This window comes from Manacus vitellinus, unplaced genomic scaffold (genome assembly GCF_001715985.3).
Source record: "Manacus vitellinus isolate BGI_N305 unplaced genomic scaffold, ASM171598v3 scaffold_27_pilon, whole genome shotgun sequence".
Lineage (NCBI taxonomy): Eukaryota > Metazoa > Chordata > Aves > Passeriformes > Pipridae > Manacus > Manacus vitellinus.
Genome location: NW_021940039.1, coordinates 374,930 through 484,929, shown reverse-complemented (window position 1 = coordinate 484,929; position 110,000 = coordinate 374,930). Strand labels below are relative to the sequence as shown.

At 49.3% G+C, this 110,000-nt stretch overlaps 1 protein-coding gene across 3 annotated transcripts; it reads left to right on the top strand.

The window, feature by feature from the left end:
- Window positions 1-8,052: 8,052 nt before the first annotated feature.
- Window positions 8,053-66,614, top strand: MVB12B (multivesicular body subunit 12B). Of its 3 annotated transcripts, XM_029960461.1 has the most exons (11): window positions 8,096-8,122; window positions 12,640-12,757; window positions 13,793-13,915; window positions 19,740-19,847; window positions 22,833-22,929; window positions 25,886-26,015; window positions 26,310-26,432; window positions 38,234-38,331; window positions 56,147-56,202; window positions 57,475-57,534; window positions 61,940-66,614. In XM_029960461.1, exons 3-11 carry the CDS (start codon window positions 13,805-13,807, stop codon window positions 62,024-62,026), a joined length of 870 nt encoding a protein of 289 aa, XP_029816321.1. In that variant the 5' UTR covers window positions 8,096-8,122; window positions 12,640-12,757; window positions 13,793-13,804; the 3' UTR covers window positions 62,027-66,614. The 3 variants fall into 3 exon arrangements, with proteins under 3 accessions (XP_029816320.1, XP_029816321.1, XP_017929775.1); XM_029960460.1 differs by lacking the exon at window positions 12,640-12,757 and having other exon boundaries at window positions 8,053-8,122; XM_018074286.1 differs by lacking the exons at window positions 8,096-8,122; window positions 12,640-12,757 and adding an exon at window positions 12,793-13,096.
- Window positions 66,615-110,000: the final 43,386 nt, after the last annotated feature.

The following is a 110,000-nucleotide window of genomic DNA, read 5'->3' as shown; positions in this document are numbered from 1 at the left end:
ACCGTGCTGCTCAACTCAGGTGAGATTTTATTTTTCCTCTCTCACAAATCGCTGTTCTTGAAACATTTACATTTAAACAATGCGCCACTTTCCATATGAAAGCTGCGCTTGGCACAAGCATCCTCGGGGTAGAAAGGAGCTAGAGGAGCCCTTTTCTGGCTAATGTCAGCTCATTATCCGTTGCTGAGGCACACATACCCCCCTGAAGGCAAAGCTTTGCCCAACTCCCTGTGGTCAGCCAGGAGCGAAGGATTCTGCAGCAGGACAGCAGGATCTGGACTCTCGGGATCATCCGCAGGCCTGTCATTGTGGAACAAACCCCTTAAAATCTAGGTAGGATAAATTCAAAGCTGGAAAGAAAATAAAACACCACGTCAAATTATGTATTCACAGACTGGCTGCTCATTAGTGGTGCTGGGGATTTGTAGTTCTCCCGGCAGACCGTACCCATCCGCCTGCACTTCCCAGCAACACTGAGAGCTTTCTGAGGGAACTATCTGATGTACTTCGTGTCTCTTTTATCTCTCTCCTTGTAAAGATTGTTCACTGTGTTTTCCTAAAGGGATCCTACAGACAGGATGTTTCAAGTGTGGGTAAAGCTGGGAGGACACCAGGCAGGTGCTGAGTGTGCAGCCCCATCCCTGCCTGCACAGGAGGCTCAACCTGCACCTCACCAACCTGAGACTCAGACCTGCTGTCAGCTGGGGCTTCTGCATTGACAGTCTGCCATGGTGGGTTTAGGTTTTCCCATGGAGACCCCATTTCTGAGCTCGTACCCCCATTTCTGGCCATGAGCCCCAGCTGTGGGATTTGTCTGGCTGGATCCTGCTCTCTCCTGAGGGTGTCATGATGCCATTGGGGCAGTGGCCTTGCATTTGGGGACAGACAGGTGAGACTGGGGAGCCTCTTGTTGTTCCTACTGGTCCTTCATTAAGGATATTTGGATTGAAATTTTTCTGGTCTCCCAGTGATACTGTAATTGTCCAGTTACGACCGACTTTGGCATCGTTATCTACACTGGGTCCTGTCAGACGGATGGGAAACTCACTGGGGTGCTAATATGCACAAGCTGCAGTAGCCAAGGAGCCAAGCAGCAACATCTAATGCTGCCAGCTGGCCTGGGAACTGCCACGGAGGAAGCTGATGTGCTCTTGCAGGAGCGGATGGGGCCCCCTGTGTCCCCCAGTGCTGCTGACCACGGGGACAGCTTGGGGGCATGAGATCCCTGGCTGCAGCCATTTAACCAGTGTGTGAACTACTTCTTCCAGTTTAAGAAGAAGGGATGCTGGCTATAGCCCTGCTTTCAGGACCTGGAAGACCAGAGCTGTGTTTTTGGAGTCCTGCATGGCCAAATGGAGAAAGGGCTGCTGAACTGTGACCAGCTTCCCAGCGCCACGGACAAATGGTCACCTATGAACTGACTCCCTGGCATTCCTTCGTGCAAACACCAAGTATCAGAACGATATCAGCTTCCAGCATGTTCATGGAACAGCAGCTTCACAACCCTGATAGCCACATCCATGGGTTTTCCCTGTGTGTATCCATGGACAAGCAGTAAGTAGTGTGCTCTGTTCAGCTCCCTCTGCTCTGCCAGCGGCAGTGGGTGGCTGGAGCTGGGGGAACAGCAGTGCCCTGAGGGAGAAAGCAAAGCAAACCATAGCATTTCATCAAAGGAGGTCTGCAAAGAAAACATTATTTCCTCAAATGTGTTCATCATTCAAAATTATTCAAGCAAAGGTTTCCATCGCACTGTGGCCATTACTCATAATCTGAGGGTCTGGCTGTGTGGCTCTCCTTGGTAATTACCCGCATGGCGTTCTCTCTGCCCTCCATTTGGTGCAATAGCAGTTGTGCCTCAGTCCTGGAGTGTCTCTGCAAAACAAACAGGGTTGGTCCTGGCTGTGGGGCCTTGAAACAGGGCTCACAAGGCCAGATTTCATCCCTGTGCCACTAAACAGTGCCAGTGCCCTGTGTACCCTGGGCCACCAGCTCCCTGTGACCCTGGCAGGTCATGGCCCTGCTTCCCTTGTCATGGAGGTGGCTGGTGACAGTCCCTCCTTCTGGACCATCCCTCCAGGTGAGAGATGCCCTGAACCTTTTTGGGAGGGGAAGGCCAGATGCCTGCCCTGGCCAAATCCACCACTGGGTGCTACATAAATCAGTTATCTCTGGCAGTGTCAATGTATATTGGTATTCTGTAAGTCATGACTGAAATGGGACTGAAATACAAATGTTTTAAGTTATCTAGTGTTTAGTAACAACTATGGGATAGGAAAGTAAAGGGGAAATAGACCAAGAAACTGCCTTTTCCAAATCACTTCATATGTTCCAGAGTGGGTCCCTGAAACAATGTTCGGAGCAATTTCTGAAAAGGCTGTTTTGAAACTTTCCAGGCATTGCTCACTGGTGCCCTGTGAGGATGACTCTCTGGGTAGTGGATACACTAGCAAACAATATTTTCCTAAATGTGTGTATCAGGGATGGAGGAAGTCGGCTGCCAGGCAGAGCTGGTTCCCATGTGAGGCCTGGGAAAGGCAGTTGAAGGCATCAGTGGGACACTGACTTGTGTGTGCAGGTAAGTGCCTCCCCTGCCCCCACAGCAGGGGACTTTTGGAGTGTCTGATGGGTGTCACCCCCTCCTTAGAGAGAGGAGTTAGAGCTGGCAGCCCAGGACTCGGCTCACCTCTGCCCACCAAGCTCTGAACCACCCTGTCCCAGGCTCTCCCAGCACCCACCCACTCCTCCTGGTCCCCCGGGGTGCAGCCAGTGCCAGGGGTGCCCTCGGTGCCCAGAGAGGGATGTTGGCACCTGCCTGTGTGAGGGCTTGGAGGCGGTTTGGGAGCCTTGACATGGGGTTTGCCACTGTCAGGAAATTCATGAACAATTTATAAAATGTTTTTTACAGACAGCAGTTGGTGTGTGCTGAGCAGCACCGGTTCTGTCAAGGAGAGTTGGTTATAGGGTTATAGCCAAATATTATGGTCCATAGTATTAGAAATATTGAGCAGAGTGTGTGGCTACTTTGTGCTGTCCTGCACCAGCTGAAGGTGTCAGTACTCACAGAGGCACTGGCACTTCTAAAAATCCCTCTCCACTCCATCTTGGGGTCACACGGCCTCACTAAACTGCCAGGGCTGCAGTTGCAGGGAGGCTGAGATGGCAGTGGGGGGACAGTGCTGAAAGGTGGGCAGCAGATGTGTAAGCTGTGCTGCCAGCTGCAGGCTCCAGCCTCTGGGCTACCACTTGAGCGTGTGCTGCACCAAAGCCAAGGTGCAGAGGTGCCGTGTGCTGTTTCACTCCAGCTAAATTCAAAAATTTAACCTTTTAACCTTGGCCAAAGTCACACACTTCCTCTGTATCATGGCCAAACCAAAACGGACAAGAGGAACTGTCAGTGCTGCTGTGGCAGGACCTCAAAGTGCAGCACAGTCTGCCTGTGGCATGCCCAGGCTGGGCTGCAGCCTGGCCCACCAGCTATGACACCCACTGTGGAGCATCCAACAGTCAGCCAAAACTAAGCAGGACTGCAGTAGGAAAGTAGTGAGCTAATTTCCCTGCAGGAAATGTTACACAGCCTTGTTGAATAAGAACAAAAGATTCAACTCAAAGTAAAATGAAATGAAAAAATGCAGTGAAACCTGGCGGGCGGTCTAGGGGTTCTGACTACAGTGAGCTCCCAAAATATCCCCGTGTCTCTTCTTGGGATCATGTTGCTCTCTGAAATGCTTTGGGATCTCTTTATTAAAAAACAATCCCCATGCATCCAGTTTACAGGCAGGATGAGGATGAGGATCCTTTACAGCTTTTTCCCCCTGTGTTTTTGATGGCAAAGTCTGACCAGGGCTCGCTGGGAGTTCCTGCTGCCCTTGGGTGCAGCATGTGCAGCAGCACTGGTCCAGTGCCCCTGTGGTAGCCCCAGGACTCTGTATTTTGTCTGTTCCCAGCTGGAAGTGTAGAAACCTGTGCACTGCCGCTTTTCTGAGGTGGTGTCTGGGAAGGGACAGATTTTGTTGTTACAAAATGCTTGAAATGTAAAGAGGGTGGGGTTCAACCACCATCTCCTATTTTAGTCCAGCTTCTGACTGAGGAGCAGGTTTGGCTGCTCCCTTGAGGTGCTTTGGGGCTGGAGATGCCAGGGCAAGGGCTCTGCTCTCCTGCATGGGCAGCCACAGCCCCTTCCCTGCCAGCTCTCCCCATGAGGAGTATGAGCTGCAGTGCAGGGGGAAAGGACCTCACCACGGCCAGCACTGAGGGGATGAGCTCTGGCCGCAGCAGAGATCTGGGCTTCCTCCAGAATGGCTGTGGGATTGCCTCCTTGGGCACCTTCATCACCCCAACTGCTGCCAGCAGCCCACTGTGAGATGTGAAGCAGTGCTGTCCCCAGCATCAAGCCCTGAGGAGCAGCACTGGCAATCACCTGCCTTCCAGCCAGGCCACGCTGCGGCGGTGGCACAGAGCGGGGTGGCACGAACAGAGCACGTCCCAGATGGCTGACAAACCCGGCTGCACACACAGTTACTGGGAACAGTGCTGTGGAGGATGTGAGTTCTGGCACCCATCCACCAGTGATGAGTGAACCGTGTTTGTTCAGCCACAGCTCCGGCATCAGAGCCAAGACTGACCAAAATTCCTCTCATTCAGTGTCCTGAAAAGACAACACTGGTACAAACTGGATAGCATGTACAGGACAGCAGAACTCGTGAGAAAAGACATGCTCTGAGTAAAGAGGAGTAAATATATGCATCTTGAAAAAGAGGGATGTAAAATATTGAGAGGAAAACATTATACTTGCAAATATTTATGCTTTTGAGTAACTTTACACAGGTAGATTAACCAACTCTAGTGTAGTTATTCATGTGCCCAATACCCAGCACTTGCTGATTCGGAGTCCATGCTCATGCCCGATGGAAGAGCAGAACAGGGCCTCTCCCAGCCTCCAAACCTGCCGAGGTTTGAAGGTCCCCACAGGCAGAGGTGCTGGTGCTCACCCTGAGCTGTGCTGGTGCTCACCCTGAGCTGTGCTGGTGCTCACCCTGAGCTGTGCTGGTGCTCACCCCGAGCTGTGCTGGTGCTCACCCCAAGCTGTGCTGGTGCTCACCCCGAGCTGTGCTGGTGCTCACCCCACGCTGTGCTGGTGCTCACCCCGAGCTGTGCTGGTGCTCACCCCGAGCTGTGCTGGTGCTCACCCCACGCTGTGCTGCTGCAGGGCTGCGGCACCAGCGGTCACTCCGAGGGCAGCAGCTGGGAAGGGACTGTCTCTTTGGAAAAGATGTTATTGCAGATCACGCCACAGACACATTGGGATATATGTTTGCAGTGAATCTTGGAATATTTTGCGGATGCTAAGCAGCAGTTAGAGTCTTCCTTTGGAATCAATTCATTTCCTACAGCTGTGGTAGCATGGAGGATCTTATTGAAACTCTTGGATTTTTAATATTATTACACTAAAGACTCTCTCAGTATCAGCACCTCCATGGGGGAGCATTAGCACACTGTAATGTGTAACAACTTCTCCAGTTCAGGAAATCTTCTTGTATTTGTAATAGGACATTTGGGGCATATATTATGTATGGAACACATATTTCTCATTTCCACCAGGCATCATCTTTCCTTCACTCTAAATTACTCTCCAAATCAAAAAAATGCATTGTATTCCTTATTGCTCAAAAAAAAAAACATATATTTTTAATCTTTGGATGCAGAAGCCACTACCAGCTATCAAGACTGTATGCAGTAGGAGCTGTAAAGCCCTGGTCCAACAGGGAGGGAATGGAGTCACTGTTCAGAACACCCAGTTATTACTGTGGTTCAACAAGCACCAGTCTAAAATGCTTTACTGGAGACAAACACCAGTCATGACAGGAGGAAGGTTTGGTCCCAGCCCAGGGTTGTACACAGGAGGAAGTGGGACACCAGGTTCTGTTGTTTGCTTTATGGACAAGAACACAAAACCACTAATGTGTATGTTTGCTTTCCAGACAAACCTCTCAAACACTGGCTAACCAAAGCTCAGAGTGTTTTGTTTGGTAGTAAGTCTGACCACACCAGGATGAAGAGCAAGGAGCTGGAACAGCCCTGAGGATCAGAGCCAAGAGCTCCCCTGGTCCTCAGCTCAGCATCTACAGCCCAGTGACACTGGGCTGGTGGGAAATGCCTGGTCAGCTGAGCTCCTGCCTGTCTCAGTGAGAGCCAGAGAGATGCAAAACCAGCCTGGAGACACTGATAAAAGGAAGGAGAAGGGCTTTGGCTCCACCAGTCCTGCTCGGTTCAGCCTGGCTAAAGCAGTGTACAGAAACAGTCCAAACAGGATGGAAGATGCAAACTATTATCCAGGTGAGAAAAAACCAGGCTGAACAGAGCTCCTCAAAGGATGGCCAAATCCAAGCAAAAAGACAATGGGAGAAGGGAAAAAAAAACCCAGGGAATTGGTGGTGTAGTTCAAGGCAGAATATCAGACAAGGAAACACCCTGTGACCATAGAGATGGACCCTCTGATAAATGCACTATGCATCTGACAGATGGTACCTGGTTTTGTCAGTGAGAGGAAATCTGGGTGTCTGAGTGAGATCTTTCTCCTCTTCTAGGTCACAAAGGCCAGGTTCCCAGCACAAAGAAAACCATGGCATCATGGAAAATAGAGGAAACTAGCTCTACAAAAGATGGGGGAGACCATCTGCTCTGAGGGAGTGACTGAGTAATGTCTGGTAAGAGTTTTTGGGAGGGCTTTTGACTTGACCAGTAATAAAAACTCCCCAAGCTGTGGGGAGTTTTTCACCGTATCTTTGCAGAATCTCTTGCTGCATTTCATACCCATCACTTCTCAGCCTCCCACAAAGAACAGGTTTTTGCCCTTATCTTTAATTCACATACAAATTAACACGTTTCCTTCCCTCCTTTATTTCATTCTTCACCCCAGGATTTTCTCTTTTGCTTTAGATTAGCAGCTCCAACTCCTCCCTGTCTTGCATCTGCACCAAAGACTGCTGATATCAGCCTCTACACTGATCTCACTGCTCTCCAGGTGGATGTTGTTGACCTCGCTTCAGGTAAGGTGCTCAAAACCCAACGCAGGACAGCTGCAGGATTTGCTCATGTGATGATGGCTACAGGCCATGCTCCTGTCCCAGGTTATGCTGTGATTCACATAATCTGCTAATTCAATGAGTGCGTTGTCAGTTTGAGCACTGGCATGTGACCATGTTGAGCAGAACCAGATTCTAGCTGCCCCTCTGCTTGGGATGTCTTCTGTGCTGGGAGTGGACCTGAAGGCTGGCTGGATAACCAGCCAGGGTTAACCATGCAGCCTGGCATACCCTGAACTCTCTGGACCGTATCTGCTTGGTTGGTTTGTCAGGCCATGGTGAGACAGAGCATCAAATATCTTCATGAATTCAAGGTAGCTCCTGAAACCGTTTACCCCTGCCAGGGACTGCCTTCTCAAGAAGACAACCAGCTTGTTTGACACCATTTGCTCCTCCTCAGCACACAGCAGCTGCTGCCCATCTCCTGGATGCCGCCCGTTTCAGACAGAAGACAGAGGTTACATTGACCACATCACAACTATTCAGCCATTTCCACCTGGCACCTCCCGTCAGCCCCCGGCTCGGGGCCAGGGGGGCTGTTGGGAGCGTGCCGGGGATCGCCCCGTTCCCGGGGAGGGAAGTTTTCGGGAGGTTTCGCCGCAGGGCCGTGCGGGGCCGAGCCCCGCGCTGCCCGGGGTGCGGGCGGGGCCGGGCCGGCGAAGCGGCGGCGGCAGCGCGGAGTGAGTGTGTTCCCTTGGGCGGGCGGAGCGCGGGGCTCCGGGCGGGGGGCGGGCGGGGGCCGGGCGGGCGGGCTCTGGGCCCTGCGCGCCCGGTCGCGGCCGCGGTGGCGCGGAGCGGCGCGGTGGAGGGGGGGAAGTCCCGAGGCGCGCCGAGAGCCGGGGCCGCCCGCGGCTGGCCGCCGGCCCGCTCGGCTCCGCTCCCCGCCCCGCCGCATCCGCCCAGGGCGCCGCAGGCCGCTCCCCCGCCGCCGCCGCTCTCCCGCCGTGGCCGCGCCCGCGCCGGCCCGCCGGGCGATGAGGAAGCTGCTTCTGCCTGCCGCCGGGGGAAGCCGCGACCCGCCGCCCGCCGCACGGGCAACATTAAGTGTTCCCCGCGCCCGCCGCGGCCCCCGCGGCGCGGCCGTCGCTCCCGGGGCCGGGCCGCGGGCGGTCGCGGTTCCTGCGGGTCGCCGTGGGGGGACGAAGCGGCCGGGCGCTTCACTCGGCCCGGGGGGCGGGGCCGAGCCCCTGCCGGAGCGGTGCAGGGCCGCGTGGGAGCGCCCGGGCCGAGGGCTGCGGGCCGGGGCCTTCGCGGGGAACCCCCGCGCCCGGCCGGAGCACCCCGGTGGCCTCCGTGAGACCCGCGGCTCCGCCGGAGCTGGGTCGGCTGCAGGAACGGCGTCGGCGACCAGCCGTGGGGCAGAGCCGGTGACCTTGACCTGCTCTAGAATTTAATGTAAATTCTTACTGGTGACAGTTAGAGAAGATAACAAAGTCCCCTGTGTTTTGCGTGGTCTTCTGCTACAAGTGTTTGCAGCGTGGGTCCGCCCGACTGCCCTTTTCTCACCTGTGCTCGGTGCGTGGCTGGAGGTGCGATACAGGCTCACGCTGTACAGCGCTGGCTGGAGCAGCGACACAGAGCTGCCTTTGTCTTACGTTCTCACTGCCTGCATCATCAAGGATTGCGAGCTCAGTCAGAAGTTTCTGGAGAGGTTTTCAAAAGTCCACCAAGCTTTGGTGTTTTCTGTGCGTTCCCAGAGGAACGGGGCATTCTTGGCTTGGTCACAGTAACGCTGAAACCCGACAGGCCGGGCGTCAGGAGGTGTGCAGCTGCTCGGGCTAAAGCTTGGGTTTCTCCATCTTGTGTTTTATTTTAACTGTGTGAGAACATGCTCACCTGTACTTTAGGGAGTCTGTGTGTTGTGTGGTAGGTTGACTGTGTCATCCCTGTCATTGTTAGCTGAGATGGCCTTACCTACTAGCTGAAGGCTAAGCCTGAGCTTCTGGAGGTGTGAAATAAAGCACACGTCTCACTCTCGTACTGTGTGCTGCCCTGACAAAGCGAATCCCAGGCTCAAGGGTGCCTGTAGTCCCCAGGTTCATATCTGTGCCAAGATAGAAATAACTGAACTGAATGTCACTTATGTTTTGCTGCCCTGATGCAAGGTCATCTGTGTATGGAAACACTCTTCACAGATGTGCGTCCATAGTTAGAAGTGCTGTGAAGCAATACAGGGTCTCAGTTTTGCTCATACTGTGACTTCAGTTCCTGTTTCCATCCTATTCAGTCTCAATGTGTAGGTTTTGTGGCTGATGCTGGGCAGGTGTCTCTTATGGGAGCCTGGGCATGGGGGTGATTCCAGACATGCCTTCGATGGGGCAAAACGTGACACTGAAGTTCTGCCCGTTTGTGATGGTGGCCTTCAGGGCCCTGACCCCTCAGTTGCACTGTGTGCTCCTGTTTTTCTGAAACTGTGTCCTATTCCATGAACAGAAATAGAAAGTTGGCTGGGGCTTTGTCCTGTTCCCGGACGTGGTGGAGGCCCAGGGGAGCGGGGCGGTGTGACTCCGGAGCAGAGCCTTGTGCCAGCAGTATCCCCGCTTTGCAGAGGGATGGAGTGACAGGCCGAGCAGACGGGCAAGGGTTTAAGCAGAGTGTCTGCTTTGGTTTGATGGGACCACTTCCCACAGACTGCAGGGCCTCAGCAAGCTAGTTGATAATTTTTTTCCCAGTTTTGCCTTAGCTCATACTTTTCGGCCTGTGGGAAGAGTAAGTCAGTGTCAAAGTGCAGGGCTTGTAGTTGGAGGAAGAAACAATAAGACCATTCTCCCTCCAAGTCCTGACTATTTAACTTCAGAGCTTGACCTGCTGTGCTGGCAGTGTGATGTTTCTGTAGCAAATACATCCAAAGGCCTGATATGATCATGTACCCACCAGCTCTTTAACTTGTCGAAAAGGAATAATGAGAGCAAAATATGCTCTAGAAACTCACAATAATGCATTCATTTCTGAAGGCATGTTCTTGTGTATGTGTCCCAGCCAAAGCCCAGCAGTGTGTGTGGTCAGTCACCTCAGTGGAGCCAGCAGAAAAGTATGCCTGGGATAAACTAATAAAGGCAGATGAACTAGCAAGAAAATGGGAGAGAGCAAGTGAAGAGGATGTAAACAGACAAACTTGGGGGTGGTGGGAGAAGGGGAGGTGTGTGTGACTGTGGATGTGGGCTGTGGGAAGAAGGCTGTAGCACAGCCTGGCAGAGTCCTTGAAGGCCTCTCCTACACCCTGGGACCCCATGCCTCCTGCCCCGTGGTACGGCCGGTTCAAGGGGGCGGGAAGCATTTGGGATGGAGCCAGCAGGCGAGGCTGCTTGCCAAGAGTGCATCTCATCCTGCAGCCATCCTAAGCAGCTCTGCTGCATGCTGCTTGGGGCTGGTGCTGGTAGTGTGCATGGACACTTTCTCTGGTGGAGGCACATCCTTTCCCTGCTAGCTTTGTCCAAGCGGCCCCACAGTGTTTTGAAACTTCTTCCTGCCCCAGAGCTTGCATCCGGCTGCCAGGGCATGCTGAAGACTGGATGTGGCCCCACAGCTCAGAATGACCTCCAGGGAGCATGCTCCCAAATAATGGGAAAAATGTTCTTACTGTTTTGGGCTGTTCCCAGAATAACCTTGCAGCGAGCAGTGCGCGCAGGCCCTCGAGCAGAGCCCAGCACACACAGCTTAGTGCGGGTGGGGATGGGCTGTCTGGTGGGCTGGGTGGTCAGCCATGGTGATGGTAGGTGGGCGTACAGGTCAAACTCACCTTGTTTAAAGAGAACTTCATTAAAATAACAATTTCTAGAATCCTGCTCCTTAATTTAATCTCATCTTTCACTGTTTGTTTCTTTTTGTTGATTTTTTAAGTTCAAAGGCATGATAGAAAAGAAACCAAACTTTGGCGCCCTGGGGGAGAAGTGCACTGCAACTAATCATCTGTGTGATTGCTGAGCCAGAGACTCCCCTCTGACCTGCACAGAGTTCACAAAAACATTTATCCCAGTGTGCAAACTGATTGGTGCTGCTCCATATCTGTTCCAGATGCATCCTCAGTGCCACCCATGTGGTGGGAGGCTGGCCTGGTGTGGCAGAGCCTGCCCGTGCTGTGGTGGCCCCAGCAGGTTTGCTGGGCAGGTGCTCTGTCTGCTGTCCCTGCCGGCTGTGGGCAGGGGCTGTGGTCTGAGCACCAGGCAGAGGAAGGTGCTGGGCTCGCTGGGTGCGGGCAGCTCGGCCGGCCCTCGCTGCAGCGGGTGCTGCTGGGGGCCTTTTGCCGGTGCCACAGCACGTCACCCTGAGGCTTCCGCCCTGGCGAGGCGAAAGTGCCCAGCGCTGCCACCACAGAGGGCTTTGTGTGAGCTGTCACAAAGTGAGGATTGATGCCGTTTCCCCTCCCCCTTCTGTGCTGAGTGGAGCCGAAAATGGCTCCCACAAAGGTGCCCTTCTTCACCGAGGATGAGGTGCTGGCAGGCAGAGGGGGCTGCTCTGCAGCACCGTGCTGTTGGTAGGGCCCCCCACCAGCCTTTCCGCACTGGTGCCATGGATGCCCAGGGCCTTGTCCTCAGCCTTGTGCGGGCTGACCCGACTGCTGCTTGTGTTCCTGCCAGGGCAGCTGGGACTCCCTGCAGCAGGCCCCACGATGGTGAAATGGGACCTGGGCAGCATTCAGCAGCAGGTCCCCGGCACACATTAGCCTCATTCATGCCATCACTGCTGGGAACGAGGAGGCAATGCCGGGGCTCTGCCTGCATGAGCTCTCCCAGGGCCTGAGAGGGTGGTACACAGACCCTCTGCTTCCCTCCCCAAGGTGACATGTCTGTGCCATCTGGCTACGCCTGCTCCCCTGCCTTTGTGGAGCAAGCCAGCACTTCATCAGGGTGGGTTTGGTGGAGGCTGGGGGAGCAGATCTGCTTCCCTGCAATGTAGCTGCAGTCATGTTGGAACCTGCTGTGCGGTGTTCTTAGCATGCTGGGGAATATCGTCACTTACCTGAATTTTGCTTCAAAATGGCCTAAGAGAAGCTTGCATCAGCATTCATTATCTCCCAGCTCCTCCCGATGTGTAGTAACAAGTCATCCTGCTATTGAGAGTGGCTTGGAAAAGTTTCAGAAAACGTGCATGAAGAACAGATTGTAATCTCTGTTAAATTCATATGTGTTTTTTCCGTGCTGCACGTTTTAGGCAATGGCCTCTGGATTATTTGCAAGGCATCCGGATGAGCCGGTGGGGCAGCGCAGGCAGCAGTGTGGGGTCTGTTGGGGCTGTGCCAGTGCCTCCAGCGTTCCTGCAGTGGGGTCCTGTGCTCCTTGCCCGCCCTGAGGACAGGGAGCCTGCTGGGAGAGGAGGGTGAACCCCTGCAGCTCAGGCTGCGCTTCCTGTCATGCTTTGGAGCCTTGGGCTGTGTCGGGGACAAAGAAGGTTTGCTTTGCTCTGTGTATGCTGGATGGGTGTCCAGGTACCAAAGCAGAGCTCTCCTCTCTGTTTGGTTCAGCAATAGCGTTTGCATCATTACTGGTCACTAGTGTCTGTTGTTTTGGACTTCTCAAGTAGACTGGCTGTTCATGTGACATTGTTATTATTTACATAGGGCCCAGACTTGCTCTTTCTTATTGCCTGCAGCACGATGTTTGCTCAGACTGGGCACTGTGAAGTGTAAACCCAGGTCCCACTGGCACCAGCACTCACCTCTGCCTTTTCTAGAAGCAGTAAGTAACCAGCCTTCTACATGGCCCAGAAACGCTGGGGTTTGATTGCTCTGATGAGGGAATTGAATTAGGCAGTGCTGGTTCACGGCTTGTCTGGCTGCGCAGCGGTGATGCTTGTTTACTCAAAGCACTGCCCTTTTATCTCAGGGTGCGTGGGGGGCGGTTTCCTGGGGCATTCCTGTCTGAAAGCCAGAGAAGACTTGTCCTAACTGGCTGCCTCTGCAGGAGACCACATGCTGAGGCAGTGGCACCTTTTCCCATCCTCCTCCTCAGCGACTTGTTTCAGCACCTCTCTTGTCCTCTCCTCCTGCTTCCTGCAACAGCATCTCTCCGAAATTGGTTGGTCTTATCTGCTTTTGTCCCCTTTGCGTATCTCCCTCCCCTGACGTTCTTGGTGATGTGTCCCTTTTGGAAGATGCTCAGGCCTCCTCAAGGCCTCTGTCTGCTTTGCACCAGCCCACCCTGTGCTTCCTCTGTGTTTCCTGGTGTTGAAGCTCCCTGCGGCCACTGCGGTTCTGCATCCAGCGCCAGAGACATCTGTGCTGCTCTGTGAAAATGGTCTGGCTCTGGGGGGTGTGATGGGACTGAAGACTTGTGGGGGAACCCACAGCATGTCTTAACACCCGTAGTGGATGAAAAGCCTCCCTCTGAAGCCATTAGGAGCAGAATTCTTTCTGCTTAAAATGACAGAACTGCTTCAACCAGCCCGCCTTGGGGTTGAAATTTGTTCTCTGCTTGGAAGGGAAGGTATTGGGTTTTCCCATCATTGCTAGATGGAGACCAGCCCATGGAAGCAACAAAATGAGTCTCAGAGGCTGCCAGCCCAAATTCCCAAACTATTTGGCATTGCACAAATGTACCCTCTTATCAAAAGCAAATGAAAGTGCAGAAGGTGTGTCTGGCCTAATCCTGTGTTCACCTTGGCCGTCTGGTGTGTCAGCACAGGCACTGTGGCATGCATGTGGGCTGTTGGTGCTCTGGCTTCTGCCAGGGTGTGCTGCCCAGCAGCCCTTTAATTCTGCTCCTTTCTTCCAGAATCAGTCCATAATGCCTGAGGTGCGAGACCTCTCTGATGCCTTGCCCGAGCTGCCGATGGATCCCATCACAGGTGTTGGTGTGGTCGCATCCCGGAGCCGAGCACCGACTGGATATGATGTAGTAAGTAGAGCTGTTTGAGCTGCTAATGCTTGTTTCTGCACTGACAAGGCTTTGCTTTGCTGGGAAACAGCATCTCTTCCAGAGAGAGCTTGACTTCAGATGGTGCTGTGAGAAGTCATTTGGTAGCCAGCTGCCCACCTTTCAGCCCACAGCACTTAGTGCTTTCCCTCAGTGGAGGGTTGTGGGTGCAATTGTGCACTCCTCTACCACTCCAGAGGAGCTTAATTACCTGGAGGAGGGATTTTCAGAAACAGCTGGCCACTGTGGCATGCAAATTTAATAATCCCGGTAATATTCATCCTGAAGGAGTCCTAAGTATTGCACAAATTATATCTCTGCATAAATGGATCCCTCATCAGCTGTTTAATCCCAAATATCAACACTGCACAATGATGATGAGAAGCTCCAGAATGGGAAGCAAAGAGTTTTGCATCCAGATGAAATTGCAAGGATGATTTTGATGGGCAGAATGCAAACCTCTAAACTAAGGCTTGGCAGGAGACTGGCAGCAGGAAAAGGCGGCTGGATACAGAAGAGATGAATGTGTGTGGATAAAGGGAGGTCACTGTTTAACAGCTGCCTGTTCTTTGGATTAGTTGCTGTGTAACCAACAGCAGGGTATTTCTCCCCATAGATTAGTGTCCCAAACTGTGAAATACCAGAAAATGCTGACCTTGCACAGGTCTATAGAGAAAGATTTAGCCTGTTTGCCTTTCTATGTGTTCTGCTCCAACTGTGCTACATCACACCTTGGGTATCTAGAGCTGCACAGCTTGCATGGTGGGAGTGGAAACCAGCTGTCTTGAGGCTTTGCTCACAGCTCTTCAGTGCTGGATCATTGCATACCTTGTTCAGTGTGAAGGAAGAAAATGGATCAGGCTGGTGTGACTGGACATGGGCTGTGGGAAGAAGGGGGGGAATTGTGAAAAGGTGCCTTAAAGACCTGGGAGGTTTTTTGCATTTTCTGTATTTTTCTGACTGCTCATTACCTGTGTGAGCCAGACTGTGTAATTAGCTGCTTGCCCTGATAAAGGAGCATGGGACAGTGTGAGAGTTGTGATAACAGAATTGCATTTTGCCTAAGTGGCTGGGCAGAGAGAGCGCTCACCCCAGATAGCCTGTCTGTGGCTTAATGGGGAGCTGCAGTGCTAAACTAAACAAGATAAAAGAATGTTCCTGTGGCTTAATCCAATTATGGTGGTGGTGTAATAATGCTGGTGAATGTGGGTCGCTCTCTCCTCGGGGCACAGCGAGGAGCTGCCTTTGCTCCGGTCCTGCTGCCTCCCTCTCTGTTCCCAAGGAGCACTCTGTGCCCCTGGAGCAGGCCTGGGGGCAGTGCCTGCTGCCTGCAGTCTTTCCATGAGCACAGCTGCCTGGGTGCTGCCAGCCACCCTCGGTGTCCTGTCCCTGTGCAACACCTGCTGTCACAGGGCCACGCTCGGTGCCACCCTGGTGTGACAGGACAGTGACATGCAGGGCTGTGCTTTTCTTGCCTGGGTGTCTGTGAAGGTGGCTCGTTTGTGAGCCAGGGCACTGGAGCAGTGTGTGGTATGCGGGGTTGCCACTTCCCCATGACCTCTCTGGAACCCGGTCTGGCCCAGCTGAAGGTGTGAAGCTGAGTGTGCACAAGTACTGTGCTCAGTGTAGCAGAGAAATTGTGTTCTGAGATGTGAGCAACGTGCAGACCTTGGCGAACTTGGGCTTTGTGTTTCTCCAGATACGCAATTTCCCTGATGAGACACCGACAGCTGATTGCTGCTCTAGGGTGGAAAGCCTTGAGGAAGGCAGCTGTGGCAGCTCCACCCCGGGAGTGTGCTCCCTAAAGCCCTCATAGTTAGAGGTGCACACTGCACCCTGGAAAGGAGAATCGCTCTCATCTCTTGGGAAACATCAATAACAGTGTGTCTTGGGATGTTGTTGTAGTTTCCTTAGGAATCCACTGGCTTTGCCTGTCACTACAGCATCCTGCAGCATTCAGTTCCACAGGTGGATTCAGAATGGCGTGGGAAAGTATTTCCTCTTAGGAGTGATTAATTTGACATCGTGTAGTTTCACTGATGGTTCCAAGTTTTGGGACAGTGAAGTACCCAGCTCTCTCTGGGTACAGAGAGATATCTGTTTTATTTATAGGCTTTACCCAGTTCCTCTTTCATTTGTATCCTTTCTCCAATAAACAACCATGGCCAAATTATTTTCCTTCCTCTTCCCTTTGCTCCTCTTTAGAAGAAACCTGCAGAGGTTAAACCTCCAGTAAGTTAAATGCCTGGGGATGTCTGGGTCTGTTTTCCAGGTTGCATGGAGCCCCAGGGCTGGAGCCAGCAGTGCCCAGAGTACCGGACCTGGGAGTGTCTTGGCAAATGGGCCAGAGGTCTTTTTCCCCCAGTAGTTTTTTAATTACTCTGTAGTCTCCATTGCCTTTGTGTCTGTTTAAAAATCAAATGTGTTACTGGCTCTTTGAATGACTGGCCAGGCCTTTTTACAGCTGAAGGACCAAAGACTTGATTTTGCCAAAATGTACAGAGTGTGCCTGAACTTAGATTCCTGAAAACCTGACCAGACTGGCAAGACTGTCTGGGTGGGGAGGAGAGGTGGGAGGCAGGAGCCTGGGGTAGGAGAGAGGTGTGGTTCCTGTGTTCTTTGCTTCAGGCTGAACACCAGCTCCATGGTGGGGTTTGCTGTGGGGCAGCTCCCGAGTGAGCTGCTCACCCGGGGCTGTGTGGGAGCAGGAACAGCCCTGACTCCACTGGAGCAGCATATCACCCTGTGGGGTAGGAGGTTTAGAGGGCCTGCTTTCCAAAGGCCTGACTGGGGTAGCAGTAACCTATTCTGACTCTGTGCAGCAGGTAGATCACCCTGCACTTGGAGGGGGTGGGCTGGGAGCAGCTTCCTTACTGTGTGTCACTCTGTCAGGTCCATCTGTTTGTAGCACGTGGGTAAGGAGTGACTTCCCTCAGCTCCCTGAGGAGAAGGACTGTTTCGTGTGCCTGGTGCGCCGTGTGCCCGGTGCTGGGTGCCGTGTGCCCGGTGCTGGGTGCCGTGTGCCCGGTGCTGGGTGCCGTGTGGTCCGTCTCACACGTTCCTTGCCTCTGAGCCAAGGCAGGACTGGGCGAGCTGGGGCTGCCGAGTGCCTGTCCTGCTGCCCAGTCTCTGCCCTCGGCTCCTGTCCCAAGGGCACACTGCTCAGGCATGGCTCCTGTCCCAAGGGCTCACTGCTCAGGCATGGCTCCTGTCCCAAGGGCACACTGCTCAGGCATGGCTCCTGTCCCAAGGGCACACTGCTCAGGCATGGCTCCTGTCCCAAGGGCACACTGCTCAGGCATGGCTCCTGAACCAAGGGCACACTGCTCAGGCATGGCTCCTGAACCAAGGGCGCACACTGCTCAGGGCATGGGCCTCCTGTCCCCAGGGCACACTGCTCAGGATGGCTCCTGTCCCAAGGGCACACTGCTCAGGCATGGCTCCTGAACCAAGGGCACACTGCTCAGGCATGGCTCCTGAACCAAGGGCACACTGCTCAGGCATGGCTCCTGAACCAAGGGCACACTGCTCAGGCATGGATCCTGTCCCAAGGGCACACTGCTCAGGCATGGATCCTGTCCCAAGGGCACGCTGCCCAGCCATGGCACTGCTTCCAGGGGTGCAGGGCATCCTCCTCGCTTGTGGGAGCCCAGCAGCTGATGCAAGAAGTTTCCTGTTTATATTGCTCTGTTTTCTCTCCCCATGAGTTTTCTGACAAGTTCGTGCATGTTTGCATTCTCCAGGCTTGGAAAAAGTCTTCAGCAGGATGAGGCAGAGCAGAGCACTCAGGGTTCATTGCTGGGGATGTCGCCTGTGACTGTTGCATTTCAACAACTAGAATTAGATATTTGATGGGTTAGAATGTCAGGGCTGTTCCTAAAAACAGGTGTGGTGTGGGTTGGAGGTTTTTAGGTTTATTTATCGTTAATTTGGACTGTGACAGTGCCAGGCCTCTCCAGAGGGTTAACAGTGCCAGTGCAGGGGCCCTTCAGATGCCTTGGACAGCTGTGATCTAGCTGTGCCCTGAGCAGTGAATGGTAGAGAAGATGTTATCAATTGAAGTGATATATGTCCACCTCAAAAATGTGGTATTGTTGTAAGTCATGTGAAGTTCCTCAAGCTTACGGAAGTTAGATAAAAAGTTCATTTGACAGCAAGTTGTGTAGCACCAGTTTTGCAGTTGCACATGAATCTGTTGCTGCTTGTTGATTTTTGAGCATCTTAACAAAACTGGCTAGCACAAAGAACTTGAACCATACCAATGAACAAAGTGATGAAATCTAGATCTAGTCCCTCAAACTGTTTCTCATAAGGGCTGGAGTTCAAGCTGACCATCCCTATATGCCAGCAGTTTTCCCAAGCAGATTATTTTCTGAATATATTTTCACCAGGACTGACTCTACCTGTAGGGGAGGGAGATGCATGTGGATTTTACATATTCCTAAACTAGCACTTCAGGAAAGAGCTGAATTCAAGGAATTCAAGTAAGGAAAAAAATCCCAGCAAAATCCTATTCTAAAATGTGACTGTTTAAAAATCAGGCATGTTTCTTTGCAGAGGCCTGAATACAAAAGCTGTGTGTTGTACAAGGGCTTGAGCTGAGCTGGGGCTTGCAAACAAGCAGCTGCCAAAATGTGGGGAGCAGCCAGTGCACTTCCCTGCTTGGATCAGACCGTGAACACACGTCTCTGTCCCGCACTCGCGATAATCAGAGACCTTGTCAGCACACAGCTCTTGCTTCCTATGCCCTGTGCAGTCTCCACTCAACTAAACAGGGGTGCAAACAGTGGCAACCAGTGTCAGCTCTTTGTTATCGGGCTGCTCTGGCACCAAGGGCTCACTCGGTAAGATTAGACTTGGAAGAGCTGCAGTGGAGCAGTCTGCCCCATCTGAGAGACATTAGGAAGAAGTTAAGCTGTGCTTCTGCAGAGCTTCAGACCGTGCTGGAGTCTCCTCTTGGGAGACATTGGTCAGGGGTTAGTCTGGTGGGGTAATCTTGTTTCTGCTGCCCTTCTTGTGTTTGCTGCCTTGTCTCCTCTCTTACTTGACAAAAAACCTTTTGGGACTGGAGCTCTAACCAGGTTGTGCTGTGTGGGGAGAGTGCCCTGCTACTGAGAGCAGATCCCTTTCCCAGCACACAGTGCTGCCTCCTGCCCACTCCTTGAATCAGCTCAGAGGTCTCCTCCTGCTCGTGCCGCTGTCTGGTCTGTGGAGGGTGCGGTGCCTGTTTCCTTTCCTTCCATGGGGTGTGTGCTCTCCATTTGACTGCACGTGAGGTTGCATTTGAGATGGGTGTTTGCAGGGTGCATCCTCACTGCTGCTAAAATCCACCAGTGACTGGGGCTTTCCTCATCTGCTGGAAGCAGCTTTTTGGCCTGAAGCCAGAATTCCTTGATGGCTTTCTGTGAAAATTGTCTTGAGATGGGGCAGTTTCTGTGCCCTGTCTCCACAGACCCTCGCAGCGTGCCTGGTGTGCCCTTGTGTGTAGGGTGGTAATGAGAGTCTCAATGTGCTGACTTTTCCAAACTATTGTTTGGAGACTGTAACCCAAGTTGCTGTTTCCTCATTAGAGTAGCCTTTGTCAGAGCATCTTTAATCAAGGGGCTCCCGAGAGACAGCATTTTTAGAACTTCCTTTTATACCTCCTCTTGGAAGTTCTTTGTGCTGCACCTTGTGAAGAAACTAATGAGATGCTGTGAGAGTTCGAGCTGCTGTTAATTAGGAGAGGTCTGAGGAAGAAGTACTGTACATATATTAACTTTATCTTAGCTCACGTCTCCTCTCTCCCTCTGTCTCTTCTTTGCAGGTTGCACAAACAGCAGATGGCTTGGATGCTGACCTCTGGAAAGATGGCTTATTTAAATCCAAGGTCACACGGTACCTGTGCTTCACCAGATCATTTTCAAAAGAAAATGTAAGTCTGTTTGCTGAGTATCTGCATGATTTGCATCTGTGCCTGGTATGCTCTTACCCATAAGATGATTCATTTTATGGAACCAATTATAATTCAAGCAGGCGTTTCGCTGAGTTTGGGTGAGTCAGGAGGCAAACTGCAATGGCAGGATATTTGCATTTTGTCTGTGTTCCTCATGGAAAGAAATTGCTGACAAAATCCGCAATAAAAGCAGCAGAAAAGGGAACGTTTGCATTTCAGCAGCCCCTCACACTCATGTTTCCTGCTGCAGCAGTGGGCACCACATTCATGGTCATGATGGATTTCTAACCCAAATTACCTTGAGAAACAAAACCTGGAGATAGTGTTGGTGAAGGAAATGTTAGTTTCTGACTCCTGGGCCATCCTGGATATTTTCTTGCAGGATTAACTTGCTTTCTTTGTTATTTTTGCTGCCGATTCTTGAAAATGTGCATATGCCCACATTGTGCATATGCTGCTATGTTGTTTTAATCTGATGTGACTATTAAGCGTAAGTTATTTTGTGATTAGTGGCAGTTGTCTGCCCACACTTCTGTGGAGGAGAGGAGGCTGTGCAGGGAGGGCCTGATGCATTCTGCTGTGGTTTTGGTTGAGGCTTGTGTGAAAACTTTCTCTTTTCTGGGGGAACTATTGACTTCTGCAATGAATGCACTCCATCTAGTGGGTAATCTTGCCTTTGGTCGTGGTTTGGATATTCACAGAGACTCAGTTGTCAGGAGCTGGAGGTACCATTTTGTACTTGTGCTTTCACCACAGTGGGAAAAGTGACGGCAGCTTCAGAGGCTGCTCATGGGTCCTGACAGGAGAGCCTGGGGCTACCCGTTCCCAGCATTTGACCTTTATTCCATCTGCTTCCCTGCCTGCCTCTAGGTATCGCTTCCTGGAGTAGATGGACAATAATTGTGCTTTTCATTCTGGAGTACATGCAGTCACAGGAATAACAGCCCCAGAATAGGCAGGGAGGTTATTAAACAGAAAGGTTTCTGCTGATATGAATATTAGGTGTATCTGTGGCTACCTGAAATGTGATGTTGTCAGAAATAATTACAGGACAGTAGCAGCTGCTGACTGCAGAGACAGTGTAAATATCCTCAGCTGGTGCCTTTTGGGCTTTTGGCAGGAGCCCTGGGCTTGGTGTGATTTGAGAGTACCTTCCTCATATTGATAAGGCATGAATTAAAGCAAGAGCTTCCCTGCCACTCAGCCCTCTCTGGCCACAGGGAATATGATATAGTCCCTGTTGAAAACCTCCGAGGGTTAAAGGGCCTCGATTCCCTCATCCAGAAGGAGGGGAGGGGAGAGGCTCCTTCTCCTGTGGGCATTGATGGGTTGAAAGTTTTACATTCAGGTTTTTTTTGTGTTTACCAAAACACTGGGGACTCTGAAGAACTGGGAACTGAAGAACATGTTGTAGTTAGCAGACTTAATGCACCTCAGTTACCTGGGTTATGGCAGAGCCAGTCTGCAGTGTCTCTTTAGAAGAGTCATCATTCTCAACAGTTAACAATATCTGAGGATTATAAGGCTGTTGCTGTATCTGAGAGTCGTGGTGATGAGGTCCTGGATGGTGGGTCTCACGAGCAGGGGGCTTTGTCCCCTTTTCTCCTGTGCACGTGGCAGAGCATCAGTGCTTACTCCCACATTTCCAGTAGCTAATGAACTCCTCGCAGGCACCTCTCCTACCTGTCTGCTGCCAGTGGAAGAGTGATTGGTGGTTCAGCTGAAAGTTGCCACTGATGTAACACAGCCAGACAGCTTGGATAAATAAAACATGAAAGATGAATCAGCAGCAACCACTTCATCTGCCATTTGCTGTGCCAGGACCACGTTAACTGACACATTCAGGCTTGGCAGCATCCAGCATTGCTTGCTCTGAGCTGCCCTGGCCGGGGAGGGTCAGAGGCGTGTGGGGCTGCCCTGCCTCGGCCTCTTTACATGAGCAAAGGACGTGTGCCACATGTCCTGGTGGGACAGGGCTGCAGATGTGCTGGCCCTCCTGCTGAGGAGTTGACCATAAAATGCAGGACGTCCAAAAAATAAACACAGACCCGATCTCCCCTTATTTCAGAGCCTGCAAATTTAAATATGTTTTTAAATAGTTCAGTGGAATAATCAGAGAGTAGAGGTTTGCCTGAAAAACTCTGCCAGATAAAAACTAAAGGAGGTACTTAGCAGCCAGTAACAGTAAAACTCACTGATATGGTTTGATGGCTTGGGATGAAATTTTAGTTGTTCTGTATTGCATTTCTGTTTGTAAGGGCTGTGCAGTAACTAAAGTGTGTTCTTCTTCCATACGTGAATCCAGATTGTTGGCAGCAGTGCTGGCTTTAATGAGAACTGCAAAAAAAATCTGGTCTCTAAACCATTGTCGAGGCTGTCACTTTGAATTGTGCTCTGAGCTCTTCAAGCCTTGATTAATAGGATGAGGCATGAGTTCAGAATTCACATGGACTCCAAATGAAGTTCTTCATTCCAAATGGCCCGTGCTTCTGGAGTGTGCTGTTTGGAGCTAGAACCATGTCTGTTCAGTACTAATTAGCTAATGCATGTAATAACTTTGGCTGTGTCTGCATGAGCCATCATCCTGTGATGCTTTCTGCTGTTGCTGTTGTAGGTGTAGAGTGTCTAAGAACTGAGGTGACCTGCTCAGTGGATGAGTTGGTGGAGGTGGTACTTTGAACTGCAGTTTTCCAAGGCAGAGAATTTGGTTGTGCTTCCAAATATCTGGAAGTATGGCAGTGGATGAAGTGTTAAAATCTTGAATGCTGAAAGTTGACTGGTATCTCCTAGTCAATCGTTGTCTGGTTCCTTCAGAAGGGACCATTGCAAGGGTTGGCTTGGTACCTTCTTACCATTTTTAAAGCTGTGCTTGGACAAGGCATCTTGTGGTTCAGCAGGGGGGAAAAGCTGGGTTTGATTCTGGTGACCTTGTAATAATCACGTGTTTCTTTTCTCTCTCCAAAGAGTCATTTAGGCAATGTCTTGGTTGATATGAAGCTCATTGATATCAAGGACACTTTACCTGTGGGCTTCATTCCCATCCAGGAGACCATCGATACACGTGAGTTGATATCTGTTCTTGCCTCCTGTTCTGCCAGTGCCTGTGTGGTCAGGCAGAGGAGGACTGTGTCCCAGGCCGTGGAGGGCTGTGTCCCAAGCAGAGGGTTGCTTTTGGCACTGCTGCTCTCTGGATTGACATATGCATGTGTAGGGGCAGCTCTGGGCTGCAGTGAAGCAGTTTGGTTTTCTTGGGCTCCTCAAACTGTTTAATGGGACTGCCTGGCTGTCTCCACTCACCTGCTGGAACCCCACAGCTTTGAGGCAGGAAAAGAAAGTTTATTTTTTCATTTTGAAGGGTGGACTGGGCCTTGCAGGAGCAGAGGGGTGTTCACAAATGCACTGAAAGGAAGGGGGTGTGCTTGTGGTGCTGTGTTCATGCACACCCACTCTGCATCTCCCACCATGAACGAACGAGGGCCCACGTCCTGCCAGGTGGTGCTGAGGGGGGTGAGATATGTTTGTGCTTGCTGAGAGAAGGCACAAGTGCAGTGTCCAGGGGGAATACCATTCTCATTTCTGCTAGGCAGAATTGCTTCACTGCAACAGTTAAGTGAGCAGTTCCCAAACAGTGCGTTCAGCTCCCCTGGGACTCGAGGCAGCGGCTGCTGGAGCCGTGTCTGGTGGCAGCCCCTGTGCTCTGCAGCGGGCACCGAGGGCGTGGGGCTGGCAGGGGACGAGCCCTGTGGGAGCAGAGTGTGAGGGGATGGCAGGACACCAGCGCTGGTGCTCAGTGTGCAGCTGCTGATCACAGCAGGGCTGTCCTAGTGTGTGTCAGTGATGAAATCCAGCCTAGGAATGAGCAGAAAGGGGTTACATGAGCCTGCTTTGCAGGGAATCTGGAGCTGCAGCATGTGAAGATGGTTTTTTAGTTGCTGCAGTCTGATTCTGATTGGAACCTGTCACCTGGAAGCAAAAGGCTCTGCAGCCCATTCCCCATTCCCCTGGATCACTCCCTGCCCCTTGAGGATTCCTGGGCACATGTGGTGTGAGGTGGAGTTATTGGCTTATCCTGCTTGCCATTGGGGGTGCTGGGCCTTACTGCCTGCTGCTGCAGTTTCTGTGAAAGTCCTGGTGGAAGGGTGCAAGGGGGCTTTGTTACTAATTTGAAATGCATTGGGTTGTCACCCCACAGTCTGTAAAGCAGAGGCACTGCCTGTACTAAGGAAGCAGTGCATATCTCTGCCTCTGTTGGCATGAATGAACACACTTCGATTGACTGCTTATAATAGGTTTACTTAAAATTAACTCTGGCTAAGCATGTGTAACTACTGAATCCAGCTCCTAAACCACACTTGCTGGAGACTGCAGACTCCAGCCAAGTGTGAAAGAGACCACAGACAAAAGCAAATACTCAGCTTTGTACTTGCAGAGAAAGTCAAATAAGAGGCACTGATTTTGTTCAGAGTTAGATTTGAAGTTACAGGTGTCTCTGTGTTCCTCTCAAAGTGGCAACTGACTTGCAGTAAATATATTTAATACAGAACTCCTTACTAGGTCCTGAGAAAATTTTCAGGTGCGGGAGCCTTAAGCCCTAGGCTCCTAAAATCAGTTTTAGGCACTTCAAACAGATGCCCTAGTTTTTCAAATCAGGGTAAGAACTAAACTTCAGGGATGCAGGTATTTACCATCTCTAAAAGCAGCGCTGTAACTGCAAGCTGCATGCACAGATGCTGTATTGGCACACCTCACACTGTCTGTACGGTTGGTGATGCTGGTGCAGCAGCACATTCCAGAGGCTGGGATGGATTGCTGTTCTCCCAAGGTGTGGATTACGAAACAGGAGGAGCCTACAGAGATGGGGCTGCTTGCCATCTGTTGAAGTGAGAGTATTATTTTAAGTTGGAAGATATTCATTCATATTAAGCTGAAGGGTTTTTATTTTGCAGGCACTTGTTTGTAGTTGCTGGTTGTTTTCAGATTTTCATTCAGCATCTGCTCTTTAGATTTTCAGTTTATCAGTAGACTTGTGTCCTGCCTTCCAAGTGCCTGCATCCAAACAGGAACCTCATTTTGGTCACCCTGAGCCTCCTTAGGGTGAGATGGAGCAGTGGTTTCCAAGCACTGTGAATCTGTCTCTGTGTGCCAGTGCCACCTGTGGTCACAGACTGCCCCAGAGCTGGCTGTGCATTGTGTCTGCATGCAGACAGACAACCTGCAGATATGTGAATTCATTATACAGATAAGCCTTAACTTTGATGGGCTTGAGTTTTACGTGCTGGATAACATGGAAGCAAGTGGAATTGCTCTGTGACACGTAACAGAAAGGGCTGTGCAGCAGGTTCACCCCCAGAGCACAGGTCAGAGCAGCACAGCTGCCTCGTTGGAGGTCTTGGCAGTTTTGCTTTGTGAATCTGGTTTGTCCCTATGAAGAACCAGGGCAAACACTGTGGGAGTATCATTTCCATGCCTGCTGACTGCATCAGGAGATGTCACTAACACTTGGGATGTGTGAGGTTTGGGCAGACAGCTCTCACCCTCGACCTCTCTGCACGGTGGGCTCTGCCTGCCCCTCCTCTTGGTGGAGGTGACTGGTTGGAAGCAATTGGCAGAATGAACTGACCAGCTGTGCTTCCAGGTACATTCCTAGAGTCGATGCTTGTGAGAGAAATGTATAGATACATCTGTCCAGGCCAGTGAGGCACACATTACCTGGGAAGGAGCAGGGGAGTGCGGGAGGTATGTGGCACTGGCAGAGTCACCTCCATTCGGCACTGTGTGGCAGCACTGGGCACACATGGGGGCTGATCTCTGCGGAGGGCAGGAGGAGATCTGGTTATTGTGGTGCTTGATGAAACATTCCTCACTGAATGGCACTGCACTGACTGGTTTGCTGACATGTCTGTTCATTGGCACCAGTTCTTGCCATGATTATCTGCCTAATATGTGGAGAGACAATAAATAACATTATACCCTAATCTTGCATAAAACACACCCTGTGTTCTGCATTGTTTTTCCAGAAGAAATAGCTTTCAGAAAGAAGAGACTGTGCATTAAATTCATCCCTCGAGATTCTACAGAGGCAGCCATCTGTGATATCCGAATCCTGGGAAGATCTAAACAGGCCCCTCCTCAGTACACATTCATAGGGTAAGTAACCCTCACTCCAAAGCTGTTGTTGTAAATTCAGTTGTACCAAGGCAACACACCCTGTGTTCCTGTAGTTACTGAGTAGTAGTTTGTAAGAGCTGAAACTTGTCATTAGAAAAGTCCAAGTAAGTACAAGTGTTGCTGGGTTTAATGTAGGAATTAATTCATTCTCTTTTTTTCAGTTAGACTGGCTCTCACTGACTAAGGTGTTTGTGAAACATGTCAGTGCTTGATGCTCATGCATATGTGCAGCATTTGTTTGTAGCACTGATGCCTTCTGTGCTGATTCCCCAGGGAGCTGAACAGCATGGGCATTTGGTACCGGATGGGCAGAGTGCCACGCAACCACGACCCCGCTCAGCCTGCGGCTCCTCCTGCCCCAGCACCGGCTTCGACCCCTGCTCCCAACCTGCCCAGGTAGGTTTTCTGCATTCCAGCCATTTCTGCTTGATGCTGCGTGGTGTGTGGTTACTAACCTTGCCTGAGAAACCAAGACCAGGGTACTGCATTCTTATGGAATGATTGTGGCACGATGAGGGAATGTGCTGTTGCTGAAGTATTTGCCTGCTGGAAGTTCCTTTGTCTCTCATTGTGTAAAGACACATGAAGCTAGAATAAAAAAAAAGTGTGCAGAGGAAGGGAAACAGCAAACTGCACCTTTCCTTTGCTTCAAACTATGCAGGATGTTGTGGTTTCCAACATGTACCTGTGGGCTGGCCTGTGAGAGTGGGCCAGAGCTCCAGCCAGGCCGATTGCTCTCCTTGAGCAGAGGGAGGGAGAAGCATTCACACAGACTTTATTAGGGAAACAAGTTTTGCACATCTCCAGATCAGTCCACTCGTGGTTTGAAGTACTGACTCTTGGATTTTTGTTTTCTTGGACCCGACTGCTGATCTCCAGTCGTGCAGCTGGCACGAGCCCCGCTCATCTCGTGGTGACTGCTGGGAGCAGCACTGCTGGGCAGGGGCTGGCACGGTTCTGTCCGGGCTGTTCTCCCTGTGTTATGGACAGTGTTTGTGTGTGTGCATGAACGAATGTGCTGGTGTGTATATTTGTCAATAGTCTTGTATTGACAGCTTACTTGCTGGATTTCTCCAGGCAAAACCGAGTGGTGTTGAGCCACAAACCATCCCAGACAGAGGTTAAACTGAGCACTTTGCACTCCTGGCATTCATTCGCTGTGAAAGCACAGCACCCAGTGAATCAGGGTCCTGCTGCAGAGGCTCATGGACTGAGTGGGGCCAGGCCATTGCTGGGGACAGTGTGTTCTCCACGGTCCCTTTGGGCTTTTACCTCGTTAGACGAATATGTATTTTTGCACTGGGCATTTGGTGCACTACAGGTACCTTTAGAGTATTACAGGAACCGTTGAGAGCTAGAATTTCGGAAGAGACAGGGGAGAGAAATTCCAGGGGAATCAAAGGTTATTGTGTACAAAGGTCACTGTATCACATGGGTGGAAATTGCTCATGTCCTTTGGAGTCTTGATTTACAGATCATTTCAGAGTTATGCTTTTAAACTGCTGTAAAATGCTCCCCAAAAAGGTATCAGATGTCTTTTTAAGGCAGGTGTGTACACTTGAGACATTTTTCTGAAGTTCTGCTGGACACAAGCTAGAGGCCAGCCCAGGCCATGTGAGATCAGAAAGATGTCTTGATTTTAAAGCATAGATCTTCTTTTTCTGTCCGCAAGAAATTCCTGTCTGGGCAGATTTCCACAATAAAAAAAAAATTAACATAGTGAGAGAATGTCAATGGCAGTGCTTAATCACTGAGTGCAGAAGGGTCACTATGGCTGAGCAGGGAAGGCTACAGAACAGTGTCAGAGCTGTTGGAAACAGGGCCAAAATTAGAGCTCAGAGCATCAGTGACAGTCTGAAGTGTTTACAAGGCTTATATATTTTATAACCTCTTGTTGTACAGTTTATGGTTTACAATGGCTCCAAGGAAATTGGATCAGTTTTGTTTTACTTGCCAAATAAAGCAAATGTCAAAATAGTCAATATAAAATGTATTCTAATTTGGCTGAGTTAAACCAGCCAGTGTGCAGTGGAATAATTGAATGTTACATTAATGCTTCCTAGTAAAACCCACCTGTCTGTAGCCAGCTCCACTCTCACACCCTGTGTGTGATTTACAGGTAACTTTTACACCACCAGCCTGATCATTCAAAGCATCTTTCATGTCTGGTTTTTTTACTCTGATTATTTATTATCCAATATATTTTTTAAGAAATATAAATGTATATAAAGGTGCATCCTGCAAATATTTCATTATTACAGGGAACACAGACTACTGAAAGCCTCTTTTAATACTTTATCAGCAATGTGGTGAGTTGCTCAACACAGTGTTTGAGAAAGATTGTAGTCAGAAGTAACCTCTTATTTTTACCTCACCGTAGAGAGAGGAGCTGACACTGGCAGCCAGTTTGCTGTTTTATTCCATGTGGATATATCCTGACAGGAACAGCAGTGAGTTGTTCTGAAGCTGCCTCAGTGCTGAGGGAGAACTGGTGAGCAGTGCCACATGGAGTGCTGTGGAGAGTCTGATGTTGGGATGGTAACATCTCAGCTGCTTTCCTCAGTTGCTGTCTGGCATTATAGAATTATTCTAAATTAAGATGGTATGCCTGGGTGCTTCAGAACAATTGGTAATGCTGCATATAAGCTAAACCAGTAAAACACACCAGTGTTCTGCACAACATAACCTTCCAACATGGAAGAACTTTTTACTGTGGGAGGTGTTTATTTCTGCACCAGCCCCTCTGATCTGTGGTGTAAGGTGCTGATGGCGGTGGATGGTGGCACATCAGAGTATGGTCATGTGTCACAGGTGTGACCTGCACAGCTTGCTGCACGTCAGCAGTGCTGCTTCTGCTGCTCCTGTCACGGGGTTATGGCTCACAGTCAGGGCTGCACAAGGAGAGGCTTTGTTTGAGAGTCGTGCAGGACTGCATGTGGTATTTTTCAGCCACTTCTTCTCCTTGGTGTTTTCTACTGCGGGCACCTGGCTCAATGGCCTCTGAGGGCAGCCCTGGCACATCCTGGTGAGGGTGGCATGCTGTGCTGTGGAGCACAGCCATGCCATTGTGCAGGCATCAAGCTGCTTTCCTTCTTTTCTCTCCAAATCCTGCAACAGCTTCTTGGCACTAATGGCAGCCTGGAGAAATGCACTTGCAGTTTCCTGTCCTGCTGCTGAAGGGTGGCTTTTGTAGGCTCGAGTCACACAAGGGAGTTGGAGTAACTTCCCTTGGTACCTCTGCTCTGTGCACGAGGCTTGTGCTGTGTGGGAGCATCGCTTTGGGGAGCAGGAGGGTAATCCTCCCCCAGAAGAGGTGCTGGTAACAGCTGACTCACCTGGCCCTTGGCACACTGTTGCTTCACCCAGCCTGTGCGTTGAAGGTTGTCAGTGCATGGGGGGGGACTTGAAGAACAGCACGTGTCACAAGTGTTTGAGCAGTGTCTCTGGCCTCAGCCCTGCCATACCTCAGGCTCTGTTGGAGTAGGCTGGAGCAGGATTCGTGGGTGATGTTCTCCTCTTCAAGTCCAGGTCCAACATTTTGGGAGCAACCTCAAGCAGTTTTGCCTTGCAGCTGCCTGTGCAGTGGCTTCATCCCAGCTGTGGTGCTCTGAGCACTGGGTGGCTTCTGTGGCTTGGGAGCACATTCCTTCAGGAGCCTCTGCCACTGTCACTCAAACAGCCCGCTCACAGTTTGTCAGCTGCAAGCAAGATGTCAGCCAGTGCTACCAGAGTGTGTTTTACAGTGACAGACATAATTGCACTTAACTTTTTGCATGGATGTTACCAATCTGTGATGGATACTTTGGGAAATGGAGCACTCTGATTGCAGATGATGCATCACAGGTGTTTAATCTCCCCCTTGGAGAGACTTGGGATTCAGTCACAACTTTTATTTGTAGATGTCAGGTTTTGAAAATGTAGATTTGCACTGACCCTGAGAGTCATTCAGTCATTTGGTTTGTGAGGCTGTCATCCGAAAGGTTAATGGCTTACCAGGGAGAGGAGAGGGAAGATCTGGCTGCAGTCTCCTTGCATTCCTCTGGTGTGCTAGCACAGCCGTTGGTGTGCCGGTTCGGAAGGGCAGAGCTCCTTCCTGGGATGCCTGTGCAGCAGGTGTTCCGGACTGCCCGGGCTGGAGAGAGCTGCAGGCGGGTGCTGGTCCCACAGCAACTCCTGTGTGGCCACAGGGACCCGTGCTGGCCTGTCCAGGGGAGATGGTGGTTCCTCTGGGCTCTACCCCAGTCCAGGCAGCCTCTCCCTGCTCCTGCCTCCTCCTGTGCCCGGGCCCAGCGTGCAGCCACTGTGCTTTGGCTTGTGCCTGACCCTTGGGGCTGAAAACCCACAGAAACAGCTCGTTTGTGCTGCAGCTCAGCCCTGGCAGCTCTGGGTCCCTCCTTCCCTCCCTGCGTGGAGCAGATCTGTCTGTGCCACCCACTGCTCAGGTCTTCAAACACTGCTCTGGCAGAGCACTGCACCAGGGAAGTGCCACTTTGGCTTTGATTAGTAGATAGCCATTGCCCTGCTTAAATCCCTGGAATAAGAGCAAGATGTGTGAATTTTCCTCCTGAGCTCCCAGCTACCTTTTCATTAGTTAAACTGCCCCTCCTTAGAAAAAGGAAAAGATTTGCTACTGTTCTCTGCTCCCAGTAGAGCTTCATGTTGAGGAATGTAAAAATTTCCTTACTAGGCAGAGAAGTCTGATTTTTCAAATTGATTTATTAAGGGTGTTTGAAGTTGGTGGTGTAAGCTTGGGAAGGGATCAGTGTGTGGCTTTCTGCTGCAGGCTGATGATGTGCAGTTGTGGCAGGTCATAAAAGCAGCACCAAGGAGCCAGTGAGGAGACTGGAGCTGGGGCTGGGATGTGCCAACCTGACTGTACAATGGAGTAATGGAAGGGAAGTGGGAAGTCTTCTGCCTTCCCTATTTTTTAAGTAGCTACCCTATTATTTAGAAATAACTATATTAATTTTTTTCTTTAAGGCATTTAAAATAGATTTTTATGAAGAGTCCATAAGGGAAAAGGTTCCAGGGTTTCAGTGCTTTTCTGCTCTGGTGTAGAAAGAAGCCAAGACTTGAGAAAGCTGCCATGGCCTGGGGGCAGCCACTGTCAGTGGCCTGGGGGCAGCCACTGTCAGTGGCCTGAGGGCCAGGATGTTTCCACAGAGCCATGGGGATCTGCCTTAAATCCCTCATCTGAACCAAATGCTGCCAGATAAAGAGTTCTTTGGGATGGATGTTTCTGGTGTGACTGGAAACTGCTCTGAGAAACACCGTGAGTGGGATCCTTTCTGCAAAGCACTGCATTGATGGAGTTGTGATTTCTAATCTGTTTCATCAGGAGAGCTCTAAAGTACAACCACCTTCTGACTTTTGCAGCTAGTCATAGAATCTTTTGCGTTGGAAAGGACCTATAAGATCAAGTAAAAAATATAATATAGTAATTATATTATTACATGTTGAATATATTATCTGACTTGAATGCTCAAATCACTTGCATCACGAAACACAGCACAACATTCCTAGTTTTTAAATTACATACTTACCAGAAGCCAAGGATGGCATAAGGACTGAGGTCACATCTTAGCAGCAATGGATTAAAAACCCTGTGAGACTGAAACAGTAAGTGGAATCCTGGTGGAAGTGTTTCTATGGATGCTCTCTGTGGGGATGGTAAGAGGGAAATGTAAGGATGAAATGTCCCTGATGCGTACAGGCTGTGCAGATCTGAATATGATGCTTTGGGTGGCTAAGCAGGGTTGGCACACGTTTCTCCAGAGTCTGGTTCCCATGAAGGAGTGGTTATGAAACGGCACTGACCGTGTGGCTTGCGTCCAGCTCAGCTGGATGAAGACGTGCAAAACTTGGTCACAGTCCAGTATGTTTTAGTGGTAGAAAATGATGATTAGGAAAAAATGTTTAAACAATATAGTTGGTTTCCAGGCACAAGAGTCCCTTGCAGCAACTGAGAAGGAAAGCCATGAACTGTAGTTAGAAGGATCCTGATTTATTTAGCTGATTTTGAGAATGCGTTGAAAAATTTGGGGAGTGCTCTAAGTGAAGAGTCATTTTTCTTTATAGAACCCTATTCTTGCTATACTGCATTATTCCTGGAGGCATGTTTTTTGAGGGCATAGCATAGGGTTGTTAAGTCCAAACCGAAGGTATCCGCTTGGAGAAGCTGTACTCTGGGTTTTTAAATAAGCCCTGTGAGGGTATTGAGCATTTTTTCCTAGAAGTTGTGTGTTGTCTGCTATTTACTGTGATCTCTGCCACTGCTGATTTGTAATCTGCACTTTCACCCTGAAGTGCATGTGGTTGTGTTCAGATATTTCCTTCTTTAAATCAGTCACTTTCACCATTTTCCAAAACACTTCTTGAGTTTATTGCTTTTAGTAAAGTGTTTGGACTGTCATTATTTATTACTGGCAAAGTGCTGACAATGTGCTCTTCCCAAATGAGTCTTTATGTGGAATATTTGTTTAACGGGTTTTGCAGGGGAAGCGTCAATGTTCCCATGGGCCAGGCTCTGCCTGTAGCACCCAGGAGCTGAGAGGTGTGGGCAGCAGCCCCCGTCACCCCCTGCCCCTGGGAGGGGCTGTTCTCTGCGAGGGGCTTTGCGTTGTGCACGTGAGCCTGGGCTTTGTTGTGCTGATTAATTTGACAGAATTTAAAATCCTAACTGAGGAAGCTTGCACCGTGTGTAATTTATCTTGTTGGAGTATTTCTGCTGTTTGGCAATTTTTCCCTACTGCTTCATTATCTGAAAACTCCTGACTCTGGAGAGCAGCTCGTGAAGGATGTGGAAGCCGCGCGCTTCCCGCTGCAGCCTCCCGAGACACGGCGCTGCTCAGCTGAGACAACCACTTCATAAGCACTTCGTGCTTGCAGTGCAAGGTCTCAGTTCTTTGATGCAGCCTCTGCCTATAAGGATTTAATGGGCTGCAGCTCAGACTTCCAAGCGGTGTATATTAAACTCGTTGGGTTTTTTCTGTTGTTTGGCAGCTGCTCTGTCCTAGTTACTCGAGTCCTCTGATCTGAATTAATCCCCGTGTAGAGGAAGCTGCAGGAGCTTCATTCTGCATTAGGCCCAACCGTTTTGGGTTGCCGGTCTGCAGGAGATCATGTGCACTCCTGAACATCACTGGGGTTTGTGTGTTCAACCAGGGCTGCTCTTGTTTGATGGGGAGTGCAACATCACCCCTGTCGTCGTGGCGTGGGTGTCTGGGGAGGGGAACACGGGGCACAGTGCACAGAACACGTGCTGCCTTCCTCCCTTCCTACAGCTGGGAAAGTTAAACAGGGAGATCTGAACATGGAAAGAATTGCTTACTCCCTTTTTCATTCTTTCCTGCATTTGGGCTTTTATAAAATCTGAATCTGGCACCCCCAGTTCTCATTGACTTTTAGGAAACAGGATATTTTAGTAGCTTGGAATGAGATGAAATGCTTGCAAAGCCCATATGTTGCTTGTTTTAGGGAAAGGGTCAGGAAGGTTTTAGAAAGTATTTAAGTATTTGGTTTACACGATTAGAATAGATCGTCTGGAATGAAGTCCATTACCCGAGGTGATTTTTGCCTCGCAGTTTTGGTTTTCATTGCAGTTCTTTGGGGTATGAGGTAGGTGTTCTGGCAGCACAGCACCCCAGCACAAAGTTAAGGGCTGTGAATAAATACTGTAGCTGGGATCTGGCCACTGCCGGAATTACAGATACCTGCTGGGCTGTGAGCTGCAGTCTGGGAAATGCCTCCCGGTACAGCAGGTGGTTGCCAAGTCTTCTGATGCCAGTCTGTGGAATCCCAGCAGCTCCTTTCTTAGAAATGGGCCTTTTCCAGTCTCCATAGGCAAAGCTTTTGAGTTGGATTACGTTTCTTGAGAGCTGCAGCCTAACTCATTTTAGGTGTGTTTTTAGCCATCTACAGCTTGGAATTTAATTGTTCTGTCCTCAGTTTTTCATGAGGCGTGATCCTTCCATGATCATTGATTATGGAAAACAGGGTCCTTTTTTTTTTTTTTGGAAGGTATTCCCATGAGACTGAAGGTTTTTCTATTCTGAAGGTCATTGTGAAAGAAACAAACTTTGCTGCCTGATGGTTCAGTTGCTACTCTGGGTGCCACACTTGTACCACCCAACTGTCACTGCTGGGTCCGAAGCCCATCTTACCATTCAGCTTTTGCTGTGCATTGTTGATATTTTTATATGAATTATGAAGCATCCTTTGATATCTGGCATTTCCCCTTGTGATCCTCTGTTCCTTTTTATGAGTACTTGCCCCCTCACTTCAAAAGCAGTTCATCACCTTCCTGCAGACAGTTCTTAACCAGTTTGGAACTGTCAGGCATTCCTGGGCCTGTTTTATGTGAGTTACTCTCCAAAAACATTCAAAAAGCGGCCATAATGTGCACAGACCTCCAATCCCCTTCACCTGCACGTGAAAGATCTCCTCATCACATGCTGACTAAAAGAGCAACTGAAATGAAGAGAATGATTAAACCTGCCCTGTCCTGAGCTGTTGCAGTGGGATCATCCTAAGTTGTCTGGAAGTTATTGTATGCTGGAGAAAAATATCTTTGGCATTGAAGCAGTACTGAAGCAGTGGGTTTGACTTCAGCTGTGGAGGGACAGCCTGGAGCCCTGTGCTTGGCCTCACCAGGACCGTCCAGTCCTTCTGCAGCACCAAATCACCTCATCGCTTCCTTTTGGGGAGGAGGAAAGCTGCTTCTGGTGACAGTTCAAAAGCAAGATAATTGGCATGGGGATAGTTAATGCAAGTTGCCATTCCTTAACATCAGAGATTCGCTAAAGTACTAATAATTACTGTTAATATCTTCCAGTGGAAACTTTCTGAGTAAACGAGCACTGGTTGAGGCAGCATTTAACGGCCGCCGCTGGCATGATCAGAATGCAAATAAGTGTTATTAGCCTAATGATTTTGCTGTCACCACGGTGTGCAGCAGTAGTGTTGTGAATATGTCATGCAGTACCCGTGAATTTGGAAAGTGTGTCAAAACACAACTTCAATTAGTTTGCTCTAATTATGACTCTAGAGAGTTCATAACTATATATCACTCCTCATTAAAAGAGATTTTCTCGTATGGATTAATACAGCACATGAAGGGGTGTTTGAGCGATTGGAGGCAGGGCTGTGCAGAGGGAGGATGCCCATGGGGTGCTGGGAGGTGCAGCAGGTCTGGAGCAGCACCAGGGTCCAGCCCCATCCCATGAGCTCCCGGTGCAGGACCAGAGCTGGGACACCTCCCAGGCAGGAACGGGCGGCTGTGCCAGGTCAGCTGTGGGTGGCAGCTTCGGTGTCCCTCAGCACAGGAGCCTGTTGGATGGTTTTGGACAGGCTCTTCACTTGAAAATAACCAAACCAATAACAAACTTGAACAACAAGAAACCCCAAACCACAAAAGCCCTGGGAGGAACCACACTTGCTGCTAAAATAGAGATGTGGCCCAAAAGCTTTGCTCTGGTAAAGGCCAAGGAACACAGGCACTCAGAAGCCTGTGCCAGCCTGGCCTTGGCAGAGAAGCCCTTTGGGATGCTGGGTGTCCATGCCCCTTTCCCAGGATATTTGTAGTGCCTTTTACATGCTGTCTTGTCACATTGCCTGAGCGTGTTCCAGCTTTGCAAAACAGCAAAAAGATTGTTGTGCTCACAGGTGAGAAGTTGTGGAAGGGTTAAAGTAGTAATTGTTTAAATCTTTTAGGCTTTCCTCCCAGTTCTGTGGTAATTTGATGAAGAACTTCACCCTAATTAAATATTCAAATTAGGAATAAGTGTCAGTATGGCTTCCCATTGCCTGGAATGATGATTAATTGTATTCAAAACTCTAGTGGCCGCTGTAATCTAAACCAAACCGTTGTTCTTGATTATTTGTGCAACACATTTACCATGTTTTTGTTTTAAAATTTGAACTAGTAATTGATTTGCCATATGCCGCAGAGCTGCACATACTTCCACGATATGTGTTTAGGAACTTGGGGACTTTGTAATTGGGATTTTCTTGCTTTTCAATGGCAGCCTCTTTTTTTTGTCTTCTACAGTGCAAAATTATTTGGCTCTTACAACACATAAGGAAAATGTATTATGCAATCAACTTTGTAGGTATAAGTTATATTGATCCTGGCCAAAGTTTGCATTAATTTAAAATAAATTAGGCTTTGTTTCCCATTTCTCCCTACAAAGTCATGCTTTTGTAAAAGGACAGGGGGAAGGGGAGACCTGATTTCCATCCAGCAGTCACTGCCCTGTCTTGTAGGCTTGCAGCTAATGTTCTTCTTGGAGATCTCTCTCTGGCTGTCCACGTGCAGCTCAGTGGGAGCAATGGAATGCCCAGTTGTCCTACCTCAGGAATGGCAAGTGGCCCCCAGGGCAGGGATGCAGGCCATTGTTTCCCAAGGAGCCCTGTTACAGCCACAGTCAAGCCCCTGGTGTCCAGGCTGGGCTGGCACTGGCCCCAGCCCCAGGAGCAGTGGTGGGAGTGCTGCCCGCTGAGGGCAGGTCTGCATGTGTGCTCCCCGTCACCTTGGTGTGCCCCTGCCACCACGGGATTCCTCAGTGTGTCTTAACATCAGTCCCTGTGAAATGGAGAGAAAGGGGGTTCCCTGTGGAGCTGGGCAGCGAGGGCTGGGCACTCCTGCTGCTGCCACAGGCGTGTGTGTGGTCAGGTCCTGGCGGGGAGCGACTCGTTTGCATTGCATGTGTGGCACGTGCACCCCCTCCATCTGCTCTGTGTGTGTGTGTGTGAGCTGCCTGGCACGGTGGGACCCACTGGGGCTGTGCTGCAGAGATTTTTCTGCAAGCAGAGAGCTCAGAGCTGTGCTGGAAGGCTGCTGCCTGCGTTCTGGAGCCAAGGGCTGTGTGGTGCTCAGGCAGTGCTGCCTTGAGCCGGCTGTGGGACAGTCCCTGCAATGCCCTGGCTGAGGGGATGTGTGTCACCTCCCTAGCCTGGCAGTGGGCTGTGCAGGAGGGCTGTCTGGAGGGCAGGGGGTCGGCCTCTCCTGCAGCACAAGCTGGTACAAACTTCTAAAAAATACTCTCCTTAGAAATGACTCTTTTAAGTAGATCTGCTTTGTTTGCTTCCAGAACAATTCCTGCTGTTCTGTTTGTGGTGAAGAAAGCAGTTCCCCTACAGACCAGAGAAATTCAAAGTCTTTCTATTGGCTGTTTTGGTGCCTTGGAAAGTATTTTTGGATACTGCTATTAAAAACCAAATGAAAAGTGTGTCATGCCTACAGGCAGTGGTCTCCTATTTTAAAGTGTGTTCATGACAAACCTGCTTCTCCAGAGACTCTCATGTGGATTGTGTTTTAAACAGCAAACTGATAGCCAAATTCAAATATACTTTCACACCATCTTTTTTTGGTTAGAAATAGCTTTGGGAAGCACAAGCAGACTCAGACTGTTTGCTTTTTCTTATTTTATCTGTACTGTTCACCATCAGCTGCATCGAGGGCTAAAAATACATAGTTCTTCCCAAAATGTGTCCTGTTTTTAAAGACAGATAACTTCCAGATGATTCATGTGGTAGATAAAACCTGCTGGCTGAGGACATGGGTTTGATGCTCTGCTGGAGAATACACTGGGCCCTGTCTCACACACAGGGACTCCAGGAGGACACAAAGGTCACCTGGTTTTCCCTCTGGCAGGAGGGTGATGCTGAGGGTCTGCCTGTGTCCGGGTGAGGTGGGAGCTGCTACCACTGCCTCGTGCTGCACTGAACCCCTCTATGAAGAGGGAGCCTCTTCATTATGTGTGGCAACACAATCCTGAAGATTAATGATAACATTTTATTAAAATTCACACAGACCTGGGATCTGCATTAGAAAAATACAGATTTTAATTAAAAGTGAAAAGCCACATGGGCTGTTCCTGGGTGCTGGCTTGAGTGGAGCTGCTGTGCCTGGCCAGGGGCAAGTGCCCTGCTCAGGGTGGATGCCCTGCCAGGGCTGGATGCTCCACCATGGGTAGGTGGTCACTGTTGCATCCCTCAGTTTTTGGCTGAGCCCAATGCTCAATGGGGTGGAGGAGGCTGACGTTGCATGTAGAATTTGTAGACAGTTTTGGAAGCAATGTTAATATCAATATTTGCTGCTTAACCTGACTGGAGTCATCAGGCTGGAGCGAGCTGACAGCAGCAGCATTTTCTGCTCTGTAGTAACATCATCCCCAATTCCCCTCTCTCTCCCTCAGGCATATCTCGCTGACACTCCCGGCCAGCTTTCGGGGCAAGAGTCACAGCACCCGCCTGGACCTGGAGCACCAGCACTCCAACCTGTATGCAATCTCAGGTGAGCTGCCACGGCTTCTTTGCTCTTGTGGAATCAGAAGTGTAACCAATACAGCAGACCTGCACGTGCAAGCAACCAGGTGTGTGGTACCCATGGAACAGCATCAGCTTTTGATCAGTGCCATTTAATAGTTGAGAGCAGCTGGGGTGCAGAGAGGTATGCATGGTAGAGTCACACTTAGCCACGATTTTCTCTTTGTTATGTTGTTTTTGAAAGGGGAAAAAAATATTGCCTTTAAACCTGACTCCATCAAAACGTACTGAAAGTCCAGTCCCTTCTTCTGGCTGAAGGAGATTTTAGGACAGTTTGGAAACCCAGAAAAAACAGCAGTGGATTCAGTGGGCTGTGCAGTAGGTACTGCTTGTGCATAATCAGGGAAGAGAAGATGACAAAAATGTGCCATTCACAGGTTTTTGCTATTAATAGTGAGTGACACTTGTAACATGGGAACACGGCATTAATTCATGTACCATAATCAAAGGGTTATTTAAAAGGTAATCTCTGCCTGAAACTGCAGCTTCGGGTTCCTAAAGAGATAGAATATAAAAATTGCATAATTCTTGTCAGTCCTTGTTTTTCTTGTTACTCTCCTGCCCTAATAGATTTGGAAATGTAAGGGAAGTTGTGTTCCTGTGTTCACACGAGACAATCCTGCATGGAGATGGGAAGCTGTGTTTTCTGTCCTGGGAAAGCACCAAATGCCCAACAGCAACTCTGTGTGGGTGTAACTGCGAGAGACCCTGCTCCAGGGTGTGCAGGGCTGCCTCTACTCACTGCACAGCCTGAGGAGCCCTTTGCAAAGAGCCTGAACACTTTTCCAGATCATTACAGCCAAAGCACAAAACAGGCCTATGGAACTGGGCAGGGCATTAGTTCTCCATGTTTGCATGAGCACATTTCAAAGTATATAACTCTTATTTTTCCTTATTGCGCATTCTCGTCCTGAAATGCTGTTATATGAGTTGTGCATATGCTGTAATGGCTATTGCAGCTGTGAGCCCTTTCCAAAGAAAGAGTCTTGTCATATGAAACATCCCGTGCATTGGCAGGATCTTCGTGCACAGCTCCTGGCCATGGCTGCCTTGTCAGCAGCTGCAATGAGGTGCTGTGACAATTCCCTTTGTGTGCTTAAACCTTGCTGAGGTGGATTAGCCCCCAGACGGTGCTGTGGAAACCATTCCCAACTTTCCTGTTCCGTTGGTGTTGTGTGCAGCCAGTCCGGTCTATCTGCAGTGCTCGCTGCAGTGCCATGGCAACGGGAGATTTAGGAGCGCCCGCCGGAGCTGTGCTGCAGGCCAGGCTTTGCCAGGCCAGCTTTGCCAGGCCAGCTTTGCCAGGCTGGCTTTGCCACGGTGGGATCCCCGCCGGGGTGGGTGGGTGCGGCAGTGGCGAGTGACCGGTGTGGTGGGTGAGGGACACGGGGTCTCCAGCGGGCACAGGATTCCTCTGTGCCTGTGTGGCAGACAGGCCTGTGGGCTCCCTCTCTTGGCTCCCAGCATAGTGGAGCAGCTTCTGGGGCTGGTGAGGGAAACAAAAGGCATTGAGAACAGTCTCTTCTCTTCCAGTTTTGGTATTGCCTTCGTCCGTGGTGGGCACAGGAGGGGCTGCTCGGGAAGGGAGGGCTGGAATGAAGAGCTGCAGTATGGTCTCGCTGCACTCTCTGTAGACACCTAAGATTTTCTCAGTAGTCAATGAAAACATTTTAAGCTGGGGTTCAGCATGTTTGTGGAAGGTGACATGAATTTTGGCTGTCAGTCCTACTCTCTATCTCAAACACATTTTGGCAGAATGACCATTTCCTTCCTGGAACAGCCCATTACCCCTTGGACTGTGTAATGCAGTTGTTGTTTACACAAAACTGGAGTCAAGGAAAAAATGGTCCTGAAAGCAACAATTACAGTTTTTAACTAACCTTTTGTCATTACCAGTCTTGGCAACAAGACATTGGGTGACCAGAAAGTTAAGGAGGCTTCTCTTGATGCAGTAAACTAGTAAGTCAGTCCCTGACAGGGTGCAGATAGGGAAGCACTGCCCAGACCCCACAGCAGGAGCCTACCAAGTGCCATGGCAGTGCAGCACTGGCACTGCTGGTGTCATCCTTGTGCCCAGCACCTTTGCTGGTCCCACCTCGTGCCACACGTCCCAGACCAAAAGGCAGAATTAGTTCTAAGTTAATGTGCAGAAGGTCTGTGGGTGCTGCTGTGAGCGGGGTGCTGAGGAGCTGACAGGTTTAATGTGCAGCTGCTGGAAGAAGAATGCCTCACTCCAGACAGACCTGTCAGCAGACACGGCTCAGTATTTCACAGCACAGTCTTTTCTCATGGCCTTCAGCTTAATTAAGATGTTGTTGTGACTACATACTGCCTTCATTTCAGACTTGAGCATCTTCTGCCTGCATATTGCTTTGGCTTATCAGAGGCACAAGGACAGTGAGGGAGAGGCAGCTCTCGCAGGCAGGCACAGATAATAACATACAGGGAAAATTCCTGAATGAAGTGAAAAATTATTTATAATAATGGTACTCAAATAGAAGGGAAATAAGTCACTCTAAGGGTATATAAATTTTTATGATAGTGTATAAACAGCCATAGCTTGCCTTGTCTCCCATCTATCCCTGCAGAGAATGAGGGCAACATCTAGCATAAAGAAAAATATAATAAGAAAACGAAGAAATGAATGGGAAGAGCTGGAGGATTGATCACTCAGTGTATTTGTATATCCTCATGTAAAAGGTGCTGCTGACAGGTGGCCAGGTTTCTTCTGTATAAAACCATGTGTGTGCTGTCAGGGCGGTGTGAGCAGCCTTGTTTCGATTGATGAATTGCCTGCTTTCTTGATTAAACCTTCCGTCACTTACGAAACAAAAAACCTGTGTTTCGATGGCAGAGTGGGACATGTCAAAAAAATCTGTCTGCTTTACCTTTGTGCAGATGTTGGGCACAGACTGCCACATGTATTATTAAAATGAATGTGGCATTTACTGTGCATTATTTCTTTCCTGGGAGAAGGGACCTGTAAATTATATGCTAATAATAAGCTTTAACCCTTTCAGGAACTTGGAGATTTAGGAATGCTAATATTCCTGCAGGCCCCACTAATTGAATGGGCTCTAACACTGCAATGCTCTGAAGTAACTAAGCATTGGGTTCCAGCACAGTGTGCTGGTGCCTCTCGGGATCTTGCCTCCATAAGTTTTCTGCTCTGTAAGTGCCACTGAAACGGAAACCTTCTGGATTACAAAATCTGATTACAGGCAGAGTTGTCCTCTGGGTTGGAGCTTAGCTGTCACATCCCAAAGCATCACACACTTTATCCACTGATAAAGCAATGTCCATGCTGGGATCAAGGCTGCAGCACCAGCCGTTCATTTGCTGAGGAACATTGGGTTTTGGAGCAGTCATTTGATGCAGCGATGTCTTTGCATATATTTCTTACCTTAAAGGTATTATTATGTGATTGTCTTTAACCACATTACTAGCACAATTACTTGTGTGAGTATTTTTTTCTGTGAGAAGCTGGGCTGAGCACCAGGGAGGGGAAGCACAGCCGGCTGCCAGCATAGCCTGGTGTTGGCTGGAGGTGTGTGCCAGCACACCATGGAGGAGGAGGTTTCCATGGGCAGCTCTTACAGGTGCCACTTCCTCCACAGCTCTCCCTTGTTTATTTTGGAATCGCACCCCAGTATTTGTTACCTTAAGGAGGTAAATATTTACTTAAATGGGTGTTTATTATATTTTATATATAAATATTTATTTATGATATTTATTATTTGTTTCCCTCTTTAAGACACTTTCTATAAAGGCCAGAGCAAACTGTGGTCTGAGGGGTTGGAGGGGGAAACACTTGCAAGGGGATGCTCCGGTCCAGGTTCCACCTGCTGGGTCGCACAGGTGAACATTCCCAACAGGAGGCCCTGGGGCAGGGCCCTGTTGGGGAGGGGGCAGAGGGGCTCAGCCTGGTGCAGCCTGGCCAGGGCACGGGGGTGAGGTGAGCCAGGGTCTGGCCATGGCACGGGGGCGAGCGAGCTGGGGTCCATGTGCGGGAGGATGGGCTGCTCCTGCAGGCACTGCAGGGAGCTTGGGCGTTCACTCTACTCTGATTTCTAATCCAGCTCTCTGGAGGCAGCAGAGAGTAGAAAACTGATGTTAATGATCAGAAAAACATCAAAGCCAGTGGATTCCCAAAAAGGAAAGCAAGTTGCTTTTCCATGCTGGAGGTGGTGGCTCTCAGTGAGGGGCAGGTGTCACCTGTCCGGGCAGCGGCGTGGGAGGGGTTTGCTTTGCTCCTAAAGCAGCAGTTTGCTTCCTGATCCCTTCTCCTGTTTGCAGGGGCTGACTTGGGAATGTCTGATGGGATCTATCCTTTTTTTTTCCTTTTTTTTTTGTAATGACAAAAGTTTCTTTCAAAGGGCTTTCTAGATTTCATTACATTTCAGTGCCCATATGTCAACTTCCTTCTTGTTGCAAAATGCCAGGTTATCGGCCACACCTGCCACTTCCTTGGATGTCTGTTTTCTTTTAAAAGACACTCTATCTTTTTTCTGTGTGTAGGACAGACATTTTAATCAGATGTTAGTCATTTATTTTTGCAAACTATTGTTTTCCTTCATCATTTTTGCAGATAATTAAATGGCTCACTTGGCACAGTGTGTCTGCTTTATTAAAACAGGTAATTTTGAAAAAAAGAAAAATTCTATTTTTTGGATCAGTGCACAAGGATTGCTTTTATCTTTGTTGTCTGGCACAGTTCCTGGTGGTTCTGTGATCCCCTCCAATGTTTGAGGTTTTTGGGACCCCCACTCTCAGAAGGGGAAGTCTTGTGCTACATCTTACTGTTGGTCCCCATCCCTTCATTACATTCTTGGCACTTCTTAAGAGTAGAAGCGGAACTAAATTTATATTTTGTGACACTGAATTTTAATCAGGATGGTCCAAAAACCAGACAAGTTATGACACAGGCTTTATTCTGCATTGAAACCTCTTTACTGAGGCTGAGATTAAAGTCAGCCTGTTCTTTACCTTATTGCAATTTTCAGTCTTTGGACTAAGAGACCTGGATAATCTTCCAAATATGAAAGGTCCTATTAATATCCAGCAGTTCAGGGATTCTCGTGTAAAATGCTGCAGCTGCGTATTTCAGAAAGGGAAGTGTGTTACTTAATACTATATTTAATGAGATTCAGAAAATACATTTGTTATTAAATTAGCCCATCCATGGTGTACAGACCCTTGGTGTCCCGTGGCAGCACACCCCCCACGTTATCTGGGCTGTGGTGGGCCAGCAGCCCCAAATGGGGATGATGGAGCCGTGAATTCTCCACTGGAGTCTTTTTTGAGACGTGTTTTTTTGATGAACGTGCTGTTGCCCAAAGTGCTATTCACTGTCTTCCTCACCTTGGTGTCGTGTGCCTGCATGGGAGGTGAAGGCCCTGGCTGGGCACTGCCCTGCTGGCATGGGGAGTGGCATGCAGGCATCACCCCTGTTCCTCAGCGCACACATCACCTTCCAAGGAGGCTGCTCAGTCTCTGCTGACAGGATCATCCAGCTGTAACCCGCCCAGTGGCGGGGCTGTGGCGGATGCAGGACACATCCCAAAGCGTGTAGCAGCTGGAGTGGGGTGTGATGGAGAGAGGGTGATGGCAAGGTGACTCCACCACTGCCACGGAGCCCCCCAGACGGGTGCCCTCGCTCCACGTACCCCGAGCAGTGGGCCAAGGCTGGTGGCTGCTGGAGGAGGATCACAGAATCACAGAATATTCTTAGTTGGAATGGACCACAAGGATCAACAAGTCCAACTCCTAAGGCCATGTGGGGATCAACCCCACAACTTGGTGTTATTAGCACCATGCTCTATCCAGCTGAGCTGATCCCAGGATGAGGGGCAGGACTCCGTTCTGGTGGAGCACAACCTTGGGCGGGCTGGGCTGTGTTTGTTTTGCTTTGCCGAGTGCCAGAGTTTAATTTTTTTTAAATAGGAAGACGCTCAGAGGTTTGGATATTTAAACAGTTATTAACCGAATGACAATTAACAGATTGCAGAGACAGATTTTCTTTTCAAAACCTCCGAAATTGAGTACAGTTTGCAAAACTATCACGGCATAGTAATGACAATGAATTTTGATTTCCCGGAACTGATATTAGACTCCTTATTAAACTATGTGCATCTGCTTTTAATTTACTCCAAATAATTGGAAAATGCAATGAAGCTTTCCAATTAAAGCACGGCTTTATGCTGTTTAATAATACCCTCATAATATTATAGCTTATGAAGTGACAGGTGAGTTGGTGTATGAATAAAACATAAAGGCAGCAATAAGGGACAGAAAACCAGAGACAGTTGTTGGGGATTTTAAATGCTGGATGTAATTTGCATATATTAATCTCTTCTTTTCAGCCTTATCAGGCGTTCTTCAGTATTTGAAGTTAAAATAGCATTGACAGGCGGGAGTACGCTTAGTTTTTTCAAGGATTTATTACTTGTATAATTTCTGATCTTTAATAAGCAGATATGACTGATCCTCATAGTTCTATAGAAATCGGTTAATTGTTCCAGATGGCGTATACTGATTATGCAAAATTACTTTTCACACCATTTTTTTTTCTGATGGAGTTTGGAGTAAAATTAAATTTTTTATAGCCTTCTTATCATGCTGTTTTACAGTGGGTTTTGCACAGAAGTTGAATTTAATCTACTATATTACATTGACCAGCACAGTTATTCTAATGTAGCATTCTGTGATTTGACAAAGAATAATAGAACACGTTGCTCATTGTGCATTTCTGTGCTGCTAATAAAAAGGAGTTGCAGTGCAGCAAACCAGGCTGTTATTTATGAAGAATGCTTAATTTGCACAGTTAAAAATGCAAGATTGTTACAATGAGTTGTTCACTCTTTTGGATAGAAGACTTGGGCAGAACAAATGAAAATAGTCTTGTTGCTACAGATTCCATCTACTAAAGCAGGAGTTTTTAAATGCCTGGTGTGGCTGGGCGAGATGGTGCTGGGAGGAGCAGCCATCCAGGCAGCACACCCGGCTCTGAGCAGGAGATGTCACTGGTGTTTTCCCTGATTATCATCATCCAGATATCTCAATGGCATCATTTCATAATTGAAAACATTTATAAAGGTTGTTGGGCTTCATTTATCTAATGAAAAGCTGTTTCTATAAAATAAACCCCACATAAAGCCCTCTTGCTAATAAGTTTATTGCGGTTGGTTTTGGCAGTGACTCAGTTGTTGGAGGAGGTGTCCCATGGCCTTGCTGTCCTGGCCATGGGCACTCCGTGGGCAGGGGCTGCAGGTTTATCCAGGAGTCGGGCCCTGGTTAACTCTGGCATGTCCTGCCCCTCGTGGGCCATGGGCAGAGGTTCTGCCTGGGCTGGGCTCCATCCTGGGGGCTGCACTGCCACCACCCCTCAACCTCCAGGGAGGGGCCAGAGGACCAGTCGGGGCTGAACCCAAGGCATCCTACTGATCTCTGAAAAGCAGAACAGCAAATGTTTAAAAAATGACCTTGTGGTTAATGGAATTAAAATCCCCAATTAAATTAGAAAAGTGGGGACACAGCAAATGGACTTTTAGGAAGAGTGCGTATTTTTAACTCAATAGAAAAAAAGACAAGTAATTAACTCAGCTATTAGAAAGCTCAGAATTTCTCCCATCTCCTGTGGAACTGGAAAATTGTTTAGTGTATACTCAAATATTCATATAGATACGAATAATATATGTGGAGACAACTAATGGCATAAATCAGAAATGATTAGAAAATATTTGTTCTAATGAAGTAATAATTTGGTGGTAATGCTTTTCATCAGTGCAGCTTAAGGCTACATTAAGTGGACAGACTTTATATGGATTCTCTAATTTTAATCTTCAAAATGATATCTAATGTCTCATTAAGACTTGCATATAATGTATCTTAAGTACAGTCATTAAATATAGTTTAGGGAGATGTATGTTCAGATATTGCTTAAAGATGTTTTAATAGGCCCATTTACTCTGATGATATTAATGAGCTCTTAACACATATTAAGCTTCTAAAACTAGTGGTGTCCTCTCACAGTGAGCAAGTCAACATAGGAATTGGATGCTCCAGCAAAGCTGGTTTTCCACGGGCTCCTCAGGCCCCCTGTCCATCCCTTTAGCTCTGTCAGCCTGGGGCTGTGTCCCTGCTCCTGGCGTGTCCCTGGGCGTGCAGGGGCTCTGTGGGGGTGGCTGCTGTGCATGGTCAGAGCTGTGGGCTGGGAACAGGCTGGGCCTGCCAGTGTCCGTGCTGTATTGCACACATTGGGCTGCATATCCATTAAAATAAACAAATCAGATGGTGTAAGGAAAGAGCCAAATAGAGTCACGCATTTAGATAAATTCTGCTATTTGATCATCTTAAGTGAAGATGCAAGAGTCATAATTAAGATAATAAAAACTGCTTGTTCTCTATTGTCTCTTCAGTTTCAACTCAAAAAGTTATTGCAAAGAAAATTCTCTGGTTTCATCACTCAGCTCTTCTTAACAAATCCTTCTGAGTTCAGAGACTTTTATAATTACTAAATTGGTTTGTTAGGAGGAGATAATAGCAAATTTCTTTTTTTCATAATTGGACATTTCTTCCCTGTAGGCTAATGCAGGCGCAGCACTCACATACACAATAAGCTGTGCTTTTGAAAAGCTGTAACTAGCTAATAAGTGCCGTGGTGTCAATGGAGAGTAATGGCATGCTGATTAGCATAATTAATGACAAATGGTGGTGCGGAGCGGGTGGATTGGTTTAGCAGATGATGAATGCGCTGCGCCAAGGCCGGGCCCTGCCGTGCAGGCTGGCAGCACTGCCCCTTGTGCCCATCGCCGTTCCCGGGGCTCAGTGCCCCCAGCACTGCCATCCCAGGGCTCGGTGCCCCCAGTGCCCCCCAGCACTGCCATCCCAGGGCTCGGTGCCCCGGGCTCGGTGCCCCCAGTGCCCCCCAGCACTGCCATCCCAGGGCTCGGTGCCCCCAGTGCCCCCCCCAGCACTGCATCCGGGGACTCGGTGTCCCCAGTGCCCCCAAGCACTGCCATCCGGGGGCTCGGTTTTTCCACCCAGCCACTGCCATCCCGGGCTCAGTGCCCCCTGCAGTGCCCCCCACAGCACTGCACAGTCCAGGGCTCGTGCCCCCCCAGCACTTGCCATCCCGGGGCCGGTGCCCCCCAGCAACTGCCATCCTGGGGCCCTTCAGTGCCCCCAGTGCACCCCAGCACTGCCATTCCCAGGGTCTTGGATGCCCAGTGCCCCCCAGCACTGCCATCCCAGGGCTCGGTGCCCCCAGTGCCCCCAGCACTGCCGGGGCAGCTCTGCGGGGCAGCTCCAGTGCCTGTGCTGTGGCCGGGCAGCGTGACATGTGCCCACTGTGCTGGCACAGGGAGCTCTGGGGGGCCAGCACCGGTGGGAGAGGAGCCAGGGACGAGCCATCCTCATCCTCTGAGGGCTGGAGGGCCACGCCAGGCGCTGGCCATGCTAGATGGGCACATTTATCTGTGACTTGATTAATCGGGGCTCATTTGCATTCACAAATGAGACTGATAAAAATGAAGTTACCTTTTCACCTTTAAGGGGGAGGAGGGATTATTTCTAGGTTGTCCCTTTTTTAAGTGATAAGCAACTCTTTTAGCAATAAGGATGAAAATATTTAATTTGCATTAGCAAAAGAAGCTAATTATAATATAGTTAATTAGCATCTGGAAACGAGGATTATCTTAATTACAAAGCACAGTTTCCTTAATAGCTACAAAACTGTAAGTTTGATCTATGTGGAGATTGGTGACTATTATTATGTAATTACTGATCATATTAATGGTGCAATGTATTTAGATATCATTTGCATATGCAAATGAAATTTACCTGATAGAAATATGTGGCTCCGGTAATGACTTTGAACGCTTAAAAATTAAATCCCGTTAGGAGATCTGGATCCCGAGTTGCTGTGCAGTGGCACAGTGGATCTCCTCCTGCAGAAGAGCTTTTGCCTCTGCAGAGCTGTGGATCTGTGTCTGGTGGTTGGGAGAAGGGCACGTCCCTCGGTGTCAGGTCCAGGTCCCGCAGCAGGTGGTGCCCATGCCCTGTGCTCTCCTCTCCAGCACCAAAGGCCTCAGCTTTGTGTCCGTGTAAAGGCTCTCCTCACTGGATGAGTGTTCCATGGGATAGTGGGAGCATACTCTCTGCATCAGTGAGCTCCAGGGTAGGAGATGGGTGTCCCATGTCCTTTTTAGCCACACTCCTTATGAATCCTTTGCACTAACCTTCACATGCCTGGGAAATGGAGAGCACGGTGCTCTAGGGCAGCTGATTGGGCTTTGTTCCCCTGCTTTTACTGGAAACACAAAGCTGCCTGTGTGTTAAAAATAACTCAAGCCCTTTAAACCAAAACCATGTAAAGAGAGGATGCCATGCACCCTTGTCTCCCCTGGGAGCCCTGTGGGACAGATGTTGGTCTCTCGGTGCACAGCTGGAGGACGTGGGGTGCTGCTGGGCAGGATCACAGCATCATTGCACGTGGGAACATCTTCCCCTGGCTGGTGACCTGGCCACTGTCCAGAGAGCCTGGGGAGCCCAGAACCCTCATGGTGGCAACAAATCCCACCTCACACTGTAGGTGGCTTAGCAAAGGAAAATCGAAGCTTCCAGGGCCAGCCATTGTAACAAAGTGCAGTGTGTGGCTTTAATACCCCCTGCTCCTACCCTGCAGCACTGAAATGACCGAAGAGCAAAACATCGCCGTGCTGGGGGGAAGCCACGTTACCCAATGGGATGTTTCTCTCATCAAGCAGCAGAAATTTCCAGCTGCTGGCCAGGGAACACTGCAGCCATTGTGGGGCTGCCCGAGATGCTTTTTGCAAGTGCTGCTCCAGCCTGCGCCGCCGCGGCAGACAGACATTACATGTTTAATGACTTCCAAGGAGTCTGTCATTACAGCCAGAGCTGAAAGGAGTGGAAAAGCGTCTGCATTTCTCTTCAGCGCACGGCCGTGCGCTGAGGCTGGAGGAGAGCCTGCCTTCTCCTCCCTTTGCCTCCCTTCACCTCCCCATGCCTGAGCTGGCCCGGCTCTGCTGCAGCCCCACGCGAGTGCCCTGGTTTGTATCTGCTCTGCTCTAATTAATTAAGGGTTGTTGCTTGGAAGTAGCACATGCTAAGGTGTGATCTTTGAAGTTTAGTGTGGTGCAGAGACTTCAAAGGGGACATTTTATTAAAAAATAATAAAATCAAGAGCTCCTAAACACTTGCAATTTGAAGAGCTTGTTTGAAGTCTCTCCATGTTCTGTGGTGCTGATGGAGCCACAGTGCTGAGGTGCTCCTTAGCTGTCACCATGCAGTACTTAACCCTCACTTTATTTAAAAAAAGAAAATAATCAAAACCAGGAGTATTTTCTCAAGTGTTTTCATGGCTTGATCTTAGCGGTAAAGAACTAATTGTGCCGTGTCATGAGCTATGCAGGAAGCGGAGAAAATCAAGGCTGACAATCAAATTAGCAAAAATGAAAATTTAGTCCAGGTCTGTTTTTTTAATCAAAGTCATTTCAAGATGAACAGGAAAGCTGTAAACCTTTCCCAAGGTGGAGGTTTCCTTCTCCAGCCCAGGAGGGCCCTGCTCTCCTGCTCACTGCACCACACGTCGGGTGCTTTGGTGCTGCTGCCTGGCCAGACCCGGGCACCAGGCACAGGACTGGGGCCTTCCCAGCTGGCTGTGCCCCCGCTGCCTTGCTGCCCCATGACAGCCCTGCTGTGAGCTCCTGCTGCCACAGGAGCTGCATGAGGTGCTCGTGGGGTCTCATGAGCTTGGGCATGTGCCCTTGGCCGGCAGAGCTGAGCCCTGCGCCCCTGCCTGCACCCCTGTACTTTTCTTTGTTGACAGGAAGAAGTGTGTGCATGCTGGGGATGGTGTCTGCAGCTGGGGATGCAGCTGGGGTGGCTGCAGCGTTCCCCATTGCAGCCAGCTTAGCCAGAGCTGGTGGGAGAGGCTGCTTTTGTTCTGCCTGCAAGGTTTTACCATCATCAGTGATTTGGTGTGGTTTCATCTGGGCCTCGGTGCGTGGTAGCACAGAGCACACACACATTTACTGTTCAGACTGCTGTTTAAATGGCCATATACAGAAATATGTGAGGAGAAGGCTTAGCTGTGCATCATGGAGAGCTGGTTTGGTCTGAAAAGCTCACGCCCTTCTCTGGATGCATTGCAGACTGATGTAAAACGTTTTCTGCATGGCTTCCCCTGTGCTGAGGTGGCTGGTCAGGTGTCCTGTGCCACCCTCTGTGCGTGGCTGCAGAGCCTCAGGAGTGCGGAGCTCACGCCGGGGCCGTGGTGGGAAGCAGAGGGGCACAGATGGAAGCCAGAGCTGTGTGCTTGGCAGGGGCTGGAAGGGGGTACCAGGGGAGGTGTCCTGGCTGCAGCCTGCCCTGGTCAGTGCCACACTGTGCCACCAGCTCCCCATGGCTGCTCAGCTTACCCAGGTGGCAGTGGGTCCATCTGCTGTGGGTGACTCCACAGCTGAGCCCCAGCCTCACCCCATGCAGGGGTCTGCTGCTAGTGGAGAGAGCAGTCCCTTGTCCTCTCCAGGCTGGGGACAGTGGGCACATGACTGTGCTTTCTTGGAGCTGGGGTGCCCTCCTGGTGCCCACCCGCCGCTGGGCTGCGTGCTGGGGGCAGCAGCCTCTTCTGGGCAGGCTCCCTCACTGCCCACCCCAGACAGGGACCCGTGTCCCTCCAGCCTGACCGTGCCTCCCTCCAAGCACTGCCATGCCCATGCTCTCTGCCAGCTGCTGGTTCTCAACCTGCTTCCATGTTCCTCTGGTGCCATTTAGCTGAAAATCAAGTCTTCTCTAAGCAGGGAAACTCGGTTTTCTAGTGTTGGTGTATGCTGGTTTATGAGATATTCATCTTGGTAAAACATGAACACTCTGCTAGCTCTCAGGTCTGGGGAAAATCTGAATTCTGCAGCATTAGAGAAAGGTCTTTCTAAAATCTGAGATAATTTAAATTATAAAGGTGGCAGTAGCACATTCAGTGCTGGGTTTTTTGTTGGTTTGGATTAACAGTGCTTTGTTTTCAAAGTCATGCAGAAAAATATTTTGCAAGGGATTTATTTATTTAAATATTTTTAATATCAGCAGTCAAAAATTCAAGTGTAAAAGGCTATGCAAAAACAGCAATAAAGTAATACAAAGCTATAAAAGCTTATGGTGAGATTTTAATGCAGAAACAGCTGTTATTTCCTTGGGAGTTGAGGTATATAAACTCTTTCGTGGCTGCATATCCCCACAATCGTGGTGTGAGGAATTAGCACTCACTGCAGTGTGCAAACGGAGCCCGCCAGGCTCTGAGGCAGCGATTCATCTGTACCCAGGAGCTAAATATGACAATGTTAGCATTTTTCATTTCCCTGACGTTACCATTAATAAAGCAATGATCCAAAAGAAGCTTTGCTGAGTCTGTTCTTTATGCTTCCATCACTCACGACTAGATAATTTCACACAGGATCGTTTTTAAATTAAATGACGATAAAAGCGCTCTGCTGTCCTGTGCTCACTAGTTCATAGAAGTCTATCAAGTCATTAATGTGTCATGACAAACTGCGAGTTGCATACTAGAGTAATTAATTATTTGCATAAATAACAGGTTGAACTTGGTGCTTTGAACCGTAATGACACGTGCATCACGTCATGGACATCCTGGAACCTCTGGCAGAGGTCACGGGAGGGTGAGGGCTGACCTGGCACGCAGGCAATTCCATCTTCACGTGCTTCCAGTGGGCAGGAGCTTGGAAGCTTTTGTGCTCCCAAGTTCTTCATTGATGGCTCCTTCAAGAGAGCATCTGATCTTTAGAGTTTCAGTGAACAATTATACAGATTTTCATAATCACCATTAATCACCACATATTTTTCAAGATAATTACAGCAACTATTATTTAGATTTCTCTTTTATGTGCACATTGTAGAAAAGAACAAGTGCTTATTACGCTGGGTAGAGAACTACAGTCTGAAGTTCTTTGTCATCCAGAAACTCATTATGTTAGCTGATGCTGCCTGTGAAAGTTCGTCAGCATGTTCAAATTAGGGTAGCATTGGCAGGTCTGATTATTTAAATCTGGTAGCTTTGCTAAAAATATAGTTATTCAAGAAAGATGAATTACTAATTTGACAACTGAGATTTAGTTGGAGTCTGCAGCACAGAAGGCAGAATCTCTTGAGTGCTTAGAGGAGGATGACAGTACTTTTTCAGATTAAAGGGAGAATTTCTAAGTGAGCTAACAAGTTGGATTTATAGACCGTGCTTTGGTGTCCTCCCTGATAGAGCCTTAGAGCAAGTCTTGGTAAATTACTTAAAGTAGCCACTAGGTAGAAGTTGGTCCTGCACCGCCGAAGGGGCCCTCACTGAGGCATCCATCCACCTCCTGGCTGCTGTGGGGGATTCACGGGAACGCTGTCCTTCAGGGCTGGGCTTTAGGAGTGCGGTTATGGCTGCTGGCACCTTTCAACTCTTAGTCTAATTTCAGTGCCTGAGCTTATCAGCTGTGACTCTCAGCGAGAAGCTGATCCTGGGAGGCAGCAAACAGCCATTGGAAAGAGTTTTCCTTCTGAAATCCCATTTTATGCTGTTCCATTTTGAGGGAGAAGAGCTCAGGCACCTCCCTCACCTGTTGCAGGTGCTGTGGGTATAGTGGCACGGGGAGAACTGCTGGGTTCAGCCCCTGGGTGGGGGACCCCAGTGGGCAGGCATCCTTCTGGCAGTGAGGCTTTGTGGGCAAGAGCAGCTTTGCCTGCCTGTGTAAGGAGGCTTTAACCTGCAAGGTGCAAACAGTTATAATTTTTCTTCAGAAATGTTTTAAAGTCACAACCTTTAAAGATGTTGAAACCTGTGCAGGTCATTGCGGGAGCTGCTCCTGTACTGGTGTGAGTAATGCTGTACAACTGGGACCTCACCCACTGTTTTTGTTTGACTCAGCACAGGTACCTTTGGAAAGAGCTGTGCTTTATCATTCACCAGAACCAGTTCCTTTATCCCCTGGTGTTGCCATCTGCTGGCCTCAGACGTGGTGCAGATTGACTTGGAGGAGCCTGGAATAGCTTTTGGCCAGACTAAAATAGGAACTGCAGCTCAGGGCCAGGGCCTGGTCTGTTAGTGTGGCACTCCCCATGGAGGTGGTGACACAGGGCAGGATCTCAACACAGTGCTTGCTCATCAGAGCCTGCCAGGAATGCTTTAAAGGCAAGAGGAGGGGAAAAAAAAGGAAAAAGGGAGGAATCAGAAGCTGACGATGATGTTTATTTACAGCACAACATCAGGACAAGGGACATGAAATTGAAATGCCCTCCTACAGTTCTGGTTTTATTAAATTTTGTTATGAAATTAACTGCTGTAAACAGCAGCTGTGTGCTGCCTCATGGTGTGTGGCAGGAGCAGTGGCCCCAGACCCCAGTGCTGGACACCCCAGTGCTGGACACCCCAGTGCTGGATACCCAGTGGGGCTCCAGTGTGGCGATGGGAGCTCTTTCCTGCTGTTGCTGGAGCTGCCTGGCCCTGGAGATCATCATGACCATCCCTCTCCTGCAAGTCTCCATGAGCTGCTGTGGGAATTGGGCCTCAATTGAAATCCTCATGAATGCGAAAAAAACGTCTTGGACAGCAGCAGCGATGGGTGTCTCGTGCTGTGTGTGGGGCAGCAGGCAGTCCTTCCCCCAGAGCGGTCACTTTGTGCGGGGCCTTTGCTCAGCCTGGGATCAGAGGTGAGGAGGAACACTGCTCCCCAAGCATCTCGGGGGCTCCCCACTGCCTGCCTGCAGCCCCTTGGGTGCCCAAAGGGCTCCAGGAGCCCAGCAGAGCTGTGGGGCGAAGTGGGGCTGTTGCCCTCCCGGCACTGGGGCAGGTAGAGGCAGCAGCCTCTGGGGCCTTGTTTCTGTAAAGTTTCCAGAATTGGTGGTATTTAGACCCTCGTGACTCTGGTGCCTGGCTGTGAAAGGAGCCTGCTGAATGCACGCCTTGTTTTCTGCTTTCTGCCTTTAATGCATTTTAGCAGCAGGCTGGTGACGGGCCTGACACGCCGGCTCCGCGCACACTCCTGCGCTCGGGGAGTGCAGCATTAATAACACACTTCCATGCATCATGCCATTTTTAAGCATGATCGTTATGATAAAGGGCATATACTTAATTACAGGCCTGCTTAATTACAGCTCTGTTGAAGCTCGTTTGTTTAGGAGAGTGCTAATTGCGCTGCTGAGCCTTTGGCTCACCCTGCTTTCATCTGCTGCTTCGCTCCCTAGTCCTGAGCTCGGGGCTGAGCGCGGGGCTGAGGGCTGGGGGAGGCTCTGGGGGCTGCAGGGATGCTCTCACTCGGCGTGGCTCAGCCTTTAGATTACTTTACAAAAGCTGGCGTGTGGCTGATCAAAGCGGGTTTCTGTCGGATAACAAATGCAGATGGTCTTCTAGGTTTAAAACTTCCTGGATTTGGTGATGCTGCTTTTCATCTGTTTCCTTTTGTTTCTCTTCATGCTGTGGCTGCCACACAGCACTTTGATAACAAAATACTCCATTGGAGAGGGTTTTTAAATCAAAAATAGACAAAGCAAATGTAAAAAGCCACACAGCACCTTTGATAACAAAATACTCCATTGGAGAGGGGTTTTAAATCAAAAATAGACAAAGCAAATGTAAAAAGCTAAGTATTCTTAAATGGTCCTTGTTAAATCGCTAATCTGGTAACTAAGTGGTGCTGGTAGGAGTTACAAACGGCAAGCAGAGAAATGCTGGGTTCGTGGGCACAGATCCTTTCTGAAAGGAAACCCTATTTGAGGATCACAGTGGGGCATTTCACAGCTTAAATTTGTGTTAATTTGAACTTTTTATTTGTTTCAGAGCTGAAATTTAAAGACTTCAATGTTAGAGGTGTAAGTGTAATAAAGGGGGTGTATCAGCCTTAGAAATATGCCCTTTTCAGTCTTGTGTGCAAATTGCTGAGTTACATGTTTTAAAAATAAGTGTCTCCCTTGTGCTGCCACATCTCTTGGCAGGCTCCCTATGATGTCTCCAAGGTGGTGATAGCAAGACACACTGAACATCATTGCACTAAGATAAATATACAAGAAATAAAAAGGCAAACAGTGCTCTGAGTACCATTAAGGTTGTGCTGCAGAGAGAGCTGAAGGCAGTGACACGAGACTGTGCCATGTGCCGTCATGTCCTCATGTCTGTCCTTGTATTCCATTGGTTTCTGTCCTCCAGACGTGGTTTGCAAGTGTCTGAGCTCCTTTGCTCACTGTTGAGTTTGCACTGGCAGCAGCCAGGCCGGGGAGGGCACTTGGCCCCAGGTGTTTGTCGTCATCCTGTCCAGGTGGTAGCACTTACTGCCTAGTACACAGGTGGTGGTTCTGACTGCTTTGGGGTACAAGTCCCCTGAACCAGCTGTTCCTCGTTCTCTTGCTCAGACACCACCCAGTGTGCTCAGCTGGTTTGGTGAGGAGGTGGTAAATAGATGTGTGTTCTCCTTCCAGTTTCAAATACTGTCCTGCTTTGGCAGCTGAACAAAATTGGAAAATGCAAAATTGACACCATGAAATTGTATATGGACAGAGCAGGGAGGATTCATTGGATTCCTGGTTTGGTAGGGACTGACCCAGCTATGTCTTAAATGGAAAGAAACCACTGGCAGGTTAGAGGGAAGGAAAGGCTGGCAGTAACATGTAGGAGCAATCAGTCATGTGTCAGTGCTGTGAATACTTGATCTGTCACTGGGAATGTGAGAAGTTACATGTCAGAAATCAGCTGGAAATGTGACGTGATGTCTTGTCCCTTTCAGCAATGGATGGAGTGCCTTTTATGATTTCAGAGAAGTTTGCCTGTGCTCCTGAAGGGGTGAGTTGCCTTCATTGTTCTCCCAGTGTCTGAAATTCATTGTTTCGTGGAAAGCGATCACAAAACATCAACAATATTACCTGCTTCTGGAAGCTTTTCTGTTGTGGGGCCAAATATATAACCAGTGCTTGAGGTGGGCCGAGGTTGCCCATCACAATAGTTGCCCATTGGGTGGGAAGGGCTTTTGCCAGATCACTTCTAAAACTGAATTGTCCTGGGATTGGAAAATTTATTGCCATCAGAAATAGGAATGGCAATGGGACTCCCTGGTGCTGGAAGCATTTCTAATTTCTTAGCATAGATTGTAAAGAAAGCTGCAGATGTGGAGTTCTGGATTTGACCTGCCATGGGGATGGCATAGTGCCATCAGCTTTACTACTTTCCGCTGGCACCCCAGAAGTTCAGGGCAGTGGTAGTGGCAGGGTGCACCCCAGTGCTGGCAGCTGTTGGAGGCTCCTGCCTGGCTGCGGGGCGAGCTGGAGAGGGCACCGAGTGCTGCCTGCTTGGCACCAGGCACTGCAGGGCATGGCAGAGCGGGAACCCTGGGAGGGGTTCAGAATGACATCTGAGTGTCACTGGACCAGTACTTGTTAAAGTTTATGATCCAGAGCTCAAAGATCAGCATCCCACTACCAGTTCCTGAATCCATCCGATGCTAAACCAGTATCTTTCTAAAAATCAGTTTGCAAGAAGCTGTTAAACCATCAACTGTGTCTGATTTTTCAGTAGCACTCTGGCTTTGTGCTTTCTTCTTCCTGCTGACAGGGGGTTTTGCACAACCCTTGCTTTCTGAAAGGGTTGTTTATGGGCAGTTATTCCCAGAAAGATGGAGTCCCTGCTGCGAGGACAAATGCAGAGAGATTAGGTCGTGCTAATCCTCCCAGCGGATCCTTTAGACACCATTGCCACCATATGGTCAGTTTGGTCGAGGCTTCCCACAGCCAGTGCCTCTCACACCTCGCTGCTGCTGCCACAGAAGTCCATGGGGTGTTACAGACTGTGTCCTGCAGCGGGAGATGGTGGCAGATCTATCTCTGAGGCGGGGATGAGTGTCGGCTGTCCCGCTGAGGGAGAAAGGCATTGGAGCTGTTGGCCCCAACCCACCGTCTGCTGCTTCGCTCTCCTGGTGCAGTGAGGAACAGGGCCATCCCTGTTTACAGATGGTGTCTCTAAGTCTCTGGTGATAGAGTGTTTGCTGACTTTAAACAAAACAAACCCAAAACAACAACCACCACCACCCACCTAAATTTGACATTGTTTCTTTGTTGCCAGATGCAGCCAGTTGATCTCTTGGGCATCACAATCAAAACCCTTGCAGAAATTGAAAAGGAGGTAAGTAGTGCCATCCAGCACTGAGCAAGTCACAAGAGCTTTGTTTACTTAGTTGTAAGATACCTTCCCTTGTAGAAAAGGCTTCTCTTGTCTTTCCCAAATCACTGAGGGGGGATAAAGTCAAGCAGTAAGCTCAGGATCAGGGATGTCCTCTGTGATCCATGCTGAGTGAAGGCGCTTTAGGTGGTGCATCTAATGGCAAAGTTTGGGGCCCTCTGTTTAATTCCAGATGTCTGTCTTGGTTAACCTTTCTCATGAATTAACAACACATACTGCAGGCAGGAAGGTGCCTCTTGCATGTCAGGAAGGCAAATGGACTTGACTCAGCATTATCAGTGAACACCTTCATCAGTTTTCAGTTTGCTGATGCTGTTAAGTTGTTGTCAGGGGAACTGGGCTGCGTTTCAGTGGGTGTGAGTGTTTGAGGAGCTCCGGGAGGAGGCAGCCACCAAACCGAGGGTGGTCCCAAGGGACCATTCTGTCACATGGTGCTGAGGAGCTGCCTGCTCTGCAGAGGTGGCCTCGCAGACCAGGAAGAAATTTGTCTCAGCAGCACGTACTTCTTCAGGCACCATTGGTCACAAAGACCTTCTCCTGTGCCAGCCAGCTGGGTTCAAGGCAGAGAGTAACAAGATGACATCACAAAACTGCCAGACCGCTCAAAGTTTCTCCACTTTTTGATTCCAGTTGTGACTCCAGTTGCCTAAATCGATCCTCTTCTGCCTGGAAGTTTTGTCTTGAGTACAAGAAGAAGGTGATCAGCTGCCAGGGCTTTTGCAGGCATGCAGTGGGCCTGCAGTGGTGGCTCTGGAGATGCTGCCTGACAGGGGCAGTGGCTGACAGAAGCACCCGTTGCCTCAGGTGCTGCGGTCCTGCCACATGGCACATGTGCTGTGCCTCTGCTCAGGACTGCCTGCGTCTGTCAGGAGGAGCCCTGGGAGCCCGGCGTGCTCAGGGCTGGCAGCCCCTCTCTGTGCCTGCCTCCTTCCTCGCTCTTGCTGGGAGCTGGCCAGGGAGCAGATGGTCTTTTGGCCAAGTGGTGCTGGATTTGCTTCTGCAGCATCTCTGTGTGTTACCTGGTGTGGAAGAGGTCTGGCAGCTTGGAGGCTGCCTGGAGGGCTGGGCTGGGCTGTGCAGCCCTGCCTGTACCCTCACAGGCCTGTGGAGTGCAGGGACACCAGCATTGGAATCATTTGTGTGGGCCAGGGAAGAGAGGCTGATACCTGCTGGCTCTGCCACAGCTCCTGCTCCATCATAGGCTGTGTGCATTCCAGAGTAATGAAAAGTATGTTTATGCAGCCCATATTCCTTGATGAAGCATCTTGTCTGCACATAGAGAGCTACACATATAAATATTGTGAATTTCAGCATGGCTTTATTTCCCTTGCAAGCAATAGCACCATTACAGCAAATCTTCTGGATTTCCAAAGCAGCCAGAACATTCTCCCTGGAGCAAGATGCCTTGCAAAAAATATTCCCAAAGAATTCCAAGAGTTATTGTTCTCTGTTGCCACATTTGCAGATGTATGCACCCATCCTCCAAGCTGCAGGCAGCTGAGTGACAGGACTCCACCCTGTCAGGAAAATGATGGAAATGGGCGCAAATCCTGGACTGCACCCAGGCTGCTCTCATTGCTCCAGGATGGCACAGCCATGCCCAGGGCATTGCGTGGAGATCTGGAGTGTGAAGAGGTGGTGAAGCACAGGTGTGAGCGGTGTGTGCTGTTGCTCGTGGCTGCTTTGGTGGGTGTAGGATGGACAGCAGAGGAGCAGAGCCCTGGCAGCGCTGCCGCCGGCTCTCCCTGGCGGGGCTGTGGGGCTTTGTCCTCACTGTTCCTGCCTGTCCTGGCTAGGAGAGCATTGCCAAGCAGGCACTTGGGCAGGTGCAGGCGACAGCAAAGGTGTTGGCACTGTCACTGCGGCTCTGCGGTGCCCGTGGCTGTGGCAGAGAGGGCAGTGGTCCGGCCACTCCTGGGGCACATCTCATCTTCCTTTGAGCTTGGTGTGGAGTAAAAAGTCTAGAGAGAGTCTAATTAGTAAAGCAAGCATCCAATACTCATCATTCCTTTTAAACTGACAGGGAAAGCAGCTCGTTTAACCACTGAATTGCTACAAGTTATCATGGGCTGCTCTTCACAAATATATTTAATGAAGAAGTTGTAAATCTAGAAGAGCTTAAAATTTTAATTTTCCACAGCAATATTTTTTCTTGTTCGCATGTTTGTAGTCAATTCTCCAGAGTGCAGTCACATGAAATGTTCTTTAAATGAACATATTTGCTAACTGGCATGATTTCAGTTTTTAAAACATTGGTTCCAGCAATTAGGAGTTTCCTCAGTTCCCCAGTGACTGGAGAGATTCGTCTTGATTATAATTGCTCTTAGCCACGCATATCTAATTTGTGTCTTTTTAAGTGTTAATTAGTAAACAGTTTGAGCTGACATCTTTATGCGTTTGGGTGTTGAAAAATGACGCCTATTGCGAGCGGCGCGGGGCGGCGTCGCGACAGGGAGGTGCTGCCGGAGGGTGACGGGCACAGCCCCGGCACAACCCCCGAGCCCCGGCACAGCCCCTCAGGCGACCGGCACAGCCCCCCGAGCCCCCGCACAGCCCCCTCACAGCCCCGGCACAGCCCCGGCACAGCCACGACGGCAAACAGCCCCTCACAGCCGCACAGCCCGGCACAGCCCCGGCAAGCCCCCTCACAGCCCATCACAAGCCCCGGCACAGCCCTCACCAGCCATGCACAGCCCCCATAGCAGCCCGCACAGCCCCCTACACAGCCCCCTCACAGACCCGCTCACAAGCCGGCCCTCACAGCCCAGGCACAGCCCACCTACAGCCCGGCAACAGCCCCTACACAGCCCCCTCACAGCACCCCTTCAACAGCCGCCCTCACAGCCCCGCCGGGAGCCGCCCCGTTCCCAGTATGCCGGACTGGCGCCGCCGCCCATGCCCGGCACAGAACCGCAGGCGCCCCTGCTGCCCCGCTCCGCTCCGACCGCGGGATGGGCCCGCGGCGGGACCCCGGGGATGGGACTCGGCGGGGCCGGGATGAGGCTCGGCGGGGAACCGGGATGGGCTGCGGGTGATGGGAGGATGGGCTCGTGCGGGACAGGATAGGCTTCGGCGGGGCCAGTCCCGTGTGCTCGAGAGGAGCAGGACCCCCGCAGCTCGGCGCTGCACTGGTGGTCTCCCAAGCTGGGACGGAGGGGAGATGTCGGCATTGGAGCAGAGGCAGCACAGCCCCAGCACAGCCCTGGCACAGCCCTGGCATAGCCCGAACACAACTGACATGGACCTGGCACAGCCCCAGCACAACTGGCACAGTCCCAACACAGGCCTGACACAACCCCACCTTCTACTCAGATGGTATAGACCTGGCACAGCCTTGCACAGTGAGAACAATCCCAGCACGGCCCTGACACAACTGGCACAGCCCCAGCACAGCCACAGCCCAACCCCGGCACAACTGGCACAGCCTCAGCATAGCCCTGGCACAACTGGCACAGCTCCAGCACAGGTGGCACAGCCCCAGGCCAGGTGCCAGCACAGTTGCTGGTTCCCAGGGTCACCTCGCTGGCAATGTGTCTTGTGCCCTTGGCCAGCTGGCAAGGAGTGGTCCAAGGCCACAGGGAGATGTGTTTGTGACGTTCCAGGGGTCACAAATGGGACACTGGGAGATGTGTGGGGGGCAGTCCCCATGCGAGGCCATTGCAGTGGGTGTGCTGTGGTCATGGGCAGCTCCTGCCCTGACAGCCCCCTCGCATGGCACTGCTTCGACTGCCCACCCACCGTGGGTGGGCCACTGCCACCTCAGCCTCTCCTGGGGTGCCCTGGCAGGGGCCAGGGTGGCCCAGGGCCTGCAGGGTGCAGCCACAGCGTGCCACGAGATGGCACTGCTACAGTGCACGGCAGGCGCTGCAGCTCCTGGGCTCCATGGCTGTGCGGGGCTGTCCCTCAGTTGCAGGGGTGTCCCTCAGCTGCAGTGACATTGTGGGGGTGCAGAGATGTGTATATAGAAATTTTCATCCACCTCGTCAAACCAAAAATGTTAATTCTGATAGTACCGGCTTGTGTATAAAACCTGCCAGGGGGAATCTTTCTGAGTAGCTGCTTTATGTGCAGGATGAGTATGGTCATGTTTGTGTTAATGCTGGGTTTTGAGGGAGGGGGTAAATCCTACCTGGGGCGGTCACTGCTGTGGGGTCAGGTGATGCCAGCAGGCTCACCGAGTATGGCCCTACCTGGGCCAGCTGCTGCCAGGCCCAGTTTTTACCACATTCTTCTGCTCCTTGTATCGTCCCACCCCAGGCATGAGCAGTGTGGCTGCATGGTCACATGCCCTGGCCTGGGCTGCATGGGTCGGTGCCCCAAGGTTCCCTCTCTCTGCTTTGCCCTGCAGTACGACTACAGCTTCCGGACGGAGCAGAGCGCGGCGGCCCGGCTGCCACCCAGCCCCACCCGCTGCCCGCCGGTCCCGCCATCCTGAGGGGCCATCGGCCGGAGCAGGCGTGTGCGTGCATACTACTGAGCGGGACACAGGACACAGGACACAGTGCTGGGACTGCCCTGGCACACCTCCGTGCACCCGGCCACCACCGCCGCCCTGCGCTGCACCATCCCCTGCACACGCCGCTCCACGCGTTGGGACCCCCCTCGGCAGCTGCACCCCACACACTGCTGCAGACCCCTCTCCATGTGAGTACAGGACTGGGAGCCTTGGTCATCCCCACTTTGTAACCCTGCTGCAGGACAGTCACAGAATCCAGAGCTGTAGCAAACCCCTGCAAACACAGCTGGGAGCTCGCAGACCATCGAGAACTCTCAGCCCTAAAAGGAACAGTGAAAGGCACGGCTGGGTAACGCTGCCCAAGCTGCTGTGGAGCTGGTCAGCTCTCTATGCCTTGCAGCAGGAGGTCCCTGCGGTGCTCGGTCCAGTGGCAGCACTGAGCTGCAGCAGATGCCCCATCCTTCTGCCAAGGTCTGGGCACAGCAGTTCTGCCACAGCCAGGATCAGCCCCCCCCATACACCCACTATAGTCACTGGATTTGCTGTAGCTGGGGGAGCTGGGGCCGCTGGCTCATGCCTGTCTTGGACTCTCCCTGGGCACTGGCAGGGCAGGGCAGGGCGGGCAGAGCGCCAAGGTGAAGCACCTCCGCTTTGCACAGGGTGTCCATGTGTCCATCCGGATCTAGACCAACAAACTCCTGTGTTTATTTCCGTCTGGATGCTGGCAGCACCACGCTGGCAGAGCCTGGCAGCACCCTGCTGACCCGGCCAAGCTGCCTGTGGAGCCAGGACCCTGCTGACAACTGGGATGCCATCACCTGCCCGTCACTCGAGACAGTTCTCTAATGTGCCCCGCTAGCTGCTAAAATAAGAGATGTGCCTGTTCCCTGGGCACTCCCAGGGAAGCACTGAACTCTGACATGGCGCAGGATGAGAGTGGGATGCATTAAACCCTGACCTGAGCCCCCTGTGATCGCTGACCTGGGCTCACTCCTGAGCCAAATGCATGTCTTGGAGAAGTCTGTTGCTGTAATAAGTTATTTACAAGTGCCCATGTGACTCCATGCTGCTCTTTCAAGTCTCTGCTGTAAAACAAAGCTACATCATGGCAGCAAAATGGCAATTTTTGAGTAAGTGTTAAAACATACAATTTTTTATATTGTAAAATAGTGATTTCCTGACCCCACTGAAATGCAATTGCCATGGTAACAGTAACAGTGTTGTCTCTCAGCCTGGGTCATATGTGTGCCCTGACCCGCTTTGCACTGCCTTGGATTGATCTGGCATTTGCTAGTTGCACAGAATGGTGACTGTCTGTGCAGGTTTTGTACTGTCAGCTTCTATTTTTTATTTGTACATATGTAAAATATTTCTTGTCCAAAGATTCATTTCTGGTTTTAAGGCACCGCACCATACTGCTGGGATAATGAGCACAAAATACTGTAACATTCAAGACAAACTGAGTCCAGATCTTTGCTTCAGCTGCTTCCAATCAGGTAAATAATTTTCTGGAGCTGCCTCTGTAGAGCAGCCATGTGGTTGGAGAGCAGAGGCCAGTTTGGTTGCAGGTGTGTTAGTTTTGGGCTAAAGAGTTAAGGCTGTGCCATTTGCACCAGCTCTGGAGCCTCGTGTGACCCCCTGGAAGTGCTCGTTTACTTGGAGGTTGCAGCAACATTTTTAGTTGTTATTTATCCTGCCGGAAAGAAAAGCCAGACCTCACTGCCAGGCTTCACAAAGGCCAGATTGATGATGCCGACATCGACAAATGAACATACCATGGCAGCCTGGTCATTCGGCTCAGGTTCACTTGAAGTTCAAATCCACTCCACGCTGTAGTGCTGTACCCATCTCATCCATCTCTTGTCTGTCTGTTTTTCTGCTTGTAATTTGTTCTGTAGTTTTCTGTGACATCCATTTATAGCTTCTCCTGTGGCTCAGTGGTCACGGCAGGTAGGCAGGACCTGTCTGCAGCCGTGCATTCCTCATAGCTTTGGGATGAGAGCTGACCTTCCCTGTTCCCAGTGGAGGAGTGAGGGCTGCGGGCGGCACAGAGCAGCCAGCACAGTCTGCAGAGCCCCTGGGAGATGGAGAGACCACTGCCAGGAGCCCTTCCTCAAGCTGCCTCTTCCCGTGTGAGGGCAGAGCTGCCTGCACAGTGGCCAGGGGGCTCAGGGAGGAGTGGGTTCTGAGAGCACCAAGCCCTGCACTTGGTGCCACACTCCCTGGGTGTGCCTGGGAAAATGGGTGCAGAGCTTTGAGTCCCTTCTGTGAGATTTAGCTTAGAGATAAAATTGGTGCTTTAATGTTTTAACCAACTGTTAGGTTTGCTCAGCTGCCTTGGAGATAGTGAGCTCAGCCTGCTTTGCAGTGACCTACAGGAGACACTGGGTGCTTGAAACACTGGCAGGACATGTGGCTGGGACAGGCATCTACATCTTCAGGATATATTTGTAGTTATTTCTTCTCTGACACTGGACCAGCAAAGCTGCTTAGGGGTGCACCTGTGAAGAACCTTGAGAGGTGAGTTTGCTCTCCACAGTGCGATCCTGCACCATGGCACTGCAGGGACACCCTGTTCCAAATGCATGACAGGGCAGGTGCATTTCCTCTGGGCAAATGCAATCAAGGTGTTTGGAGCAAGAAGCTGCAGCTGCTGAGAGCCAGCTGAGCTCTCAGCCCTGCTAACCACAGGCTGGAAGACTGGGCGATTCCAGAAGGGAGAGGGCTCAGAGCCAGTGCTTGAAAGCACAGCGAGACACACAGTGCAGGGTGGTTGACTGTGTCAGCTTCTCAATCCACTGCTCAGAGGAAGCTTTTTTTCATTGCACCGCTGAGTTCCCAAGATCCAGAGTGTCAGGTCAGCATTTCCATGGGCAGGTTTTATTGGCTATTCCATAACTTTAGTACTCCCAGCAGCTAGCTCATTGCAAGGCTGGTCCTTGCATCCTCGCAGTGAGTCCTCCATGCTGGCAGGTACCATGGCCACTATGAGCATCTCTCTGCATCTTCCTTCCTGTCCAAAATGCGACTGTGGAAGTATTGGCCCAGGCAATAAATGTTCAAGGAGCCTGATGTGGATGTTGTCTGGCTGTGGAGAAGTCTTTTGGAGCACAAGGGGAGGGGATGAGTCAGTGGAAAGCAACAGAAGTGGATTTGCAGAGCTTTACCAGATGTGCTTGGCTACCTTGCCTGAATTTGTAGAACAAAACTGCTCTCTAGGTAGTTCAGTCTTGCGGCTGATGGAGAAGTTAGTTTGCCAAATTATCATATATCTGCAACAGAGACAGAAAAGCAGCAATAAGGGGTTTGCTTACTGTAAAATACACCTTCTGATGTGAATTCGTAGTGACATGCTGCCTCCTGGATTCCCCACAGCAAGAAGCTGGTCACGTGCCAAGGTGACTTGTGCCCACCCAGGCTGGGCTGTGCTGTCTGCTGTGTTAACCATAGAAAGGCAAGAAATTAGAACAGAAAGTGACGTAGAGTGTGAACTTTGTGATAAAATTCAAGTGTGAACAGTTGTAGTGGGTGTGTCCCCTGTGGGAGCACCTCGTAGCCGTAGTTCCGTAGGAGTGAACTTTGTCAGACTTTTCCTGTGGCTGTCCCTGCGTGTGCCTGCAGTGTTTGTCAGAGGATCCCTGCGAGCCTCCTGTGCAGTGAGAAGTTGCTGGTAGTCTGTAGCCTTGGGCTTGTTTGGTTTCACACCCACCACTGCCCCCTCAGTGTTCTGAGCTCTCCAGACTGAAGGTGCACACTGCTGAGCCTGGAGAATTCCCTGCATGGGCAGGCACGTGCCAGGCAGATGCTAGTGGCAAGGGCATGCATCTGCTGACCTTGGAATCTCCTCTTCTGTGGGGCCCTGAGATCTCCTGGGGGGAGGGAAATCAGGATGTGGTGCCTGCAGAGCTGGCTGGTCCCATGTTGGCCCTCACCTCCCTGCTGCCCCCAGGGTGACATAGGGTCTGTCTCCCCAGATGTGCCCGTGGCCTCTCCCACGACAGCCCCAGGAGCCCAGAGAGGTGTTCCCACTCCTCCTGAAGGGCAGGCACGTCTTGCTACATGCAGATAATTACCTCAGCCTTGGAGCCTTGACTAACAGCCGGGAATCCCTCCCAGCAGTGGGAATCCCGGCAGGGGCAGCCCAGCGGTGCTGGTGTCAGTCATCCCGAGCCAGATCCCCCTGGCTGTGGTGCAGGGAGCAGGGGAGGCTGCTCCCCTGCTCACAAACAAGCTCAGTGAGGTGCTGCTCAGTTCATTCACCACAGGGAAACCAAACACTTTGGATATTCTGGTCATTTGTTACAAAATTGTTTCCTAACAGCAACAGATTTAAATGTCATCATGCAAATGGCAGAGAAGAACCTTTTATGCAGTTGCAAAGTGGTTTTCTAAGATGGTTGGGTTATTGAAAGTGATTTTACTGTGCATTAATCTTATGAATGTTACTATGTTTTATATTTATTTTAGATGACCCTCCTGTATTTTACAAAGGGAAGTTTCATTCTGTGATAACTCAGTCTGTATTCTTAATATAATTTGTTAAATGAAACTTGTTTTAATCAGTTTATTCTCTGTGCTTTGTGTTTTAATTTTCTGACTGAAATAGCTACCTGAATTGGAATGGTGAATTGCAGGGGTGGCAGCACGATCCCCTGTAGGGAACATGCTCTTGTTTTGGGTTTTTTGTTCTTGGAAATTGGATATAAAAACCCTTCGAAAATCTGTCTAAAATGTCTTACTCCAAAGGTATGCTGTGAAGTCAAAAATAGAAGTCAACCCAGCTCAATTTAAGTGTTTTATGGGGCAGGACAGGGCAAAACCTGGCAAAACCGGTCCTTGGCACAGGGATGGTGCCTGTGGCAGTGAGGGCAGTGCTCGGCTTGGGGCAGTGCCCGTCCCATCAGCTCTGCCCACGGCCACCTGGTCTGGGCTGCGGTGGCCACGCTGGCCTCACTGTGGGCAGGTGGGCACCCCCACGGGGGAATTGGCTGCTCAGCCAGGGAGAGGCCAATACCACACCACTACACTGAAAATTCTTATTCTTTATGCTAAATTATTCTTCTGAACTTGACCCCGGCTGGTGGTGCACAGTCTGACCTCTGGCATCTTCTCACCCCAGCCAATATTTCTGTCTCACTTATTTTGAGTGGTCTTTGAATTAAGGGAGATTAATACCCGAGTTCCCGACATTCTCTTCAGGCACATGTTTTTATAACCTTTTGAAAGCAGTACCACTTGTTCCACCAAAAGCTGCAGCAGCGTCCCGGAGCTGCCGTGGGAGCCGTCACTGGCACCTGATTGAATGTTCTGCCTGGGGAGGAGGTGGTGTGGGGAGGACATAAACCAGAGTGGGCCCATCCCACGCCAGCCTGTGGCTTCCTGGGGTGGCAGGTGGGCACAGAGCTGCCCGGAGCCATCCCTGTGCTGGTGGGGCCTGCGAGCATCTCCGTCCATCTGCCTGCTCAGCTGCTGCCCCTGGGCACGGGCTCAGTCCTGGGCACGGGACACTGGTGGGGCTGCAGACCCAGTGCCTGGGAATGCTGCTGAGCTTCCAGGCCCACTGGCCAGGAGGACCCCCATCCTCCAACATGGGATGGGACAGGAGCTGGCTCACATCATCCATCATTCACAGAATTTGGTTTCTAAGGAAAATTTCTAATTTCTTCTGCTCTGCTTAGTGTTTTCAGCCATGGGAGTGGCCATTCCTTTCCAGTGAGGTGTCTCCTGGTCATTCCTGCCCCCAAGGAAATCCTCCCAGTGCCCAAGGGGAGCAACCCGTGTGGGACTGGAGCTGGCTGGTGTGGTCCCTGCAGCATCAGAGGGTTGTGTCAGGCTTTGTGTGCCGGTGGCTTTGGTGGTCTTTGTTTTCTTTTCTCCTCTCCCTCCTACAGCTTTAAAAATTAACTTGCCTGGGGAGTTCCTTAAAATCCTTTCCTTTCTCTGGAATGATGGATAAGCCATGTAACTGATTGTCATGGCCCTAGAGAGGATAAACATCTTCTGCAGTTTAAAATAAAACCTCCTCACTCCTTGGTTAATAAGTGTTGAAAGAAGCACAAACAGAGCTAACATGGGATTTCCATGACTAACAAGATGACCACATCAGTGAATGTTGTTTGGGGTTAAAAATGACTCAGCTTTTGCTTCCCCTGGGTAAGATGTTTCATCCCAGCGCAGGAAAAGCTGCCAACAGCACTTTGAAGCTCTGGCAAACCCGACGGAGCCGGGATTGGGGACTGGGAAGTGTTTGAATGCCTGGTTAAAAAAACCCTCCTAAACTCAGCTCCATGTGTGTGGATTTCTGGAAGATAAAGGAGCCCACAGCTTCATCCAGCCTGTGCTGACTCTTTTCTTTTCAAAAGCCTTGTCAGATGTTTTCACTTTTCTTCTTGCTTTGTTGAAAGATGTAAAAATTTAAGACAACCACAAAGTAAACATTTCAAAACTTTCTATTCTGAAAATTAATGACATTTTCAAAATCCCTCGAATTCCATTTCAGCACTATCAGAAATGAAGATGTTTGGGGTTTTTTGATTGGCAAATTTTCCAGGCAGGTTTTTGTTTGTTGATAACTTTTATTTTTCAAGGAAAATAGATTTATTATTCAGTAGAAACACTAGATAAGTAGATGTCTTGTCAAAATCAAGCAGGTTTTCTTTATTAGAGTGAAATAGTAATGAACTCATCTGCTTCCAATATTTATAAAGAGTAGAGAAGGCCATTAATTCTGCTGCTTGTGAATAAAACCATCTGTGATTTCTTTCCATTTGATGTGTTTTGGTTTTAATATACATTTTTCACAAATAAGTGCAGGGAATTTTTGTGAAAATGTCACATTCAGAATCTCATAAAGAAGGAACGCAAGGAGGGGGAAACGAAATGTTTTGTTAGCTAAGTAATTTCTCACCTTGCACAGAGAGTAAAATTCCTGCCAACTTTAACACATTAGGCGACAGAATTACATGTTCAGCTCTAATGCGATCCATGACATGGAACAAGGCAAACAGAGGATGTTTGGAAGTTTGTTTTCCTTTGGGAATCACACAGCACATTTAACCTAATGTGTCCTGACACTTGAATTATAACATTATGAGCTTCTTCAGGGAAGCAAAATGGTAGATGCCTCTCTTTAAAGCAAAGCAGAAGTTAATAAAACAGGCGACATGTCAAGGAGAAAAAGCCCGAATGAACCATCGTGTGATTCTCGGAGGAAACAGGCTCTGGGCTGGGGTTTTTCCACCAGAAGTTCTGGAAGTCTTGTGACACACTTCTGCTGAGGGTGAAATTCGACCTCCAGGATTTTACTCGATTAAACCGAAAGCTGTGAGAATGCCCCAAGTGGGACCACTTTGTAGTTGGACTTGTGAGTGTGGGATCTTAAATTAAACTGAGTATTCATCCAGCTGCTCTGCCAGGAATTGTTTCACAGTCTTCTCACCACCTCGTGCCATGGAGGCTGTGCTGTGCTGCACCTTTCCCAAACGGTACCTGCGCAGGTGAAGGAGCTGCTCCCAGCCAACACAGCCCAGCCCACCCTCCAGGGCAGCCTCTTTGAGGGGCTGGAATGGGAACGGGACTGTAAATGTGATCTGCTCACTGTCACTGACAAAGTCTGGCTCCAGTTACAGGTTTTAAGGCTCGAATTTAGTGTCCATTGTCCAGCAGGATGGAAGCAGATCCTCGGAGGTTCCTGCAAGTGAAGAAACCTGAATTCAAATAGCAGATGTCCTCACCCAAAGTCCAGAGCTCTGGGTGCTACAGAGCAGGGCAGGCACTCTCCTGGGGAGGGAAAACCGATGCCAGTTATCTCTGAAGAAATGAGTAAACTGATTCTCAGCTACCTGTTGGCAGAGGTAGGAGGGGGCTGCGCTCTTCTCTTGGGAGTTTTCATATCTCTGCCAAGCAGGTGAGCCTGCTCACTGGTTTGCTTATAGTTTATAGTTTTATAATTTAATCTGGTGTGGAACTAGAAAGATAGTAATTGTCCCAAACATTTTTTCATCAAATTGAACAGCACTGTCATCTGGGCAAAGAAACAAAGTTTGATTTTCAACTTCAAAACGTTTACAGGCAGTTGCCAAGCACAGGGCTGTGCCTTGGGCTGGGTTTGGGTGGGTTTGTGCAGGCTCCAGATTGCTGGCCTGGGCCATGGCTGAGCACTGGGGAGGGATGCACTTCCCTGGCAATGGACCCACAGCCCTCCATGGGCCCCTCCCCTCAGACAGAAGCACCAAAATGCTGGGTTTAAATGGTAATGAAGAAAATTCACACTGGATATTAAGGAAACTACCTAAAGGGGAAGCATGTGAGGCCCAGGAGGGCGGTGTCCATCAGTCTTTGCCAAATACGTGTTGGGAGCAGGGGAGGTGAGGCTGAACCTCAGCAGTGCCCAACAGCACGTCCCTCCTCCTGCAGCTCTGCCTTTCCTCAGGGAGCACACCAGTGGCTGTTCCTACACTCATGGCAAAGGGTTGGGATTTGGGTTGTCTGGGTTTGCTGGGAGTTGGGGGAAGGCACCTCCCAAGTCACTGAAGTGTCAAGAGAACGGAGCCCGAGAAGCTGATGTGCCAAAAGGTCATCTCAGGTTAATTCCCTGCCAGGGGAACGCTCCAACCAGGAGTGTCTGAACACGGTCCTTATCCAAAACCAGGCAAGAAGCCCATGGTGGCTGTTCCTGGGGTGTCCTGCAGGAGCACAGTGGGAGTTCATTGTGATGCCTCAGGTGAAAAGCAGAGGGTGTGAGGTGAGCAGAGGCAAGTGGAGGGGAAGGGTAAGAGTGACTGGGCTGGCCCCTGCCAGGGATGGTCGTGGTGGTCGCTGTTCTATAGTGACAAATATATTCCCACTGGTTGGGAAAAAGCTGTTGTGTCCATGGGCTGGGCCAAGGGCCAGCAAAACCCAAGGAGTACGAACTTGGGGATATATGAGGATCCGTTTCACGAGTTTGGGGGCCACAGAGATGGCTTCCTGCAACTTACTGTGCCCTGAATTACACAAAGACTTTCTGTCCATTCCACCTACACGTAGGCCTGTTCCCACAGTCCCCAGCAGTGACCTGTCACGGGTGGCAGAAGCCAGTTGATGTACTCAAAGCCCTTAATGCAAACTTTTCCCCTGTTCTTTTTCTAATTCCTTTTTCTGCCCAAATGCCTACATATATGAGGCTTTTAGGAACTTAATTATCCTTGAGACTTCTACCTCTTTGTGAAATCTGGTTTAAATCAGTAAAGAAAAGAGTTCAAAGTTATTGGGCAGGACAGGCAGACAGACAAGCACACAGGGATCACAGGAACCTTGTTTTCATAGGAAACTAGATTAAAAAAATCCCACAGCGGTTACCAGCCCCTTCAGTGGCACCCCCCCCTCAGTCCTGCACAGGGTGATGCTTGGGGGGGGGGCTGGGGCACAGGCAGCCTGGGTTTGTGCTCTTTGCAAAGGGGAGGGGGCTGGGAGCAGATCCTGCCTCCTTTAGCCGGGGTTTGGTGGGCGGTGGCGGGGGCAGCAGCGATTCCGCAGCCTGTCTGCTTTTCCCAGCTGGATGCAGATTCATGACATCCCTGCTCACTTTGGCATGCAAACCTGTACCTAATTTCTTCTGAAATGGGCCCTGAGGAAGTCAGCAGATGTTATTATTAAAGCATTGAGCATCAGCAGCTCCCAAGATATTGTCAGTCCGTTAATGAGCTGATCAAACTGGGGAAGGCAAGGGCTTTCCCAACTTCTTAATAAGGAAAGTAAGACCTCCAAGGTTAAAAGACTTCTTTTAAACTGCACCAAGTTTATAGGTTGCAAAATGTTCTTTAATCAGTTTATTCTTAGAAGGCCCTAACTGCCCCTGCATGGGAGTGGGCATTATCTTAAACAGTCCCACAAGAATACAGCAGCTCTGTCTTGGTGGGGTTTGCTGGCATTTTGCTCCCTAAATCTCCTTAACCAACCTTTTCTGTGCAGCTTCTGTAATTCTTTTGTGAACATTTCGTGCATCACTTCCTGCAGTTCTGCCCCAAGACTCCTGATGATTTCTGAATTATTAGTTTTGCTGTTTGAAATTTAAACTGATTTCCCTATCAATATATTTGTGTTTGCAGTTTTGCAAACCTTAAATCTCAGCTGTTTCCCAAGGCTCCAGGAGACATCACATGCACAAGTGAGTCAGAAATACCCTGAATTAGACAACTCCCTGCACCTTTCCTTGTCCTCCCTTGCTCTGAGCCTGTCCCTGTGTCTGATACTGTTCTCCTAAAAGCAGTGGCTAATGGGGAACCCACTTTGTTGGTTTTTCTCTTAATCCCATACAATCTTGAAGTCTCTTTGGGGTTTTCCACCTGCAGAGAGGTTTAAAATTCAGACAATAGTGATAATGGTATTAAATTGGTAACAGCTAAAAGTTTAGGAAAAAAAATTTACTACTTCTATAGTTCAGCAGAGGAGCATGAGATGACTTAATGGTGCCTTACCATCACTATCACCAGAGGCAGGTCCAAGGACAAGCTGATACAAACCCTTGTCTTGGGGAGCTTCATTGTACCCAGAATGCAAACAGGTAAACAGCTATCAAGCAATGATCACAGAAGGAGAATACAGAGAAGGCCCCTTTAATCCTTTCCATCTGCTCCTTGGTGTAAGTATGAAGGGGCCCGTGATGGTGAGTCCCACACGGTGCCTGTGTCCTCCAGCAGGAGCTGCCCCTGGGCAGTGCTGGGCAGTGCCCGAGGGGGACCCCCAGGTGTTCAGCAACGCTTCCTCCTCACTGGGGGTCACTGCACTCACACCCACACTGTGATTTATTCCAGCATGGACATATTTATACCATCTGATAAGCAGTGCCTGCTATAAATATGTCCGTGCTCTCGCTTTTGCCATGCACCAGTGAGGAAGGGGCATGTTGTGATAAATTGACCCTGAAATATGGTGCATGTACACGGTTTTAAAGATGGGAAGGGTTGGGTCACTTTGGTGTCTCTCTGTTGTTCATTTTTAAAGGCATCTGCTGAACTGTGGCTTGCAGGGAACATTTCCAACATTACCAACATTTTTAATCCTAACGTGTGTCCATTGGCAAAATGTTATGGACACTAATAAACAAGCAGGCTCTGAACTACATCTCAGCTCAAAGCAGGACTATTCCTCCCCTGCTCTTGCAGCCCTCTGCACCTGCCCTGGTATGACCAGTGAGGGCAGGGCTCTGCCCTGCCCTGGAAGGGGAGACACCAGGTCAGGGCTTGTCTGCCCAGCTGCTACTTCCCCCACAGGAGAGCAGCACCCTGGGGGCAGCCAAGCCCAAAGTCCACCAGTGCTTTTCCATCCCCTGGTTGAGACCTCCAGGTAACCCACAGTGTTTCTGACCAGGACTTTTCACACATATTTGTGGTCAATAAGTGCCCTTTTACTATCCCAGGTCATTTCTGATGGCTTCCTATGATAATATGGAACAGAGAAATAATAAACCTCAAAAAAGTCAGTAGGAAAGAGCTCCAACGCTCTAGAACTGGGTCTGTTATGGAGGAGGATGAAGGGCACTGACACCCAACGTGCTGGGCAGTCGTGCTGAAGCCACTGTGACCACAGGTAAAGCTGACCATGTGCAAGGCTGCACAGGCAGCTCCCAGCTGAGGATAAGAGGAGGGACCTGCTGGGTGGCCCTTTCTCATCATTGCCTTCAGGTGTGGGGCCCATCAGCCGTCGTTGGCAAATGGCTGCCTTTGAGCTGCTGCCGCCTCTGTCTTCTCCCAAACTGTGAGTATCAGCTATATTTTTTCATCTTTCAGAGGAAGTTTATAATTAGGTTGGAATTCTTCAGGCAAAGGCAAAGGCCATGCTGGTTTGGGTTAGATTGTTTTGTTAAATCTAGAGAAAAAACTGTTCTTCATTAAAGAATGTGTGTTGGCTTCCGGAGGAATGGCTGAGGCCTTCCCCTTTTTGGTATCCAGAGCCTTGTGCAGTTCTGAACTTGAATTTCTTTTCTATTTAAAGCTTGTCTTTGCTTTTGTTTTCACAAAACTTGAACTGAGCTGGAGAGGTGCCACAGGCTGGGGGAGCAGGAGCCAGGTCAGCCCTGGTTGAAGTGGCTGTGTGAGCACTAACTGTGCATGGCAGGGGCTGAGCAGCACAGGAGACTGTCAAACAAGGGTCAGAAGAAGGTTCATTTCCCAAGGAGTTATGGATGGCTGTTTTCTCTGCACAGGGCAGAGCAAGAATCTTGGTGGCTGAATTGGGTACGGTGAGGTGGGCTCTGCTGCCTCATGTGTGAGGAGTTGGCTGCCCTTTCTCTGGTATGCCATTGTCTGTTTGGCTTGTGCCTGAGTTGGGTTTGAGCAGTAATGTTCTGGTGTCCATGGCCAAAGTTACCTCTTTGGATGTGTATTTTAATTTTATTTTTAAAATGTCTTGCAACTTCAGCAGTGTTCCTCCTAAGTTTCATCTGGGTGAAAGAGCCACACCTGGCTCTCCAATAACGAGAGGCCAGTGAGCCACGTGTGCAGCACAGTCAGCTTTTTGTGGTGTGTGGAATGAGCTGAGGACGCTGGGTCCTCACCCAGCCTGTTACTATTCCATGAAAAGCACTGCCAGAGGCTGTGATGAGAGCTGGGCCCCCGGAAAATCCTTGGCTCGGGAGTGTCAGAGGCTCATCCAGAGGATGCATTGCTCTGCTCCTGGCCTCTGTCAGGGTCTCAGTTGAGCAGCCCTTGGTTTCACTTCTGGTCGTTCCTTTCATGGCTTCCTTTAGCAGGTCACAGATTTTAGGTGGAAAGATTTCCTGCAAACTGCATCATTAAAGAGGCAGAGCAGGAGAGAGAAGTAGGAATGTTATTGCTGTAAATAGAGAAGTGTCCTTCCTGCCTTTGGCTGGATGACAGACCTGGGACTGTGGCGAGGCACTGCCTGGGTTATGTGCCCGTTGTGAGGGCCGTGTGCCCGTTGTGAGGGCCGTGTGCCCGTTGTCTGTGAGGGCCGTGTGCCCGTTGTCTGTGAGGGCCGTGTGCCCGTTGTCTGTCAGGGCCGTGTGCCCTCTGTCAGGGCTGTCCCTGTGTCACCACAGCTCCAGAGGCATGAGGAGGGAGCGGGTGCTGCTGCCAGGGTTGGATGCTGCTGCTGGAGAACTGGGGCGGGTCCTGCCCTGCCAGCCCCTGTTTACATACCCCAAAACGGTGCAGTGGTGAAGGTCCAGGCATGAATTCACTACCATTTTTTTCACCCAAAATACATGTGAAAGGGTTAAAGTGGCAATTGTGCACTCTCCTGGTAAAACCCTGGTGGGTTGCGGGTTTGTTCGTTGGGCACCAAAACCTTAGAAAACATGAAAGCACTTTGTGTTATCAAAAAGGACACCAGATATCGGCTTCTTACTGCGTTCACAGAACTTTTGGAAGAAAGAATTTTATGATTAAAAAAAAAAAAAGAAGATACACAGTATTTTTTTCTTATCATAACACCAAAAGGAAACTAGTGCAGCTTTGGACAAATTAGAAACAGGCTTGAGTATTAGACTTTACATGGATGGTACTCAGGTATTAATCCATTAAAGTAATCAAAAGAGCTTAAATAAGAATCTGAAGGCTGCAATATATATGTCAATGAACAAGCTGTAAAACTTCCTGAAAAGGTGATTTCAAAGCCATATTGCCCAAGCTTGGCAAATTGCATATTTAATTATTTTGTCAGTCCCTCTTTCTACTCTAATCTTTTGGTGAAATACCTTTAGACATATGAAATCAGTTAAGATAATTAGGGTATGATGGAATTAGGTGTTACTTGATTTTTAAAAAAGATACCATCCTCTGCCTTGGTATAAAATGTGTGCAGACCCCAAAAGCTGGACTGTATTGTGATGTTTTCTTTTCTATAAAGATCAAAGGTCTCCAGCCCCTTTCAAGATGTTTGCAGAATTTGTTTCCTAATTATCCCACATTTACTTATTTGTGTGTTGGGACATCAGAGTTAACTCTTTGATTGTAAAGATGAGATGGGACCTTCCTCCAGATGATTGCAGCCAGCAGAGCCTTGCATCTCTAAATTGTTTTTTTAGATTACCTGGCTGGTCTAATTCCGAGGTTCTGGTGCAGTTTAGGGCAGATGAGGTGTTGTGTTTGCTCGATTTTAATACTCCAATCCTCTACAGCAAAGATTTGTTTTTCCTCAGTAAGAGTTTACACCTTCATTAATATCCTTTAGAGGTTTACAAAACCCTTGGTAAGCAACAGTAAACTATTTAGGCTTTGATTTGTCTGGGAGTTGGAACTGTTTTCACCAAACCTTTATGATCTTTCCATGAGGTGGTGCATGAGTTTCTTCAGCAGAATTTTCTATAAAAGTTTTGAAATTAGAATTTCTTGGCTCACTTCATTGACTTTATTTTTCCCCCATCTAGAGAGATATAAAAGACTGACAAGGACACCCCAGAAATGTGAAAACAGGCTGTAGGGTTTGCAGTTTCAGTTGTGAAGTTACAAAAATAAAATTGATTAGAATAGCATGAAATCTATAAAATAAAAAGTAAAACGTTTATAGCGGAAGTCTAATATGAAACATTTTTAAACAATGTGTTTTATTTACTTTTTATACATTTCCTTTCTCATATTCTTTTGAACTCTTTTGAATCTTCTCATATGTTTCCTAATTACATTTGCCTCTCTGACTCCCGTCTCTCTTTCCCTCAGCACGGAGGGGCTGAGTGTTTGTCTTGGTTTGTGTTCGGGTTTTTGACTATTTTTTTTCCTTTGAAAAGGACACTGCATCAAGGTTTTCTGTGGGAATATTTTCAGTGGCAGCACTGGGGGTGAGAGCTGGCGGGGAGATAACGAGGGGTTGTGATAATGAGCGAAGGAAGCGCCTGCCTGCCCAGAGCTCCGCCTGGGACCCGGCAGCACCTATAAATCCTCTCTTTGAAGATGATCATTCCTACTATTTGAGCCTTTTAAAGTGCAGCTCAGTCAGAGCTGCAGGAGCAGTGTGGTCTGTTCTGCATGACTCCCTTTGCCCTTCTCCCCCACGGAGCCGGGCTGGGGCTGCAGCATCGCTTTGCTCCGGGACTGCCATGACCGGCTCTGGTGCCAAGTGGCTTCATAGGAAACCTTGGGCGTGAAAAGGAGGTGGGTTTGACCAGCAGGAATGGGTATCTTTCCCAGCAGAAATCACAGAAATTGCTGTTGGTGGCAGGTCCTCATTTCCACCCACATAAACTTGCACCTTGGCCAGCATTTTCCAGGATTTTCCCGTGGTGTGCTGCTCCCAGAGCCGCTCCCACGTTCCCAGAGAGCCGCTCTCGGTATCCGCCGCCCTCCTCTCGCTGGGGCTCCATGCAGGAGGGGATTGTTCCCTGTGGGACAGCTCCACCACCCATGCCATGGCATGCATGGTATGCCCCCTCACCCCATGCCTTAGGGCAGTGAAGCCCCCAGCATGACACAGCCTGGGGAAGCCTCCAGGAGCTGCTCGAGTGGAAGGAAATACTCCTATGGCCATTTTGGGGGGAAAATTGCTCCAATGCTCCCTGCTGCCAAGTGCAAGCATTTTTCCTTTTATGAAATCCCACTGGCCTGTTTGTGGCCCGGCACTGCACCGGGTCTGGCACAGGACACAGCTCAGGCTGAGCAGGGCCCCCCCAAAGCCTGTTAGGAAGAGGAGGGCAGTGAGCTCTGCTGCTCGTCATGGTGTCCTCCAGCTCCTGCCCGAGGGGGACAGGGTTCCTGCCCATGTCTTGTTGTGCTCAGAATGAACACCTGCTGATCGTGACTGTGGCCCTGGGAGTCGATCTCACCTCTCTCCCACCCGGGTTGGGGCCAGCAGGGTCCCCACAGCAGCCCCTGTCCCACCACGCAGCCCCCCACCCATCCTGCCCAGGGTGGGCTGGGACTGCCAGGGATGGATGTCCCATCTGCCCTTCCCAGCACCAGTGGGCTTCCCCGGCTAAAAGCTCCCAAAGCCACCTCTTGTTGGCTCTCCCTCCCTCAGCCTGGCTGAGCTGGAGAGATGGGACAGCCCTGCCCGGGCAGGATGGCAGCTGTGCCCCCCACATGTTGGGGTGCAGAGGGAACAGCCCTTGTGCTCCTTCCCACGGCCTGTCCCCACATCCCTGGGCAGATGGTGCTGGGGGGGGGTCAGAGCTCAGCAGAGCCTGGGTGTGTGCAGCCCCTCCGAGCCTGCTGGGTGACTGATGTCCTTAAATGCTTTCCTGACTTTTGCAGGACTATTTATTTCTTTGTCATCTTATCTTAGGTGTGAGGTTACTTATTGTGTGTTTTTTCCTCCGCCTTTTAAATTCAGGGAGATTTTCTTTAGAATTCACTATTTTAGTCTTTGGTCTTAAATTATTTTTTGTACATTTTTTCCCCCCTAGTATTTGTTATTTATCCACACAGGAGTCTAAATTCGTCTCTTACATGCACTTTGATAGGAATGGCTTTCTTCTGCCTCAGTAATCAGCACATTACCCACTCTTCCTCCCCACCAAGAAGTCAGAATTCATTTCAGTATTGATTTGTTTTAATTATAGACCTCAATAACATCACAGCTGAATTTTTTACATTAGAAAAAATGCTCAGAAAGGTGTTGGTGAAAAGTAAGTATTTTTTTAAATTAAGCATGCACTAAAAATATGTGTCAGATTCTAACAGCCATTAATAAATATTTCAGGTGATGCTCTGGACTATGCGTGCATGTCCTGTCTGGGCTAGGCAAAACATTTAAGTTCTTAATTTTGCATACGGTTACAATTTTTAAAATGCCCAAATTTGAAATGAAAAAGCATCTTTGGTATTTTAGTGATAGGCTTGTTAAAGATCAAGAGTTCTCCCGTGCACTTTGGTAAAAATTTTAACTGAACGTTGATTTTTAAGTGTCCCAGCAGCTTTTGAAACAATTTGTCCTGTGTTTCACCCAGGAGCTCATCGAGGGGCTGCAGTCCTGCCCTTGGCAGCTGCCCCTGGTCCTGCAGCAGAGATGCTGAAGGGTTTTGGACCGATTTGATCTAATCTCATCTCAGAGATTCCTGATCTGAGCTGCTCGAGGTCTCCAGAACCATTTATTTGGCTTCTGGCTGCAATTTTGCCTTGATACCCCTTTGCTGGGGAACCACGTTTAGAAAGGCAAAAAAAAAAAAATAACAGGGGAGGGGGGAGAGTGGAAGGAAACATGGAGAGGTTTTACTGAAGAACTTGTGTTAGTTTTGGACTTTGAAACTAAACTCAGAAATTCCTCAAGGACACAAACTCTGTGTCACCATTCAAGGCAATAGGACAACACAAACTCCCAGCTCCCGAGCAAACACAAAGAAATGGCAAAGCAACTGAACAACAAAGAGCTGCAGCACACCTATGGGACCCTGCTGCTGGACAGGGAGGTTTCCCTCATGGTAATTACAGTGATGAGCAGAATAGCCCTCTGCAATCAGCATCCTTGGGAAACCGTAGACACAGCTCTGTTCAGATGCTTTCAAATATTAATTCTCAAAGCTAAACAGTTAAGGCACAGCTATGCTAATTGAAAAGTCTAAGGTATGTTATTACTGGTAAGAATTAAGTTAAACTTTGTTTTCACTTAATTCTAAAAAAATGAGTAACATATATCAATTCCATGAATGATCTTACCCAGATAACTCCTTAGAGAGGAAAGGAGATGCCGTGCTGCACTCCCTGTCCTTTAGGGTGCATTTAATTGATTGCAATTTATGCTGCAGTTTTAGCCAAAGCAGCAATAAATCTATTTGAGTATATATTGAATTCACCTCACATTCATTGGTTAAGCTGATTAAACAGAACTGAAAATGCAGGCATTTACCTTGCTGTGCTTAGAGGCAGCAGTGCCCTAGACGGGAGGCTCGGAGCGGTGTCTGGGTGCCCTCGAAGAAGCCCGTGGAGGATTAGGGTGTGCTCAGCCTCTCCTCAGACAGGTGCACAAACACTTCCCCCTTTTAGGTGCTACCTGCTCTTTACTGGACGTTTATTACAAGTTGATGCAATTTCACAAAGCACCTGCATGCAATAAAACCCTATTACATGTGTGAGGCCTTAAGGAAATTAACGGTTCCTCCCTAGGGATGCATATTTTGTTAAGATGTTTATTACAGATGAAGTGGTCCTGGGGTAAAACATTAACAAGTTGTAGAGTGATAAAAGGAATTTTATCATTTCTCAGTGACATAAATAGGAAGAAACCTTTAACTAAATCTATAAAATTCCTGTTTCCTAATGAATTTGCTTTAACTATTTATTAACTGGATGAACTTATTCAGGCCATGATTTGGGTTTTTTCCTTCCTCTGCTCCTCCCCCCCAAGCCCAAGCAGAAGCAGTCCAGGGCATTGTCTGTTAACTGATGTGAGCTCTGGTGCCCAGAAAAAAAACTTTAGGTTTCTTTTTTTAACGAAATTATTAATTTCCCCCTGTGAGTTTAAGGCAGAGCCCTAAAACTCAACTCACTTATAATACTGATTCTAGAATTAAACACAACATTAAAATTCTGTGTTGTTATAATAATGCTAACTCATATCACTGAAATTACATATTATATTTTAGGGTTCAGTCCCAGCAATTTATTTTTGGTTACCATTACAAATGCAAATTCTTTTTTTTAACACCGTATTAAGAAAGTTTGCTGTGCACCATTATTAGAGATGAAAGCAGAGAACATTGGCTTTGGACTGAGAATGCTCCATCTAATTGAATTATATGAATGTAGTTAAATGTCTACTTCAGAAAGGCCATATTCACTTTCAAGATTAGTTACTCCAAGAGTTAATGGGCTATTTAAGCAACATAGTCCAAGAGCCAAACACAGGTGGGCTGTGTTAATAACTTTATTTAAACCGTTTTTTCCCCTTTTGAGAGGCACAAGCCATCCATTAATGCATTCATTAGAGTTTATGGCATAGTTCTGCTTTTCTCTTAATGACACTATCCAGACTCAAACTTGCTTGGCTAATTTAGCCCAGCTGCCCTTTGCCTCTCAGCAACAGGTCCCTTGTTCTGCGGTCATACGGGCTGAAGTGTCACAATGATTAGTTTTTGGCCATTGCTGCCCTTTGCAATATTGTTTTGTGTTTTCTCTGCATCAGAATTTACTTTTTCTTCAGACTTTTTGCTGAAGGTTTGTGTGCAGCAGCTGTTGGAAAGGGCATGGCAGCGCAGAGGCATTGCTGCCTCACTGCAGCCCTCGCATTCCAATGTGATTGAACATCGTGGTTTATGACTTGACTCTGACCAAACAAGCTCACAGGTTTTAATATCCAGCTCTGCCAAAGGTATTTCTGGCAGTTCCTCACAACTGCGGCATCTGAGCTTGCCTGGATTTTTCAGTTTTAAATCCAGTCCAAAAATGCCTCTTACTGATGTCATTACGCTGTAAAATGTGTAACTGAGGACAGAAGTGCCTGTTTCCTCCAGTAGCTGCAGTGGAGGTGACCCGTGTTTGTTTAGTAATGAATTCCCCAGGTACTAATGAACATCACAACGAATCAGAACGGCCAATGCGTCACTGGGAGAGGAGCAGCCAGGCTGGGTCAGACTCTGCACTGGCAGCTCCTGACACTTGCAGGGTTTATTTTGGAATATTTTATCAGTTTAGGTGTGCATGTCTGATGCTCCTGGGAGTCCTGTGTAAGCTGTTGGCTTCCAGTCTGAAATATCGTCTCTGATAACCTTGTGCAGACAGTGAGGGTGGCCTTGACCATCATGAGATACTGGACCAGCCCCAGTCCTGAGCAGCCCACTGTGATCCTGCCCAGACCCGAGGATCACGGTGCTGCTGAACTCCAGCGACCGCAGGGATGAGTGTTCCCGGGCGCTCACTAACAGGTAGATTTGCGGGGAATAATGGCTTGAAACGTTTCTATACCTGTACCTAGAGATAAGTAACACAACTTCAGTGGGATGTCTTGATGCTGCAGGCATGACGTGCTTCCACTTTTCCTACAGTTGGTGCAGGAATTCTCGCTGCAGACTCTGCACTTGCAAACTGCCGCGTTAAGGCGTTTCCCTTCACTGGTCTGTAAAGCGTCACGCGGGCATCTAATGCTGTATAAATACTACTACTAATAATAATAATAATAATAGCCTCTGTTGCACATTGATGTCTTTCTGCCTGGGTGCGAGTGACGCTGTGGGGAAGGTTCTGCACTGAGCAGCCCTGTCCCCGCTCGGAGGGCGGTGCCGGTGCCGTGTCCCCGCTCGGAGGGCGGTGCCGGTGCCGTGTCCCCGCTCGGAGGGCGGTGCGGGGGCTGGTCCCGGGGCCGGTCCCGTCCCGTCCGCGCTGTGCCCGGTGGCCACCAGAGGGCGGAGCGGGTGGCCCGGGCGGTGCCGGGGCCGCGGGGCTGCAGCGGCCGCGCTGTGTGACCCGGCCCGGTTAACGAGCCCATCCCTGCCCTGCGGTACCTCTTTGTGGCAGTGGGAGAGAGACTGGATGAGTCTGGTCCCCTCAGAACGGCCGTGCGTTGTGCCGGGACGGTGGTGCTGTCAGCTGGAGTACAGGTGCGAGGTGTGGAGTCACCACGCCCACCCTTGGTGACGCCTGTCTGTACAGCAGCAGCACCACTGCTCTTCAGAACTAGAAAATATTTTATAGGTAGTACCAGGGAGAGACGCTCAGCTTGAATCCCCATCAAACCCCACATGTCCCCTGTGGCTGCTCCGAGGAAGGAACAGTCAAATTCTCCAGGGCAGGATACCAGCATCCAGGGGCTCTGGGATTCTGATGAGGTTTCCAGCAGCGAGGAATTAGCAGCCAGGCAAGGTCACTTCAGAAATCCCTCGTCTGCTGTCCTGTTGCTGAAGTTACCAGTTTTCTGAGCCTCTTGCTTGCTTATGGCCAGTACCACTCTCTCCATGGCAAGAGGCCAGAGCCTCTGTGGGGGCCCTGACTGCAGAGGTCAGTGGTACCAAGGTAGAATAGACAGCTGCAACACTAAGGAGAAATGCAAGGTAGCTGAGTGTGCACAATGTGTTTTGTGTCACTTCACTGTCTCTGCAGAGCCCCTGTGTTACCAACCTTGTGCCAAAACCAGCTGCACTCCCCACGCAGGGCAGCAAGCACAACCCTTTCTGTCCTCTGATGGATGGAGGTGAGATTGTGGGAGCCCCTGTGACGTGAATCTGGGTGAGCCAAGGAATGCTGTTGAGGCATTAACAAAGTGTTCTCTGTCCTGCCGCAGCCAGGAGTGTGCACTGAGCCCTCAGGGTGGGATCTGCTCCAGCTTTGGCCCAGCAAAGGCAGAGATATGCCCACTGCTGGCCCACCCCCATTGCAGGAGCTGTGCTGGTGTTCAGCCCCGTGGGCTGTGGGATGGCAGGCAGGGCTTGGGGTACTGGGATTCTCTTACTTGTGGGCATTTGTCAGCAGATGTAAAGACTACTAGGAGGGTACTGGGTACTGCAGGAGCCTGAGGAGTCCTGTGATAACCCTGTTTGAGCAAAAAGCATTGAATGGCAATTATAGATTTTTTTTTTTTTTAACTTCTCTGCAAGAATTGCATGTTGCAGGCTGTGAATCTTATTATGATGAATTACCAGTAATCCCTTTCCCTTTTTTAATGGCTTCTTCATTTGATGTCTTTAGGCAGACTTTTTTACATAGGCACATAAGTTCCCTGTGTCTTCTGCAATACTCTTATGATTAATTACCACTCTCAGCAGTTTTGAATGTGAAATCTCACTCTGCAGAAAGGGGAGTTGGGTCCCACAAGTACCTACAGTATTTCTGGATGAATTGGAGCAGGATGTTGGGATTGTAACATCTTGTGACCCCAATGCTTTCATCTGCAGGAGCAGTGAAAGAGTTAATGCATTAGTTAAAAAGATTTTTAGTATAGGTCTGAACTGGGGCTGACAATCCATTACTCATAACTCCTCAGAAACCTGTAGCCTAGTTCTTTTCTCTTTCTTTTGTGATTTACAGAATATTACACCAACTGTAAGCACTTTGCAGTTGGACTTTTATTACACACTCCGAAGTGAAGAATTACGGTTTGGGATTCACAATGAGAAAAGTGTTCTGGTGTTTGTACACCCTTTTCATCTCCTGTGTCTCCCTTGCTCAGAGCAGGGAGCTCTGCTGTTGCAGGGGCGAGTGTGAGAGGCCCAGTACCAGCTCTGTCCACCCTCCACCCTGAGCAGGTCAGCTCTGGGCACAGGTGAGAGCCCCTTGCACATCACAGCAGGCAGGAAGGTGGGCTTGGAGGACCTTCCAGGGGAGGTTTAGATTAAATAATAGGAAAAATATCTTCACAGAAAGGGTGGTCAGGCACAGGCTACCCAGGGCAGTGGTGGAGTCACCATCCCTTGAGGGATTTAACAGATATATAGATGTGGCACTTGGGGACATGGGTTAGTGGTGGGCTTGGCAGTGCTAAGGGAATGGTTGGCCTCAGTGATCTTAGGGGGCTTTTCCAGCCTAAACTATTCTGTGACCTCTCGGCAGTGCTGGAATGAAGGTCCAGCACGGGGCTTTTGCAGTTGTCCCCTTGAGCAGGCCTTGAGTGCCCAGGCAGCCCCAAGCAGGGGTGGGTGTGAGCCTCAAGCCACCACTTGAGTTGCTTGAGGTTACAGTCCTTTCTCACCAAGGCACAGGCCATTGTGAGGAACACATTTGGGGTCTGGTTGGAGACCAAAAAGCTCTCTGTCCTGCAGTAGCTGCAAGAGAACGTGCTGCCAGCATCCTGCCCCGTGCCAGTGTCAGACAGAGCAGCTGCCCACCGTTGCACATATCAGCTCCTGAAAGAAAATAACTGGAAAGAAAGTTTTTGCAGCTACAGAAACACCTCCATCCTCAGCATTCACCAGCATGTCTGATAGGCAAACGTGTAGTTATTAGGGGTGGTCCTTCGTCCAAAAAGCATTTGGGTAACGTTGCAGCTCTCCTTGGCTCTGGAAAGACAACTGCAACCAGAGATAATTTTTCATTATGGACAAGAGAATTATGAGGTACAAACGAGTGTGCACAAGAAAGTTAATAAATTACGGGGGATTAGCATCAGTGATGGGTAGATCTGCTGTGTGCAGCCTTAGCCTGGCAGAACAGGCGTGTTCCTGCACAGTGTTTGTCACAGATCAGAAACACCAGCCCTTTGACAGATGCCACGTAGATCTTCATCTCCAAATTCACCCATCTGAGAAACATCTGTGTGCTTAGGCTGGCAAATCTCAAGGAATGCTCTGCCAAGCAGCCCACTTCCGCTTTTATAGCTCTGTAATCCTCACTCCTCCTCTGAGAGGAACAGAAGTGTGTGCAGCTCTTCAGGAAAACTGTGTAGGTCCAGGAGAAGTCTGTGAGGAGAAGATTCATGGCATGATCAAAAAGCACCCAGGCCTTTTACAGGCAGGGCTCAATAGGTGCTTTAAGCAGTTGTAAATAACAGAGAGGAGTGGTGGAGCAGATTAAAGAGCTGAGTGCCGAGGTCTGCGATGGGTTAGAGCAGGGACACACAGCACAGGCTGCTCCTGCACAGCCAGGATGGCTCCAGCCCCGGGCAGAATCATCCCCAGCACCGGGAGTGACATGGGCTCTGTGCTCATCCTTGGTGTCAGGCCAGAGCACAGTGCTTTGGGGTCGGCCAGGGCACCTCATTTTTTGACACTGTGGATTTTTCCCTGGAAATTCACCACAAAATGAACACCCTTGCAGAATTTTCAGTGGTGTGATCCCAGTATCCCTTACTGCTGCTGTCAGTAAGGGTCTGGCCCTGGGCTGATAGCCTAGCCTGTAAAGGTAAACACCTAAAGTACTGAAACCACATGGAACTCAATTTTGTATGTGTTAAATCCTGGTTCCAGCTGGCCCAGTCTGCTCAGGCCAGACTGTGACTTCCCAAGGCAGAACATCCCATAACCTTTGGAGCTCTGAGGCACTACTGATAGGACACACACGCCTGTAGCTCTCTACTCTGTTTGCACCATTTGCAAATTGCTGTTTTATTATTTTGGGGAGAAATGTCCCTGTTTCTTTTGCTGATATGTAGAGGGAAAGGTGAGAGACAGGAGAAAATGGGAGCAAAGAAATGGTGTGGGAAAGTTACAGCTGCTCAGTATGCAGCTTCTGTCTGTTCAGGGTGTTCCTGTTGAGGAAGGTCTGTGTGGATACATGAGCCAGCAGCGTGCCCAGGTGGCCAAGGTCAATGCCATCCTGGCCTGTATCAGGAATAGTGTGGCCAGCAGGTCCAGGGAGGTGATTCTTCCCCTATACTTGGCACTGGTGAGGCCACACCTTGAGTGTTGTGTCCAGTTCTGGGCCCCTCAATTTAGGAAGGATGTTGAGGTGCTGGAGCAGGTCCAAAGAAGGGCAACAAGGCTTGTGAACTCCTATGAGGAGAGGCTGAGGTAGCTGGGGCTGTTCAGCCTGGAGAAGAGGAGGCTCAGGAGAGACCTCATCACTCTCTACAACTCCCTGACAGGAGGCTGTAGGCAGGTGGGGGTCGGTCTCTTCTCCCAGGCAATCAGCAGTAGGACAAGAGGGCACAGTCTTGAGCTGTGCCAGGGGAGGTTTAGATTGGGCATTAGGAAGAAGTTCTTCACAGAAAGAGTGATTGGGCATTGGAATGGGCTGCCCAGGGAGGTGGTGGAGTCACTGGCCCTGGAGGTATTTAAGAAAAGACTGGATGTGGCACTTAGTGACATGGTCTATTTGACAAGGTGATTTTAGGTCATAGGTTGGACTCAATGATCTCAGAGATCTTTTCCAGCCTAGTTGATTCTGTGATTCTTTGATTGTGTGATACAGCACAAATGCTTCTATTTATTGGTTTTGTATCAGTTTGATTCAACTTTCTTCAGCAACATTTGTGCTGTTGAGAGATTAGTGTCAGACCCCTTCCTGCTGGCAGGACAACTATGCAGCTATGCTCTCAAAAATGTCACAGGGAATGAGGCTTCTCTTCCCAATGCAGGGGGGATTCCTGGTGCACTCATCCTTGTGTAGAATGAAACAGAGAGAGAACTGAACCCACAAGGAGGCATTGAGTCAGCCTCAGGCTTCCATTGGTGCCTTTTTTTTTTGGAAAGGTGGTTATGCAGCTCTGCAGGATGCACAAATACAGACAAACAGGTCAGCAGGAACCTCATGGCAGCCAGATGTGTGTGAGCAAACTGTATCTGCAGAGAGGCACAGGTGGGAGGGAGAGGCTGAGCTGGGCTTACCAGAGAAGGGAGTTATTTAATCTAGACTGTGTTTTCCAAGAAGCCTCTAATTTTGGTGCAGAGCATTTTGGGATCCAAAGAGATCACCTTGGATCCTAATTCCCAGCGAGGCCAGCAGCACAAAGGCCATTGTGCAAGAGCGCTGGGACAGATGTGGGACCGGGGTGTTTGCTGTTCTGAAAGAGCAAAGGCATCTCCCAACACTCACCTCTCCTGTGGCAGTAGGTGTCTGGCCCTCGAAGTGGACATTGCCTCTGCCCCGAGCCTGCCCAGCCCATCTGGCTGCATGCTGGTGCAGCTCTGGGAGCTGCAGGGATGGTGCCTGTGGGGAGGAGAAGAGGTGTGAGCAATGGCCCAGACATTGCTCCCCGTGTGCTCTAGAGCAGGTCTGTGATTGTCCCCACGTTCTGGCTTTTCTCCCTCCTGGTCGTGGCCTGTGGGTGAATTCCTGCAACAGCAGTTCCCTCCTGTGCCTCCACCTCTTTGGAGTTACCAGCTCCTATACTTGTTATAAAACAAGGTTCATTTCCCCAGGGATTTTTGAATTTGGAGCAATTCTGGGAAGCCTCTGGATTTTGCATACAGTCTGCAGCAGTCACTAGGGATTTTTTTTATGGTTTGTTTTTTGTTTTATTTTGAGAGAAACCTTTGGAGGAGTATTACTTGCCTAGGGGCTGCCCCAATTTTTTCCATTTGTGCAGGCAAAAGCATATTGATGGGGAGGGGCAGAGACACCCATAGCACCCTCAGGGCTAAAGATCTTTCATAGGAAATTGTTGTTTTCAGACAGATGAAAGCAGATCCTTTTCATTTTTTTGTTAGTGCACGCGAAGGAGCAAAGTGCTGTTCAGGTGTGCTGATGCTGCCCTTTGGGTCCAGGTTCAGTCTCAGTGCAGCTGAAATGAAATGGTAAAGAATAGCAGAAGCCCTTTGTCTCTAATGGACCATCCCATGCGAATGAGTCCCAACACGCTGAGGGCACAGCGGGGCTTTCGGCTGTCCTGGGGAGGACACGGGGACAGGCCATGGTGGGGAGGACACGGGGACAGGCCATGGTGGGGAGGACACAGGGACAGGCCATGGCAGGGTCCAGCCCCTCTGATGGAGAGGGGCTGCCTGTCCCCAGCTTATCCAGAGCTGCTGCCCGGTGCTGAGGCCACAGCCCCTCACCCGCCCTCTGCCTCTTCACCAGAGCACGGGGGAATCTCCCCGACCCTCATCCACATCCATGCTTCTGCAGCCTGCTCTTTTCTCCCCTCCTGCCAACAAAGAAGGCAGCGTGTTTGCTTAACATTTGAGGGCATGATTTATAAACAGCACTTAATGAGCCTTTTAACCTCTTTTTTCATTGTTTAAATTTCAAATTTTTTGGATGCAAATTCCTTAAATCAGTTCAATATGCTCTGAAGGGCTTTGCTAGAATTTGGGATGAATTGCTTCCAAATGGAAACACCCCACCAAAAAAAGCACGTCTGTGATATTAATTGACTCTCCACTGTGTGTGTACCCTTAAAAAATCGAATGGTTTCCAATACTCATAGATGCCTCAGTTTGGCAGTGGTTTGGGTATAGGTACAAAAAAAGGCAGAATATAGAAGTATTATACTTAAGACCTCACAAGGGATTCCCTCTGGATCTAATGGGGATTCCTGTAAAGCTATGCAGAACTTTGTCAATGAAACTGGAAACCAGGTGAACCAGTGTGAGGTTTGGTGAACCTGTGTGAGATTCGGTACAACCCAAGTGGCTGTGAGATTTTGGATGGGAACCAAGCAAAATTCACTGATTTCACCTGATAATTTTTTGCAGTTTTGGAGGGTTTTTAACTTGACACACAAACCCAAATCTGAAGGCCCTGGATTTCCCTTTTTGAATGAGGCAGACTGAGAACCAGTGATTTGAGGGCTGGGCTGTTCCTCCCTGGAGGATCTGGTGATGATCTCTGCTGGCTTGAGCTGCCCCAAATTGGCTTTCACACCCAGTCACACGAGGCTGGTGATGTATTTCTTCACTGTCTCGTGCCAGCTCAGTGCAGTCCTGAGTTCTTGTTTCGAACAAGAAAAAAAGTTATCAAGAGTATGGACAATTTACACCTAAACACCATAAAACTGCAAGATTTGCTTTAATGAAGTTTCACTGAAGTGAATTTCTCTTAATTTATCTAATGAAAAAAATAATTTTTCTGTTGGTTGTTTGCTTTTAAAAATCAGAGAAATAGCAGCTACTCTTTCATCCATTTCTTCCTATTTAAGGCTACTTTACTGGAGTGGAGAGGGAGAACTGGATGCATGAAAATGCAAAACTGAAATGACTGTGGCATTGTAAGGAATGTGAGTTGGTGATTTCACAGTCGTGTTTTGTTGAAATCTGAATGTTTCTTTGAGTAACTCTTATAAAATGATACAATGTCTTAACAACAAAGAAAAAAGAAAAGGTAAACTAGTGAAACAAAGTTTCAACAACTCCTACCTGTCACACAGAGCTGGGAGACAGAGTAAACCAAGTGCAGTGAAATGAGACAAAACTGGAATAAAGTGACCATTTTTAGGAAAAGGTAATTCAGCTTTTCTGCAGATAAGCAAAGCCAGGGCAAGCATTGCCTTCTGGGAAGTGTCTAGTCCAGATAAGGTGCAGGTTCACCTTAATGCAAGTGTTCCTTGTACAGTTCAGTGCAGAAATGGGCAGTCGTGAAAGCTCAGGCTTGATTGTCCAAATCAGCTTTTCTGAGGATAAAAGACATGAAAATGGAGAGGCTGAGGGGGTTTTCTGTACCCTAAAAGCTTCTGTGTCCAATTTTAACATCTGAAACTTCATAGACTTCATGGCTTCATTGTTCATGTTTGAATCCAACTGAAATAGTTTCAAAACCCTCTGCATTCTGCTAAGACATGGGTTTCGATGCTCTGTGTCCCCTGGCTCACAGCAGCTGCCCCGGTGATACTGGGGGCAGGGTGGCCCTGTGTGGGGCAAGAGAGAACCTGCTTTTTCAGCTGTGTGTCTGTACAAAGCTCAACTGGATGGCTGGAGTGAGCTGAGGGTGGCTCAAACTGGGCTTTCCTGGGAGCTCGAGCACCTCTGCTCTGAACCAGCAGGACATGAAGCACCTCTCGTTTTTTTCCTGCTTGTGTTCTGTCAGAGGAATATCTAATAGTCTTATTTTACCCAGAGAAGGAAGTTGTGGTTTAGTAGTACAAACACCGCGAGCACGCTAAAGAAATGCCAAAAACATTTAAAACACATGTATGATCCCCTGTTAGTTTAGGCTCAGTTTGAAGCATGTCAGGATGCTGCTCAGGGCATTGGCTGCACCCACGTGTAATCTCCCCTGGTTTTACTCCTGCGCTCTCAGTTTAATGAAAACCTCCTGAGGTCATGGTGCTCACACTCCATGGCTGGGGGGAGTCACACCCCCCCCAGGCTTGTCCTTGCACAGCTCAGGGTCTGGCTGCTGTGGGGGCGGCGGGTGCCAGTCTGGGGCATGGGGTGGTCACTGCATTGCCTCAGAGAGCCACTGCTCAGTGGGTGCCACGGTGCTGGGGTGGGTCTGTTACTGTATCCGTGCCTTTGATTTTAAAAACCTCTGATGTGAAATCCAGATTCCAGGCCAAATTCTGCCTGTCTCAACTTTTTAATATCACTTTTTTTTTTTTTCAATAGGTTTCTAGTATGGATAAAATAAGCTTCTAAAGTATATTTACTACACAAACCATACAACTCTCAATGGCACAATTATCTCCCACTCATTCTATCACAGCACTTCTCACAACTAGACTGTGTCTTCAGATTTCAAACAGATTCCCCAATGCCACCAGGACCCAAATGACCAGGCAGCAGAAGAATCTGGCCCACCATAACAGATTAAAATGTTTCTTTCCTGATACAAAACTGTTAACAACTGTCTGTTATTTTGATAGGGTGTAAAATCCATTTCCATCCCAAGTGCTGATGCATCAAGGTGTATGTGCTGCACTGCAGGGAACAAAGGCATCCTATAGATTCTCCCATCATTCCTTGCTGGAAAGGAGAGCACGCTAGGTGTGCTATACCAGAGCAAAACACACATATGCATATTTTACAGACCAAAGTCCAAAACATCACCTGCTCCTGCAGCAGACCCTTCTTTGGATTTCATGGTGCATTGGTACACACTGTTCAGTCTTTTCATGTCAGTGAGCCAAACCATCAGGAAAGCATCTGGGCAGAGTGGCTCATCCCCTGGCATGCAAACTATGCACATGGGAGAAGATGCTGAGGAAAAAGAAAAAAGCTGGAATTTCCAGTCATGAGCCTGAAGCAGTCTTGCAGAATGAGTGGTCTAATGAAGCACAGAGCAGGCAGCCTGGTGTTCTGGGGTTCATACAGTCACTCCGTCCTCTTGCCCAAACATTGGCTGCACATCATCATCTGAGGCTGCATCATCAGGGCATCCAAGGCAGGAAAACTTGGTGGATTTGCTCCTTCTATTTCCTGTTGTTCCCCTGTGACTTTGCACATTTTGTCTCTTCGTACTCTCATGGTTGGATCCTAACAAGGTCTCGGGTGGCGAAAGGGCCCAGTTCAGTCAGGCTAGGGCAGTGTTAAGCAAACCAGTTACAGATGCTCCATTCTCTGTGGTCTGACTAGGCAAACTGTAGGCAAATAAATACAAACTTTCTTTCAAGCCTCAGAAGGGAATCACCTCTGAGGCCTGGGAACATCCTGCAGGTGTATGTGTGGCAGGAGGCTGTTTTTTCAAGCTCCCACCCCCACCACAGGTACTCCTGGGGTCCTGTGCTGTCCCAGGCAGAGGGGGAAGAAAGAGAGGCAGCCAAAGCCTTTGCTGTCCTTGCTGCCAGTCATGCCCTCAGTGATTTACCTGTTCCCTGTTACTGCCTGCTGCACCGAGTTGCTTTTTCCTACAGCTTAATTGCCTTCCTACTTTCTCCTGTGTCCTGAGCTTCAGGAACAGAGGAACAGCCTGAATTTGGCCAGGAATTAAGAGATACCAGAGCATCTCTGCTCTGGCTGTTGACATGTTTTCAACCTGGAATAATTAGGAAGTATCAAGCATCTTGGAAAGCAGTTGACTCCCACTAGATTTCCCGCCCGATCTCCAAGCCAGAGGAATCGGGTAAGATGTGGTGATGTTGGGGAATGTTTATACAAACCAGACTCGCCCTCCTCACATGCTGTATACATGAATGCATTACAACACTAATCTTTCAGCAGACATCTCAATAAGTAGCCTCGAGTGTATGAAATAATTAAACCCTCCTCATCTCCCTGTTAAATCCTTCTGGTTTTTTTCCATTCTGCTGCTCCTCTCCTTCTGAGCTGTCTCACTGACACTGGCAGGATTTCTGAGTGATCACAGACCCTTGTGCATGTGGGACTGGCTGCACTTGTGTGACCATCTCCTCCGTGTGCTGTGCCATTGCCCTGCTCTGCCTTTGCACAGGTGCTGGGTAATTCTGGGCAAGGGGCCAGGAGGTGGTAGTATGAGCTGTGACCCCAGGAGTCACAGGGTGCTGAAAAATCCCAGGACTGCCCTCTGGGTGCTGTATCCATGCACTGCATCCACCCATGGGGCTACAGGGGTGGCAGGAGGTTGTTAAGCTGTTGCTGAGGCCATTTCCCAGGTTCTGGGTAGTGCTGGTGGCCAACACACGTGGCAGATGCTCAGCTGCAAGAAGCCTCTTGCTTGGTTCTTCTTTGGTGGTGGGACCTATTACACAGCCTGGGTACAAGGTGGGCCCTCCAAGCAGCAGGGAGGTGGGTTATGGGTTACAGCCAAAGCACGCTGAGCTTGGGACAGTCTCAGCCCAAGGCACAGAAGTGCAGATGTAGGTTCAGTCTCTCCCCAGGTTGGTTGCAGCATACCTGGAGGCAGCCCATTATGGTTCTCACACCTTTCAGGTCATGACAAGAAATGCAAGTGTTTTGAGCTTTCTCTCTGTCACATATATAGGACATTTGTGTGATGTACTTAATTGTGCCCAGAGTGCAAATATCCAAGAGGAAATAAATAGTTTTAAAGGTGCATAATGTCTGGGAAGTGTGTGCCGAGCGCTGAGCTCTGGGGAGCAGCTTGATTTCCTGAATGCATTTTGAACCTACCACTTCTGACAGCTCTCAGTGTTTCTCGAAGCCATTTGCCCATCAGTTACAGAACCCACTTCAAGCCTAAAATAAGGTTACCAATGTTTTCTAGTATTTTTTTTATTAACCACCTCCACCATCTTGTAATTTAAAGCACCTGTCCATTTAAATTTTCCTTCTGACCTACTAAATAACCCTGCATGATACATACAATGAAACTAATGACTTTTGGATGATGTTGTTGAAAACTAGCTTACGAAAAGTGAGTTGAATGAACCACACTGCAGGAAATCCTTTTCAAAGCCCCTGGAAAACTGAACTGGAACACCTTTCTGGTTCAGCATATGGGGCTGAATTTTTAAAGCATTATCACTTACTTTGCACTTGAAAAATGAGGACTATCTTGTGATTTCTCAGCATTGTTGGTGTCACTATGCAGCCCCTCCCATGGCATTTTTGAGGACTGCCAGAGGCTTTGTATGACCATGTGCATGGCACACCCAGGAGCACTTGCCCACTAAAGACACCCGTGCAAAGAGACTGTCCACGGCCTTCTGCTTCACCTAGTCTTGTTCTTACAAAAATTGAAAGCATTGGCTTTTGTCAAGGAGCAGTGAGCAGATTCACTTCCAGCCAGAGCAGGAGCAGCTCTGTGCCTTTACTGCTGTTATCACTTTAGTGCCTGTGAACCCTAAAGCATGAGCCTGGCACAGGGGGCAGGCACCCAGTGAGGGTGCAGGCAGTGCAGGGGCCGGGTAAGACAGCAGCTAGTTGTGCTGTGGGTGCTTTCAGAGGAGTTTCCTGAAGCTGGGACTGGCAGTGCCAGCATGGCTGTGCGGAAGGAGTAACTGCAGCCCCATCTGGGAGCCCACTCTGCAGCTGGCTGGGCATGCTGCCTGTCCCTGGGGCAGGGGGGCCTGTGTCTGGCTCTGGGGGGAGGCAGGGGTGGACACAGGGAGAAGTAGAGGCTTGATTTCTTCCGAACCAGAGGAGTTTTACTTTGACAGAGGCTGACACTATATATGCCTTCCCTTGAATTGGCCACAACATGTTTCATTTAATTTTCTTGTTTGGCTGCTTGTCTTTGCTGCCAGTCCCCAGCAGTGCCACATCCAGCAGGGGCTCCTTGGCAGAGCAGCATAGCCTTGACACCAGAAGGGCTGTGACAGCTGGGACTGGGAGATCACTGGTCATCCAAGATGGAAGAGGCCCTGAAGGCCAGGGTTTGGTTGTGTTTAGAAGCTATTCTTGGTAATAATGTAGGATAATGCTATCCGTAGTTAGTTACTAATTGAGGTTGTGTGGTGCTCTGTGGTGTTGTCTGTGGATCATTAGTGACACCCATGAATGAAATGCAGCATGAAATACAAATAAGCCAAATGTTAGGGTGACCATAGGTAGTGCATCATGTGAGAAAATAGAAAGGATAAAGCCTGAGAGAAAAAAACAATAATTATGAAAGTGCAGAGAACAGCCAAAACAGACACCTCAAATGAATTCTCACAAGCAAATTCTCACACTCAGAGGGCTCATGGGGCCATAAGGAACAGCCTGGTCAGTACTGGATATCTTTTGATGGGCTTTTCCCCTTTTAAGCAATGTCTTCACATCTCTGAAGGCTCCAGCACCAGCCTTCATGTGCATCTTGGGCTCCCTGTGAGCTCTGCTGCTCCATGGGCCGATGGATCAGATCCCACACCCTGGAGCTGGGAAATCAAGGAGAGAATCAGGCCTCCGTGGAGGGGCACAGCTGCTGCCCTGGGCCCTGCAGTGGCAGGAGGGATCAGGGTCCTGTGCTGGGGGCCCTACAGACTCTGCTCAAGGCTGGCAGAACATCTCTGAGATCAGCTCGGTGGGAGCATGGTGCTAAAAACATGTTCATGAGTTTGATCCCTGTATGGGCTATTTGCTTTAAGGTTTGGACTTGATGATCTTTGTGGCTCCCTTCCAACTCAGAATATTCTGTGATTTCATGCTCAGACAGTGCTGAGCTCCAAAGATGGCTGGCAGCCATCCACATCCACAGCTGAGGCTTTCTGTTTTTTCATGGAAAGCCACCTCTCCTGCCGGCTGGTCAGGCGTCATTACCTACATCCTGCGAGAGCTTGCCACAGGCCTCGGAGATTTGTCACAGTGAGTAAGAAAAAGATAGTTCAAGAGCTAGGTAATGATGTGCACTGAGAACTGGAGACTGCAGAGATAAAAGGCAACTAGTAGCAAAGCATAAAGACTGACACCACTTAAAAGGGCAGGAGAAGTAAAATGGCTAGACACATCATAGCCCTAATGGGAAACACATGAGAGATGCTGATCAGAGAATGCTGGCAAACAGATGAGATCTCTGGGAAAAAAAAAAAAAAAGAAGAAAAAAAAAGGAGGAAACAGAAAACAAGATAGAGAGATAAAATTTCAAAGCAAGCCCTAAATGGGTAGCATTTCCAGCTAATAGGAAGACCTGTGGTGACTTTGCCAAGTAGTACACGGAGAAGCTGATGATCATTAACATCTTGATAAATTTATTATCAGACAATTCAGTCCTGTCAATGTCAATTTGCTCCAAGAGACTAGAGATGGTTTGTAATGTGGGTAAAAGCAAGTGAATCCCTAAAACAACTGATTCTCATTGTCTGCATCTCCATATACTAAACACTCAGGAGTCAACAGTACGAGAGGCATGAGAGCAGCCACCACCAGCATCGGGCCTGCAGCCCTGTCACCTCCCTCCATCGTGTCCCAGCATCTCCTGTGCCCCCCCCCCAGGGTTGCCCATCCCACAGGATTGCCCATCCCACGGGATTGCCCATCCCACAGGATTGCCCATCCCGCAGGATTGCCCACTGGCTCCTGGTACAGATGGGGAGTAATGGAACAAGTCCCTGCTCTGTGCCACAGCTTCCTACCTGTTGCACAGCTTCTGGGAAAAGCCCTTTTTAACACCCACCCTGCACACGTGGAGCACAGAGAGGGGCAGCAGCAGAGAGCTGCAGGCACGTCATGGCCCCCAGTATTGCTGTGGGGAGGTGCCAGCAGGGCTTAGAGCAGATTCCCACTGGGGAAACACTGGCTGTGTGTGTATGTGCTGCTGGCAAGGGTTATGCCCTGCAAAAACTGCCTCTCTACAGCCCCAGCTGAGCAGGGAGAGCAGTCTTGCTCCACGCACAGAGCCACCAAGCCCCATGGAGAGAGAGAAAACAGAATTTCCATAGTCCTGTCTGCTCCTGCCACCACCTGGAGAGCTGCTCTGTGTTTCCCCCATTGCTTTCTGAAGGATTTGCAGGCTCTGAATCCATGCTGAAGTCCTTCACGAGGCAGGGAGTCACTAACTTGTAACTCACTGCCAGTAAGACAGGATAAAAGCACAGAAGTCCAATGGGAGCTGAGGAGTTGGCCGTCCCACAGGCAGCACGGCTGCAACACCACACCCTGCACGCTGGATACATAACAGCCAAGGCAGAGCTCTGGGGAGGATTCACTCATTTGCTTTATGGAGCTCAATATACCTTGATTTTTTAAAAAAAAAGTTAATTATTCATGCCTCAAACCATGTTTTTGCAGCAAGGCTTTGCCACATTCTAAAACTAAAAATAATCTTCTTACATTTTTATTCAGGCTTCGTTATGAATGGCAGATGCTTGAAACCAAAGTGAAAATCATCATCAGTTGTATTTATTGGCTAAATTCCTGCAACACTCAAGGCTTGAGAAAAATCAAACACATTTGACAGCTGGTAGAATGAAAGGAAAGGATAAATCTTACCCTGACAGCATGCACCATATTTATCATAAGCTTCTCAGAGAAGCATCAGCCTTCCCCCAGAATCACTTGTGTAACAGGGCCCCAGAGTTACTGCACAGCTGTCAGGGGAAGGGGCATCTCTGGATGCTGGAGTGCCTGTGGTCCTGGTTTGCCAGCGCTGGTCTGCCCAGCTGCTGTGGTGTGGGAGCACAGCTGCACCCACTGGGGGGTGGCCAGGGGTTCATGTCTCAGCTCCAGCCCCCCAGCAGAGCTGTAGCTGCTGCTGGACACTCCAGGGCAGCACTCCTGGTCTCACCCACCCTTCCCAAACAAGGCTGGCAATCTGTGCCAACGGCACAGAGGTGCTGGGGACGTGGAGAGCTCCTCGATTCTCATGAGCTTCTCATCTGACAGCAAGCTCCTCATGCTGCCTGTAGATAAATGTCTGAGAGACATGATCAGTTAGGGGGCTTCAAGAGCAGAGGTGTGTTGCTGCTTGCTCAGCTCCCACGTGAGCGAGGCAGAGGCAGGGCTGTGGCAGGGCTGGGCAGCTGGGGCCGTGCCTGGAGACAGTGGTGGACCCTGCAGCCCTTTGGGAAATAGGGAATGACTGGTATCTCTTCCATCAGGGCAGCAAGATGATTTCCCAGTAATTTAAGTACGGAAAGATAAAGTTTCAGCTAACTTGTTAACCTGATTGGTGAGCACTAATTCCAGTGTCACATTTCACCCCCAAATAATTGGGGAATTGTGATTTGCGTTCATTCCCTCTTCACCTGCGGGTCAGAGGTCCAAGGCATGTCCTACAGCATTTGAACAGCTGGTTTGAGGTACTGGGAATGCGTCGGTACCTCAGAGTCACCCAGGCAGGTTACATCACCCCGAGTGACCCCTCCATCCCACCTCAGAAGCACGACGTGGCCTCACTGTTCGTTTCTTACCGCAAACAATTATGTGACTCTATAAAACATTTGCAAACTTTCTGCTGATACGTGCTCTGTGGGCTTGTATTGCTTGAAGACTGTCTGTAAAATGCATTCCCAAAATGAACACTGAAAAAAAATATATCTGAAACAGAAATGCGTGAGTTACAGAAAAATCCCGTCTTACTACCAGAAGTTTGCAGATTATTATTTTGGTCTGTTTTTATTTGATTTCATATGATACAGATTCATTAAGTTACAATTAAATATTAGGGTAAAATAATTCTGCAAAGGAGTGATATACTGTTCCTATAACCCCATGATCTGTATCTATAGCAATTAGTATGTTAAAATTTAAGTATTATATTTACTTTCTACTGAATGTAATCAATCCCAAATTCCATCATCTTTCACAAAATAAAATCTGTCTGCAAAGGGCAGCAGAAGTGGCTAACCTTGTCTCATCCAAAAATTAACTACAACTTTACTAAAAATCAACTCCAAGTAGAAAATACATTATTTCCCCAAGCATCAGCACTGCTGAGTTACCAGCAGGTTTAGAAGACACAATCTACTAGAAACCCAAGAAAGGGTCTGACAGTTTTAGGGGTTAACAGAGGAGCCTGGTCTTTGTGTACCTAACATGACCAGAAGTGAGCCCAGCACCATCCTTTTTCACAAACTGCTTTCGTCTGGCCCTGTTTTATGAATTTCCCCACCAAATTAATTTTGATCCCCCATTTCTTTCCCCCCACATTTGTGTGGTGCACAGGCAGTGACATGCCAGCCTGCTCAGTCAGCTCCCACGTCTGCAGAGAAGGACGGGGCTCCCAGATGGGGCTCAGGGCAGGTTGTGGAGCTGCATCAGGTTGTATTATTAATTGTTCACTTAAACTATCAGCAGAAGTTATCTGAATACTCTGGCAGCTTTCTGAAGTCAGCAGTTTTCCCACATCTATGTCTTTCATACGTATATATGTATTTTTTTCCCCATGTTACTCGGTTTGCTTCTCAATCATATCTGAGCCTCTGCATTCCAGGGTTTCCTGCTTAGATGACTCTTTTTTTCATAAGGGGCAACAAAAAAATAATTTTAAAGCCTGTGTTTTAATAAGGCTTTTGTTTCTACTCTCTTTGGGATACATGTGAAGAGTCACATGAGTTAAAGACTAACACTAATTAAACATAAATATGGGCTATAGTAGGACTCTTCCTGATTCTGGGACTCCTATTCAGGAGCAGTAACTTCATGTCTGACCCTTCCCTGCCCCTGCTGCTGCCTCCCCTCCAGACCTGTTGCTGGAGGCCATGGATGGAAAAGGCAGAGGAGACTTGCTGGCAGCATGAACCGCCTGGGCCGAGGTGCCCTCCCCGCCGTGGGTGCCCACACTGGCCTGTGCTGGCAAAGGGTTCTGCCAGGTGAGGGCAGGTTCGATGGGCAGAGAGTATGAGGCACATTGGAGTCAGTCACCCGTGTTTTGGGGTGGCCTTGCCGTGTGCCCCTGCCCATGGGGCAGGCAGGGACATGGAGTGGTTGGGGCCAGGTCGGCTGGGTGGGCCCGGGGGAGCTGCATCTCCCTGCCAGTCTCCTTCTGTTTGCAGAGTGGTGCTTTATGCAGAGCTGTAGCGTAGACAATGTGTAAACTGTTGGGAAAGAAGAAAATGATTTTGGGTTGAGCGCCTTGTCTGAACTTTGTCCTTTTCTCAAGCAAAAGAAAATATTATTTCACCTTTTAAAGAGCCACACATAATAAGAGGCAAAATGTCAAGACCAGTGTTGATATAAACCCTCAAGGAAAACAAACATCTATGTGACTTCTCCAAAAGGTCTCACTTCCTCACCCCTCTCCCCTAGTTTAAACAGATTTAGTAACTGAGGAGGAAGCAGGGAGGGAGGGTTCTTCTCTGGTCACTGCTGAAGGTCCTGTGCATGGACCCAGCTCCACAGCATCCCTGTTCTGTGGGTCTGGGCCCAGAGGCAGCACCTGGCAGGATGTGTGTCCAGGGTGGGAAAATCTCCAGCTCTCCCAAGGGAAGCTGGTTGCATGAGTCAGGACAGAGCCACAGACCCGTTTTATCTCTCAGGGCAATGCAGACTGTGCCACAGCGAGGGCCCTTTGCTGCTGGGGAGGGTGAGGGCTCTGCTGCTTTGTGTTGCTCGGCCAGCGCTGTGGGAAAGCCTCAGCAGCCCTGGTGGGCACACAGACACCCTCAGACTGTTACCTCTTTGGATCTGTTGGCTTTTTCAAGGAGTTATGAGGAATTAGAGCTGGTGGTGACTGGCTCTGAGGAATGAAAAGTTGCCTGTATGCAGGGTCGTCCTGTTCTTGTACTGTCTTTAGTAAGAGGCACAGCGGAGTCCGAGGCCACTCGGAAGGTGGAAATTTGCTGCACATTTGCAGAGCAAGTTGCCCTTCTGCTTCCACAGTGTGTCTTCATGGTTCCTGGTGGTCTCACCTTCCCCCTTGGGCTCTGCACTTCCCAGCATCCTGATCCTGCAAAGGGCTTTCTTTTAAATGACACGTCCCCTTGCTGGGGACAAGTTCAAGCTCTTCCAAAGCCATTCAGCAATTAGCCTAAAATATGAAATTCCCAGTGACAGTGTTGTTACCAGAGAGCACAGACACAGTAATTCCTACCCACAGCAGCAATTACTGTCACGTGGTGCAACACAAAGTACAGAAATTAATAATTAAAAGCCTTGAAGAGGCTTCAGAACAGCTGTGTTAGTATGCACATCAGAACCAGGATAAATCACAAGCAATTCAGAAGTATATTTGCAGGTTCTCTCATAACCATCATGGTATTTGGAGTCCCTTTGGGAGCAATAAATGACAAAGAGTCCATGTCATAAAAATAAACATGAACTTAAGTGGCAAGGATTCATTTAAACCAAAAGGGAAAAGACTTTTCTATTTACACTATCAGTTTAACATAACTAGAGCAAGTTTTACCTTGGAGTATGTGCCCCAGGCTGGGAGGAGGGGACCACAGCAGAGGGAACTGGTTGACATTCAACACTTCACCTCGAAGGTGTTTGCCCCAACAACAACCATGGGTTTCTAACTAAATTCTGCGAAATATGAGCCTCAAAATGCTGTTCCAAAGTGAAAATAAAAGGCAAAATGCAACTGTTTGTCCCATGACACTTTTATTCAGTCTTTTCTTAAATAAGTGACTATTATCCCCCTATATACACAGGTGTCATAGGATTCAATATTGCTTTTAGAGCCCTTGCTTCAGGAGCCCTTGGGCTATATGGGACTCCTTGCACTGAAATTCCAATCCTTGTGCTCACAGCTCAGAGCTGACAATGCCACTTGCAGTGCTTCGAGAGCAGGAGGCAAACTCAAACTTTATTTATTGATATTAATGGTTTTAAGGCACCTGAGTGGATTTTAAGAACCTGATTTTGAAGCTTTATTTTGAATAAGGAATTCAGCATTTTGCCCCAAAATGCTTGTTCAGGTTTAAATGATGACAGGCTTTTCCAATCGACACCCTTTTTTTCTTCCTTTGGTAACAAACAAGCTTAGAATGTCCTTCAGCACAGACTAACAAAATGCCAATAACCACACACTCCAAACCGTTCGTTCAGCCAAACCAAGTGTGAGATGCCCTCTCTCCTCTGCTCAGCTGGCACTGGGAGGGGGCACGGTGTGGCTCTGTGCTGACCTTCTTGGCACAACGGACAAGGGACGGGGAGGAGTCTGCAGCAGACAGGGTGCCAGCACTGGTGGAAGCAGACTTGTATCACCACTCGGGAAAATTACCCAGAGGCTTGAGCGAACAAGCCTTTCCCTGACAAACCAGCTCCCGACGGCAGCCCACCCCACCCAGTGGGAATGCTGCCTGGGTGAGGGCTACCAGCCTTGGCCTCCCTGTTTGCTCTCTCTGCCCACAAACACCGCCCGTCCTCTGATCTTAACTGCGTCTCGCTTCTGATGTCGGCTCCTCCTTACAGGCTCTGTTTCAATTAGCTCCCTAAATAAATACAATTTTGATGTGTGGTCTCATGGTGGGTTATTAAACTGGCTCCAAAATGCTTTTCACCGAGAAGCAGCTCACTTTCCACTGAGTTATCCTACCCTGTAATCCACTTCACACTTCTGATGTAAAAACGCCGCGGGGTAAACACAAACAAGCACTTGTCTTTCACTTGATAGCAGATTTTTGCCTAATCTCTTGAAGCATTAGCCTTTAAACGATTCTTGGTGGCAGGCAGAGCTGTGCTGGTGCCTCAGCCGTGTGCAATCTGCGGCGGCAGCAGTAGATGGAGCCAAGCGAGAAAAGAAAGGTTTGAGGGTTGAAGCGTTTCTCCCACGGTGCAGGTTTAGCGCTTGACTTGACCCGATTAGGAAAAAATTTCTCATTTAGTTCCTCGTGCTTTGAAAGTAATACAGGGAATAGTTATGCACAGCACTGCCAACACAATACCCGGTGGAAAACGGTGACTTTTGGAAAAGTAAAGACTTGGAGGCAGTTTAGCTTGAGGGGTGAAGTATACAGGGGAAGGGAGAGAGGAGTTGTATTATTTTTCTGGCAAGTGATAGATGAGAGTAATCTGGGAGGGTGACAATAGGGTTCTGAGCACCAAAATATTTCATCCTCTTCAGTGAGCCCTGGAAAGTTACTCAGCTGGGCAGGAATTGTCCTCGGCATCCCCGAGGATGCACTCGGAATGTTGTTGCCTGGGTGGCAGATTTAAAGAGAGGGTATTGGTGCCATCACCCTCTGCCCAGGCCTTCCCCAGAGACACTTCCTTCTCAACAGCAATAGCAGGAGGTACATGGAAGGTGACATTCATGTTCTGTAATGGACTGGCACAAGCTTGTTCTGGGGCTTTCTGGTCTGAACAAACTGGGGCTGGTGCTGCATTCTGTAACCATGGGCCTGCATTTCCCTGAGCTGCAGACGTGGTGTGTGCTCAGCAAAGTCTGCTGCAAAATGCTTGGGCTGTGCACACCAGAGCCTGAGAACTCTTGGTCCTACTTGCATCAGTGAAGATGCTCACATGCAAATTCATGCTCAAGAGTCATCCATAATTTTTGTCACATTTTCTGATGTATGATGGTCTTTTCCAACCTGGTGGTCGTAATTTTGTTTGACTGTGCCTTCTTGACAGTGCTGTTGTTTTAGTGTATTGACCATATCATAAGGGAACCCAGGAGGAGCCCCTGACACTGTTGTGCAAGGGGTGATATAGAGAATGCAGGGATTAAAGCAAGAAAAGTATGACTCTTGCTTCTTTCTGCTACAATCTAACAGTGACAGTCTGTGAGGAGATCGTATTATAATTGCTAGAAAAACAGAGGAAATTTTCTTTCTGGACACTGAGTAACCTGTACATCAGTACCTGTTGCACCAAAACAAAAGGCCACATCCACGATGACCAGCAGCCTGCTTCATTAACAAAGGTGTTGGAAGAGTAACATTTTGCCCCAAGGACATTCTAGAATATGTGCTGATTTGCTGTAAGCAAGCTAATTCCACATTTTGGGGAAAAAATCTTTACTTACAGGAGAAATGGAAAAAAACTCAAGTCAAGTACTCACAAAAGCCTTTGGTTTTGGTGCAGGATAGTTACTGACTGACCTGATGGTTCTGCAGAGCTGTGCAGCTTGGGCTGTGCCTCGCTGAGGGGGCAGAGCTGTCTGCCCACCCAGGGCTGTCCTGCCTTGTGCTGGCTGCTCTGTCTTGGCCAGCCCCAGAGCTTGGGGACTGGGGCAGGTGAATGTCCAGGTCACAGCTCAGCAAAACCAATGGGAGTATTTGTGTTCTCCCCCCCCGGTGACCTTGTGCCAAGGGAACTTCTCTTGGCCCTGGGAGCAGGGGATGGCTGGCCAGGGCAGGGAAGGGACCATCAGAACCTGCTTGCCTTGAGCAGCTCAAGCAGGTTAAGTAAGGGACTGTTACTGGAGCTGAAACAAAAAAGGATGAAGGAGACCGTATCAAATCCTCCCTGCAACTCTGAGAAACTGAGACTATTCCTTTTTTAATGTCTTTGATTGGGTTTAACTCATGCTGAATTTTGCTCTGTGAAGATGCTGTTTATTTGGAAGTTGCTGCATTCTAGCAGGCAGCAAACACATCTCTATGTGCTCCAGGTTCTCTTGAACATCTTGTGGTGAAAGGTGATAGAGAAAGACAGGACATCATTTAGTCCAGTTCTTTTTGGTTTCTGCATTTGTTTTATTTTCAGCATCTGAGGTCTAAATCCTTACTAGGAATACTTTGTGTGGGAAAAATTGAGAAAGACAAATCACTTAACATTATTCCAACCTTCCTCTGCTATTACCTGTCATTCTCCCTTCCTGGGGCTGCGTTGGATGTGACAAGGCCAGCTTCGCTCCAGAGGTGGGACACTCGAGGCAGGGGTTGGCAGGCAGCTCTGAATTCTCACACGACACTTTTAGTACATGACCAAAGGTACTGACAGATCCAAAGGAGATAAATCAGATGTTTTTAAGAGGTACAGAGAGTGCACAATCTGCTCAGCTTAATGAATTCTTGAGGCAGTATTTGGAGGGGTATGTGGGGCTCCTTGGCTGCAGGCAGTCTGGGGGAGGAGGAGGATGGACATGTGCCCTCCTTCCACAGACCCCTGGGCAGGTGGCTGGGAAGGGCCGGCCGTGCCTCAGCCTCCCCATGCTCCTTCTCCACATACTGCCACCGTTGCAGAAACAGCAACAAATGGGTGAGATCTTTTCATGCAAACAGGGAAAAATTCTGAAGATATTCTATTTCTCTAAAAGTATTCAGAAGGTGAATAAAAAGAGTAGAAGGGTGGTTTTAAAAAGCCTCTAAAACTCCAGCCTTTTTTACAGTCCATTACTACCAACACACTGCGCCTGTGGTGCTCCAATGTCAATCAGTCAATGCAACTGGCAAACAAATCAATGCTTTACTGTTGTAAGTATCCAAATGTTCTACTCTTAGTGTATAAATATTAAATCCTAGTAAAAAACCTTGTCAGATCTATTTGATTTCAACAGTATCATACTGTTGTTAAATGAAATGAACACCATATTTAAATTTATTCCCCTTGCAGTTCCATTGTTCAGCTTTATTTTGATTTCCTTCGAAGACAAAGAGAAAAGCACATCCATCCCATGCAGCATGCTACAGCCAAAACAAATGCACATCAAATAAGTTTATTTAAGCAGATGTGCTCATAAAATGTTAACAAGACACCAAATAATTACAGGAAAAGGCTAAAGTCCAACTCTGTGTGGAGCCCAAAGGTCTGAGTTCTATTTAAGACAGAGATCAAATAAAATATGCATGGACAGCGTAACACCAAGTCTTCTATCAGCAGTGATGCAGCCATTGTTTTCAACACAAATAAACTTTAATGTGCCAGTGGAGTTGTATCCAAATCACATAAAATACCCGGCCACAGAACATGCAGAATAGGCTAAAATGGGATTTATCGTTCAAAATATTATCCTAGTGCAGATTTGTTTATTTCCACTCCCATTTCGACACGGGGACTAAATTGCTTACAACATGATGGTGCTTCAAATGTTGGTGTTTCTGCTCCAGAGAAAAAAACAGCCTTGTTCTTTGCAAACTGATTGCCTTCATTTACCTAAATCAGCCCACAGGTGATGCAGACCCCTTGGGATCCCACATGGGATTCCTCCTCAGGCAGCTGATGGACCACTGGCTCTCTGGATGTGACCTGTGAGGGTCTTGGTGACAGAGATGCAGCCCCAAGACAAGCAGGGAGAGGGCTGAGGCCTTGAGGAGGGGGTGGCTGCAGGGCTTGGGCTGCCTGTGCTTCTTGTCATCCCTGCCCGGCAGCACTGCTGGACAGCAATGCCAGTCAGCAGGGCTGGTTCCTTCTGCTCCACTCTGGGCAGAGGGTGCCCTCACATTTGGTGGAAGCTTAAGGGTCAAGGGCCAAAGAGGTTCTTTGTGCTGAAGGTCTCTGGGCTCTAAATGAATGGCTTATTCCCCCTCTGTTTCCATCCCTTACCTATGGAAAGGGTTTGAATGCTCTTCCCCCGGCAGAGCTCAGCTCTCTTCCCCACGGTCTGCAGGTGCCCTCCAAGCCTGGTAGAGCACTGTGTGCTCTCACAGGCACAGAATGGAGAAGATCCTGGCATCTCCCTGCCTGTGGGTATACTGGGATGTGAGGTACCTGAGGCTGGCAGGGGTCGGAATCCCTGCCCTGGGAATGCAGGTGTGAATGTTGGTTCTGGCTCCGTGGTCCCATTTCCTCTCAGTCTGTGCAGAATACACGGGGGATGCTCAGTGAAGTGTGGCTTTTCCCTGCATAAAGGCACACCTTGAGCAAAGCTTTATGTTAAGAAAGTCCTTTCTTTTTCTGCCTGAGAAGAAAAACCTATAAATACGACCAGAAAGAATCCTCTGCTTTAGTAACTAGGAATGAAAATAACGGATACTTTCATATCCTATGCTTTTAAACTGCACTTATGAGCTCTCTAGAGCTAAGTGATGCACTCTGAGCACCTTGGCTTAGTGCTACTGGAACCAGCTTCCCTTTGTTGATTATTTTATTCCTATTATTTCACTAACAACAGGCAGTATTCCTGCCTCCACCTGCTGGAGATTTGTGGGTCTTGGTGTGTCATGCAAGAGAAATTTGGGTAACATCTTGCTTTTCATTCCAAATTATGGATCCAGCAGATATGATTTGCATGTAGTAGTGTGTGAAATATTCCAGGTTGTGTTGTAGGATGGTGACCAGAATGTATGTGTCGGCAGATGCTTCTTTTAAGAATTTCACTGTAGTGAAACCAAGGCTGAAATGCATTTTTTTTTAAGATTCCTACATGATTCTATATCATTTTAGATTATATAAACAAGGTTTAAATTGTTTTCCCTGGACACTGTCAGGATTAGAACAGCAGTTTTAGAGGTGAAAGTCCTGTAATTAATACAGCATTCCAATCAAATCCCATCAGTGAAACACATTTAATTAATATTTGCTTTTTTACTGTTAGGGACGTTATAAACATTTTAGCAGTTCACATCTGTCTCTCATAGAACAACTGTAATTGAAATTAAAATTATATTTTTCCAAGGTAATAGTATTTTAGAAGCACACATTCTTTCTGTGTATCTCAGAGCACTGAAAACTTCGTTTACCACTCTGTATGTCTTTCACCTGCCACAAGGAATCAAAATGTTACCCTGAAAATTCTTCTTCATCTTTACTGTGTTTTGCCTTCTATACCCCGTGCTCTGGCAGCAACAATGTTCTAAGACTTCACAACAAAATGATAACATGCAGCGTTTCTCTGTCTTCTTTGTGGAATTGAGCTTGAAATTCAAAGTCTAACAGGCTTCACAACTGTCTTTTCACATTCAACAGCAGCATTTTAATGTCTTCCCAATAACTTACATTAACGTATCTTATTAATAACTTATTTTAATACAAAATTTTACTAATTAACCACACTTTTTCTTGGCATCCTTGACTTCACAAAGGCAGGGAAAATATTCTCTAGCATAAAAAGTGTCAGAAACGAAATTCTGAGGGCACTGCGGGCTGTCGGTGTATGCTGATGGCTGGGAAGCAGCTCAGGGAGGAACCCTGCCCTCAGTGTGCTCTGCGAGGAGATTCCTCCGTGCGAGAGAGGGAACCTGACTGTGTGACCCCTCATCCTTCACCAGCTTTCACAGCTAAGGAAAACATGACGTGGGAGCCCCTTTTACAGGCTGCATTGGCCTCCAGAGTAATCTTATAACCTGTCATATAAAAAACCATCTCGGTCTTCCCCTACGTTTATGAGCAATGGGTTATTCCTTGACACTAGTAAAAATTAAGACCCAGGCGCTCGTGTGCTGTTGATATTTAAGAATCTGAGCTCAGTGTCTGTCTCAGCAGATCGTGGCTCCGTCGCCGGGGAGAGACCGGTGCTGCCCCGGGGTTCCGCACCGCCGGCCGGGGCTCCGCGGGGCGGGAGCCTCCGCTGGGGAAGGCATGGAGCCCGCACGGGGAGCGGGGCAGGCCGGCTCTCTCCTGCCTTTCCTGCTGTTAATTCCCTCTCCGAGCCGGGCGGAGCGGTGCAGAGGTGCGGTGAGGGGCTCGCCCACGGCCGCGGAGCAGAGTCTGCTCTGCTGTGGTGCCCCGCTGCCTCAGCCGCACTGCTGCAACCAGAATCAGGAGTGTAAATGCATTTATCGATCAGTTTATATGACGGGCTATTTCGGGCTGGGAGTTGTTTTTGTTTTGTTTTCTAAAGCGGGTTTAAGCAACGATGAGGGTTGTGCACACGCGGAACTCGTTGTACGTGGGCAAGCGACTGAACAAATCGGAGTTTGTGCTGTGGAACTCGCTGCTTCTAAAGCATAAGATCATCACCGGGGCCGGGGGGGGTTGGTATGTTGACCCCGAGCTTGCAGTTGACCGAGACTGCAAACGAATGCGTTCACATCTGCAGGGGTCACATCGAAATCCACACTTTGAAGTTCTCCATCCACTGTTTTTCTCTCTTTATAGTCCCTTTTCGCCCAGGTCGGAGCGGTGCTCCAATCAGTGGTAGATGTGACCGTTTCGGTACGCGTGTGTCGGATAACCTGGTTGTTCCTGGGGAACACCTTTCCCTGTGTGTTATGCAAATACTGAATTTCAGAAATACCCAGGGAATCTCTACGGGAAGAGCAAAGGCGAGGCTGGGGGGGAGGGGATGAGGGACCCAGCTCTGTCGCCCTCTGACTCTTTCCCCCCGTTTTTCACACGCGGAACTACGAGACACCAAAACCTGAGGCAGAATCGGGCACCGCGACTCCAGCGAAAACCATGCAGGTTCCTCGCTTTGAGAGGATCGAGTCTGCGGTGCGGGGAGGGGGGCAAGATGGGCTCATCTATCCTTGACTAACTGAGGCTGAGGGTGAAAGTGTTTATTGTCCGTGATAACCTCTGATCTGCGGAATCGGAGGGGTTATTTTAGGAAAACACCTTGGGAAGGGATTCCTTGTCAATCCAATGCCACAGCTGAAATTTACGTTTCGAGATAAATAGAAACAGTAAGCAATAATTTGGGCTTATTGATAATGGGAGAGAAAAAATAACCATGTTTCTACAGGCCCGCCGGTGTCCCGGAACGGGGCAGGACTGCGGGCAGCAGCGGGGGCAGCGGGTGCGGGGCGATGGGAGCCCTCCCTTCCCGGACCCTTCCAAGGGCTGCTTCAGGTTTTGCCTTGCCAGCACCCAACATGTCAGATAAGGCAGACATGCAAGAAAAGGCGAGAGGACAAGGAAACGCTGCCAGGAGAGCCTGCAGCCTAGCGTGCATCTCTCGAGCGATCAGCTGGCAGCAGGTGAGGAATCCCATGCTGGGAATTGCATCACACACCGCTCGGCATGACAAGCTACCAGGCGCGTGGTACTGGGGAGCAGGAGAGTCTGAGGGAACGAGGCAGGAGCAGCCCTCGGGACGAGTCGACTGGTAAAGTGGGGTGGGAGAAGCGGGGCGGCCTCCCCCGGCTCCCCCTCAGCCTTTCTTGGGGGTTGTTCAGCGTTATCCTGCTTTCCGTGCGCCACGCAAGCTGCAGCGTTTCGCTTCTCTCTTGTACCGCGTGTACTTGGAGTTCCAAAGCAAATCCTTCCACCCCTGCATTCCTCAATGACAGCGCAATAATCGCTAATACAAACCAGAGCGGAGCTCTCCGCTCGGGGCAGCGCTGCATATTCGCGCGGCTTCTGATATTTCCCATTTTACGTGATCGTTCTGTACTGACAAAGGCAGCTTCGGAGAGCCCCAGCAGCCACTGCAACGCCGTCACCCCCGACTGCAGCTCCTGCTGTTCGTATCTTACGTAAGAGCGACGCCGTCTGCAGGCAGAGCCCTCTCCTCTCTTCTCTTCCTCCCAAACACGTTGTTTTTCATGTCTCTCTTCAAGAAGCCGGCCCTGCGTGGGCGAGCGGAGGGCGCGACGGCGAAGCGGTGTCTGCACGGTCCTGCCTGGCCCACGCGCCACACCGGACCCACGCGGGGCTCTGGGAGGCCCCGGTGGGGTGGAGAGAGGGGTCAGGGCGGCCGCGGCCCGCGGTCCTCTCGGCACGTTAGTCATAACGGAGAGGCCTCCCAGCACCAGGAGGAAACAATTTCTCGTTGTTTTAATT

Bases quoted from the DNA above. Each gene is read 5' to 3' on its own strand.
- MVB12B (XM_029960460.1), top strand. From the start codon at position 8,057: ATGAGGAAGCTGCTTCTGCCTGCCGCCGGGGGAAGCCGCGACCCGCCG. The intron at 13,916-19,739 runs GTAAGTAGAGCT...TCTTCTTTGCAG, and splicing joins CACCGACTGGATATGATGTA to GTTGCACAAACAGCAGATGG. The intron at 56,203-57,474 runs GTGAGTTGCCTT...CTTTGTTGCCAG, and splicing joins TTGCCTGTGCTCCTGAAGGG to ATGCAGCCAGTTGATCTCTT.